Below are 144,179 nucleotides of genomic sequence, written 5' to 3' on the forward strand. Positions count from 1 at the left end.
TAGCTCTGAACTAGTGATCTAGAAATAGGGCTAGAGCCTGAATGCATTGCAGAGTTTCAGGGAAGACTGGGCCAGAGTGAGCCAATTTTAATTTCTCATCAGCGCGTAACTTCAGTGCACTTGCAATAGGAGTGGCCAGAAGCTTTAAATAAATGCTGAAAATTTCCTCGAATGCAAGCAGTACTTTTTAAAAGCAAGGCATCTGAGGTATCAAAAGAGGTCTCTGTGGCAGAGTAATAGCAGTGACGATGAACGTTACAAACGTCATCAATAAATTCAATCAAAACTGTAACAAAGTAAAATAAAATAAAATTTAAAAAATAGTAATAAAATTAACAGTGATTAGTACCGGTAAGACAAAACAGCTGCATCTTACCGGTACTCACCTATGGGGCAGAAATGTGGAGGCTAATAAAGAGGGTTCAGCTTAAGTTTGGGACAAAGCAGCGAGCTATGGAAAGAAAATTGACAGGTGTAACGTTAAGAGATCAGAAGCGGGCGGAGTGGGTGAGAGAACAAACGCGGGTTCATGACATCGTAGTCGAAATCAAGAGGAACAAATGGGCTTGGGCAGGGCGTGTAATGCGAAGGCGAGATAACTGCTGGTCCTTAAGGGTAACGGAGTGGATTCCAAGAGAAGGCACGAGTAGCAGGGGGCGGCGGAAAGTTAGGTTGGCGGATGAGATTAAGAAGTTTGTGGGGATACGATGGCCGCAACTGGCGAAGGACAGGGTTAATTGGAGAGACATGGGAGAGGCCTTTGCCCTGCAGTGGGCGCAGTCAGGCTGATCACGATGATGAACTTTTAAAGAACTTACTCTTTGGCGTGTTGTATTAACAAATTTGCCGTCGGTTAGCATGACATACGTAAGTTGGGCGCTGAATAATAAAGAAAAATGAAAGTCCCCTCTCCAAACCTCAATTTGCACAACGGGCTTCAAAAGTTAGCTTGACAATCTGAGAGAGCATGAACTCGTTTCCAGGACGTATGTAGCTCTTTCTATGTCGAGTCACTGCGCTCGCCGTATTCTTCAGCCACGGCAGACATACAAGATGATAAGCATTCTATGTTTTGAGGTGACTTGAAGAGAAATGCGTTATTAAAAACAGAGTTATTTAAAAAATGCGTAATTGAAGAAAGTGCGTTCTTTAAAAACACAAGCTGAGACACACGCTGCCTTGGTATACACATGGCGACCAGCGGAAACAGAACAGCTGGGTTTGACAGCTCTAGGATTTCACAGGGAACTGAGGCCTAAGTACAAGAAATGAACTGAAGAAGAACGGCAGATTGGGCGAGTTGGTGGTTACTCATAACTTTTCTTAAAAAACAGCGCCACCGGACGCAGGGCTAGGAAAAACAAATATGAGCGCAATGCGTAACTTTTTTCTTTGTCTCATGTCCGGCAGCTTTGTTTTTAAATAATTATGAATCACCCCCAACTCGTGAAATCTGCCGTTCTTAAAGAAATGCGCACTGTTTATTTGCATATTCTGACAAAGTAACGCAAGGAAAGCTCAAAACTTCATACTTTGATTGCACCAGGAGGTCTAGTTAACATAACCTCAGCAGCACGTCTAATCGGCAAAAACTGGTCCTACATAGGGCCCCCACCACGAAGCCATTAATTTCCAATATTGGGCCGGTTACCTGTGCCGCTCGGGTAAGTTTATAATACGGAGGCTTCATTTTTCTTCGGCCCCTCAAGCAACCGCTATGGAGATTTAGGCGTTACTGCAAACGAAACAAAAGCATCTTGTTACTTGTGACATAAACCGATCAAAGCGTTTGCAGCATGTGACGTTTATTTTTCACTTCATTAAGCCGATACTATATGGGCCCCCAATAAATATTTGCTTCAATTGGTTTAGGTAATTTTGTATATATTTGACTTTGAGGGTAGCAGGCGAGTCATAACAACGAATCGTTATTCTCCCTGACTTTCTACTCTTCTCTAGTTTTGATGGACAAGGATTCTTTAATGCATATTTTATTCTACACTTCGCTGACGACATTGCCTTGCTAAGCCACTCAGGACAAGAACTGCAAAGCATGATCAATCAGTTAGACGGGCAGAGCAGAACGGTGGGGCTGAGAATTAACATGCAGAAAACCAAAGTAATGTTCAACAGCCTAGCAAGGGAAGAGCAGTTCGCAATTGGTAGCAAGGTGCTGGAAGTAGTAAGAAAATATGTCTACTTAGGGCAGGTAATTACCGCAGATCCGGATCATGAGAGGGAAATAACTAGAAGAATAAGAATGGGGTGGGGCGCATATGGCAGGTTCTTTCAGATCATGAATGGCAGTTCACCAATACCCCTGAAGAGAAAAGTATACAACAGCTGTATCCTACCGGTACTCACCTATGGGGCAGAAACGTGGAGGCTAACAAAGAGGGTTCAGCTCAAGTTAAGGACAACGCAGCGAGCTATGGAAAGGAAAATGATAGGTGTAACGTTAAGAGATCGGAAGAGGGCGGAGTGGGTGAGGGAAGGAACGCGGGTTAATGACATCCTAGTTGAAGTCAAGAGGAAGAAATGGGCTTGGGCAGGGCATGTAATGCGAAGGCAGGATACCCGCTGGTCCTTAAAGGTAACGGAGTGGATTCCAAGAGAAAGCAAACGTAGCAGGGGGCGGCAGAAAGTTAGGTGCGCGGATGAAATTAAGAAGTTTGCGGGGATACAGTGGCGGCAACTGACAAAGGACAGGGTTAATAGGAGAGACATGGGAGAGGCCTTTGCGCTGCAGTGGGTGTAGTCAGGCTGATGATGATGATGATTATATTCTACACTGGTATTTATTACGTGGCGCGAATGGAACGTGCCTGAGCCGGCTTTTATTTGCCCGAAGTTAAGTCCGATTGTGCGACCCGAGCTTCATTTGCGGGAAGTCAAGTGCACCTGACTATACTCCGTGTCAGAAACTACACCCAAGACCTCCTGACATCGCAGAAACAGTCTTTGTGTCTCGGAATTCGAGAGGTCGAAGATTTATGTTCTTACGGAGAAGACTGGGAACACCCGTATGGAAACTTATTCCTGCTTACAACTACGAATGGAAACTCGAGCCTCTCTTTCATAGTAAGAAGAACGGCCTTGTTTCGCTAAAAGAAGGCTACAAATCATCACGTCAAGAGCGCATTGAGGCTCGCCCTCCCCGGCTTCTGTGCCCATAAAAGAAGCACCTGGTTCGAGTGTGCTTGTTGGACAATCGCGACCATTGGAGCTATGGGGCCAAACGAACGGCAACGAAGAAATAGCGAAGAGATAGAAGTGTTTATCATCGAAGTTCTCAACTTTGTTTTTCTTTCCCCTAGCTTTATCAATATCTTTCCCTTTGCCAATGTCCACAGCCTGTCCGGACATCAACCCTATATGCTTGATCGATGGCATTAGTTGTAAGCAGTATTGTTAGCAAGCGTGCTTTTTCAGTAGTTAAAGCACAGTTGAATCACATCACTTTAAGAGAGTTCCACGATATTAATGTCTTCGAATCTATGTTGACTGTAGGTGAAACATTTGAAATGTCAACCAAACCGAGGATTAAATCCCAGGCTTCTCCTCACAAGATCACAGGAATAAGGAGGAGCTCGGTGATGACGTCACGAAAGGGGGATTTCGAACTTCCGTTGGCTTCGCCCACAACTAGCCGTGTGTCGACGGATGCCGCCACATAAACCGTCGCAGGTGATGCCTTCAATGGCACTGATTTTGTTTTCTTCAAAGAAAGCGTTTCTGAGCTCTACACCTACCGACAATGGAGATGACGTCGTCTTGCGCCCCCACCCTCCAGTGTGCGCTCCGAAAAGCCTGAACGTCACCGCGGTTCTAATAAGCGGTTACGTGAGGATTTCTTATGCTAGCACAAAAATGGCTGGTAGTTTAGCATTGACATTGTGCGAAAGCAGAGTTTTTTGCAAGTCGGCACCACCGCCAAGTACCTGAAAGCGCGATTCAGGTTTCCACTGACCCAGGGAGCCAGTTATACGTGTCTTCAACTTTTTCATCGGCAATTCCAATTTACCCAACGTACACCGGCGGCTTGTGTTCCTGTGTCTCGTTTCTGCAGCAATTTTGTCAACTCGTATTGCTCTAGTGCCGTGTTTCTGCCGCAACGTTGTTCACGCCAACGCATGCCCTTAAAAACGTCTGTAGTTACTTGATCCTTTCCTGCTGATTTTCACTTTTGCATTGCTTGCATGGCTTTCCTTACTTCCTCTTTGGTATGCAGCGTGGTGTCCAATCCAGCTGCACTACAAATTACCTCATTGTCATATTCACAGCGCATATGCACAAACATCTGCTCAGGCAGACTCACACCAGGCATCCGGAAACGCGCTAGTTGGCCTTTTTGAAAAGAATGCGAACGTCCCTTTAGGCGCTGCAATGCAAATGTCGTCCACGCAGTCTGCGCCAGGTTTTTTTTAAATGTAAAATGCGCCCATCGGCTAGAATTCGTCAGCAGCTTGTGATATGCTTCTGCCTCGAATTCTCAGGTTGCGCAATGTTGTTCTTAATTTTGTAGCGAAAGCTACACTAAGATACCTAACTCACACTTCGCGTGACCTTGGTGGAGCTGTGGCTGGTGTTGCTGTGCGCTTATGCCTTGCCATGTGTGGTCCACTCGGTGGACTACCCTTTCTTTCTGACTTACTTATGACCTTGATTCTTGCCGTTTGACACATGACCTTGAGTCTTGCCATTTGACCTTTGCCATTTTACCTTCGCCTTTGGACCTCGACCTTTGACCCACGCCCTTGACCTTCAACATTTGACGTTACATTTGGGGGAGGGGGGTGGAAGAAGTCAAGTACACCTTCGCATGATACCACATGATTGTGGTGTGATGGAGTGTGGGTGTGACGTCAGCATAGAGAGTTGTATATAACCGAGAGCTTCGCGCCGCAGCTTTAGCTACGGTTACCTCGGTTCGGCCAAGTCGAATCGCAGCCCAATTTTTCGCAAGCATTGTAATAGATAGCTAGATGAGAAACGTGACTCTAAGCTAGATTTTGTGCGCACTTCCGGAGGCGGTCGCCAACACAGAGTTCAGATTGGCCAATGTATGATTTATTTTTTATTTATTTAGTCACTTCAGAAAAACAAACCAAGCAGATTACGATGAAAGCGGTAGTGACGCCACCTACGAAACGCTTTTCCTGTTTCTTCATCAGCCCTGGGTTTTGTTTTCGCAAGTGAAGTCCAGTTCTCTTGGGCACCACTTTTAATTCTGAGCTAACTGGTGAATATTGTGACATACGTTTATGAACATTTGATGTGAATAGTCTAATCTTCCATCTAAAGTCTGTTTTGAGCTCGCATCCAGTTGTTGAGACTGTAGTGGAAAGCAATAGGGGCGACAGGCGAAAAACTGCGTTGAAAAATCATCTTCCGTTGAAAAATGCGCTTGTCCTTAATTTTTTTGCAATGGATGCGACAGCACAACCGCCATGCTTCATGGAGGTGAAAAGGCTATCGGCGCATTATGCCGATTCGGTTTACGGTTTATGGTTTATAGAGATTTAACGTCACAAAGCGACTCAGGTTATGAGAGACGCCGTAGTGAAGGGCTCCGGAAATTTCGATAACCTAGGGTTCTTTAATGTGCACTGGTCAGTGCACACTAAAGAACCCCAGGTGGTCGAAATTTCCGGAGCCTTTCACTACGGCGTCCCTCATAGCCTCAGTCGTTTTGGGACGTTAAACTCCCATAAATCATAAACCGATTAATCACTCGTTTGAGGTAGTGGGTAATGTCATGGACGTTAGACACCACTTCTGTCCTAACTCCACCTAAACTGTTCTATCTGCGTTTTTCCTTCATCATCACCATCATTTATTTTTCGTTAAAGACCCCTAAGTGGCGTATTACATGAGAGAGCAAAAAAAAAAATCGAAAGTACAATCTGATCACTTAGCAATAAAATAAGGCAAACATAAATTATGACACAGCCGTCGTGGTGGCTCAGTGGTTATGGTATTCGGCTGCTGACCCGAAAGACGCGGTTTCTATCCCGGCCGCGGCGGTTGAATTTCTTTGGAGGAGAAATTCTAGAGGCCCGTGTACTGTGCGATCTCAGAGCACGTCAAAGAACCCCAGGTGGTCGAAATTTCCGGAGCCCTCCACTACGGCGTCTCTCACAGCCTTAGTCGCTTTGGGACGTTAAACCAACCCAACCATAAATTATGGCAGGTCATAATTCGGGCTGCATTTTTTTGACAGCGGTCGTGAGGGCAGCGCCGAAAACACTCCTTTGAAAAAACTTTCGGAAGCCGAGTTTTCCACAAAACGGTATTAAAAAAATGAACCTTCACATACCCAACAATTATTGAGAAAAGCCTTTTTGAGCGGGGAACTTTTTATGAAGGCAATTGTTTTTTCATATAACGTAAGATTTCACTATAGCAATCACTGCATCAGCAGATCATCCGACGGCAGTCTTTCACTTGTTTCTTAACGTTGTGGTTATCTTCAAAAGCACTCCTCATTGATTTTATATGGTCCATTCGATCAATGAAAGCACTTTAAGTGAAAGACTTTGCTGCATATCAAAACAATGGACAATTACCTTAAATATTTCCATAACAGTGTCTCAAAAAAGTTTCCAATTTTCAAAATTTTTTCCAAGAATGGTGGACATGTCAGCGCCAGCCCACACTGCCGTGGTTTTTGACAATTACAATGCACTCCTTAGCAGCGTGTCACTATTGAAGAACATAGATCTGACAGATACGAGCGATATTAACAGTGCCTATGATATCCCCGATACACTGATGCTTTCAGAGTTAGAGACTAACTTTTAATTTTTGTTTAAGCACATATAGCCATTACTACATACATTCTAGCGCACAACACTGTGGTCCGATCGCGGAATGTATATTCGTACAGTGAGCCTTGATCACGTACTTATCTACAACGCACCTAGAAACTCAACAAAAGAAGTGATGAAATTTTTTGACTTCATAATATATATATATTTTTTTAAATCATCAGAGCAGAATAGAAAGCCCTGTATGTTTTAAACATGGGTTCATTAATTTCATGCCAGAATTGTGGATTCGTGCTGCACTTGATGTTGAATCCAAGCGATATTACATAAATTAGGCACTGTAATACGCAACAACTAAAACAGACAAGTACATCATTTTCTGATACTAACCAGACAAAAGTGTCATCATCATCATCAGCAGCAGCATCCTGACTATTGATGATGATGATGTTGATGACAGTGACACTTTTGCTCAAAAATGTACCTGTTGGCTATTTGCAGGTGCTTGAATCTATCTCTGTTGTGCACCGTATATCTTCAAGGGCTGATCTTAAAAACACAATGCAAACAATCTTTGCTTGAACAACAAAATACCAAGGAAAACCACCGAAGCAGCACAGGTAATTGCGCCAATATTGGAAAAGGCCACCATCTGCTGAAGTGGCCACCATCATGATTCACCGACTTTTCAAGAACACCATCGAGGAAGCCCATTCATCAATGTAATTTTTGTCCATTTTCTTATTAATATATAACATTTTTTTTGCCGTGTTATCCCCACCCCTCATGTAATGTCCCGAAAGGGACCTTTGAGGAATAATAAATAAATAAATAAATAAATAAATAAAAAGGGGAGGCAAAGACCGTTCCCACAAAGGACCAGAATGAAACCATCCATTTCCAATACTGGGCCGATTAACTGCGCTGCCTGGGGCGCTGCCTGGGGCGTAAAGGACGTGGCGTTTGGTTACTGAACCAATAGACTTGGAATCAAGGCCTGGAAGCAGCGGCCGCTTTTAGATGGAGGCAAAATTTAAAAAACACGCTGTGCTATGTGCTGTTAGCGCACATTAAAAACCTCCAAGTGGTTCTTATTCACCCACAGACTTCCAGTACGGCGTACATCATAGCTCATGCTCTAATTTCAATCATCAAATTAGACACATCAATATTATTAGGACTTGATCAATGTGGTTGCCGACAACATTGCACCTCGGATGTTCAAAGAGCTTTTATTTCTAGTTTTAACGTGGTCGGACTAAGATCAAACACACTGCGGATCATACACGGAAAAGGAACAATTTCAGCAGTACAGTGGCGTGTTAACTATTGTGAATGCGCTCATATCTACACCGGCCTTAATTTGTCGTTACGGTGCGCGTGAACAGGTAAGGTTACGCAATACACTACATTCTCGTTTCCACTTATGTATTGGTTCCAAAACGCTGGAGAGGAGGGTCCGAGCTGAACAACTTTCTTCTAGACTCATTCGGTAAGGAAGAGAGAAAGACACAGTAAGAGAGAGAGAGAGAGAGAGAGAGAGAGAGAGAGGGAGTTCGAACAGAGAGGTACGAACAGAGCTATGGTGTTTTCCACCCGACATAATTGTGTGTGTTCGTTTCTTTCTTTTCTTTTACGTAGCATCAGGACGGGGAAATTTACGGTCGTCCCACACAAAACGGGTTGGCCACCATTTAATATATAAGAAAGAAAAAGAAAAGCCTGCTTACATGTTTCCTTCATCAGAAGAAGAAAAAAAATCTAGACGAAGCGGAGAGGGAGAAAGCAAGAAAAAAATTGTTCGAAGAAATGAAAAGGATGCTTGCGAAGAAATGGAAGCACGTCGTGGCAACTTCACTGCCTCTAAAGTTGTCAAAACGGGTATGAAAACAGCAGGAAAGGAAACTAAATGTGCGACACTGTAACAGAATAAAAAAGAGGGGTTGCTTGGAAATTGAAGCACTCGCACCTTCCATTTTTTTTTCTCTTTTTTAAACTCCCTCCTCCCGCCACACTTGTGCTCTAATCGTGTCCGGAAGAAAGGAGCTGTGGTAAGTAGAAACACACAAAGCTCACGAAGGGGAAGGAAAGGCGGAGGAGTTTCCAATTAAAGAAACGAAAACAGCTCCTTAAAGAAAGATATTCTAACTGGCTCCTGTCAAAGGCAGCCCACAAGCGACAGCTAATAACGCGGGCACGTTCTAAATTTCTCTTCACGTCGCACTTGAGCCTCGCTTCACTCTTTTTTATTTCCTCTCCCTCTCCTTCCCTCTCTCTCAGCGTTCCGCGAGGCGCCCCTGGCGACGAAATCGCAAGCAGGCGCGCAGACGCACCTGTACGATTCCGGCATAGGTATAGGCGCCATCGCAGACCGTGGGCGAGGACGCTGCTTCGATACAGCGGCTGCGTTCCTGTTATTGGGCGCCGCTCTTTCTTCTACCTCCTCGATACGTGTCGGGTACGAGCGTCAAAGTCATCTATTGACGGCCCGGGCCAGGTTTGGCGCGGCGCCTTGAATCTCGGCCCGAGCCTCGCCAATGTCGTCGTCTTCTCCAGATGTCTCCTCTTCCCCTCTGTATGAAAGTGTCGTGTCCTTGGTTTATTTTAATTTTTTTCGCATCCCTCTTGAAACCTCTCCTCCTCCCCTTCGACCTCCTCTTCTTCTTCCTGTGAGACGTGTGCGAAGGGATTCGTTTTTAAATCGTTCAATAGCGGTCGAGACCTTAGAAGAAAAAAAGGAACAAAACGGAAATGTATATACATTGCTCGACGGCTAGAGAGGCGAGGCCTGTGAAGGTCCATAAATTTTATTTCGCCTGGATTCTACACCAGCACAAAAGATGGGCGTGAATCGAAGGCGATGGAGATCTTCCGAAGGGCCCTGAGGGAGGTCGGTTCGACGAGCGAGGGTATCGAAAGAGCGACGGTTGTGACGTCAGGGGAATAAAAATTCTGAGGATGGCATCGGGAGCCTACAATCGTAATTAGCGGGCTTATATTCAGTTACTGTGAGCATGCAGTGAACTTTAGCGCCCCCCCCCCCCCCCCCCCCCTCACTGCAGAGCTCCCAGACCGTATCGCCCTGTATGCCTCTTTTACTTTTTGTTTCCGGTCGGCTACCTCTCCCCCTCTATCTCGGCCGCTCCACCTTTTGGCGAGTAAAAAAACAGGAACAGAAATTGCGCCCCGCACTAAATTATTTTACTTCTTGTTGATTGTCTATGCCGAGAGCCCACTTGAAGAGTTTTGAACAGGGCAGACACGGTACGCAACTGCCTGAAAACAGCCAAAAATATGAATGTCAAAAAAGGTTCTCCACGGAAAAGACTCTGACAGGCACTCTTGTGAAAACTCGCTCGGCTCAATGACGACCATTCTTAACGTTATTACAGCCCATCGATGGGTACAAACGGAACTGTCAATCAGCTTCCCCTCCCTTCCCGCGCACTCTTCCTCCTCGCAGCTTCCTTTCAGGCCTGCCTTTTTGCCCACTCTCCACTCGCCCAACGGCCCCGTATGCGGCGAGCCCTTCCGAAGCAGAAGCCCCCTTCCGGAAAGCTTCCACAAGCCTGGGTCGAGTTATGGTCGGACGCTGAAGACAAGGTACCCTCCCCTTCATACCCAGTGCTAACAGCGACATCAAACCCCCTTCAATTCTTCCTTTTACCCTCTCTGGTGTCCGGACGCCCGCAGTTCAGGACTGAGACCGTCAATACTAGCAGGGAACAAAGACTAACGACAGGTCGCCAAGCACAAAGTGGGCAAAATCAGCAAGTCACCGCCAGTCCGGCGGGCCGACGGTGTCGAGCGCAGAATCCAGAAATCATAACCCCTCCTCCTCACCGCAGCGGCGCCCCCGAAGAACAAACGGGAGTGAGTTGGGTCGCTCGCGTCTTGTCTGAACCGGCTCAGTCGACGGGTGTCGAGTGCGCGCGAGGATACCGCCGGACGGATTGGCTGCGGCTGGCTGGCTCGCCTCGCGTGGTCCGTCGGCAGGGGTGCTCGGTGTTTGTTCCTCTCGGCGAGGACTATAAGTGAATCGGGAAGCGCACATCAACGGCACGACGGCGACCACGGGCTAAGAGCCCGTCGCAAGACCAGGATGTTCCGTCGAGTCTCGAAGACGGCACTAGGCCTAACGCTCTTATGGGTGAGTCAACTTGACGTGTCTTGCTCGGAACGCACAAGCGCTGCCGGCTTTTGACCAATCATGACGGAGATAGCATTCGTAGAAGATAAAGCCCTTCATAAAAGCGTAGTTAGTTGTACCTGTCTAGAAGATTTCGCGGATGATGTTGCATGTTGCTCTGGAATCGCGTTCGCTTACACACTAGGCACCATAAGCGGATCTTGACGTCATTGTGACAGCGGAGGAACATTCACATGCAAGCACCAGGGAACCCAGCACAATTCGAGGAAGAAAAGCTTACCGCAGTGGGGCCCCTACACCGTCAGCCTTTTCTGGCACGTGCTATGGCTTCTACTCCTTACTCCTTGTACAACAGCACGCGACCGTCCTTGCCTTTTGCCAGCTCGTCTGCTCTTTCATAACGTCTGTGAGAAGGAGAAGTCGTTTAACGAAGCGACGTGAAAGACCCTGACAGGTTATTGTGTCTGCGGGCGGCCGCACCGTATCGTTACAAGAGCGTGAGACTTCCATATGGAACTACACAGAAACCAGACCCTAGATCGTCTAGGGCTCGGAAGCCGGTTTACGCTCTAATCCCGCTTTCGCTTTGTAAAAATAAACAAAGGCAGAAGAAGATGTGTATGCTTAGCTCTCTCCATCCAGGCGCTACTCGTTCACTCGACGTTCAGTGCTTTCAATGGCCAACCTCTTGAAATAGTTTCCTCCGCGCATTTTGATGCGCAGAAAAGAAAAAGTAAACCCTAAAAGTCGGCTTTCCGATGTGCAGAAAATAAGAAAACAAACCCTAAAAGTCGGCTTTCTGATTGATTTAGAAAGAGCGTGTGGCGTCTCGGAGCGCCGAGCTGTACCGACGATGTCGCTGCGTAAAATGAGTGCAAAAGACTTGGCGCGTTCCTTGACAACGTCTTATACAAAGAAGAAGATAGGCGTTTCAGAATTTCACTTCGTTCCTTGAGTACGCGAGTAAGAAGAGTGGAGCAAACATGGAGGAATTCTTGGGGACTTCAAATAAGCTGTATTGATAAAATAACTTGCCTAGAAGGTAATGTTTCGTTGTTATGATGACGTGGCGTTGCCAGATGTGCTCAGCAACCTACTAAGGAGCAGCCTAAAGTTGATGACGTGTCGGGCCAATGTTGAAAGCTAGCAAGGTTTTCATAGATATCACATCAACTTGTGTGTGCGCAGAATTTAGGTGTTTCCAAAGATTGATTTGAATCTTTGGGAAGTTAATACGACGCTGTGGAAAGCGTTTGCTTGCCAGACTTGCTGTCGTTAGGCTTTCTAGCGCGGCGTGCAAGACGCGATGATAACAAAATGTGCGTTCAGGTTGCTCCTCGCGCAGTAGTTTAACGCCTGACGTCACCACCTACCTTGGCGAATAGGAAATCAGGGCTGAGTATAATGTGCCTGCTAGGTCGTCCCATTAAATATGGCTCCGGTTCTTGACTATAACTAAGAATGGCTTGTTGGCCTGGATACAGAGAATATTTGAAACTTTATTGCCTTAGTTTGTCCACAAATGTATGGCTGAAGAAAAAGGTAGTTTACTGTATGAATGAAGAGCCCTACTGGAAAAGCATACAGTTTCTTGCAGAGTGCTAAACGTGTGCTTTTTGTACTTATACTCTTGTTGAAAAGTAATAAACAGGAACAAAAAAAATTCAGGGGGCACTTTGACTGTCTAAAGTGCGTAGAGGCGAAAGCGTTTTCCGCACCACTTTCAGTGCTTCTGTGGCACTGGTGGCGTCACATGTAATTGAGTACTAATTACTAAGTGATGACAAATCACTAATTAATGGTTAATTACTGATTAATGCCTGAATACTAATTAACTGCTAATTAAGCTTAAGCTTAAGCTTCGCCTTTAGGAGTGGAACGCGACAGCGTGTTGTAGCGCTGCCAGGGAGTCCACGGAACGCCACCACCCGTTCGGCGCGATGCCTTGCCGTTTCAACGCAACGGTTTTTGAGGAAAGGAAATGGCGCAGTAAATCTCTGTCATCTCGGTGGACACCTGAACCGCACCGTAGAGGAACGGAGGAAGTGGGAGTGAAAGAAGAAAGACGAAGATGGCCCGTAATGAAGAAAATGAAAATTGTATTTGAGGAAAGAAAATTACGCAGTAACTGTCTCACATATCTCGGTGGACACCCGTCAAAATTCAGGGGGGGGGGGGGGGGGGGTCCACTTTTTTGACCTAAAGTGTGGTCACTGATGTGTGGTTAAGATGTTAAGCTTCGCCTCTAAGAGTGGAACGCGAGAGCGTCTTGCAACGCTGCCAGGGAGTCCATAGAACGCCATCGCCCATTCGGTTCTACGCCTCGCTCGTCGGTAAATTGGTTTTTGAGGAAAGGAAATATATTTCTCTCTCATATCTCGGTGGACACCTAAACCTCGCCGGAAGGGAAGGGAGGAGGATGGCAGTGAGCGAAGACACCGTATTCACTAGACGTGCCTTTGTTCATTCCAAACCATCGAGCTAGCATGGCGGAGTGGATAGCATGCTCGTCTCGCACTCCGAAGACCAGGGTTCGATTCCCGAGCTCGACCAATTTCTTACTAGGTTTTATTTATTTATATGGCCTGACTAGAGAAGTTAATTAGGCTAATTGGGTAATTAAGCAATTAACTAAGCTCAGTCCCACTTACTGGGAGCATCACTATATGGTCCCTTCAATTGGTTGCATGGTTACTAGCCAAAGTACAATTGGCCCCGTTTGAAATTGGCGCACTGTGACGTCACGACCGTTTCGACCAACTGAAAAGCGTGACATTCTCTGTCGACAACTGCTGCTTACAACGATGAGACATTAAAGGCTTTCGCCTTAAAAGATTGAACAAAAAAACAATAATACTGCAAAAAGAGGGGTGCTAATGGTGCCTATCGCCGTAGAAACGAATCTTTTAAAGACAGAAGCCTAAGCAGATATTGTTATTAAATTATTTCACCAATATTATCATTCTCCCTAAATACAGAAGAGCTCCGCAATTGAGAGTTCATGTAGGTTCTCTAGGACGCAAACATCTCCTGAAAGCTCTCCTCTTTCTTTTTAGTTCTGCAACTCATTACTTCTGTTCGGCGTCATCTACTAAAACAAGAGGCCGTCTTATTACTTATGTCCGTAGTTGTAGCTTCGCTGATACGAAACAAGGGGATTATGGGCTTTATTAAACAATATTGTGTAGTTCTCACGCCGAAATTAGCATAAAAGAAAAATCAGACAAAATGTGCGGCTCTAACCGCACACCGAGCATCTTATCTCTCTCTTGATAGTCTCGGTCCATAGCTCTGGCTCGAGTATTTTTATTTGCGCTTGTTTTTGTCACGTGGACACACATATAAAGCGGCAGATATCTGTGCTGGACTATCATGGGTCATAATAATTAATTTTTAGCTTTAATATTTCTGCTCGAAATTATTCTCTAGATGTTATGCGATCTTCATGACAATCTCTTCAAGCTTTAGTTGCTGTATTCCCGTATTCTTCTTAGCTGCGGCCAGCATGCGGTCAGGGTTTTTGAAAACTGAACCCCGAAGCTAAGGACATTTTTCAGGCCCTAGTTTAACACAACTCGCCAGCCCCAGAAGCTGAACTGAAGTCTTAAACAAAGACCACGTGCTATAGTAACCACGATGAGTTGAGCAGTTTGATTAAAAAAAAAAGTGAACGCTTGAGCTTCTCACCTGTCGCAGAGACTGAATGTGCTCGAGAACACTCCGTGAAAAAAGTCTTAGTGTAATTAGAATGTGCTGTCAAATTCAAGGTTTACTACATTATCGATTTTCTGGATAAATTAGAACCACACAGAAGACGTTTAGCTATGGGCCATTATTATTCAGTAGAAGTTAGTACGTTTTCATTCGGCGGTGTATATTAAAAAAGGACCTTTGGGCTCATAAGCGCACACCGCTTTTAGTCTGACAGAAGTCATAAAGACCTAAAATAAGCCAGGGCGTGAGGTAGCGCACACTTTTGAACTAAACTGCTGTGAATACTTTCACGTGCTTTTTGTTGAACCTGTGTTATCTGTGTTACTGTGTGTTATGGCTACTCTGATGCTAACCTTGAGAACGCGCACGGAGGAGGTCATTGAACTCAACAAAATAAAATGTGCACATTACTGTCTAGTTTCAGTACTACGAACAACGAAAACCAGCGCGCAAGGAAGTAAGAGAAGACACGAAACTCTAACATAAGAAAGGACGAACAAGTATAAGTGCGGCGTATACAATATAAGATCGCAGGACATGAAACATAATGCGTTTTTGCGAGAGAAGTTGAAGTCGCCGCTTGAGTAAACGGGAAAGAAACCCACTACGAGAGGTCGTAAAAGGAGATATTCCCTTCCGTTTCTTTTTTTTTCTCGGGGAAGCAAATATAGAACCTAACGCCGAGAGGCACGGATAAAAGCCAAAAAGAGGATATATTTGTTGGCGGCGAATAACATATTTAAACGTGACTTCTCTCGGCTACGCTCGAAGGCGGATGAAGAAACAGAAGCGAGGTGCCCAGAGACTTTTGACGCGACTCCGAGACCGCGGCGGGGAGACGGTGCGTCTGTAACGGCGAGAGCTGCGAGAGTGAAAGGCCGTGGCTGTTGACTAGAGCGCAATATGGGACAGGTCGCTTGGCGCGACAGTTGGGATCATAAAGCGACGCGACACGTCCTTAAGAACATCTGCGGGTACGATGAGGCTGTAATGGCGGCTCGGGTAGGGACTCGACGCCTGAGCAGCTGCTCAAAAGTGAGCTTTCTTGTAGCAAAAATTTCTCACTGCGAAGAGGTATATGGTTTTATAAACAGACTCTTCATAGCGCAACCGGCAACACGCTGTGCTTGGCGAGCGTTTTGGATTTGTGCCAGTTCTTGTTTGAAGACCAACATGTCCAGCAATTTCGAAGGAAAATTTTGTAAATTGGAAAAATATGAGATACTTTTGCAGAAATATTCAAGGTAATATCCATTCTTCTGACATGTAGCAAAATCTTTCTTCTAAAGTGTTTCAATTGATCGCATCGAACAGCTAACACTTCCACAAATTTCGATGGGGTTGTTTAACGTGCACTGACATCGCACAGGCCCGTGTACTGTGCGATGTCAGTGCACGTTAAAGAACCCCAGGTGGTCGAAATTTCCGGAGCCCTTCACTACGGTGTCTCTCATAGCCCGAGTCGCTTTAGGACGTTAAACCCCATAAAGCAACCAACCAGCAGTAAGCTGCTGGCTTTCATTAGGTTCAGTGGCGCTGACGTTGACACCGATGAGAATCCATTCCGTTCGAGGAAAGGAGAGGCCCATAACTGGCCCCCTGGGTCAGTGGAAACCTCAATTGCGCTTTCAGATACGTGGCGGCGGTGTCCACCTGCAAAAAGCAGTGCTTTCGCACATTATTTCCTGCTTAGCAACGCTAAACCACTAGTAATTTTCACACGACAGCGTATACAGCTTGTTCGGTCTAAAAGCCGTCGGCTTAGTCGGTAGCGCGTGTCGGAAATAATCGGAGGCTGCATTAAAAAAAAAAACTTATCATGGTAAATTGCGGTTATAGTGATTGATGATTGATTAGTGCGCGATAGCTGATGGCGAGTTAATGAAATCAGTGGAACTGATTAATCAAACAAATGAAACAATTCAAATTTAGAAAAAAGGGGGTTCAAAGGTGTCAAAACGCTCACAGTGAGAAGCCAAGGCTTGATGATGCTAATTAAGAAAATTTAGAGTGTATAATTGATCAACTATTTAATTGAAACAATTGAAAAAGAAATGAAAAAGCGTTCAAAGGTATCAAACTGCTCGGAATGGAAAGCCTAACCAACTACGCTATCGCGTCATGCTCATAAGGTGTTGCTTAAGCGTCCTCTCCAGTTTTTATTTCACTTATTAATTTTCAGACGTGTCCATTAGGTATTCACGAAAAAGAAAATTTAAAATAGGGCGTGCATAAAGGGCGAAAATTAAATTTTTAGATGGGAGTGAACCCTTGCCATTACGCTCGGTGCCGAATTTTCCGGCCTCTGTTAAGGCTATACGATGTTAGCCTGTTGATGTATTTTGCTCACGGAATACTAAACGGCATAATGCGGACAAACACCCTGCCATCGCAAGAAAAGCTCTGTTCAAGCACATAAAAGATTCTAAAATTGAGATTCTGTTCATCTTTTAAAATAAGGAACGCTGTCTCGCTCTCCAGCCCCAGGCGTCACCACCTGCGCTTGAAGCTCGATTGGATGCTCCATTCTTAGTGGGTTCTTGCCGTTCTGGCATTGTAGTCAAGGACATACAATGTGGCCGCAGGAGGGCTAAGTATTGTTTAAAATAGGGCTTTTGCCCCGCCGCGGTGGCTCAGTGGTTACGGCGCTCGGCTGCTGACCCGAAAGACGCGGGTTTGACCCCGGCCGCGGCGGCTGAATTTCCATGAAGGCGAAATTCCAGAGGCCCGTGTGCTGTGCGATGCCAGCGCACGTTAAAGAACCCCAAGTGGTCGAAACTTCCGCAGCACTTCACTACGGCGTCCCTCATAGCCTGAGTCGCTTCGGGACTGGGACGTTAAACCCCAATAAACTAAAACCAAAATAGGGGTTTTGAGATACAATGGTGATTCGATCGCGATCACAGCGACAGCTTTGGTGGAAGTCGTTAAAGTTGTGAGATAAGTTAACTACTTTTTTAGCAACTAAAGACTGCTCATTAAACTTTTATTTTAGACGCCTGGAACCTAGGCGGATTTGGAGAATTTTAGCGGGCCTTCAGGGTAACCGACACGAAATATTACATTCGTAAAAATGCAATTGCCGGTGCCCCTGCGAAGCTAGAAATGTCGGCCGTCCAGGTGCAAGGAAAGCCACCGCGGTGATTCAGTGGTTATGGTGCTCGGCTGCTGACCCGAAATATGCGGGTTCGGTCCCGGCCGCGGCAGTCGCATTTAGATGGAGGCGAAATGCTAGAGGCACCATTGTACTGTGCGATGTGAATGCCCGCTAAAGAACCCCAGGGGGTCGAAACTTCCGGAGCCCTTCACCATGGCGTCCCTCATAGCCTGAGTCGTTTGGGACGTTAAACCCCCATAAACCATAAACCAGATGCATGGGAAGAGCGTGTGGCGGCTCCGGACGCGTACGGAGTGATGTTGCTCCTCTATCCCTTTGTCTCTCGCCTGAGTGGTGCGTGCGGCGCGCAGCACAAACTGGCGGGTGAGAAGTACGTGGGGGCGCTCAGTTTGAGGTCGCCGTACGCCTCGCCATCTAATAATTCATACTAGCTGCTCTGATGGCGCACTACTATTCTGTAATGGCAGCAAATCGCTTAACTGGTCAATATAAATGTTAATTGGCAGATTTACGCTAATTAACCTTCTAATCGCCGTATCTCACATGTTTTATGTCGTCCAACAACGATGTCGCTACGATAGTGAAGAAATTATCATGTTATAGCAAAAAAATTGCAGTAGGTTTATCATTGCGAAGCACGAAATATTGTTTGCAAGAAGTTTTTTTCGGGTGGACGGCACCGCCCTGAACCTGAAAGCGCGTGAGGTGTCCATTGATTCAGAAAGCTAGTTATGCGCCTCTGCTGTCCCAACAATCAGTGCCGGTAGCCTATAGCTTCTGTAGCACTTTTCTGCCATAACGTAGCCAACGCAAAAGCAAGCAGCGCATATCTCAATGTAGCTACTGCCACGTAGCTCGAAGCGCGCTTGAGGTATCCACTGACCCAGGGAACTAGTTATGTGCTTTTCCTTTCCTTTCGTGGCTTTTGCGCACAGGCGACGACGCGAAATGCACAGCGCGAAAGTGAGGCAGCTTACCACCAGGCGCGATCGGTTGTAGCGATAACATATTGCTGTATGCAGTGGCCAGTGATGATGGTCTGTTCGCACCGCCGCGGGTTCGCAACCCAGTGGCAGTAATACTTACTTCTACTGATATATGGGAGGCTTCACACAAGCAGCGTTTTTTTTCAGGATTAATAGTGAAATAGTGCTTTCGCACGGAAACCTACTTCTGAAAACTACACAGTCTTCCAGCAGATACCTTGTTTTGTTCAATTGGAAAGCAAATTAGCTTGTTGGTAAATTTTTCCATTATAACAAAAGCAACAGCTTACAAACAACTGTCAACAAAGCCAGAATGACGTTCGAAGTAGACTCTAATGAGGTGCAAGCGCTTCTCTATAGCTATGTTACCTGAACCTTGTCGTTTGAATGCGCCGGTGTTAAGAGGGACTTTCAACTCCTGGATATCCTCGCTGTGTGGCTGGTGTTAGTGTGGAAAGCTATTGCACTCGGACGCTTAATTTATCGCTTGTTTACTCGGAGCTCTAAATGCGATTCGTATAACTGAGGCCTTGAATTTCTTTTTTTTCTATCGAAAGAGCCAGAGTGTCAGGTTTGCGCTTTACTGTAAAAGCTGAAAACAAGCACTGTTTGTACTCAAAGAAATTTTAGGCAACAAGTTCGGTGTAAGTTTCTTGTCCAGTTTCTGAGCGCTTGAAAAGGCCGCATGGGGTTCGGCACATGTCATGGCTCCTGGTGATGCTACGGGACTCTTTAAGCCAGTATAAGTAACACTGCGTCTCTTGGTCTTAATAATGAGAAAGCACTTCTAGGCTATGTCGGCGAGGTCGCGCCACCAAAACGTGTCCGCCAAACGTGTCCGCAGCAGCTGTGACGTTCGCAGAAGAGATAGCACGAACGTATGGTTGTGATTGCTATAGTCGGATACAACTTAAGTCTGCAGTGAAGCTCCGCCCACATTCAGCCTTCGCGCACAGAATTACTCCACGACAAAGAAGTAGTCCGTTGCTTAAGCGCTTCTCGTTACGTAAACAAGAAGCTTAGCACAAGAAAAAAATTATGAACTCTAGAATTTTGATACGCGGATTGTTTGATACAGTCAAACATTAAAAAGCTGATTTTATTTACTGTTGCGATTGGCCAGCGGAGTAATACAGGACGCCGTGGACCGCGGCCCAGTGTTAGCAACTGCTGTTTTTATAAATTGTATCCTACTATAGAGTACGATGTGAGAGTGCTGGACAAAAAAAATTATGTCTATCGGATGATTAGTTAATTAATTAGAGCCAGCAATGTCAAAAAAACGACGAAATAGCGCTGACGTTTATACAGTGAGTGGACGGGAAAACAGCCTTTGACGGCAAAATGGTGGGAAAATAGGCAGAAGAGTTAAAATAAAGTTTGAAATGAAATATATTTAGAGAGTGCTAATTAATCGAACAAAAAGTTTCACCGAAAAAAATTAATAGTTAATTAATTATCAGCGAAAACCATTGTACGGTTGAGTAGGCTTGACGGGGATAAAGTAAAGTGAACCGGAAAGCAATCATGGCGCCAAATTTGAAAAACCAAAATGGTTGATTGAGATAAAAGAAGGTATAATCAGAGCAAATAAATCAATCTATAATTAATCCCTAAGACAATTAGGCTAATTCAGTATTTAAATGGTTAAAAAACAAAAAGAAAACGATAAAAAGAGGCAAAGAGAGGCGGCGAGTGCTGAGGAGGCGTCAATGCTTCCGCATTCTCCCAATGCGGGTCGCCGCAGTGTTTTATAATTTTTCCTGTCCATTCCTTCGGCTTCCACCTGATGCTTCATACAGTGCTTTAAAAGCACACATAGTCTTTGCACACGTTAAGAAACCGTTTAACTGCACATGCATTGCAGTAAAGCACAGCACGTGTGTCTTCCTTCTTTGAAGCTCCAACACCAATTAAGGTTGAGTAAAATATTGTCCTCAATATCTAAATTTAGGAAGAAAGAGGAACTGAGCCTCCGATGGCATGCACGAGACCTCAAAAGGAACGCCAGTTTTGCGCTAGTGGAAGGGTTGTACTTAATATGTAAAATGTGCGGAGAAATGCTCAGAATGTTTAAAGCATAGAAGGCTTAACGACAAAATCATATAAATTAAGGCTCAGTGCCAAATAGAACTTCAGACTACTAAAGTACACTCGTGGGGCCACTCCACAGTCGCTTATTGGAAGACGTCGAGTTGCCTTAAGTGGTGATGGCGTTTCGTATTTTTTATGAGCATGCGTAATATTTCAAATATAGATTGATTGTTTCCCAATGAGTGCGACTATAGAACTACATATGGCTGTCTGCTCGCTTCAAGTGATTTTCTTTCTTTTCTTTTTTCACAGATGTGGCTGCGTTCTTGTGCTGCTTTCTCTCAATAGCGGCTAACTGTAGTGGTATTATTTCGCGATGCAAGAATCCATTTTGCACGCATGTTCCTGCGAAATTGTATATTGGCAATTGTACACCTGCTTTATTTACGGGCAAAACAGTTATAGTGGAAGTGTTCAGAAGTGTTTTCAAGTTCTCAGGCATTTGAATCAAAGCAATAAGCATCCGGAGGGCAAGAAAAAAAAAATCAGTGGTTGGTAACTACATGTGACGCGAGAAAGACCTCGCTTTAGAAAACCTAATAGACGAAACTCGAAAGACATGGCATGCTTGATTACATTCCGAATCTGAAAATGTCATTCAGCATGAAAATAGTATTATTTTCGTAATATACTAGTTGCTAGTTGCGGTATTGTAGGGTTAAACGTATGTTCATAACACGTGCTGGAACATTTTCTAAAAGGCGGGTTATAATGCATACAATAATAGTAAAATATTAACGTGTTGCGCGGACACAAATTTAGTGTTGTGCTTAAATATTTTTCTAGTCGATGAAAAGAACAGCGAGAAATGTTTTCGATATAATACTACGGTGTCCAGGTGCATTTCTTGGTCTTGTTTGGAAGACTGTCGATGGCTTCTTTGATCATAAGGCAGCTTAATAATCTTTGATATGTCAGCTGAAACTTGTAGAAAAAGTCACGAATTTTGTATGCTACTGGAATCGTTCAGACAATCTCACAGCGCTTAGAAAACTGGAGCTGTATTGTTTCAAGCTCCAACGCCAATTTCTTGATTTGATGGTTTCCGTGGAAAGGCTATAAACACAATTACTTGATGTTTATAACATTACGTAATAAACACAATTACGTGATCTTTTGAATAGCTAAAAGTTTAGAGCAAAATATACGAAACAGCTGTGGGAATACATATTTCAAAGTGACACAGCCAAACTTTCATTTTTACCGGAAACCACCCCTGATTCTAATTTGCTAGCGTAATATATTGACACCTAAAGATATTTAGAAAATTTTTCGGACGGCATGTCAAACCAAAATTCAGAATAAGTTCCGTGATTCCGATTTGTTAGTTAGCTTTTTGTTACTTTTACTGTTTGCATGATTGTCTTGCAACGTTGCCTTTCCTTGAAAGGTTCTTTGAGGACAAAACTTGTATTTATTTTTTTCTCAATCGAAACCAAACTGTACGCATATTTTTTTCTTTCCCGCAACAGCATCGGTAGGGTTAGTAGTACGTTGTAAATAAATTACACAACATATATAAAGTAGCTGTTTTTCGTAGAGAAATCAAGCAGGTTACCTCATTAGCGCTATTTGATTCGAGAACAGCTGTTTGACTTGGCGGCCGTAAATTTTGAGCCTGTATCAGCTAAGAAATTGAGATTTCTCTCCGGAAAAGCTGCCTTAGGTAACGGTTTCTACAGCATCAACATCTGTGCCAATCATCAAAAGGCATTGTTCACGAACAGATTGAACGGAATGTAAAGAAAGCAAAAGTGTCTTATGCAGCGTCTCAAAACTGAGACCAAGGACTTGTGCTCGAAACCGGTATCTTGCTGCTCAAAGCACCAGTTGTAGCGTTGTTCGTAGCGCGAAACCGTTATTTTTTATTGCCAGTAACCCAAGATCCTCAATAGTCACACAAAGTTTCTGGCCAATAATGATGGCAAAGGAATCTCAGTTACCTCTAATAACACAATGGGTGAGGAGCTTCAAAATCATCGACTGCCACTCCAACCAATGCACTTCCCCTTAAGACCGTTGCGCTTTAGGTGGTGCTGAGTAGTATTAAGTTTATTTATTTCTAACTGCATACATTAATTTGTGTACTTCCCCTTCCACCCGCAGTATATCAATGGAGCGGGAAAGGTCCCTCCTTTCAACCTCAAACTTTATTTTTGTACTTCCCTCTGCCGTATAATATTATCAACACTGTAGCGTTAAGGCTGCCCTTTGTGCACTAACTCCTGCGCTGCACTAACTCCTTGCACTAACTGCTGTGCACTAACTCCTCGGCGTTGTGACCGAAATCCCCCGAAGAAGCAAACTAGTGGGCATACGATGTCACGTGACCCTGTGGCGTCATCACAACGTGGCCACCGGATTGTGAACAAACTGTCCTCCGGGGCAGGCGACAGTGAAAGTAATGACTGTTAGCGAGATGTAGCCCAGGTGAAGCAATCTGGGCCACACAAGCCCTACCGATGGCAGCACCTGCAATCTGAGGGCCCTCGCTTAACCGCTGCACCTCTGCGCCACGAGCTGTGTGAGGACTCCTAGTGATCTATGAATCTTTAGCCGAGAATGACCAATTTCGCATCAATCGGCGTTAACCCATCGAAGTTATCGCTTCATACCCTCAAGGCGCAACTTAAATGTGCCCTGCAGCATTATTTATTCCTGTCACTCTTTCCCACTGTACCCTTTCTACTCGCCTTTTAACCTGTCTAACCCTCTCTCACTCTGGCCCTCTGAATCTAATGTAAAATATGAAACTACCGTCAGCAGCTCCCGTTGGAGAGAGATCAGTTCTAAACGAGCACTAAACACAACACTGTTGAAAGCTTGTCATTATTATTCACGCAGTCGGTTGCTACAGGAAGCCTCCCATTGACTGGAAAGTTGGGCAGGTAGTTTCAATGAAAAAAATGAGGTGCTAAAGAATCTCCGCCTAATTATAGCCACATGTATCAAACTCGCGTAGCGTTTGAAGTCATGCCACACGTCATTGACTCCCAAATAACGAATGAATAATGAACAATCTTCGCACTAATAATTTTTTTTATTCATCACAGCGTGGCTCCTGAAGAGGCTATTCTGGCGAAACCCATCTAGCACTCTGTCCGTTATTTTTTAGGGTAATCTTTACCGTATTATCCAAACTGGTGCCATTTTCTTAGATTATAAAAAAGCACCTGACGCAATACCTCATGCATGTTTCCCACTAAAGTTACATGAGCTGAATTTTCACCCTCAGGTCCTAAGATGGGTCAAGGAATTTCGAACCGCTCCCAATTTAAATTTCTTAAAAACCACAATTTCACCTTCCTCCATGGAAAATGCGACGTTCTTCAAGGCTCTGCTTTTGGTCAGCTGTTGCTTCTAATCTGCATTAATAATTTAACATGTAAGGTTTGCACGTGTGCCCCTGATTGCATCATCTATCGCAAGCGAGTAACATATCCCACCAACCATCTTTTCAAAATGACCCTAATCACGTACAGAAGTGGCTTGATCAATGGCTCATAGAGCTACATGCTAAAAAAAGCCAAGATGTTTCGTTTCACCGTCACTAACAGCCCCTCGTAAATAACTACGCCATCGTCACATCCGCCAATGAACCGGTAATTTCTTATAATTTTCTTGGCATAACTTTCAGCAGCGATCATTCTTGAAGCACTCATATCACTAACACTCTATCCTCTGCGCACAAATATGTCATATTTCTCACTAGTAACCTAAGACACGCACTCCATTACGTAAAATCACTAGCTTATAAATCGCTAATCCAGTCCAGGCTAGAATATTCCATCTCCAATACGGCACCCACATCGAAAATTCTAACTAAAGCACAGAAACTTGATGTAAAATGAACTCATTCTACCTTTTTAGTGGCAGAGTACGGGATTAAAACTTGAATCTGAACTTTTGAGCCTTAGAATTGTAAGGCACTTCGCTGGCCTTCACCTGTTTCATAAGATATTTCACACTACATTTAATCACCCCCCATACATAACCCCACCGTCACGCATATCCCATCGAACTGTGCATCACTTTCGTATTTTTCGACCACTTAATAGAAGTGTTACGTATGATGGTTCATTTTTCCTCGAACAACTTTCGACCGTAACGGCCTTTCTCATGTCCTTGCTGCCATCAGCTGCCTACCCATGTTTGCGACGACTGTGGCTTTTTATATGCCATATTTGTAATCATCTTCTGCATGCATTCTCACTCGTTACGTAATACCCTGGAGTGAGTGAGTGAAAACTTTATTAGCTCTAGATTCGGATTGTGTTCGGCGGTTTTGAGATGGCTTCGTCCATCTTGCTCAAAGGTCGGTTGCCCTTAGTCCAGGGCTCCGCTGGATGCTGCTGCCAGTTTTGCTCGCCGAATCAGACCTTCTTGGTCTACCCGACGATCGCTGGAGAGCACTCCCTCCCATTGCTCCGCACTCGGGTTTGTTATCACTGGTACCACGCTTATCCTCTGGCATGCCCACGTTATGTGGTACAGCGTGGGGGGTTCTTGGCACCAAGGGCATTTGTCATTGTATTGTGTTGGATATATTTTGTTGAGTACGTGTAGGTTCGGGTAGGAGCCCGTCTGTAGCTGTCTCCACGCGACAGAGTCCTCTCTGCTAAGGGAGTTGTCCGGTGGTGGATACCGCTTTCTGCAGCCCTTGTAATAATTTAGAATCGCCGAATAATCTTGGGGTACAGGTTCGTTCCCCTCGAGGTCGCCTACGTTGGATGCTCGGTAATAAGTGTACCCTCGAGCTATCCTGTCCGCCTCTTGGTTCCCTGTTACTCCCGTATGTCCCGGCGTCCATACTATCGTATGCCTGATTGGTTCTCCGTTTGTTTGTCGTTGTGTTATGTGGCCCCCAGAGCGGAGTATGCGGAGCGCTCTGTGCCCTATTCTGCCGCGTAGGTAGTTGCGGCATGCTGTTTGTGAGTCTGTAAGGATTTTTAGAGACCGTTTAGACCGATAGCCCTCCGCTGCCGCTAGAGCGACGGCCGCTTCCTCAGCCTCGACTATCGTACAGTCTTGTAGTGATGCGCTGGTGATCTCGCGTAGGGTTGAGTCAATCACCGTTGTTACCGCATTGCTGTTGTGCTGCCCCGCTGTTCTGGTGTATGTGGCTGCGTCCACGTATACCGTCGTTTCTTGGGGTGCTAATGTCTTTTGTAGGTATTCAGCCCTTGCCTCTCTGCGTGCTTTGTGTAGGTTGGGATCCATGTTCCGGGGTATTGGCGTTACTTTTAGTGTGTTGCGATATTCGTCCGGAATTGTTTCTGTCCTCTGTATTTCTTGAATTTGATCGGCGCGGCCCAGTTTCTTTAGGAGCTCCCTGCCAGATGGGGTCTGTTGTAGTCTGCGCAGTTGGGAGACTAGTTGTGCCTCTCTCAATTCATCGAAAGTGTTGTGTAGTCCTAGGGCTAGGAGCTTTTCAGTTGAAGTGCTGTGAGGAAGGTGGAGTGCGGTTTTGTAGGCTTTGCGTAGAATCACGTCCGCCTGTTGTACCTCACTCTTGATGGGATTATAGTAGGGGAGGCTGTATGTCACTCGGCTGACTACCAGGCTTCTGACCAACTTAAGTGTGTCCTCCTCTCGCATGCCATGACGTCTGTGTGAGATGCGCGTGATCATGCGGGCCACTTGTAGAGTGGATGCTTTGAGTAGGGCGAGAGTGTGAGTGCAGCGTTGGTTTGACTGTATCCACATCCCCAAGATTCTGATGAGTGTTTTTTCCGGTATCGACTTCCCGTCGAGGTAGACGTTCAACTTTAAGTCGTCGCTAGTGGGGACTGTGCGATTTTGTTTTCCTCTCCAAACTCTTAGGAGCTCTGATTTCTCGGTGGAGCATGCTAGCCCTCTTTCTCTGACGTAGTTCTCTACGCAGGTGGCTGCCTTTTGTAATTTCTCTTCTTTCTCTCCGAGCGAGCCTGTGTTGACCCAGATGGTGATGTCGTCGGCATACATGGCATGGTGTATGCCGTCGATTGCTTTTAACTGTTTTGCCAAGCCAATCATGGCTATGTTGAAGAGCGTAGGGGAGATGACCGATCCTTGAGGTGTTCCTTTATTTGGAGTAAGAAATTTGTCTGATCTGAGCTCCCCCAGGCCAATCGTTGCCGTTCTATTTGAGAGGAAGGCTTTGACGTAGCCGTAGATTCTCCTTCCGCAGTTCAGGTCGTTCATGCCCGTAAGGATAGCCTCGTGACTGACATTGTCAAAAGCCCCCTTGATGTCCAATGCCAGTATTATGTTTTCTCCGCTCTTGGGGACGTTCCCAAGTACTTCTTCTTTGATTTGAAGTAGTACATCTTGGGTCGATAGTTTTGCTCTGAAACCGAACATGCTGTGGGGATACAGTTCGTTGTCCTCCATGTACTGTTGTAATCTCAGCGTCACCACTCGTTCGTACAGTTTTCCTAGGCACGATGTGAGCGAGATCGGTCTGAGGTTCTCAATTTGTAGTTTCTTGCCTGGTTTAGGAATCATGACAACCTCCGCATGTCCGTTAATTCAGCGACTAGCTCATCACTGAGGTTGCGGATGAGTGCGTTATTGATCTTATCTGCACCCGCGGCCGTATTTCTGGTTGTGTTTCGAATCGCTGCGTAGACCTCTTCTCGCGTGATGGGTCTGTCCAAGGTGTCGTTTTCACTTCCTCGATAGCGCTCTGCGTAAGCTGCTGGGTGTGTGTCCCCGAAGCACTTAACGCGTACTTTTTCCAGGAGTGCTGAATCTGGTCCCTTGAACTGGTGGATTAACCGGTAGATGGCTTTGTTGTTTCTGCCTTGGTTTTTGTTGGATCTATGAGAGCCTTGAGTATATGCCACGTCCTCGATGTGCTCAAAGTTCCGGTGAGGGAGTCACTGAATTGTTGCCAGTTTTGCCTTGCCAATTGCGCCGCGTACTCTTCTGCTTTCGCTGTGACTTCTGCGATCTTAAGTTTTAGTTTTCTGTTGTACTTTTGTTTCTTCCACCTCTTGGTGAGCCCGCGTCTAGCTTCCCATAGCTTGAGCAGCCTGGCGTCCACCTCGGGTGTCTGCGTCGTTCGCGCGATTTCTTTAGTGTACTTGCGCTGTTTTTCTTTCAGCATGTTTCCCCACTCTTCTATCGATTGGATCCCTTTCGCGGCGAGATTCCCGTCGCATGCCTCGCGAAAAGCGCTCCAATCCGTAATTTTTGCCGATCCCAGCTGGCGCTTTAGCCTGTCTGAGGTTACTTGTGTTTTAAGTATATAGTGGTCACTGCCCAGATTTTCTAACAGGTTCTCCCACACTGCCTGTTCCGCTCCCCGTATGAATGTGAGGTCGGGGCAGGTGTCGGTACTGACGCTGTTTCCGATTCTGGTTGGAGTGTCTGAGTCTGTGAGGAGGGTGCAGTCAGTGGAAAATGTCTTTGACGTAAGAAAAGGAAACGAATCTAGAAGTGTTGAGGTTTCCTGTTGTGGCTCTTCGCCGTCCATAAACGACCAAAAAGTTTGACGACATCACTGTAGGTACAACAACCATTGAAGGGAAGTCGATGCCCCCCACCCTTGTCTGGGCCGCTGAGAATCTGTAACATGCACCCGAGAAGGTGGTCTGTGTATTCACCTTTTAGAAAACAGTAGTATACATTTTCTTAAAAAAAATTGGAAGGTCCAGCAGGATAAAACCGCAGCCCTTCTTATCCGCGACCGTTATCGTACCGAAGGCTTTGTAACCGACGCTCAGCCTTCTCCCAACGCTTTCAAATAGCATTGGCTAGGCACCGAACGTACGGAGTGCGAGGACACTTTTTATGGCTCAAGAATGCCGTTAGAAGAACCCTTTATACAAGCGTGCACATTTACCTACTTCCGCTAGGATGTCGTCTGCAGACACACACGATTATAAATTTCAGGGGATCAGGAGCTGCTAATATATGCTCAGCACATGAAATATTCCTTGACGCCCCTTGGTACGTAATCAGCACGAAAATTAATTGTTAACCTTGCGCACGTGTACGCTACCCATAAATGAGATACAAGAGTAAAACATGTCTGTACAAGAAATAGAAACACAAAAAAGACAAGTTGTAGTGATTTGAAATGTCTTTTCACAACGCACACCTGAAGTTAATGCTACGTATTTCATCAACAAAGCGAATGCATGCAGATAAAATGAAATTGGCTAGTTGTGACTTATGCTCAATTGGAGTTGCAAATGCATACCTGCGGAGAAAAATAAGCTGATAGTTTAAAAATGGCACTATGAGCGTCGAATGAAAAGCGAACATGAAAATTGAAACCCAATTTGCAAAACTCATGTCCAACATTCTTGCACAAAAATTTTGAATATTGGAAAAGTGTAAGGTGCTGATATGAGGATAGGTTAGGGGCCAAGCACACCTTTGAGCCCAGGCTAGACAAGGCGGAAAAACTTACCGTTTCAAGATCAATAGCAAGGAATGTGGAAGAAAAAGATAGGTCCCGGTGCATTACGGAGTGCGTGGAAGTTCCAGAGCGTAGGAAAGCAAAAGCTGTCCAACGTAGTCCAGTCGACAAAATAGCAAATTGGATGAGTTCAAACGACCTAAGGGTCATTTCGTCTGACAAGGAAGGTGGCTTCACCATCTTTTCTGAACGTCAATTCAATGATAAAGACCTGACAGTGGTTATAAAGAAATTTCAGGTATCCACGTTGAAAGAAACCGCTGTCAAGAAGTAAGTTCTTTCCTTTCTCAGCGAGCTCGGCCTCGAGCGGTTATGTAAGCGGTTTGGCCAGTGCTAGACATTGCATCCGGAAGTATTTTTCACCGCAAAAACCCATAAGGTCGACGGACCGTTCCGGGCGATATAGTATCAGAAAAGGGCAGTTGGCAACACCATGTGTCAAAATATCTGCAGTTGCACCTTTCATCCCTTAGTGCATGCGACCCTCTTAACAGCTGCCAGCTCCGAAGTCCTCATGACCTTCCTAAAGAATTGAACCCTTTAAATTGTTTGGCTGCCTGCTAAAACGTGTGAAAAGGTGCTTAACCGAAGATAATTACGAGCTGGCGTTCGTCACACAATGCGGATTGTCGGTGGAAAGTTTTGAACTTTTACAGTTTTATTTCAGCCCCGCCGTGGTGGCTGAGTGGTTACGGCGTTCGGCTGCTGACCCGGAAGACGCGGGTTCAATCCCGGCCGCGGCGGCTGAATTTCGATGAAGGCGAAATTCTAGAGGCCCGTGTACTGTGCGATGTCAGTGCACGTTAAAGAACCCCAGGTGGTCGAAATTTACGGAGCCCTTCACTGCGGCGTCCCTCATAGCCTCAGTTGCTTAGGGACGTTAAACCCCCATAAACCAAGTTTTATTTCAATTCTACTTTTGTTGGTTGGTAAGGCGCGTTGTTTGCGCAGAAAGCAGGTGTGTGTATCGGCTCCAGCGTCGCCCCTGTGTTGAGTGACATTTTTTTTCTAATGTACGTTGACAAGGATTTGGAAACAAAACTGCATGGTCTACACCTGAAGTCCTTCAGATATGTTGAAGATTATCGGGTTTTTATAGAACGCGGTGAGTTAGCAGATCGCATGGGTGATATCCTGAATGTGTTCAGGGAGTGTGGGTCAGGCTTACAGTTCACTTTCGAGGTTCCAATGGACGAGGAATTGCAGTATCTGGACCTCCGGTTGCGTTTTGAAACCAACCATGTACGCTGGAATTATAACCCGAGGACTACAAAGACCCTTCTCAGTTCTCATTCAGGACACTCAAAATTGGTAAAACAAAACAGCATAGTTAGTTCGCGCCTGCGAAGTGCTTTGACCAAATCATGCCATCATGCCGTCGGAGACAGCTTCCAGTCGCAGTTGTCTAGTGTGATGCATGCGGGATATCGAGACGAAGTAATAACGGGGGCATGCTCCCAGCTACTGCAATTATTAAAGCGCCAGGCCGCTCAGCACGTGCTGGGTGTTCAGCCTGAAAAGAAAAGAGTTGCCGTTTTACCATACGTACACCGCCTCTCACATGGTCTTAGGAATATAGCACGCAGGTATGATGTTGGTGTTTTCTTTTCAGCCCCAATCAAGCTAAAGCAAGTACGCCCAGCTATTCAAAGCAAGAAAGAAAGGCAGGCAATTGCAATGAGTGTGACGTCGCACACAGCGACAAGTTCGTTGCCTGCAGCACAGGTGTGGTGTATAGAATTCCTCTCTCCTGCAGGCCCGTTACATTGGCCAGGCAGTCGCCGCGGTGACTCAGTGGTTATGGTGCTCGGCTGCTGACCCGAAAGACGCGGGTTCGATCCCAGCCGCGGCGGTGGAATTTCTTTGGAGGAGAAATTCTAGAGGCCCGTGTACTGTGCGATGTCAGTGCACGTTAAAGAACCCCTGGTGGTCGAAATTTCCGGAGCCCTCCACTACGGCGTCTCTCCTACCCTGAGTCGCTTTGGGACGTCAAACCCCATAAAACCAAACCAAACCAAACCAAACCAAACCAAACCAAACATTGGCCAGACCGGACGGTGCTTAAATAAGCGCCTACAAAAGCATAGGAACAAGCTAAGAAATCGGTACGCCTTATCATATCTGGTCAAACATTGTCTAGGATGTGAAGAGATGAAAAAGAAAAAGTGCACTGCTTAGTTTCATCGCGCACGAGTGCTGTACCAGCACAATGATCAGACTACACGGGAAGTGGTTGAGGCTTTCCACATTGAAAATGACAAGCGAAATTGCGTCAGAAAATCATGAGTTTCCTTATTGATAAGGGGATGGATTTTCTTCATAACGCTTGACTGTCGTGCGAATTTTCAAAGGTGTTTTTAGTTTTTAGATTTTAGTTTTTTTGTGCGGGTGTTTTGAGAGTGTATCTTTTTGTCTGTTTCCTTCATCTAAGAAAGTTTCAGCAAATAAAGCCTTTAGTTGCGAGTCAGCGCTTGTCCTGTGTCTTTCTTGCTCTGGTTCGTCGTGATATGATATGGTATGATATGGAAATATTGAAGATAACGGTCAATTCTTCCGACATGTGGCAAAGTCTTTCTTTTGTAGTGTTTCCATCGCTGGCATCGAGTAGTCAAGGCTAGCATAGAAAACTAATAGGCAATGCTTTTCACGATAGCATAAACGCTAATGGCAACAAAATGCAAGCCTACTGAAGGAGATCTGCGGATATATTGATTGTTTTAGTGAAATCTTACAGTATGCGAAACTACTGCGTTCATAAACCCTTTTCCGTTCAAAAATGCGTTGGTTCAAAATTGTTGGTATGTAGAAGACATTACACTATAGGGAGGCATATACTAGAGAGGTTGAGACCACTCATTGGAAGTGTTAACAGGCAACGCCTTTATTTCCGCTCCGGCCACTAATTTCTTCCGTTGTCTGTGCTCACGTTTCAATTGTTGTGTTCGAATTTCATGACTGATGAAACCTTATAGTTTCGCATTTCTCGAGCACGCAAGGATCGCTGCAGGCCCTATTGGTCAGATTTATGCAAGTCTTGGACAGTTCGCCTGGACTTCTTCAGGCTGTTCAAATGATCACAATGGTGTCTATCGAACTAATTCTTATAGCTCTACTGCTTAAATATATCTGAAAACATATTTACCCAACCGGTACCTGAAAGTCATGCGCACACTTGTAAGTATATCTCACTGAAACATGTTTCTATCCTCCTTCCTCTTCGTAGGCCGTGCTCTGCCTTCTAGACGGTGCCCAAGCGAGGTCTATACGAAAAGCGCCAGTGCGGACGGGCCGCGGCGGACCAGATGACGGCGATGACGAAGACTATAAAGGACAACACCGTAAGTGAGAAAAGGCATCCTTCATTACAAGACACAAATCTACTTAAGCATTACTCTTGCACCTGAACAATGGAGAACTTCTCTGATGATGCCACCGGTTTGTTCCAGCAATGTACATGTAGTTCTCAGTTTTGTGTCAAGTGCGACAGCGCGTCTTGAATCAAACATTTGAAAAGCATTTGAAAAGCAAGCATATGAAATGGCATTATGAAGGCGAAATAAATTCTAGGCCGTGTCGGTGAGGTCGTGTCACCAAAACGTGTCCGCAGCAGTTGTGACGTTCTCAAAAGAGGTAGCCTCAAACGAGTGGTTGTAATGGAAAGAGGATGGTGTGGGGCTGCTACGCAAAAAAGGTATGTCAGTAGGATGATTGGTTTATTAACTAGAGCCAAAAATGTCAAAAAACGTTGAAATAGTGCGAACGTCGATATTGTTAGTGAACGGGAAAACAGCCGTGGACGGCAAAATACTGGAAAAATAAGCAAAAGAGTGAATATAAAGTGTGAAATGAATTTAAATGTATTTCACGAGTGATAAGTAATGGAACAAAAGTTTCATTGACATAGAATAATTACTTTATCATCAGTAAAATTCACTGCACGCTTGAATAGGCTGGATGGGGATATAGTACGTGAAAGGGAAAGCAACTACGGCGCCATGTTTGAAAAACCAAAATGGTTGAGTGAGATAAAAGAAAATATAATCGGAGTAAATAAATCGGTCTTTAATTGAAGCGTAAGACAATTACGCTAATTCAGTAGTGAAATTAACAAACAAAAAAATGATATAGAGAGGCAAAGAGAGGTGATGAGTGCCGAGGAGGCGTCAATGCTTTTGCATTTTGCCAATGCGCGTCACCGCAGTCACCTCTAATTTTTAAGGTGAAAGCCTTTAATGGCTCATACTGTCGTGACCAAGACGTGTTAGCAAATTTGTCCGCGTTTCAGATTGGTCGAAATGGTCGTGACGTCAATGTGCGAGAATTTTGACGGGTGTCCACCGAAATATGTGAGGCAGTTACTGTGCAATTTCCTTTCCTCAAATACAATTTCCATTTTCTTCATTACGGCCCCTCTTTCTCTTTCTTCTTTCACTGCCACTTCCTCCCTTCCTGTACGGTGCGGTTCAGGTGTACACCGAGATGACAGAGAATTACAGAGCCATTTTCTTCACACCAAAAGCGTTGCGTTCAAAGGGCAAGGCATCGCGCCGACCGGGTGGTGGCGTTCCGTGGACTCCCTGGCAGCGCTACAACACGCTGTCGCGTTCCACTCCTAAAGGCAAAGATTAAGCGTCATTAATTGGCAGTTAATTAATGCACCAATAGAATGTGAAGTGAACAATCGCGTTGCAGAATGCAGTACTCAGGCTTTTGCCTTTCACCACTTTAGCCGCTAAAGTTCCTCGTAAATTTTTTCTTATGAAAGCACATCTCGAAGCCTTGCTCTCCCTCTCCTCAGAACCGCTCTATCCGAGCGATAAAGAGCAAAAATTTGATGGGGCGGGATAAGCAAGCTACTCTCTCTCTCCACCAATTTGCCTTTTGTCCCTCGACGAGATTTCAGGGACATGATGTAATGCATGGCTTGGGAAATCGATTTGAAAGGAATGAGCACCAGTTGACCAAAAACTTCTTTACTACACCTGAAAACGCACCGTACTGGGATCTGGGGTCTGTATGCAGCTAAAGTACTGAAAAAAAAAAGAAAAAATGCAAGAGTATAACACCAGAAAAGTCACTCAGGTGGTTCGACAGCAGCAACATTATTCACATGAAGGCAAACTGCGCAGGACATCGTCCGACAGGAACACAAAAAGCATGAAAGACTGCGCGCAGACAAACTCCACACAGCCGGGACACAAGAAGAGTCATAGCTATGACTCTTGAGTCAGCGCTTGTGTCTGTGTTATTCTTTTCCGTCGTGTCTTAGCGCTATTCAATCGGTTTCCGTCAACATGCACCAACCAGTCGGGCTAAGCCATCTTTCATATAGCCACTAGCACGAAGTGTGACTTTGGCAGTCGGAGCACGACCCTCCTCGCTGCCGCAAGTAATTGCGTGTAGCTGAGGCGAAACATGACGCATTTCCGGTAGCTTTCAGAGCGGTCGCCGGAGCTTGAAGCCACCAGAAAAAATTTGAGTACGAATAGCTTAAAGCTGTTTTATGCATAAAACAGGCAGCACAGAAGTGCTCGTTCAACGCATAGCATTTCATATTGGAATCTCATCGGCGTTTTTGCTAAATCTTAGAGAATTCCTAGGTGCGTCTTCAGTACTTTCAATTCGGTCGCCTGTTTTAATAGGCCTACCTTGCTATAGTGAATGTCGCGTTTCTGTCTACATTTTTTATTTATTCTTTGGGCAGAAGGGTTGAAAATGCCTGCTCCAAATAGGCAGGTGCGATGCTTAAATTCAATTTTCGTGTTATTAATTTTCGCATTATCTCCTTGGCAGCCGTAACATGATGGTCCAATGCGTTTCGTTTACGTTCCGTCTTCTTGTTATCTTTTCAGAAGAAAAGAAACGACCACCTGGCAGCCTACTCTTCCAAACAGAATTTTGGTGCATACCATTCAACTTACGGTGGACGTGCTATACTGGAGTCATTGAGTGCGACTGTGGCGGTACGTACAACCCACATAAGCCGAGGAAGTATCTGCACGAAACTGCACGAATTTTCAGGCTATCAAAACGAGTTGCACTAGCCTAAAGAATTGTAGAGTCTTGGTACGAATGCTTTCACGAAATTGCATGGTATTGCTCCCTAGGACATTGAAAGTTAACCTATGTTGGCGTTCATGACAAGTCTGCAGTCTTGAACAGTGTTTTGAAGCTTTAAAAGGAACAGTGGCTGTTGCGCATATCAAAGCGCATATCAAAGTGCGAAGCCTCACAATTAGATCCTTTTCGCACGCCATTAGTAGTTAGCACTATGGAAAGCAATGTTCAAAACACAATGATTGTTCCTGTGTTTATTTGTGCCAAAGTTTACGGTTGAAAACTGTAATGCACTCTATTACACATACTACATGTTTGGTTAGCATTTTACAAGTGATTATTACTGAAATTTACATACCGGGAGGTAATTAGGTACAGGAAGTTAATGCACATAAGGATTAAGATAAAGATACTTCATGAACTTATACAATGAACTGTGCGCAAACTGTATAATAAGCTACCTGACCGCTCATTTTCTGTTTTCCTTCTTTCCAGGCACGGTAAGTTCTGCCTCCTCTCCCAGCCATTTTTGTTAGTCGGGATAAAGGCACCCAGCGGAATTTTATGGTATTCAATGGCAGGGGCTATAGCAGCGCATAGATTTATCGAACTCTCATTTTCGAGAAAAGCGGGATCCAAGAAGGTGAGAAACTGATTGTCTCAAATAAGCCTTCGCACGCTGTTCTTCCAGAATGTACAGCACCAGTTACGTCGAATGCTGAAATGGTTCTTTATTTCTCCTAAAATAGATAAGCTGACCATTTCATGCGCAAGAGTGAAAATGCGATCTAATTCATTTCGTGAACACTGCTCTCCTGCAAGTTTGAAAGCAAAAAATAGTTGTTTTCTTGCTGTGAATTACTGAAGGCTAAGGCACGTGCTTCCATTCATTCTTCAGTGGTGCGTGGTAGTCGGTTCTTAGAAAAAAAAGTATTGTTACCAGAACGTCGAAAACCTTTGCAAGGTGCTTCTTTTCCTTTTATAGAGAATTGGCGGGTAAGATTTTCTGATTGGCAGCGATTTTTCTCTATCAGGTCATAATCTCCCTAGAGTATCCTATACAGCTGGATGCCCATTTGCAGTCGGGAGCAGTCGGCGTTGCTACATCGTATATCGAAAGCAAGCTAAGAAAATCTGCTCCCTAATTGTTTTTTCGTGTATAATTAAATTAGTGAGCAGTTGCGATATTACAGGAGGAAATTAAAACAGTCTTATACAGCTTATTGCTCTAAACGCCCAAACTAAAAATCAGAAAGCATCTTTTCATCATTGTCAAAACCAAGACCTTCTTCTGAACCACATTTGTGCGAAAAACTTGGCTTCTAGGCCGTTTAAACTGTAGGACATATATTGGTTGCATCTTGCTTTCTTAACAATATCCACCGTACGGCATCCCATGGGTGGCTGCTACCTGTTTAATAAAAGAACTCGTTACCCCGAAGAAGATCCTATGCGACTTCATCTTACCTAAACAATGTTCATGTGCTCTCTATAACTCTAAGCACTGAATAAAGCCCGCAATAAGTAGTCTAGTATGCGTAACTTAAACTTATACCACAATGTTACGAGCACAGCCACTTGAAACAGCCAATTTTAGTCATGTCAGATGTAAGCAGTACGGCTTATATTCAAGTTCAGTTGTTCATCATCATCAGCCTGACTATGCCCACTGCTTTTCCAATCAAACCTGTACTTTGGCAGCTGTGGCTACCGTATCCACGCAAACTTCTTGATCTCACCCGCCCACCTAACTTTCTGCCACAAACCGCTACGCTTGCCTTCTCAGTTGTTAATCAGTTGTTAATGGTGACTGAAATCTGACCTTCTTAATTGTTTTAGGCTTCCTGTTCACGAGGACCTTCTCTGTACACGGGATCGGTGGACTGTATCCAAGGGCAAAATATTGATACTCTCAACATTTTTTTTCCGCCGCTCAAATTGGGAAGCGAAATATATAAAGATGGGATTTGCATTCGCTGCTTTCTAAATTTACCTAAAAGCTGGAACGAAGAAACTTTGTGCGCCGCTGAGACTAACTATTGCCACTATCAAAGCTCTAAAAAGTGAATAAATGGAGGTTTCTTTGGAAGGTAGTTATCTGCCATAGAATGCGAGAGAAGAAAACACTGCAGTGCGTTCTAGTCCTCGAAGTAGTTAAGGCTTATATACAGTTTAAAGGATCACGTTCCACGTAACCTTCCTTTCTTTTTCACAGCCGGGACCTTCACCACCTAGCCCGATCACACCAGTGAGTACAATGCATTGACATGCAATTCTGTTCTTAAATTTTCACCCGTTCATGACACTGTTTTCGATTTCAATAATGTGAATATTGTTTAGAATGTGTGACTAATGCGTCAAGTTTAATAATTTTTGGATCTCGTTTCCTTAGTAAGAGTAAAGGTGATGACAGGAAGATCAAGGGAAAAAAGCGTTGAGCTATGGGGCTCACCATCATTCGTGCCCAAAGAGCACATCGCTAAAATTATGAATGAATTGCTTTAAATCTAGCTTGGATATGTCACAGAATCGTAGTAATTTAATGACAGTGTTTGTGAGGACCAAGCACGTAGCTAATATCTGGCATAAACAAAAGAGTGCAGACGCAAATACTCCGCATCAACGTTGAATCCCTTTGGAGAGCTGTAGGAGATGTCAAAAAATAAAAAAAATGGTTTGTAGCCACATATAAAACCAAAATTCTTGATGACAGTTGGCAGATGACAACGTAGAACCTTGCACAAGGTAGTCTGAAATGATGGAAAGGTGACCAGAAACTAACAGTAGTATCGTGCAGCTATTATAAGACGAACCAGGAGAGAGCTAAACATCAGCACGCGAATGCAGACAATCAGGCTTCAAGCACCAAGATTCGCCTGATATGAACGAAGGGGATGGCCTATGTTGCACATTGTTGCACCATTTTTACGATTTCTTTGAACGCTTCCTACTGTATAATTTTTTTTCTTAAAGTGTTCATGCTTAGCTTTGCGAAGGTTATCACGTCAGGTTTATTACTCTGCAAATGGGATGTAGGTGGCACTAGTGTAGCCATGCTTTTCTTGTTGTTGTTGATTCATGTTCTTCTGACTGGACGGAGCCACCGGCAGGTGGCTCCGTACAGTCTTTGCTCTGGAATCTCATGTCACCGTCAAACGACTGCACACTTTCAGGCTGCATCTAGCTACCCCCAAAAACATCGGTAGAAAGAGTTTAAAAAGCCTTAAATGAATCCTTTTTCAAGTGATACAGGAAATGCGATGTTGTCTCACACTACTACAAAATATCAGTGCTGTATTGTTTATGTGCTGACCCTTTTCTTACTTATGGGCACATGTACTTTCTGCTTTGGCACATTTATCAAGTTTTTCCTTACAAATGAAAGACTCAGCAAGTGCATACCTGTTCACACAGTACACCAGATCTACAAAGAGGAGCGAGAGACCACCAAAAATGACACGACCGGTAAGGTTCCGGCAGTTACTGCGTCGCCAAACGCACGAGCACACGTATTATCAACACGCAGTCTAATTCATTGTGTCAAACACGATGGAATTATGCCAGGCTAACTTAAAAGCCTTGAGAAAGCTTCAAGGTTCTGTTAACTCGCTATACGCCCGCATTCCATGCAGCTGTCACCGTCTGAAATAAGTAATATGATTTACTTTGTACTCAATTTGTGCCAATCGTTGTCGATAAAGTATGCCTCATGATTCGGCATGCTGCTGAAAGTAGCATGCATGGCGGCTCCCATTCATTCCCGATATCAGTGTAGCACACTGTATCATTTTGCTTACTTCCGTACAGTTGTCAAATCTAAGGTGCGACCAGATCTATTTTGCAGGAGTAGTAATTCATGTCACAACCGAAAAAAAGACAAAAAATATTGACGTTTCGGATCAACAAGGCTACAGCACGGAAGCCGGTACGGTTAACATTTTTCCACCCCAGCGTTGGAAAGGCGCTACTGTTTTACGTTGCCGGGACGGATGTGTTCAATGCGCTCTGCTCCCCCCTCCCCCCCCCCCCCCCCCCCGCCCACCCCGCTCCTCTAGTGAGCAATTGAAACTGGGTGCGAATAAAGTGTCCACTTGTAACGTGGTTTTTTTAGCCACTGGATAGACGGGAAAGATGCCCTTAGTATTCGGAATGCACAGGGCTGTAATTTCCATTCCACTGATAGTCCACAAATTTTACTTGGGTTCGCAATCACCTGTACTCAGTTCTGTGCGCTCAGCGGGCTTTCGTGTTTCTTCTACCTGACCTCGTTCGTTGCGCTGCGTTAATCTGTTTTGTAGAAAGTATGAGCCAACTAGCCCACACCAGAATCCTCTTAGAACGGGCTTCCCTAGACTGGCAAAATTCCATCGTCAACTCTAGCATGAAAACAACTGTTCACAACCACTTCCACCTTAATTCCACACAGTGCTCCACTCGAATTTGTCGGCTCAAATCACAGCGCGATCACTTGGAAACGCAAATCGTCGAAATGGTGAGCCAATGTTTCGTAGGGTGGTGTGCGTTCAGAGAAGTACCGCTTCACACCGGGCCGACGCTGGAGGCCGGATCGAACCAAGGCAGCGCCGAGCGAGTGTGAGGCTTGGAGATTGGAGTTTTATTAAGGCGGAAGCCTTTAATACCTCATCGTTGTAAGCAGGAGTTGTCGACAGAAATGTCACGCATTTCAACTGGTCGGAACGGTCGTGACGTCACAGTGCGCGAATTTCAAACGGGGCCAAATGTACTTTGGCTACTAACCACGCAACCAATTAAAGGGACCGTATAGTGATGCTCGAAGTAAGTGGGACTGAGTTTAGTTAATTGCTTACTTAACCAAGTAGCCTAATTAACCTTTATAGTCACACCAGATAAATAAATAAAACCGAGAAGGAAACTGGCCGAGCTCGGGAATCGAACCCCGGTCATATTGTTGTGTTACTGAAGCGCAGATACTTATAAATAGCTATTGCTAGCAAACTGAATACTCAGGCTCTGTGGTAAGGCGTTTCGGTTTGAGACACCGTAGACAAAACACAATTTTGAGGCGAAAAATATTTTTCCTTTACAGGCAACCTGACTAAAACAGTATTGTACAATTGATCGGACATTAAACTGTTTACAACTATTATAATCTCATACAAAGATAAAATTCTTAACTTGTGGGAAACGCCAGGGCTAATTTTCGAACCTGCATGATCTCTTATCGAAGAAGGACACGAAATTTCACGGCTGTAGCTGTTCAAACTAGTTCTCAATGTTTAGTTTCAGAAAGGCTGCATACCGAAGCTGAATTTTTGTTGGAATACTTTTAGTCAAGAAGGAAGCAGATTTTTACAACCTAAAGTTGTATAATAGACGGAATAAATCTAATGTTTCTTACCGCACATGCTGTTACATTCAAAATGACTTCTCTGGATGACATGATAACGACTAAGACAGAATGCACACACATGAAATCTGTCCGCTTTTCGAGGCACTGGTTTACCTAAACGGAAGGTGCTTTGTAGCTTACTTTTCAATTATGATCCGTTAGATTTTCAGCTAGATTAGAATATTACAAAAAAACAATCCCTTTCAGCCTTCAATACAAATTATGTGCTTCGCTCATCTCAAAATTGCTTGCTATTTGGGAAATTAACGAGTGTTGAACAAATCACAAATCAACCACCCACCTCTCGAAATGTTGGTTCAACGTGTCGGCGGCTTTGCCTTGGTTCAATCTGAATTTCCGCGTCTTCCGCTTCGCACGACACGTCCACATATATCCCGAAACCTTCACAGCCACACCCCCTTCCCAACCACAGAGAGCATCATGCATGACTGGCAACCACTGTACACGATGCACAATATAACGCACTTATCAAGCCATATAGCCCTCTGGCATACACGACAGCCGCGCATTTATATATCTAGCATTGCTACCAAAGTGTTATTACATTACATAGTTTGCTGGCAGTGCTTGCGTGGGTTAATCAGCCTTGCGCGGTTATCCAGTTAACAATAATAATCGAATTGTTAGCGCCCTTAAAAGTGTTCGCTTTAGTTTTGTAACATAGTGCATACCGGTACAAACCGCTTAAAACGAGAGACACACTGAATCTGGGCTCAAAACCGGATATATTGTTATGCCGGAGGTTTTAGGTGTATAACTGAGAGGGGATTCAAAGCGCGTATGTGCTTTACCCTCCACACAGAAAGTCAGGAAACATGCAAGAAAGAAACTTCGCTTCGAAGAAGTACTTGGGTATGAGTTAAAGAAAAAACGTGTTAGTGCCGTATATCTCCCTAGAAGACGTCGGTGGCATGCAACCCAAAAGAATATGTATGGGCGAGGTCGCGTTTGCTTTGTGAACGCGTAAATCAACAGGACGGCTTTACCAGCGAGTGCGAAACACTAGTGCGCCGAAAGGAAGCAGGAACCAAAGGGACGCGCTCATGGGAGGCTAAAAAATTGCTTTGCATGAATTCCGCGATCGCTGTATTCTTGTTGATGCTTCAGGTGGTACCTTCCTGGTATCCTATATGAAGCTTTACGGCATATAGCGCCCGCTGTGGGTCACCATTCTTACTGCAATTAAATACTCCCCCAAAAAGCCGTGCTGCACAGGACATAGTTTATATACGAAACATAGCCATGATAAAAATCACTTTCTACTTTCGACTAAATTTTCACTATACTTTTCGCGGCTTTTGTGCTCAATAAAAAACAGGATTTTTCGCTCACTGCACATTTCATGGGTGTATGTGCTACGCTAAGCAAAACAGCACTTCACTGTTGCCACACTTCAAAGAACTGTCACCTTGCTTGTTGTTGCTCACGCACCCAACACCATGACCACTTTCAACTCGTTATTTTTGCATGAAGGACATTTGCACCTGCCCAAACCTCACTACCACACTCAAAGACTGTTATGATATACTACCGCAGAGATAGTATACGGCGGTGATTTCTCTGTACATGGGACATGCATGGATGTTTCACTCGATGCTCAACAGTTTCAAACAGGAGAAAGAACAATTCTTGCTCAGAACTATGCCGTGAACGCTCTTGATCTACAGGAACTCTCAGTCAAACCGTTACCAACATTAGCATTCACCTCTCACCAAACAGAGATGTCTCGTCAAAGAGGGACATCAAAAAGTAACAAAACCTAAAAGATGGATTCATAGAGCTTCGCCCGTAGGCCCGGATCGGGATGAATGGCATCTTTGCCGTGTTTTGGCTACCTAATTTGTTTACTTGCCAGTGAAAAAAAATAACTGAAAAAGGTTTTTAATCCGTTTTTTTAGATTATCCCTTTTGTTTCTTGATCAGACAGTCTGGTCTAGGCAGCCAATGTTTTTTTCAACAAACAGTATCAAGCAGACTACCAAGTTTGTTGTGTATTTGTATTGTGTATTGCACGGTCAACTATGTACCGGCAAAAGACTATTTCAAATTATAATGACGAAACAACAACTTTCTATTCGAACCATGAAGATTTAGAATAGCTTGCTTCAAAAGGACCTCGGGAGAGGTACTTTACATCGGAATAATTAATGAAGGCACACTTGCAAACCTATAGTTTGCCTTGATAACTATACAGCGTGGCATATTTAGGCAGACAGTAATCTGCAAACCTCATCGTTTCTTTTCAAAGCCAGAATTTTAGTTTTGCACTTCTGATGTACTCCAATGTGGACTGAGAAAAATCATTCAGCTTGTCTCTTCAGCCGGCGAACAGATTTATGTTCAGGCGTTTGTCGGATTACTCTGAATATTGTTCTCATTTCTGAATATTCCAGGGACCAACGAAGAGGCCGAGTGAGAAAACAGAAACGCCGGCGGTAAGTGGGCACGTCATTGGTAATCATCAACCGGACAGGGTTTTCTTTCAGCTACACTCATAGCAAGCGGAGTATAAGCTCTACAACGTACGGAAGCTGATTTTGGCGCACATTGTCTGCGAGAGAACAGGCAGGGGTCTTCTGTTTGTTTTACATCATCTCCGGAAGTTTTGCTTTTCCTCTTTTCTTCTGAGCGTAAGAGTCCGTTTACTCTGCAACCTTAAGATATGAAAAATTTTCTGCGGCTTAGCTCAGATATGCCTAGATATACAAGCGAAAGCTTTATTATGCCGTGATGCTTCATTAAATGCTGTTTGCATGGCTGGCAATGTCAGCCGGGTGGTCAGACTCGGCCCGCCGCCTGCCAGAAGACGTCGGCTCCGACCGCCTCTCTTCGTCCATAGCGAGAAACTGTCAGAGGCGCACGCGAGAGTGGCGCCTTTGCCTTTCAAGAGAACGGCGGCATGTAGCTAGTCACGTGACCACAGCTGGTAAGACGTCGGTCGGCGCAGCGGCGGCGGCGGGCGCGCGGCTGCAGCTGCGCGAACCATGTGGTTAGTCACATGAGAGACACACCCCCCACCGCTCCTCCTCTTCAAGGTCAAATGGGACCTCCCAGTGACCTTGGCTCCTGCTAGGCCAGTAGAGCTTTCGCTTTAATAAGTTTGTGCGCTAGAGAACAGCTTACTCTCGTTCTCCTCGGTTCTTTTATGCGAAGCATATTACTCGCACAACCGAGCTCTTCCTTGCTGCGCCGCGCACGGCCGCGTAGCTACCATTTGACCTTCATCGGCGCACCACGCGATATGACGTCACAAGAGCTGTGAAAGCTGGGGCCTCGTGCGCTCGCTTGCGGACGCGCAGCCTCCGCCGGCGGCCTAACTCCCGCTCCTACCGCTAGGAGATACTGACGTCACGCAAAAGGCGCCGCACTCGTTGAGTCAGTTGAGCAGCGAGATGTCGGCCAGGGAGAGGGCGGCTCGCCAGACCGCAAAACTATGCTTCGCATCCTAGGCTTAACCTTAAGCTAAGCCATGCCATTTTTTAGAGTGACTTTGGCGTGAAAGCTTCGGAAAGAAATCTTAACACTTTTTTACGGTTTAAATACGTAACCATGGTGACTGTTTTATAAGAGGCTTGCACGAAGTGGACATATGTGAATTGAACTGCAGACTAGACATGCAAGCTTTCATTTCGGAAGATTCTCAAAGCGTTGAATTCTCCTTGAAACAACGAGGAGTACCAGTGGGGGTAATGAGCCGTCGTGCACATTGGGGCAGCAAAGCAACGAACGATTTGTTGAGTGCTTCCCGCCATGCACTCTTAATGATCATGGTCTTCTGGTTTCTGAAAGCGTGGGTACTAAACATGATAATTTCGGAAAGAAAAGCATCAGCTAGCCGACGCTCGTGCATTCGTGGCGTACTAGTCGCCTTGTACATTGTCCGATGCGTTATTTTCGTGAAGCCTTCAAGGAGTTAATACACTTTCAACTGCCATCTTCGTGGCCGTTTCCTCGAAGGGCACGCACAAAGCTTTCCTCTAAAGCGTACGCACAAAAATATGTGTTAGGGGCTGTGTGCTTATCATCGTCATCTGCAGCAATCTTTATCGGCTAATCAAATGAAGCTACCCAGAAAATGGCTTTTGTAATAAAACCAAAAGCCCTGCAGAGGGTTGCGGCACGCACAACCGCTGGGAAGCCATCGCGAGAGCTTCTTCGTAAAAGCATCGGTGAAGCGTCGTTACAAAGGCGGCTCTCATGCGAGTTTATTCGTGCTTGGGGTACCAGCGCGTGGTATGTTTCTTTCCTTTCTGCGACTGTTTGCTCTAGTTGTCTGGATACCGGTTGGGTCCACATGTTATCGCTCACGGCGATATCAGTGCAGTCACTGATGTTTTGCTTGCTGTTGGTGCGAAAATGCCACCTCGCCTGTCGGCACGGAACCATTGTATATCGGCGCAAAGCTTTTCTCTCCAAGTCTAAGTTTTATGCCGTTCAATACTTTCTAGTAGGCAGGCTAGCAAAAAGCACTTTTTTATGGGGATTTATATTCGCTGTAAGTACTACAGAATTACTTTTGCATATTGTAGTAACACCTGGCCGGAAAGTACTGACTTCGATTGTTTCGATTGTTCGTGAAGTTTTTTCAACACATTTCAACCCCACAGCCGGCATCACTTCTTACTACTGATACTAATTAAATAATTTTACGTGTACAAATGCTATCAACGAATGAAATTCAAGAATATCGAAGCCAGTTTTTTAAAACCGATATTATGGCTCCTTTAGTGCGTTTAAAATGGAAACGGAACAGCCGTAAAAGTGTTTTCACTAGAGTACTTTTTGTCGGAATGCCGTCAGCAGAAATAAAATTTAACAACATAATGGCCCGCCGATCATTTGTTTCTGTCTCGACTCACCAAGCAGCTCACAAAAAAAAATTGTAGAGTGCACTTTCCCTATCTTTAGCTATGTGATGTTCATCTCATTTATGATAATCAAGCACCAATCTCTCAATAGAAGATGTGGTAGTGTACTATAGTGCTGTCTGGAATAACAGCAAGGAACCCCGAATATTTAAAGAACAGTGTCCCCAATTGTGTCTCTTGGTTAGGGTCTCCAGAGCCACAGAGTGTTTTCAGCACTGTAGCTTACTCAAGAAATGTGCGAAGTATGTTAAGATTGCCCGAAAGCATAGTTCAGTAATTGATCCGAGACTTATCAATCAGCATTTGCATCTACACTACCCTCGAGAAGCAGGCCAGAGATATGAAAACAGCAAAACGCTGAGGCAGCGTATTAGTATCAAGCGTTAGCAATATGGAACGGATATTTCTACGTTAGCCATCTTCACTATATCGTGAACAATCTTTTCGTTATATCTGGATATCTAGTTTTCTGATGCCAACGTATTTAGCGCAAGACGCCAAATCGTTTGACACCACTTCGAATGTCCTACGTCAATTAGTTTGGCCGCAATGGGCGTTTGAAGTTTCAAGTAGTCACGGTTTAGGAAACCAAAGGGCGTCGGTGCGAATTCCTATGATAAGGTACGCTTTGGCTGGACTAGTAATATTATGGTCCTTAACGCGTTAAATCGTTTCATACCACTCCGAACATTCTGCGCCAATTAGGTGGTCCACAGTCTGTGTACCAATGGCACCACTCACTGGTCCCACGTGAATGACCTTGTGTTTCATACTAACGCGACCTTGAGTAAAGCGAGTATTGAAGCTAACGCTCAAAACCTTTGTGCGGCTCTTACATCCTTCGAAGCTAGCTTTCTCTGTTCCTCGATGCCTGTCCGGCAAGCCCCGGGAGAGGTCCATGTAGACTGGCGGATGCTTTGCATGTGTTTTTTTATATTGCGCACCATTGCGACATACGTTTGCGAAACTTTTACACGCGTCTTACATATGTGGTGAGAATGGGTGGCGTGCTTGGATTTTATGGTAATGAAAAAAATACAGCTGGCCGTGCTAGAATTACACATTTATGCTCCTAATCACAAATGTTACACGAAATTGCTGCTTTCAGTGAACACATGTGCAGTCGAATAAAAAAAAGCATCTATCCTAGCTCTACAGCACACATTTCAAATGGCACTCTTAAATATCAGAAAGATTAGTGCAGCTGCCTACTGGAACAACAGAACAGCAAGCTCTCTCTCATTGCTGTTTCAGTACGGTTTCTATTCTTTCAAAGACCTTTTTTTGAACATTGCAGTTCGTTAATCTCCCTTATTCAAGCAACACTGCTCGCAAGACAACATACAGCAATTGCAGAAAGTTACTCAGTTACTAAAAGTACAAAATGCGTTCCCATTTCTTGTTCTGAAAGTGCTATTTTCATCTTTGCCGAATGCTGTAGGGGCATCAGACATCGAGCACGAGGCCTACGGTGAGCTTCTCCAACACATATCACACTACATTTACTGTACATACATACAGCACTTTTACATTTCAAAGTCACCTCATTGAAGAACACTGCTAATTGAAACAATGACGGGAACTGTACGATTCCTGCTTTTTGTAGCAACTTCATTTCGCAACCCCTGTGAAACGATAATACGCCCTCAGGTTTTCGAAGCTGAGTGAAAATTTTTTAACCGGCCAGGTTCAAGGCTGCTAGCCACCTGCGGGCCATAATTGTCTTTTTTTCATCCATAAACTATGCTTGGAGTAACCTGAAGTACTATGCAGCCACTCTAATCTATTCGTACCTATATCAACAGCGCGAGTGGGTTAGCAGCTGCGACAGAAAAATATAGCCATTTAATTTTCATTTAACACAAGTTGGTGTAAAGTGTGTTTTTTTCTCAACCGATGGAAGGCATGGACTAATAATATTGAAAATAGCTTCGTGACAAAAAGCCCTCGTTGCACTAAGCAGCTTTCTTTCACAGCATTAACCAGCTATGGTTAATGCTGTGAAAGTTACCAATAAAGTTACGCATTTTCTGAAGAGAACAATTGTATGCAAAAGGAAATTTAAACTGCTTTATCATTGGTGCTTATTATCTCAGCTCTGTTGAAAATTATATCTACCCATAAGTGATACTCATTCCTTAGTTTCCTCTAGGTATCAAGTCCGAAAAGTTAACTTACTAGCAGTTGTTGCTTGGACTAGTGGAGTGACGGGCACAAGATGTCTTGATTGTGGAAAACAACAAATAATCTCAAGTTCGGGATTCGGTTGAGAAGTTTGCAAACAGATGTGGTGCCGAAATCCTCGCTGGGCTAGTGAAACTAAAAAATCAGATAAAAAAGTTCTCAGTGCAGTAGTCTTTCCCCTGTCATGTAGGCGAAGGAAGACAGCACGTATCGCGACACTCGGGAATGTAATTCTGATTTCCAGAAAAAAGCTGTCGACCTCAAAACAGAATCATAAGCGTGTTAATGATGGCGACGACGTTATTCTATCTGTAGACGGACGCTTAAGGTTATTTCGTCTTAAAATCTGAGAAAATTCGCGATACCCTTAAAGAAAGTGCCGAATTTGGTACGCCTGATTACGTTCAAAAACCTAACTGAGGGAAGTTAGAGTTCACTGCGATGCTCGTTCTGTAGCAGTGCGTTAGTCAGGAAATCTAAAATCTACTTATCATGTAACTCGCCAATTTCTGCGATGCTCGCACACATTTCTCATTTTTATGACCGTAAATTAATGGCATTCTATGCGGTTTCAAATGAAAACATAGCGTGAGTATTAATTGAGGAAGAAGCACTGGATTGTGTCAAGTTAACTAGTCAAGTTACGATTGGTTGATTGGATAGGCCGAAATATTTCAGTCTATCCTAACACTGAATTCAATATTATTAACTTTCATTATATGCTTTCCTACTAGTAGTAATTGATTAGTATTGAGTAATTATATGTAAAAACTAATTACTTTGTTATTACGCACTTTACCATCTTTTTTTCACAAGCTTTCTACCGTGAAGCTATATTAGACTATTAGCTTTTTGTTGAAAATTAGCGAGCAGCTGAATTGGGAGCGATTGGCTGTGAGGATGCCAGTACCATGTGCAGTCTTCAGTAGAGCGAAAAAAAAGCCACATTTTTTTTGTTTAAACGTTTAGACAGACCAACCCGAACCATCAAAGAAGCCTGAAGCACCGGTAAGCCACAACATGTACACTATGAACGAACATTTTCATATTTTCTGCTGCAGCTCTCACTAATCAAATCTTCAGGCATTGAAACATACACTGAAAATTTGCTAGGAACACAAGCTAAGAAAAAAACACGAAAAAAGATATACGGAACAAGGAAAATCTACGAGCTATATTGAGTTTCATTTCGAGAAATGTTTCTTTCCGGGCGTACCTTTTTCAAACATCACACATTTTATTCTTCTTTCTTGCAACGTTATGGCAATAAAGCCGTAATTTCAGTCACATATGAAGTCTACAAAGCTTAAAACACAGTCTGCAATAGAAATGACAAGCACATCTCCTGCAGATTGCTTGCTGCAATTATTCCCGACAGGTATGACAGGTAGGCAGGTATGACACCACGAGGTTACATAAGAGCAATTGAAGCAAACATAGGCTGCTGCCCAGATCAGGCAAATTCAAAAATGGATCGAAATCGGTATTCGACAATCTATTGCTATCGAATTCTGCTCTTAAGGCAACGCAAAGGTCACCATAGATTTTTCCGTGTACTTCCCCGAGACGGCACAGTAGAGGTGAGAGTGGAAAGTATCTCCTCGCTGCTGTCTTCAGCAGGCCGTAGCCCCTGTCTTCTTCCTTTGCTACGTCTGCAAACGTTCTTCCTAACTGCACGTTGTGCATCTCACCGCAATGGTGAGCCACCTATTGGAAGTTAAGGTAATAATATCTCGGAGTAGCATTATTCGATGCATGTTTGAAAAAAAAAAACAACGCGAAAAAAGAACTGGACGTAAGAAAGATAACATGGACATGCGCTGTCTCACAACTGAACTTATTGATAGGAAGTGTACAAACTGAATAGCAAAGAACACATGAAATAAAACGCACGAAAAAGAGAAACACGACTGAAAAAGCAATTCAGAGAAATGGCTTGCGCACTTCGTTCTTCTATCGGACTGATTTTTGTCCAAACATGCATACTCTCCAACTAGCCCAGTTGAGCAGCGCGTGACTAACGAACATTGCACAAGTTAGTTTTATGTCGTGTCCATCTCCTGATGCATGAGAACAAGAACGTCTAATATCTCCCCCTGGAATTTCGGAACGCGGAGGGCGACTTTACCAGCATCTTCCGAGCTTTACGAGCTTCTTCCTGGAAGCTTCAAAAATCAATGAGCTTTGATACTGCATGTGTAGATGTACACATATACCAAGGTACACAACTAGCTACCCGTTTTGCCCATTTTAGGTGACGCCAACACAGAACCGGGGTGAAAATGAAGCTCCGGTAAGAAAAAGCGATTACACACCTTCAAACGCATATACTTTGTGGTACCCATGAAAAGCTCGTGACTGACGGCCATGCCATTCGTTATTTTTATTTGGAAACCGTGTCATGATGTCTTCTGTTAAAATAACGTATAATATCGCCTGGTAATACCCCGAAAAGGCAAGGTGGGTGAGATCAGGTTACGACCATCACTCAACCAGCCAACCTTATGAAGAGGTTCGCTTTTATGGAAAATGTTATTGCCACGTGCATCACCTGAAGCGAATCTTCGTATGAGCACCGTTATGCCACATAGTTCCATGCTCTTCCTGGAAGCTTTAATCATCACTCAGCTTTGATAATGCATGTGTAGATGTACACATGTAACAAGATCCACAACTACTTACACTTCTTGCCCACTCTTGGCGAAACCAACAAAGAACCCGGGTTCAAATGAAGCTCCAATAAGGAAAAGCGATTACACACATTTCAGCACATATTCTTAGAGGTACCCATGCTCAGCAGATGACTACCGGTCATGCCATTCGTTATTTCGATCTGGAAACCATGTCCTGATGTCTGAGGTGAAATAGCGCCTAACATCACCAGTTAATATTCCGGAAAGGCAGCGTGGGTGATTCAGGTTACTACCATCACTCAACGAGCCGACCTTCTGAAGAGGTTCGCTTTTATGAAACATGTTACTGCCACGTGCACACGTGCAACGAACCTTCGATTCAACACCGTTGAACAACACAGTTCCGGGCTTTTCCTAGAAGCTTTCAAAATCCCTGAGCATAGCATGGTACTGCATTTGTGATGTACAGATGTACCAAGACACAAAAATACTTACACTTTTTGCCCAATTCAGGTGTCACCAACACAAAACCCAGGTGCAAATGAAGCTCCGGTAAGCACAAGCGATTACACACCTTTATACGCATATGCTTTTTGGTACCCATGAACTGCTCATGACTAAAGGCTATATCTTTCATTATTTTCATTTGGAAACGGTGTAATGATGTATGAGTTAAAATGACGTAAAATAACGCCCGCTAATATTACGGAAAGGCAATGTGGGTGAATGCAAATTGCCAACTTCCATCAACCAGCCGACCTCATGAAGAGGTTCGGTTTGTGGAAATGTTATTGCCACGTGAACCACATGCAGCGAACCTTCGCATGAACACCCTTATGCCGCATAGCTTCATGCTCTTTCGGGAAGCTTTAAACTTCACTGAGCCTTGATACTCTGTCTGTAGATGTAGACATGTTGCAATATACAGAACTAGCTACACTTTTTGCCAAATGTAGGTGACACCAACACAGAACCAAGATGAAAATGAAGCTCCGGTAAGCACAAGCGATTACACACCTTCATAGCATACGCTTTGTGGTACCCATGAAGAGCTCATGACTACCGGCCATGCCAATCATTATTTTTATTTTTCAACCGTGTCATGATGTATTCTGCTAAAATAACGAATAATATTGCCCGGTAATATTTCAGAACTGCAAGGTGGATGAAATCGGGTTACGACCATCACCCAACCAGTCGACCTTCTGAAGAGGTTCGCTTTTATGGAACGTGTTATTGCCATGGTCACATGTACTTGCGCTTTTGAAATGACACATGTACGACACAAACACTGGTGTGTGATTGTGTCGTCCCTGTGTAGTCCCAAGTCAATTTAAAACAGCAATTATGTGTGACCATGTGAGCTACCAGCCAGCCCAGTTTGAAACCTTAATGTAATTGCCACGCGCAACCCGTGCAGCGAACTTTCGTATAAACACCCTTGACCCTTATGGTGCCTTGCTCTTCGTGGAAGCTTTAAACATCACTGAGCTTTGATACTGCATGTTTAGATATAGACATATCGCAAGATACACAACTATCTACACATCTTGCCCACTATAGGCGAAACCAACAGAGAACCCGGGTTCAAATGAAGCTCCGGTAAGCACAAGAGATTACACACCTTCTTCATACGCATATGCTTTGGGGTACTCATCAACTGCTCATGAGTACCGGGTATATCTTTCATTATTTTTTTGGAAACCGTGTCATGATGCCTCAGTCAAAATGACGTAAAACATCGCCCGCTAGCCTTCTGCAAATGCAAGATGGGTGAAATTGTCTTACGACTATCACTCAACCAGCCGACTTTCTCGAGAGGTCTCCTTTTGTGGAACATGTTATTGCCACGTTCACGACGTGCAACGAATATTCATAAAAACACCCTTACTCCGCATAGTTCCATGCTCTTCCTGGAATATTTAAACATCACTGAGCATTGACACTACATGTGTATATATATGTACACATGCAGCAAGATACACAACTAGGTACACTTGTAGCCCACCCTAGGCGAAACCAACAGAGAACCAGGGTTCAAATGAAGCTCCGGTAAGCACAAGCTTTTGCACACTTTTGAACACATACCATTTTTCGGCACACATGAACAGCACAAGCCTACCAGACATGCCATTCGGTATTTTTATATGGAAACCGTGTCATTATATGTTCTCTTAAAATAACGTATATCTCCCGGTAATATTACGGAAAGGCAAGGTGGGTGAAATCCGGTTACCACCATCACTCAACCAGCCGACCTTCTGAAGAGGTTCGCTTTTATGGAAAATGTTATTGCCACGTGCACCGCGTGCAGCGAATCTCCGTATGAACAGCGTTACACTATACACTTTACAAATCTTCTCCACCTTGGGGGATTCCCCTAAAAATATTTGGTTACACTATATAGTTGCATGATCTTCCTAGAAGATTTAAACGTCACTGAGCTTTGCTACTCCTTCTTTAGATGCACACATGTAATAAAATACACAACTAGCTACACTTTTTGCCCAATCCAGGTGTCCCCAACACAGAACCCAGGGGCAAATGAAGCTCCGGTAAGCAAAAGTGATCACACATCTTTGTACATATATGTTTTGTGATAAACATGATGAGCGCATGACCACCGTTCATGCCAATTGTTATTTTTATCTGGAGACCATGTGCTGATGTTTGAAATCTAACGTACGACGAAAACTCGTCTGGTCGGGAAGAAGATTCATGAAGTCAATAGAAGGAACGCCGACCAAAAGGTTTTTGTTTTATATGAAGACGAAGACGTTTCGGCTTCCATACGGAAGCCTTGATCACTGTTTGAGTTAATGTAACGCCTAATATCCCCCCCCCCCCTAATATACCGGAAAGCCAAGGCTGGGAGAATTCAGATTGCCGACATCACTCAACCAGCCAGCCACGAGAAGAACTTCGCTTTGGTGGAGCATGTTATTGCCACGTGCACTATATGCAGCGAACCTTCGTATGAACACCCTTATGCCACATAGTTCTATGCTCTTCCTGGAAGCTTTAGACATCCCTGAGCTTTGATATTGCAGCTGTAGATGGACATATATAGCAAGGTACCCAACTAGCTACACTTTTTGCCCATTCTAGGTGACACCAACACAGAACTCAGGTGAAAATGAAGCTCCGGTAAGCAAAAGCGATTACACACCTTCAAACGCATATACTTTGTGGTACCCGTGAACAGCGCACGGCTACCAGGTATATATTTCATTATTTTTGTTTAGAAACTAGGCGATGATGTCTTAGTTAAAATGACGTCAAATATCGCGCGCAAATACTCCGGAAATTCAAGGTAAATGAACTCAGGTTACGACCATCACTCAACCTGCCGACCTCCTGGAGAGGTTCGCTTTTATGGAAAATTTTATTGCTATGTGCACCGCGTGCAGCGGATCTTCGTATGAACATTGTTAAACTACATAGTTCTATACTATTCCTAGAAGCTTTAAACATCACTGACCTTTGATACTGCATGTGTTGATGTAGACATGTAGCAAGAAACACAACTAGCTACACTTTCTGCCCATTCTAGGCGAAACCAACAGAGAACCCGGGTTCAAATGAAGCTCCGGTAAGCACAAGCGATTACACACGTTTGAACACATCTGATTTGTGGCACACATGAACAGCACATGCCTGCCAGACGTGCCAATCGTTATTTTTATTTGGAAACTGTGTCATTATGTCTTCTCTTAAAATAACGTATAATATCGCCCGGTAATATGCCGGAAAGGCAAGGTGGGTGAAATCCGGTTACCACCATCACTCAACCAGCCGACCTTCTGAAAAGGTTCGCTTTTGTGGAAAATATTCTTGCACCGCCGCCGCGGTGGCTCAGTGGTTATGGTGCTCAGCTGCTGACTCGACAGACGCGGGTTCGATCCCGGCCGCGGCGGTTGAATTTCTTTGGAGGAGAAATTCTAGAGGCTTGTGTACTGTGCGATGTCAGTGCACGTTAAAGAACCCCAGGTGGTCGAAATTACCGGAACCCTCCACTACGGCGTCTCTCATAGCCTTAGTCGCTTTGGGACGTTAAACCCCATAAACCAACGAAACCAAATATTCTTGCCATGTGCACCGCGTGTAGCGAATATTCGTATGAATACCGTTACACTACATAGTTCCATGCTCTTCCTAGACGCTTTAAACATCACTGAGCTTTGTCACTGCATCTTTAGATGCACACATGTACCAAAATACACAACTAGCTACACTTTTTGCCCAATTTAGGTGTCACCAACACAGAACCCAGGTGCAAATGAAGCTCCGGTAAGCAAAAGCGATTACACATCTTTGTACACTTATCCTTTGTGGTAAACATGATCAGCGCATGACTACCAGTCCTGCCATTTGTTATTTTGATCTGGAAACCATGTGCTGATGTTTGAGTTAAAATAACGCCTATTGCACGAAGCCAAAGCTGGATGAATTCAAATTACCACCATCACTCAACCAGCCAACCTTCTGAAGAGGTTTGCTTTTGTGGAACATGTTACTGCCACGTGCACCGCGTGCAGCGAATATTCGTATCAACACCATTACACTGCACAGTTCCATGCTATTCCTGGAAGCTTTGAATATCACTGAACTTTGACACTGCATGTGTAGATGTCGACATGTAGCAAGGTACACAACTAGCTACACTTTTTGCCCACTCTAGGCGAAACCAACAGAGAACTCGGGTGAGAATGAAGCGCCGGTAAGCAAATCGATTACACACTTTCATACGCATGTGCTTTGTTGTTCACATGAACAGGACATGATTACCGGGTATCTTTCATTATTCTTATTTGAAAACTGTCATGATGTCTCAGTTAAAACAACATATAATATCTCCCGCTAATATTCTAGAGAGGCGAAGTGGGTGATTTCAGGTTACGGCCATCACTCAGCAAGGTTAGCCGACCTTCTGAAGGCATTGGCTGTTATGGTTGATGTTATTACCACGTGCAACTGCACCACATGCATCTCACCTTGGTGTCGACACGTTGAGAAGTCATAGTTCCATGCTCTTCCTGCACGCTTTAGGCCTAAATATCGCTGAACGTTATATTGCATCTGTACATATACGCATGAAGAGAGATACACAAGTAGGTACATTTTTTGCCATACTAATTGAATTGAACCGAAAGCCCAGGTGCAAATGAAGCGCCGGTAAGCGAGAGTGACTGCACTCTTTTATACACACATGCTTTGCGGTAAACATGAACAGCGCGTGACTGCTCGACATATTCGTTATTTTTTTTCGAAGCCATGCCCTCATGTCTGAGTTAAGGCAACCTGTAATGTCTGCTAAGAATATTCTGGAATGCAGAGGTAGGAGAGTTCAGATTATGAACATCACACAGCCATGTTGGTCGACCGCTTAAACAGGTCCGATTTTCTCGGAGATGTTATGTTTATGATCACCATGTGGAGCGAATCTTGTTACGAACTTCCTTATGCTTCATAGTTCCACACTACCACTGGCCGCTTTAAACATCGCTGAGGTGTGTTACTGCATCTATGGATGTACACATGTATCAAAGTACACAACTACCTACACTTTTTACCCAATTTAGGTGTCCCCAACACAGAATCCCAGTGCAAATGAAGCTCCGGTAAGCAGAAGCGATTACACATCTTTATACGAATATGCTTTGTGGTACCCATGAACTGCTCATGACTACCGGGTATATATTTATTTTTATGTGGAAACCGTGTCATGATGTCTAAGTTAAAATGAATTAAAATATCGCCCCCTAATTTTCCGGAAAGGCATGGTGGGTGAAAGTAGCTTACGACCGCCACTCAACCAGCCGACTTTCTGAAGGAGTTCGCATTTATGTAAAATGTTATTGCCACGTGCACCACCCGAAGCGAATCTTCGTATGAGCACCGTTGTGCCACATAGTTCCACGCTCTTCCTGGAAGCTTTAAACATCAATGAATTTTGATACTGCATCCGTAGATATACACATGAGGCAAGGTACACAACTAGTAGAGTTTTTACGATTTCGTGGCGAAACAATGTGGGAACTCAGTTGCCAATGTATCTCCGGTAAGCAATAGCGATAAAGAAACTATTATATGCACCTAATTAATGATACACCATCAATACAATGCCAACGCACATAATAAAATTACGCATTTGTTCTATTCAGAAGTCATGCGGTCATATGTAACCGAAAATAACATCCAGCATCTCCTAATAATATTCCGGAACAGTAAGGACATTGAATAGGTTGGGGCAACCGAAAAGGAAATAAAAATAATAGGCCCCTGCCTGCACCGTTTACACACAACAGGCTTAACCCAATTGAAAAATAAAAGACAGTCATTTAGCTTTTAACCAACCCACTACTTGATGGTGGCAATTCAAAAGAAGTTCCTTTTTACTCAAGATGTGATATCAACGCCCGCCACGTGAAGAGTACGATGTTTTTCGGTACTTTCATGCCACGCCGCTTCATGATACTCCAGACAGCTTGAACCTTACTGAATTTTAACACTGCAGCTGTTTACGCATGTTTGAGAAACATACGCAATTTCTGGGCCATTTTATAGGTTGTAGGCAAGTCCCTCTCAGATATCACGTGTAAATCAGTCTGGTAACGAAAAGTGATTACAACCTTTTGTGCGCACATTGTTTGTGGTACAGCACAAGCGAGGCGTAGCGAACACAAATATCAGATATTATTTCAACATCGAAATGATGTCATATCTAAGAGTTAAAGGAACTCGTGTGAATATTAGATTGCTAAGCACAGATAAATCAGTTTTAAACGAACACTCTAGCAATTGGTAGAAAGCACCGTGTTAAAAACATAGAGGTGGTTTGCTTTTATTGAGGATACTATATCCACGCGCACAAGATGCAGCGCACATTGGTTTCACCACCATGTTATGTCGCAGATTCATGTTAAAACAGTTTACTCCACTGGCTGCACCTTTTTATACGTTCTAGGAGAGGCCAACTGAAAACCCAGGTGTAAGTGAAGCACCGGTAAGCAAGCGCGATTACTTACTTTTATGTGCACATGCAACATGTTAAAAAGTACAAAACACGTGAATAATGAACATATCACAATATTTTGATTTCTAAAATGTGTTTACGTCTTAGAGTAAAATAACGACTTTATCTCGAGTGACTATTCAGTAATAAGATGCAGGCTCAATCCTGTTCGTGACAAACACTCAAACCGGTTACAACCGGTGACAAACTCAATCGTGGACCAGGAGAGGTTTGATGCTCTTTCTACGTGAGCACGTAACGTATATATTAGTTTTTTTTTTCACATCTATGCCTCGCACACCCATGCTACCCCCGTCGGCTCGAAACCTGGCTAATCATTAGAAGTGTAGCCATTGAAATACACTTGAACACCGCACGGAACATTCTGTATATTCTTAAATATTCCAATCGAGGCGAAGAGAGAGCCCCAAGTGTTTCTACTTGAAGCAACAAATGGAAGATCAGCTTTCTAAACGCTTTTATGCATTTTGAAAGCATTAGAAGAAAGCATTATAAATGCGTATCCTGCAGTAAGAAGGAGAGTTTTCGTTGGCGCCGTGGAGGCTCAGTAGTTACGGTGTGCGGCTGCTGACCCAAAAGATGCGGGTTCGACCCCTGTAGCGGTGGGTGCATTTCGATGGCGGGGAAACGCTACTGGTCCACGTGCTGTGCCGACCCGTTCATTCCGGCGTCCCTGGTAGCGGAAGTAAACTAATTAACTGGTTGGCAGAAACGAGAAAGAGATTCCGATTTAGAAAGTAATTTGCACTTCCTCCGATCACAGCGTACATTATTAGCCAGAGCACCATACTTCGAGTTCCATCCTCCTACCTCGCTGCTTCAAACCTCACATAACTTTAGTGATTCAGTGTAGATGATTACATGAAGCAACATAAGTGGCTGCAGTTTAATGCTGAACCTGAAAATGTACATTTTAAGTAACAAACAAAACTTGAGATTCCGTTTTGTACGTTCTAGGCGAAATCACGTGAGAGGCCAGGTGTAAATGAAGCTCCGTAAGTCAAGAATGATTGCAAACTTTTATGGCCACATGCTTTCTGGTGCAACAGGAGCAACGAAAGACTAATTTACAGGTCACACATTATTTTATTTCAAATCGTGAGGTGATGTCCAGGTGATGAAAGAGCATTTTTCATTCCCCTAAATTTTGAAATACCAAGGAGATTAAATAAGGTTGAGGCCAACACTAAACCGGTTAATCGAAGCGAAAAAGAGGTTCGCATTTATTGAAGATGTTATTTGAACGTGCCCCACGAGCCGTGTATATTGGTCTGAGGACCATTCTTCGTAGCTCCATGCTACTCCTGTCCACTTTAAAACTCGATAAATTCAAGTGCAGTGGGTGTACATGCCCACATGAATCAGCACACCATACAAGTGCACCATAAATAATAATACACCATAAATACACCATAAATGTATAACAAATAACTTTTCGCAATCTTTTTGTCGTGAACAACAATCGTTAAGGCATGAACACTAAGTTCAATTTACAAGCAAAGCTAAATGGGACAGCTGAAACACAAAAAGGAGGCGTTTTTGGTGATGTTCTTTTCATCTGTACCCCATTCCATGCTTTTAATACCTTTGTGTTTCGAAGTTACTCGCTACTCTTGACCGCTTGAAAGCTCACTATCCATTGAAAGGAATCTACAGCAACACTTCAAAACATACACAGGTGTGTTGATATTTTTACACATTCTAGGCGGGACCATCAGAGAACCCGATCGCAAGTGAAGCTCCGGTAAGAAAGAGTGATTACACATTATTATGCTACATGCTTTGCGGGACGACCCTGAAGACATGTGAATAATGAATACACTACACAAAATTTATTTTTAAACTATGTGCTAGTTTCTAAGAATTAAAACAAGCATCTGTTATCTCCCCTAACAATTCTAAATAGGAAAGAAGTATATTAAGCTTACGACCTACACTCAACCGAATTGTCGAAACCAAAAAGAGATTTTGCTGTTAGTAACGATGTCGTGTGTACGCGCACCGCGCGCGGGTTATGTTGGTTTGAGGACTGTATCTCACAGTTACATGCCACCTCTTAAAAACACTCTCAACTTTAATACTCTGGCTGTAGGTATGAAACAAAACACATAACTGGTCAATACCGTTTATACCCTCTAGGCGAAACCAACAGAGAATCCTGGCGTAAATGAAGCCCCGGTAAGCAAGAGCGATTGCACACCACTATGCTCACATGAGAAAGTTCAAGTGTAGCAGGAACAGCAGATGGGTAATGCTCATATCACTCATGATTTTACTTATAAATGAGTGGTCCTGTCGAAGATTTAAAAGAGGATCTATTAACTCACTAAATGTTGTACAACTGAAAAGAGAGAATGAAGTTTACTACTAAAACTGCCCTAGATACTGAAAAACCAAAACAGGTTGGCTTCAAAACTTTATACTCCACAGCAACCGCAAATGGCCAAGAGTGTCAAAATTGATATTTTCAGACAGTTACTGGTCATAGGAAGAGCCATGCAAAAACTTGGCACGTTCCGTTGGAATTTTTATCGAGCCACAACACCTGCAGCCAGGACTGTGGGGTAGAAATGCGAAGAAAGTTTATAAAGCATGAAAGTTCTAGAAGTGCTTGATTTTATCTGCGTCCACGCACAAATACACAGAACACTTCTTAAGAAATAACTTTTTGAAAAAGAGCCAACAGAACCCAGTGCCAAATTTTTGTGCTTCTTTTTGAGGCCGACATTACCTCCGCATCGTGCTGACTGTCTCTAGAGCCTTTGCTCTTTTATACGTTATCCTCTGCAGCAGCGTGTAGCCGTCGTTGCAATCCGAGCCATTCAAGTTTTCATCCTGTCTTCCACGTACTTACGAAAATGGTTGCGTGGATCTTCTTGTCCGTGAGGCGCTGTTAACATATCAAGAAAACATTTTTTGCTTTCAGTACTGATACCAAGGTCGCATCTGGACAACGTCTATGATGGTTCATTTCTTACACATAAACTAGGTTCCTCAATTGTTCTGACTTAAGCGCGACAGGAAATCGAACTTTTTCATGCCATTCTTTGGAAGGTTGGGCGTCATCATCCTGTGTGCGACAAACATGTATGTGAGCCGAAAGAGCTGAAATGCTTGACCAGGAACAATCGTAAAAACTTCAAAGATCATAAGTATATTTGCTAAACTTCAGCAAAACGGCTCTCAGCGTTCTCAACAGTGCATTGCGTAATTTGGGGTGAGCAATTCAGAAAAACAACCTAGTTACCGTCTTGGCGGCCTGCCCGTGAAGTCCATTATCTGACGCTCAAAATGTTCTTTTGCGGTGCCCGTTGCGCCATCTATTGACTGCGAGTACAAGCGCCAACTGCCAAATGTTTGGCACCAAGGAGCATAGGGCTCCTTGAGCATATTTTCTGTTTGAAAAAAATTAGGTTTGTGGCACATGGGATGGAAAGGCTTCACTAAAGTTATTTTCAAGGGTGAGCCCCCTTCATTAGTTGGACGACTACACTTCGAGGTTTCATGCTACTCGTGGTAGCTCGAAACCTCGCTGTACTTAAACACTGGGCTGTGGATGTTCACTTCAAACAATATGTTGCGGAATAAAAAAATAATTTCAATTTCAATTTTAATAAGTTCCGGCGAAAGCAACGGATAACCGAGGCGCAAAGGAAGCCCCAGTAAAAAATACCAATTACAAATGTTTTGTACATTGTTGCTTCTGGTACTTCAGGAACAAATGTATAACGTGCATGTCACTCCTGCGTCTCATTCGAAACAGTGTTGTCATGTCTTAAGAGTTAGAATGGCATCTATGCTCAGCAAATAATTTGACACCACAACGAGAACGATTTAAGTTTAAGACCAACGCTCAACAAGCAGGCCCAAACCCAGAGTACGTCCGCTTTTAGTAAAGATGTTATATACACAGGCGCAGCCCGCCACCTGCATTGAATTGAGTATCATACTTCACTGTTTTTTGCTACTTCTGCGGCCTAAAAATGGCCTGCAGTTTTATACTGCGGCTGTAGATGTGCGTCTAGCACAATGAACAGCGCAAAAGGACAAGGACGCAGGAAGAAACATGCACCAAGCACTTGTGTATCTATTTCTTTCCGTGTCCTAGTCCTTTTGAGCTTTTCTGTATGCGAAAACTTCACCATCTCACCCTCTTTACTGTTCCGCTGTAGACTTGAACACGTGATACAGCACACGCAACTGCCTACACCTTTTTGTGCGTTTTAGGCGAAATCAACAGCGAACACGGGTGCAAATGAACGCCCGGTGCGCAAGACCGATCACACCATTTATCGCCACATGCTTTAGGGTGACATGTCACATGTCACGCTGTTCTCATGTCACTACTCTTTAAGAAGAGGTGTACATGTGTAGTTCACACACATTAATGGCTACGAGTTTTTAAACATTTCAGGCGAAATCAACTGAGAACCCAGGTGCAAATGAAACGCCGGTAAGCAAGACTAACTATACCTTATTATCCGTACACAATTTGTTGTAACGTATCCAATGATCGATTAAGCAAGCTCTTGGGCGAGGTAGTGCCGATCTTCCATAGTTACAGTGCGAGGACAAGAGGGGACGACAGAACACAGCAGTGTGTTCTGTCGTCCTCTCTTGTCTTGTTTTCGCGCTGTAACTATAGAATATCACGTTATTTTAAGTCCAAACCCAGTTCGGATATCTTAGTTCAAAGAACATACAACATCTGCTGTCATTTTTTCGGGGAAGCAGGCGGAATTCAGTTTGCGACTATCTCTCAACCGGTCGCCAGACGACGTAAAGACGCTCGCTTCTATTGATGACGCTCGACCCAAGTGCACCACATGGAATGGACATTGATTTAGCCACATTAAACACTTCAAAGTTCTAGGCTGCATTTGACCGCTTGAAACCTTATTGCTCGTTAAAGCTGCAGCAGTAGATGTGCACTTGAAACAACACTCAAAGCTGGCTCCAAGTTTCTAAAATTTTTAGGCGGAATCCACTCAGAACCCCCGGTGCAAATGAAGCGCCGGTAAGCAAAACTTATTATACTTTATTATCTCCCCACAGCTTAAGGTGACATTTCACATGTTATTTTGAATCAAAACCTACTTTTAATGCCCACAGTTAGAAGAACGCATAATACCTACTGTCAATTTTTCAGACAGGAAGTAAGGTGAATTCCGTTGGCCACTATAACTCAACCAGTTGGCTGAAGACGTAAAGACGCTCACTTTATTGTGCATGTTCTTCCAAAGTCCACACCGCACAACGGACATTCATAGGAGCGCACTAAACACCTGAAAGCTCTAGGCTAGAATTGGCAGCTTGAAACCTCACTGGTCTTTAACACTGCAGCAATATATGTACATATACTTGAAACAACACACACAACTGGCTACAACTTTTTACATGTTTTAGGAGAAATCAACTGAGAACCCAGGGGCAAATGAAGCACCGGTAAGCAAAACAAATTATACTTCATTATCCGCACGCAATTCGTGGTAACGTATCACACGCGAATTTAATGTCTTAAGTTTTTTCTCATGTCTGAGTTGAAAGAAGATTTATTATGATCTGGCAGTACTTCTTATGGGAAGCAGAGATTTCAGCTTATGACCATCACTTCCCCGGTTGACTGACCAAGTAAAGACAGTCGCTTTTATTGAAATTGTTATTTCCGAGTAGACCACGTCAAGCCGGCAATGGTTTGAGCACCATTACACGTGATAGTTTCTTGCAACATTTAGCCGCATTAAACCTCCCTGCTCCTTAAAAGTACAGGAGTAGATCTGCACGTGAAACAATACACTGAACTTGTTACAACTATTATTACGTTTTAGGCGAAATAAACTGAGGACCGAGGTGCAAATGAGGCCCCCGCAAACACATTATTATCCGCATATGTTTTGTGCTAACCTTTCTAATGTAATTTTCCTGTGAAATCCTTCATATCATGTCTCAGTTGAAAAAAATGTATCTCTACTTTTAATACTATTGGATATGAAGTTGTGTAATTTCAGTTTATGACCATCACTCAACCAGTGGGCTGACGATGTAAAGACGCTCACTTTAGTAGATATTGTTATTTCCGAGTCCACCACGCAGGTCAGTCATTCGTTACGCTTAGACGTCAGACTTCCGGGCTACATCTGGCCGCTTCAGACCTCACCGCAGTTTAGTACTGCAACAGTAGATGTACAGTCAGGCCGGAATGAAACGCGAACACGCATATGTCATACATTTCTGCCTTGCAGCGAGATATTCCTTTACAACCTATTTTCGATTATGCATTTCAGTAGGCCCTTTACCCAGTCACATGAATCAGCCTAGTTGTACACTTCAGCTGAAAGTGGGCAGGTAAAATATTTTGTTTTCTTGACATGCTCTGTTCGCGTTTCATTCCGGCCTGACTGTACACTTGAAATAACATACACAACTGCGAACGGTAAGCACCAGCGATCACACACCATTATCCGCGCGTAATCTGGGGTAACACATTTCATTCAGTTTTAATACATAATTCTTGTTCACATGCCCAATGCGAACAAACTTTTTAAAGGATCTTTTAATGCTTAGCATGGGAAGTAGCGTGCTTTCAGTTTGTGCCCATCACTCAGCCTTTTGGTTGACAACTCAAGGATGCCCCATTTTATTGAACATGTTATTTCTAAGTCGACCACTAGCGGGGGACATTGATTTCAGCACACTGACACTTGACAGTATCAGGCTACACCTGGTCGCTTCAGACCCTACCGCACTTTAGTAGCGCCACTGCAGATGTGCACTTGAAAGAGCATGCACAACTGGCTACACCTTTTCGTATATTATAGGCGAGACCAACCGAGCATCCAGGAGCAAATGAAGCCCCGGGAAGCACTAGAGATAAAACCCTATTATCCGCGCGTAATCTGGGGTAATCACATCAAAATTAGTCCTAATATCGAATTCTTGCTCACATGTTGGAGTGGAACAAACATTTAAAAGAACCTGTTAATATTTAGGGTGGGAAGTAGGGTGATTTCAGTTTACGACCATCACTCAACCCTTTCGTTGACGACTTACAGACGCCAGATTTTAATGAAGATATTATTTCCAAGCCGACCACGCGCGGGGGACACTCATTTGAGCACGCTTACATTTCAGTGTTCCAGGATACATCTGGTCACTTCTGACATCGCCGTACTTTAGTACTGCCACTGTAGATATACTCTTGAAATAACATACACAACTGGCGAGAGATTTCCGTATCTTTTAGGCGAGACCAACTGAGAACCCAGCTCCGAATGAAGCACCAGCGATCACACACCATTATTTCCGCGAAATCTGGGGTAACACATCACACATACATGATCTTTTAATATTAGGGTGGAAGGTAGGGGAACATCAGTTTGCACCCATCGCTCAGCCTTTTGGTTGACAGCTTAAGGAGGCCCCTTTTTAATGAAGATTTCCAAGTTGACCACGTGGCCGGGGCATAGATTTGAGCATGCTTACACTTCAGAGACCCAGGCTACATCTGGTTGCTTCAGACCGTACCGCACTTTGGTAGTGCAAATGCAGATGTGCACTTAAAATAACATACACAACTGGCTTCAACTTTTCATATCTTTCAGGCGAAACCAACTGAGAACCCAGGTACAAATGAAGCCCCGGTAAGCATAAGCGATCACAAACTATTCTCCGCACGCAATATGCGGCAACACATGACACATATATTAATACAGAATTCTTTTCCACTTGAAGGAGTCGAAAAAAAATTCGCTGTGGCTTAGCTTGGTTAAGCCCGGTAATTGCGAAAGCAATATCCGTACCTACGCCATGGTACAGCTGGTGGTGGTGCTTGTGGTTAGACTTGTGGTGATGCATCGGTTATATAATCCAATCCCATGCAATCCAATCTATTCCAATTCAATCCACTGCAATCCACTCCACTCTAATGTAATGTAATCGAATGTAATCTAATATAATGTAATCTAATCTAATCTAATCTAACGTAACCCATTCTAATGTAATCCAATCCAATACAATACAATTCAATCCCCTCCAATCCAATTCACTCCTATCCAATCCAATGCAATTCAATGTAATCTAATGTAATCTAATCCAATCCAATCCAGTCCAGTCCTATCCAGTCCAGTCCAATCCAATCTAATGTAATCCAATCTAATCCAATCTAATGCAATCAAGGTGAAATGAAGGTCAATGGTGGTCACCGCCGCAGCACGATGGTGATCACCGGCCGCGGCACGGCAACGCCGTGAAAGTGCAAATAGTATTGCTTTCGCAATAAAAAACTTTTAAAGTGATCTCTTAATATTCCGGATAGGAAGTTGGATGATTACAATCACAATCATCACTCAGCCCTTTGGTTCAGAACTTAGATGCACCATTTTGATGGAGCTTCTATTTTCAAGTGGACCACTTAGTGGGGGACATTGATTTGAGCGCGCTTACACTTCAGAGTTCCAGGCTACATCTTGTCACATCACACCTCAGCGCACTTTAGTACTGCAACTGCAGATGCGCACATGAAATAACATGCACAACTGGCTGGACTTTTCGGTATGTTTTAGGCGAGACCAAGTGAGAATCCAGCTGCAAATGAAGCCCCGGTAAGCACTGGAGATCACACGTTATTATCCGCGCGTAATCTGGGGTAACACACGCGTGCATTTAATATCGAATTCTTGTTTACATGTCGAAGTCCAACAAACTTTTAATGGGATCTTTTAATGTTTAGCATGACAAGTACGGTGATTTCAGTTTCTGTCCATCACTTAGCCCTTCCGTTGACAAGTTGAGGACGCCCCATTTTAACGAACATGTTATTTCGAAGTTGACCACGTCCGGAGGACATTAATTTGAGCACGCTTACACTTAAGAGTTACAGGCTGCATCTGTTCACTTAAAACCTCACCGCAATTTAGTACTGCAACTGGAAATGTGCGCCTTAAATAACATACACACCGGTCTACACCTTATCGTATGTTTTAGGCGAGACCAACTGAGAACCCAGCCGCAAGTGAAGCCCCGGTAAGCCCTACCGAACACACACAATTATCCAATCTTAATCTGGGGTAACACACCTGATTGAGTCATAATATCAAAGTCGTGTTCATATCTCGAGACGAAAAAGTTTTTAAAATGATATGACAATATTTAGGATGGGTAGTAGGGTGATCTCAGTTTACGACCATTACTCAACTCTTTCGTGGACGACTTAAAGCGGTCATATTTCAATGAAGATTTTAGTTCTAAGTGAACCATTTGCGGGGGACATTAAATCCAGCACGCTTACGCTTAAGAGTTCCAGGCTGCATCTGGTCACTTCAGTTCTCACCGCAATTTAGTACTGCAAGTGGAAATGTGCACTTCAAATCAAATACACAAATGGTTACACCTTATTTTATGTTTTAGGCGAGACCAACCGAGAATCCAGGAGTAAATGAAGCCCCGGTAAGCACCGGCGAACACACACTATTATCCAAGCGTAATCTTGGGTAACACATCCTACTGAGTCTTAATATCAGTCTTGTTCTTACCTCGGAGTCGAAATTTTTTTTTAAATGATCTGTTGATATTTAGGATGGGTAGTAGGGTGATTTCAGTTCACGACCATTAGTACTGCGACTGTGGATGATCACCTGAAATAACATACACAACTGGCTACCCCTTTAAATATGTTGTAGGCGAAACCTACTGAGAACCCAGGTGAAAATTAAGCCCCGGTAAGCATAAGCGATCACACACGTAATCCGCGGCAACACATGACACTTATTTTTAATAAGTGTCATGGGCAGGGCACGGCACTTGGCTGGCAAGCAACATGTCTAAGCATCCGCTACTGCTTTTGCAGATTTTGCCGTGGATTTTTACTGCTACCACAACCAGCAACGGTCAACGACTGGCCTTCTTCCGAGGGCCTCGTGACAATGACACCGTGGAATGCCTGATCTTCGATTACCGTACGTCATCTGTGACGTCATCACTCGACGCTGTACATAAGGAGCATCGCAGCGACCACTGCTTCAGAGGGCACGGCACTTGGCTGGCAAGCAACATGTCTAAGCATCCGCTACTGCTTTTGCAGATTTTGCCGTGGATTTTTACTGCTACCACAACCAGCAACGGTCAACGACTGGCCTTCTTCCGAGGGCCTCGTGACAATGACACCGTGGAATGCCTGATCTTCGATTACCGTACGTCATCTGTGACGTCATCACTCGACGCTGTACATAAGGAGCATCGCAGCGACCACTGCTTCAGAGGGCACGGCACTTGGCTGGCAAGCAACATGTCTAAGCATCCGCTACTGCTTTTGCAGGCAAGTGTTCCGAGCAATACCATTGCTTATTGTAGTGACAACCGCTTCTTGATAGTCGTGCCGTGCCCCCGCAAGTGTTGTGAAATTTTGTGCGATTGCTGGTCGGTGCTCTTATTGCTTTTGTCGGGTGACGTTGAACAGAACCCCGGGCCAAAAGTGAATGAGAAGTTGGAAGAAATTCTTGAGAACCAAGCTGCGTTCGCGCGTAAGATGGATGACATCAAAGGTGAAATTGTTGCAGTGAGCGCAAAAACCGACAACTTGCAGGGCCTTCTTGATGCATTTGATGCGATGAATAACACGATTTGTAAGCTAGAAGAAGTAGTCCAACAGCAGGCTGCAAAGCTTATCGATTATGAGAACCGAAGCCGACGTAACAATTTACTAGTATTTGGCGTCACTGAAACTGAAACAGACACTGAAACGGAAACAGAATCAAAACTGAAGGAACTTGTTGTGGAAAATATATTTCAGAAAACTATGGGCGTGCAGGTTGACACAGTGGAGCGAATTCATCGCCTTGGTAAAGCCCAACCAGAGAAATGTAGACCAGTTATTCTTAAATTTTACGATTCCAGAGAAAAGGAGAGTCTGCTGAAAAAAGGCACAAAGCTGAAGGGAACTTCTTGGCGTATTAGCCCTGACTATGCCAAAGAAACTGTAGAAGTGCGCCGAAAACTATGGGACAGTGCGGCTGCAGACAGGGCTAAGAAGGCTAAGGTCTTTCTTGTTCATGATAAACTTCGCGTAAACAATGAAACCTATATCTGGGATCACAGCCGAAACGAACGATGTCTGCTGTCTACAGGCCGCGGAGATAAGGCTGGTAATTCCAGACAGCACCAGTCAGATGAACCAGGCAGCCCAGCTCACCTTGATACCTCAATCAAGAGTGCAGCGTCGGACACATCGCAGATATAGCTACGCCTTTTAAGTCTCAACGCGCGAAGCATTGTAAATAAGACTACAGAATTAGAATACTTGCTCCTTTCACAAAGTCCGCATGTTGTAATAATAACAGAAACCTGGTTGAATAACAATATATCTGCTGACTGCATTGTTCCTCCGGACTATATAATGTTTAGGAAAGACAGGGACACACGTGGCGGGGGCGTTTGTATCATCGTAAAAAACTCTTTATCTGCAGTAATAATGGAATGCAATGTTGCTGAAACAGTTTGGTGCAAGATAAAGTTTTATAACGTTACTTACATTATCGGAGCTGTGTACCGCGCACCCTCTGCTTCACCTGAGTTCCTAGATGAACTAGACACTTTTTTATGTGCGAATGTCAAAACGAACACGAGACTAATAATGACCGGCGATTTTAACCTACCACAAATTAATTGGCAACGGCTATGTTCTGTTGGTCCTGATTCGTGTAACGGAGAGAAACTATTAGAAATTTTGTTCGCGTATAACCTAAAACAAATTGTGCAAGAAGATACAAGAATAACGCCAAATTCGCGGTCATTATTGGACTTGGTGTTCCTGTCAAATAACATAAAAGAACACACTGTTAACGTTGAAGATGGTGTCTCTGACCACAAGATGATTGTTGTTGCCATACCACTTGCATCCCGTGAGTGCTCAAGGCCTTATATCCCTGTGCGCGTTAAAGATTATGGGCGAGCAGACGACACCTCCATTCTTGACTACTTGGAATCTGCCTTTGATGATTTTGAAACTGTCTATGATTCCATAACGGTAGAAGAGTTGTGGCAGCAATTTAAGAAAATTATACAACACTGCGTTGACAGATATATTCCAACTCGTGTTAAAAAGACGAAGCACCGAAGCCCCTGGATCACCAGGGACATAATTCATATGAAACGTAAAATAAAAAGACTACGTAAAAAGAAAAATAAACGTATCCCAATTTTGCGACTTCGTGCTGAGCTGAAGCAAGCGCTGAAAGAAGCTAAAAAAAGTTCTTCGATGAAACGCTGCGCCGCTTCCTCAAAACGTCGCCGCAAAAGTTCTGGCGATACTTTAGTGATAGGAAGGAGAGAATACAGGAGATGAAGGACGAAAATAAGGTACTGATAAAGAAGGAGCATATAGTAGATTACTTTAATCACTTTTTCCAGTCGGTTTTCACTGCAACCCAAGATGACATAGACCTTAGTGCAGAACACCTGTTGCCTAGCCAAATGAATGACGTCATAATTACGCAGGAGGGTGTATTTCAGCAGCTCCTCAATTTGGATGCTAAGAAGGCCAATGGACCAGACAACATACCAACACAGTTTCTCCGAAGATATGCCGAGTGGGCGTCGAGATGCCTTATACTTATTTTTCAAAAATCTTTGCACACCCATTGTGTACCACAAGATTGACGCAATGCACTAGTAATTCCGGTGTTTAAAGGGGGAAACCGAGAACTTGTAAATAACTACCGCCCAATATCTCTTACATCGATTTCTTGTAAACTTATGGAACATATTATAGCGAAGCACATCTTTCATCACCTAGAAACAAGCGGTTTACTTTACCCTCACCAACACGGATTCAGAGCAGGCCTTTCCACCACTACACAACTTGTAGAGACAATTCATGATTTTGCAATGACGATTGATGGGAAGCAGCAGATTGACGTAATCGCTGTAGACTTTGCCAAAGCTTTTGACAAAGTGCCGCACAATAAATTAGTTTTTAAACTGGAAAGAGCTGGAATTAATTTGAATATTGTGAAATGAATTAAAGCTTATTTAACAAATCGTAACCAAGTGGTCAAAGTGGATGGTCATGTGTCCAGCCCACTAGCAGTGCTTTCAGGAGTTCCGCAGGGTTCTGTTCTGGGACCATTGTTATTTTTAGTCTATATTAATGATATCTCTGCTGTTCTGGAACCAAATGTACGACTAAAGCTATTCGCAGATGACTGTTTAATTTATTGTACAGTTAGAAACAAGGACGACCAGCTTAGAATTAACAACTCTTTACAGGCTTTAAGCGAATGGTGCAAAAAATGGAACATGGAAATAAATTATTCGAAATCAACATACACGCACATTACAACGAAGAAGTCTGTTCTTTTGTTCCCATATGTCATTGGTGACAAATGTTTGGTAAATGTAACTCAGTTTAAGTACCTAGGAATGACAATAACACAAAACTTAAATTGGGGCACACATATAGAAGAGGTTTGTTCTAAAGCATACCAGAAGTTATATTTTCTGAGAAAAAAATTGGAGCATGCTACACGGGATGTAAGACTAATTGCATATAAAGCTTTTGTGAGGCCAGTCCTTGAGTATGCGTCAGTAGTATGGAGTCCTAAACAGAATTATTTAAAAAAACAATTAGAAAGAGTTCAGAGGTACGCAGTACGCTTTATTTGCTGCCGATATCGAAGGACAGACTCAGTTGCGGATATGCTCTCTTCCTGTAACCTGGATTTATTAGAAACACGACGACAAAAAAATCGGCTGAAGTTATTGTTTCAGATGCTCCAAGGACAGATAAATATTCAGAAGGAAACATACATACAAGCACCAGACAAACGCAGTTCTAGAACAAATCATGGTCGGATAATTCAGCCTTACAACGCCCGTAGTGAAACTTTCAAACATTCCTTCTTCCCTCATGCAGTTGAAATGTGGAATGATTTGCCAATGAGTGTTGTGGAACAGAGTGATGTGCATGCATTCGAACGACCTCTGGATAACCACCTGCTTGAAAGTGCCATTTGATGCTTGACTGAATGATGTACCGTGTCATGCTGATGTATTCAATGCTTGTGAATAGTGCTGTTTTTCTGTGAAATTTTTATACCCTCTCTGTAAGGACCCTCACACGAGGGTTGACAGTATTGTTAAATAAATAAATAAATAAATAAATATATAATGCTTTTGCACTTGTGGAAGTTGGGCAAACTTTTTAAAAGTTCTGCTAATATTTCAGTCGGGTAGTTGGATGATTTACGTTTATGACCACCACTCAGCTTTTTGGTTGAGAACTTTGACGCCCTATTTTAAAGGAGGTTCTATTTCCAGGTCGGCCACTAGTGGAGCACATTGATTCGAGCGCGATTACACTTCAGAGTTCCAGCTACATCTTGTCACTTCAGACCTCACTGCACTTTAGAACTGACACTATAGATGTGCACATGAAATAACATACACAACTGGCTGGATTTTTCCGTATGTTTTAGGTGAGACCAAGTGAGAATCCAGCTGCAAATGAAGCCCCGGTAAACACTAGAGATCACACGCTATTATCCGCGCATAATCTGGGGTAACACACACGCATACTTTTAATATCGAATTCTTGTTTACATGTCGGAGTCCAACAAGCTTTTAAGGGTCTTTTAATGTTTAGCATCACATGTAGGGTGATTTCAGTTTCTGTCCATCACTCAGCCGTTTCGTTGACAACTTAAGGACGCCCCATTTTAGTGAACATCTTATTTCCAAGTAGACCAAGTTGCATCTGGTCACTTAAAACCTCACTGCAATTTAGTACTGCAACTGGAAATGCGCAGATCAAATCACATATACAATTGGCTACACCTTATTGTATGTTTTAGGCGAGACCAACTGAAAGCCCAGGAGAAAATGAAGCCCCGGTAAGCACCAGCGATCGCACACTATTATCCCCGCGTAATCTGGGATAATATTTCACACTCCGTCTTAATATCGAATTCTTGTTCATGTATCGGAGTCGAACAAACTTTTGAAGTGATCTTTTAATATTTAGGATCCGAGGTAGCATGATTTCGGTGTATGACAATTACTCAGCCCATTGGTTGTTGAATTAAAGACGCCCCATTTTAATGAAAATTGTATTTCAAGTGAATCACGAGCGTTGAACATTGATTTGACCACGCTTACACTTAAGAGTTACACGCTATATCAGGTCACTTCAGACGTCACCGAACTATAGTACTGAAACTCTGGATAAGCACCTGAAATAACATACAAAACTGGCTACCCCTTTTAATATGTTTTAGGCGAAACCAACTGAAAACCCAGGTTCGAATGGAGCCCCGGTAAGCATAAGCGATCACACAAGTAATCCGTGGCAACACATGACACTTATTTTTAATATAGAATTCTTTTGCACTTGTAGGAGTCGAACAAACTTTTAAAGTGATCTGTTAATATTTCGGATGGGAAGTTAGATGATTACATTTACGATCATCACTCAGCCCTTTGGTTGAGAACTTAGGTGCCCCACTTTGATGGAGCTTCTCTTTTCAAGTGGACCACTAGCGGGGGACATTGATTTGAGCGCGTACACTTCAGAGTTTCAGGCTACATCTCGCCACTTCAGACCTCACCACACTTTAGTACTGAAACTGCAGATGAGCACTTGAAAAAACATGCACAACAAGCTGGACTTTTCGGAATGTTTTAGGCGAGACCAAGTGAGAATCCAGGTGCAAAGGAAGCCCCGGTAAGCACTACAGATCACACACTATTATCCGCGCGTAATCTGGGGTAACACATGCATACTTTTAAAATTGAATTCTTGTTTACATGTCGGAGTCGAACAAGCTTTTAAAGGGAACTTTTAATGTTTAGCATGACAAGTAGGGTGATTTCAGTTTCTGTCCATCACTCAGCCTTTTGGTTGACAACTTGAGGACGCCCCATTTTAATGAACAGGTTATTTCGAAGTTGACCAAGTTGCATCTGGTCACTTAAAACCTCACCGATATTTATTACTGCAACTGGAAATGTGCACATCAAATAACATACACACTGGTCTACACCTTATCGTATGTTTTAGGCGAGACCAACTGAGAACCCAGCTGCAAGTGAAGCCCCGGTAAGCACCAGCTTTCACACACGATTCTCCAAGCGTAATCTGGGGTAACACATCACACTGAGTCTTAATGTCAAAGCTTTGTTCATATCTCAGAGTGGAAAAATTTTTTAAAATGATCTGTTAATGTTTAGGATGGCTGGTAGGGTGATTTCAATTTACGACCATTACTCAGCCCTTTCGTGGACGACTTAAAGAGGTTATATTTCAATGAAGATTTTAGTTCTAAGTGAACCATTTGTGGAGGACATTCACTTGAGCACGCTTACACTTCAGAGTTCCAGGATATATCTGGTCACTTCAGACCTCACAGCAATTTAGTACTGCAACTGGAAATGTGCACTTGAAATCACATACACAATTGGCTACACCTTATCGTATGTTTTAGGCGAGCCCAAGTGAGAACTCAGGAGCAAATGAAGCCCCGGTAAGCACCAGTGATCACACACTATCATATGCGCGTAATCTCGTGTAACACATCACATACCGTCTTAATATCGAATTCTCGTTCATATATCGCAGTCAAACTTTTGAAATCATCTTTAGGGATTTAGGATGAGAAATAGGCTAATTTAAGATTACGACCAGCACTCAACCCTTTGGTTGATGACTTAAAGAGGCCACATTTTAATAAAGATTGTATTTCCAAGTGGATCACGAGCGTTGAACATTGATTTCAGCACTGTTACATTTAAGAGTTCCACACTCTCTCCGGTCACTTGAGACATCACCGAACTTTAGTACTGCAACTTTGGATGAGCACCTGAAATAACATACACAACTGGCTACCCCTTTTAATATGTTTTAGGTGAAACCAACTGAAAACCCAGGTGGAAATGAAGCCCCGGTAAGCATGAGCGATCACACAAGTAATCCGCGGCAACACATGACACTTATTTTTAATATACAATTCTTTTGCACATGTAGGAGTTGAACAAAAATTTAAAGTGATCTGTTAATATTTCGGATCAGAAGTTGGATAATTACATTTACGATCATCACTCAGCCCTTTGGTTCGGAACTTAGATGCACCATTTTGATGGAGCTTCTATATTCAAGTGGACCACTTAGCGGGGCACATTGATTTTAGCGCGCTTACTCTTCAGAATTCCAGGCTACATCTTGTCCCTTCAGACCTCACCGCACTTTAGTACTGCAACTGTAGATGTGCACATGAAATAACATGCACAACTGGCGGGACTTTTCGGTATGTTTTAGGCGAAACCAAGTGAGAATCCAGCTGCAAATGAAGCCCCGGTAAGCACTACAGATCACACACTATTATCCGCGCGTAATCTGGGGTAAGACGCGCATACTTTTAATATCAAATTCTTGTTTACATGTCGGAGTCCAACAAACTTTTAAAGGGATCTTTTAATGTTTAGCATGACAAGTAGGGTGATTTCAGTTTCTGTCCATCACTTAGCCCTTCCGTTGACAACTTGAGGACGCCCCATTTTAATGAACATGTTATTTCGAAAGTTGACCACGTGCGGAGGACATTAATTCGAGCACGCTTAAACTTAAGAGTTACAGACTGCATCAGTTCACTTAGAACCTCACCGCAATTTAGTACTGCAACTTGAAATGTGCGCATTAAATAACATACACACCGGTCTACACCTTATCGTATGTTTTAGGCGAGACCAACTGAGAACCCAGCCGCAAGTGAAGCCCCGGTAAGCCCTAGCGAACACACACAATTATCCAATCTTAATCTGGGGTAACACATCAGATTGAGTCTTAATATCAAAGTCTTGTACATATATGGGAGTCGAAAATTTTTTAGAAATGATCTGTTAATGTTTAGGATTGGTAGTAGGGTGATTTCAGTTTACGCCCATTACTCAACCCTTTCGTGGGCGGCTTAAAGAGGCCATATTTCAATGAAGAATTTAGTTCTAAGTGAACCGTTGTCGGGGGACATTCGTTTGAGCACGCTTACACTTAGGAGTTCCAGGCTTCATCTGGTGACTTAAAACCTGAGCGAAATTTAGTACTCCAACTGGAAATGTGCACATCAAATAAACACACTGGTCTACACCATATCGTATGTTTTAGGCGAGACCAACTGAGAACCCAGCTGCAAGTGAAGCCCCGGTAAGCACCAGCAATCAAACACTATTATTGAAGCGTAATCTTTGGTAACACACCACACTGAGCCTTAATATCAGTCTTTTACATATATGGCAGTAAAAAGTTTTTAAAATGATCTGTTTATATTTAGGATTGGTACTGGGTGATTTCAGTTTATGACTATTACTCAACCCTTTCGTGGCCGACTTAAAGAGGCCATCAGGGTCTGTTCTGAAAGTAGTAGGACTGTTTTTTTTATAAATGTTATTCATGATAATAGTACAAACGATTAGAATTTTTCAAAGTAGCACCGTTCCGCACCTACACGGTGCTGCCAATGAGTTTTCCAGTTTTCGGACGCCTCCAGGAACGCCTGGACCGGAATGCTGTTTAGCTCCCTCGTCACGGCCTGTTGAACCGCCTCTACCGATCCGTGATGCTTTCCTTGAGCGTCGACTTTATTGGCGGGAATAGAAAAAAGTCTGGCGGGGTCAAGTCGGGGCTCTAGGGGGGGGCGAGGCAGCGTTGCCACCTTGTGCTAGGCAAGATACTCCATTACGAGGAACCCTGTGTGGCTCGGCGCGTTGTCTTGGTACAGCCGCCATTTGTTGGCGATGGCTGGGCGGACACGAACAATGCGTTTCCGCAGTCTTCTGTGGACTTCCACGTAAAGAACTGCATTAACTGTTTGTCCGGGTGGTACGAACTCGTTTTGGGTGACTCCATGTCGATCAAAAAAAGCAAATGAGCATGGACTTTTCCTTGGATTTGCTCTTTCGCGCTTTCTTGGGGCGTGGGGTAGAAGGGGTGGGCCATTCGGAGCTCTGCCGCTTGGTCTCCGTGTCGTATTCAAACACCCACGTCTTGTCACAGGTCACTACGTTATCGAAAAAATCGGGGTCCTCATTCACCTGATGAAGAAGATCCTGGCAGATCGCTTTCCGGCTGGCCTTTTGCTCCTCTGACAACACTCGCGGCACCAACTTCAAGCACACTTTCCTCATGGCTAAGTTTTCTGTCACGATCTCAAAAACTTGGGTTTGAGGAATGCCAAAGTCATCAGCAATCATTCTGATACTCATCCTGCGATCACTGTTAAGTAAAGTTTTCATCACGACACATTTTCGTTCGTCTTGCTGGTATATGAGCGTCCGGAGCGGACGTCGTCCTCTCCTCTTTCCGTACCTTCTCGGAACAGCTTGTGCCACTCAAAAACACCTGACCTACCCATGGCAGCATAACAGTAGGCCTCCTTAATCATGTCGTGAGTCTCTTTGCCCGTTTTACCAAGCTTTACACAAAATTTGATCGCGTATCGCTGATCCAGTAAACACTCCATGATTCTGTGTGACGAGGCGTTTCGACAGGGGTCCACAGTACAAGCGACCTGCTCTCTAAAACGGCCGAGAGCAGACTGCCGATTTTCCCCAGCGTTCCCTATATCCCCCTTCACCGATAATGCGCGCGCAAACAACCTTTTGTCCACCCGTTCGCCCAGGAAAAAAATCAGTCCTACTACTTTCAGAACAGACCCTGTATTTCAATGAAGAATTTAGTTCTAAATGAACCGTTGTCGGGGGACATTCGTTTGAGCACGGTTACACTTAGGAGTTCCAGGCTGCATGTGGTCACTTGAGACCTCACCGCAATTCAGTACTGCAAATGGAAATGTTCATTTCAAATAACGTACTGACTGGACTACACCTTATTGTATGTTTTAGGCGAGACCAACCGAGAACCCAGGTGGAAATGAAGCCCCGGTAAGCGCCAGATAACACACTATTATATGCGCGTAATCAAGGGTAACATATCACACTCCGTCTTAATATGGAATTCTTGTTCATATATAGAACTCGAACAAACTTTTGAAGTTATCTGTTAATATTTCGAATGGGAAGTAGGGCGATTTCAGTTTACGACTATCACTCAACCCTTTGGTTGATGACTTAAAGAGGCCACATTTTAATGAAGATAGTACTTCCAAGTAGATCACGAGCGTTGAACATTGATTTGAGCACGCTTACACTTAAGAGTTCCACGCTATATCTGATCACTTCAGACGTCACCGAACTTTAGTACTGCAACTTTGGGTGAGGACCTGAAATAACATACACAACTGGCTACTCCTTTTAATATGTATTATGCGCAGCCGACTGAAAACCCAGGTACATATGAAGACCCGGTAAGCACAAGCGATCACACAAGCAATCGGCGCCAACACATGACACTTATTTTTAATACGGAATTCTTTTCCACTTGTAGGAGTTGAACAAACTTTTAAAGTGATCTGTTAATATTTCGCATGGGAAGTTGGATGATTACATTTTCGATCATCACTCAGCCCTTTGTTTGAGAACTTAGGCGCCGCATTTTGATGCAGATTCTATTTTCAAGTGGCAACTAGCGTGGACATTAATCTGAGCACGCACAATTCAGAATTCCAGGCTACATCCTGTCACTTCATCTTCACCACACTTTAGTACTGAAACTGTAGATGAGCACTTGAAGAAACATGCACAACAAGCTGGAATTTTCGGTACGTTTTAGGCGAGACCAAGCGAGAATCCAGCTGCAAATGAAGCCGCGGTAAGCACTACAGATCAAACACTATTATGCGCGCGTAATCAGGGGTAACACATCACACACACTTTTAATGTCGAATTCTTGTTCACGTGCAGGAGTCCAACAAATTTTCAAAGGGATCTTTTAATGCTTATGATGGGAAGTAGGGCGATTTCAGATTGCGCCCATCAATCAGCCGTTTCGTTGACAACTTAAGGACGCCCTGTTTTAATTAACATGCTATTTTAAAGTCGACCAATTGCGAGGGACATTCATTTAAGCATGCTTACATTTAAGAGTTCTAGGCTACATCTCCTCACTTCAGACCTTGCGGCACATTAGTACTGCAACTGGAAATGTGTACTTCAAATAACATGCACAATTGGTTACACCTTATCGTATATTTTGGGCGAGACCAAGTGACAACAAAGAAGCAAATGAAGCAGCGGTAAGCACCAGCGATCACACACTATTTTCAGCGCGTAGTCTGGGATAACAAATCAGACTTAGTCTTAATATCGAATTCTTGTCTACATAACGAAGTCGAAGAAACTTTTAGAATGACCTTTTAATATTTAGGATGGGAAGTAGGGTGATTTCAGTTTACGACCATCACTCAGCCCTTTGGTTGAAGACTTAAAGGTGCCACATTTTAATGAAGATTGTATTTCCAACTCGACCACGTGCGGGTGACATCGATTTGAGCACGCTTACACTTCAGAGTTCATAGCTACTTATGGTCACTTCAGACCTCACTTCACTTTTGTACTGCCATTGCATATATGCACCTGAAATAACATACACTACTGGCTACACCTTCTCATATGTTTTAGGCGAAACCAACTGAGAATCCAGGTACAAATGAAGCCCCGGTAAGCAATTGCGATGCCACACTATTATCGGCGCGTAATCTGCGGCAACACATGACACTTATTTTTAATATAGAATCCTTTTGCACTTGTAGGAGTCGAAAAAACTTTTTAAATAATTTGTTAATATTTAGGATGGGAAGTTGGATGATTTACGTTTACGACCATCACTCAACCTTTTCGTTGAGAACTTACACGCGCTATTTTGATGCAGGTTGTTTGCCAGTATACCGCTAGCGGGGAACATTGATTTGAACGCGCTTACACTTCTGAGTTCCAGGCTATATCTTGTCACTTAAGACCTCACTGCACTTTAGTACTGCAACTGTAGGTGAGCACTTCAAATAGCAAACACAACTGTCTACAGCTTTTGATATGTTTTATTCGAAACCAAATGAGAACCCAGGTGCAAATGAAGCCCCGGTAAGCAATTGCGATGACACACTATTATCAGCGTGTAATTTGGGATAACATATCACACTTAGTCAGTATCGAATTCTTGTTCACATATCGGAGTGGAACGAACATTTAAAATGATCTGTAAATATTTTATGGTGGCGAGTAGGGTGATTTCATTTTTCGACCATCTCACAAACGTTTTGTTGATGATTTAAAGAGGCCACATTATTATTGACGATTGTATTTCCAAGTGGATCTCATGCGGGGAACATTGATTTCAGCACGCTCACACTTCAGTGTTCCAGGCTACATCTGGTCGCTTGCAACACCACTGCTTTTTAACACTGCGGCTGTAGATGTTCACTTGAAGTAGAACACACAACTGGCTACATATTTTGATATGTTTCAGGCGATACCAGCTGACAACCCAGGTGCAAATGACGCCCAGGTTACAAAGGCACATCAATCACTGTTATTCGCGCTTATTCGATGGTTACACATCACGCCCAGTTTTAATGTTATATTCATGTTCACAAGTGTGAGTTGAGCAAACCGTTATTATCAGCTGTTAATATTCCGAATGGGAAGTGGGGTGATTTCAGCTTACGACCATTACTCAAACCTTTCGTGGACGATTTAAGAGGCCAGATTTTAATGAAGATTTTAGTTCTAAGTGAACCACCTGCGTGGGACATTCATTTCTGCACGCTTACAATAAAGAGTTCCAGATTACACTTTGTCACTTCAGACCTCACCGCACATTAGTACTGCAACTGTAGATGAGCGCTTCAAATAGCAAACACAGCTTTCTACAACTTTCCATATGTTTTAGGCGAGACCAACTAAGAACCCAGGTGCAAATGAAGCCCCGGTAAGCAATTTTCATCTCACACTCTTCTCCGCGCGCTATCTGGGATAACATATCACACTTAGTCTTAATATCAAATTCTTGTTCACATATCAGAGTCCAACAAACTTTTAAAATGATCTCTAAATATTTAGTTTGGGAATTAGGGTGATTTCAGTTTACGACCATCACTCATCATTTTCGCTGACGACTTAGAGACGCCACATTTTAATGAAGATGTTAATTAAAACTTGACCACGTGCGGGGACACCGATTTGAGCACCCTTACAATTCATAGTTTCGAACTACTTCTGGTCACTTCAGACCCTCCAGCACTTTAGTACAGCAACTGTAGATGTGCACATGAAATAACATATACAACTGGCTACAGCTTGGCGAATTTTTTATGCGAAACCAAGTGAGAACCCAGCTGCAAATGAAGCCCCGGTAAGCATACGCGATCACACACTATTCTCTGCACGTAAACTGTGGCAACACATGGCACTTCTTTATATCTACAGAATTATTTTCCACTTGGAGGAGTCGAAGAAACTTTTAAAGTGATCTGTTAGTATTTCGGATGGGAATTTGGATGATTTACATTTGCGATCATCACTCAGCCCTTTGGTTGAGAACTTATACGCCCCATTTTGATGGAGCTTCCGTTTTCAAGTGGACCACTAGCGGGGGACATCGATTTTAGTGCGCTTACAATTCCGAGTTCCAGGCTACATCTAGTCACTTCAGACCTCACCACACTTTAGTACTGAAACTGTAGATGTGCACTTGAAATAACATGCACAACTGGTTGGACTTTTCGGTATGTTTTAGGCGAAACCAAGCGAGAATCCAGCAGCAAATGAAGCCCCGGTAAGCACTAGAGATCACACACTATTATCCGCGTGTAATCTGGGGTAACACATCACACATACTTTTAAAGTCGAATTCTAGTTCACATGTCTTAGTCGGAGAAAATTTTAAAGGGATCTTTTAACGTTTAGGATGGGAAGTAGGGTGATTTCATTTTCTCCCCATCAATCAGCCGTTTGGTTGACAACTTATGGACGCCCTATTTTAATCAACATGTTATTTCCAAGTCGACCACTTGCGGGGGACATTCATTTATGCACACTTACAGTTAAGAGTTCTAGGCTACATCTACTCACTTCAGACTTCACCGCACATCAGTACTGCAACTGGAAATGTGCACTTCAGATAACATGCACAGTTGGCTACACCTTATCATATGTTTTGGGCGAGACCAACTGAGAACCCAGGAGCAAATGAAGTTGCGGTACCCACCAGCGATCACACACTATTTTCCGCGCGTAGTCGGGGGTAACACATCAGACTTAGTCTTTATATCGAACTCTTGTTCACAAAGCGAAGTCGAACAAACTTTTAAAATGATCTTTTGATATTTAGGATGGGAAGTAGGGTGATTTCAGTTTGCGACCATCACTCAACCCTTTGGTTGAAGACTTAAAGAGGCCACATTTTAATGAAGAATCTATTTCCAAGTCGACCACGCGCGGGGGACGTCGATTTGATCACGCTTACAGTTCAGAGTTCCAGGATATATCTTGTCACTTCAGACCTCACCGCACGTTAGTACTGCCACTGTAGATGAGCGCTTGAAATAACATATACAACTGGCTACAACTTTCATATGTTTTAGGCAAAACCAACAGAGAACCCAGGTGCAAATGAAGCCCCGGTAAGCAATTGAGATCACACACTATTATCCGCGCGTAATCTGGGATGACATATCACACCACTTAGTCAATATCGAATTCTTGTTCACATATCTGAGTCGAACAAACTTTCAAAATGATCTGTAAATATGTTATTACGGCATGTAGGGTGATTTCTGTGTACGACCATCACACACCGTTTGGCTGATGACTTAAAGATGCCATATTTTAATGACGATTGTATTTCCAAGTAGATCACGTGCGGGGAACATTGATTTGAGCACGCTTACACTTCAGAGTTCCAGGCTGCATCTGGTCGCTTGAAACACCACTGATTTTTACACTGGAGCTGTAGATGTTCACTTGAAGCAGAACACACAACTGGCTACATATTTTGATATGTTTCAGCCGAAAACAACAGAGAACCCAGGTGCAAGTGAAGCCCCGGTAAGCAAGGCCGATCACACACTATCATGCGCACGTAATCTGCGGTTCGCTTTTACACGTTCGCTTTTATTGGGATTGTTATTTCTGAGAGTTCCACGTGAAGCGGGCATTGGTTTTGTCACCTTTAAACTTTAGAGTTCTATGGTACACATGGCTGCTTGAAACCTCACTACTCTTTAACACGGCAGCTACAGATACACAACTCGCAACACCTATTTATATGTTTTAGGCGAAGCCCACTGAGAACCCAGGTGCAAATGAAACCCCGGTAAGCACCACCGATCACACACTATTATCCGCAAGTAGTCTATGCCAACATAACACACTTAGTTTTTATATCTAATTCTTGTTCACATGGCTGTGTCCAGCAAACTTTTAACATCATTTGTTAATATTTCGGATGGGAAGTACACGGATTTCAGTTCACGGCCATCACTCACCTCTTTGGTTGAAGACTTAATATGCCCCATTTTAATGAAGATATTTTTCCAAGTCCATCATGTGCAGCGTACATTGATTTCAGCATCTTTACGGATCAGAGTTCCAGGCTACGTTTGGCCGCTTGAAACCTCAGTGCTCTTTAACATGGCAGCAATAGATGTGCACTAGCAATAACATACACAAATGGCTACACCGTTTGATTCGTTAGACGAAAGCTTCTCCGGGGCCCAGGCTTAAAAGAAAAAGCGTTAAGCATTATCTATTATCGTTAAGCACACTATTATCTGCACGTATTCTACGGTAACATACCACACATATTTTTTATGTTGCAGCCTGTTAAAGGATAGGGCTCAGAATCTTGTTGCCGTACGAAATTCCCAGCAATAGACGCATTTTAAGAGTGAGACAGGTACATGCTGTTTTTTTTTGAGGGCTTATATACAACGGTTGGAGAAGTTTAGGACTATATTTTATGGAGCTGCTAGAAATCAAACACTCAAGGATCTTTATCTGGAGGGAGGTCGTTAGCAGTAGGACTAGGTGTATCACGCTATCTCTGGAAGCCAGCCTGAACGCATTATTTAAGACGGCCAAAGGGGGCGTACAAAAGAGAGAACGATGCATTGGCTTGTTGCGCATGTCATATGCGCTTTACGTTTAGCATTGAGATCAATAATTATACACGTTTTTAGAGCATGCGAAAGTATTCTCACTTCTTGAGTTGTTTTCGAGAAGTACAACTGCTACAAAAAAGTGTGAGCGGTAATACGGTAACACTTGTCTCGTTCACTATTATGATAAAAGCATTCTTAAGGATCAGTAAGCAGTTGTTGTCGAGGAAAATCTACACAGCTGGGAGATCATATCAAATCAAATGCAGTTTATTTTCCGTCAGAAAGAAATCAACGGAGGAGGCTCGAGCAAAAAGTGAAACATGTTCACTTGATTGCGCTCAAGCCCCCTTTTACATGGCATATCGTTTCCTTCATGCATTTTACTGTCAACTTTTCTAACAGGTGAAAGAACAAATATATGATGGGCCCGTAGCCTATCGCGTGGGGAAATGTAGCCATGCATTTGCAGACTAAACCATAACAGCATGAAGATCATGAAAATGGTTCTTAAATGATGTCCTGTAGGCATCTGGACTTTCAGACAGAATGAACACCCTACCGTGCATTCGTCACCCCTTTTTTCAGTGTTCGAACGTTATTAGATTGCTTCAAATAGCCGGCTGCGCACTTACATGAGTTTCGGCCAATTCATAACCGCACACTTTTTAACGTGGGATAATTGACACGCAATACACCTTCGCAACTTCAAGGGGACTGCAACACACAGCGTGGATTCCGGACCGGCAATAACGATAGCACCGGTAAGCTGTATAATTTTCAAACAGTTTTACATCTTGCTTTCTACCACATAGAACTAATTGTCTTGTCAAAGTGCACGGACTTGAAGAATCGGCAGCTGCGTTCTTAACAAACGAGAAACAAATAGCAAGGACAGTGCCCCCAACCATCTCTGCTGAAAGTTTCTGTATGACCAGATCCATAATTTTGCGCGCTTCCATAAGAAATTTTATGGAGTCAGTATGTGGCATATTTTGTCGGTATGGACTATAGCAAGCGCGTATAGAAACCTACGGATTCCATACGCCGTCATGCATATTGTCTGGAAATTGCATAGAAATGACGCGGAATGGTTATGGACTTCATAGAGACAAGATATGAAAACCTATATATATTTCCATATCTTATGGACTACATATGCCATAATTCTATACTGGCGGCTCATATAGAACGTTTCAGTAAGGACTACTAATTTCTAAACATAAAATGTTATATCTTTGAAATGGTACACTTATTGGACGTTCAAAAGATATGCGACGGCCGGTGATTAATTCATTTCAGTTTTGCTCGACGTTTATTAGGAGGAAATTTGAGTTCCCCTTTTGGAAGCATTGAGGCTTCGGCGTACCCGCTATGTGTCCACAAGAGCTGTTGCTATAAGTATAAAATGCCCTAAGGTTCCCAAAAAAGTTCAAAGCAGCTTCTACCCAAGGAAAGCAGCTGAACTTGAATCACGATGCAGTTACTTCACTTTCAGCTTCTATTCATAATAATAATAATAAATCACTTTATTCATCTGAAATCGATACACCGCCTTTACAATGTGGCTCAGAATAGGTCTTGAAATGCAGTGGTGATGGCTAAGGTGTTTCATTATCGTAGCTCATGCTAGAAGAGTTTCTACTCGCCCAAAATTCAAAAAAAGAAAGGTTGTTTTCTTAACACGTTTTTTGATCAAAAACCTCTTTTGAACAGAATTTTCTTTCATCAGCCACCGAGTGGCATGAGTTATACGAATATGAGTATATTAATCTCAACATATCGCAACAAATTACTCAAATCAACAACTTGAAAAGCCATCGGTCCTCTGAACATCATTGCCAATCCGCATTTTTTCCTGCAGTAGCCATAGCACTGAAGGGCCCGCTTAAGACCGAACAAAAAAGAAAGCACCTTCTAATTGTAAAACGCAGGGAAAATTGCCGACTTGATGAAATGTCTTCACGACCCCTGCTTGAAGCAAACTTTTTCATGACTTTCATTAGGGCTATGCCTAAACCTCATATCTGACAAAGTACGAAGGAGTCTAGTAGTAATCTTGAAAGCGGATGAATCGGCCCTGCGTTATTTTTGTTTGTAAACAAATGACAAAGCAAATTAGTTGCGTCATTCCACAGAGTATAGTTTGAATTTCAGTGCTTTCTGTAAATAAAAACGTAAGAGTTTTCAATTTCACAACAATCTGGAAAGAATTTAACATGACACCTAAATTCGAACTTATTGTACTGGAGGAATGCGAACAGTTACAAGGTTTATGAAAGTGCCAATGAGTACATTGTCAATATTAGAGAGTTTTAGTATTGCGGGCTTTGCGTAATTGCGTGAATAGCAGCATAGCGGGACCAGAGTGCGCATGCACAGAACGCTAACGGAGAAATAGCGTTAGCGTAGGAACGCAATTTTCAGAAGTTAGCGTCACGGCAGTAGCGGCTTTTGCGCCCTTAACGTCAAAACATGGCGGCGGCCTTCCAAGCGAGAGCCGCCCGCTTCAGCTGATTCAGCAGTCCTTGCGATTCCGGTCGGCATGTTTACCGGCAACTACTGGTGTTGTTGCTTTTCGCTATGACTTACCTTGCTTTGACGATAAAGTTTAAGCTGCAATTCAGCCCAGTTTTTGAGATACGCTATCGGTTCTGGAGCGCGCAAGCCTAATGGAACCTCCAGCTACACTGCTACTGTCTGCAACTGCCCGAAACGCAGCCGAAACCTAGCACAAACGTCCGGAACGAGACAAAAATATATTTGGAGCTTTTTCGCGGTGTTTTATAGATTTAAATCATGTAAAGTGAGTTGATATTAAATTCACAAAAGTTTTTGAACTTTAGACGTCATGTGATGGCAAATATTCTTGCTCGAAAGGATTGTAGTTAACATTGTCTTTACTAGATGGCGCCCCTGTTTTACTTTTTTATTTTCTTTTATTTTAATTTCGGGGTCATTTTGCAGACGAAAATAAACGCTGCAGTAATAATTCGTTTAAAAAACCAGGAAATATAATACTTTGGCAAATGAGCGGGAGTATCGACCATTTAGAAAGACCGTTCGCAACCACGTCAAGCAAATGGCGTTTAACGTTTTCAAAACGCTATACTAAAACTGTCTTTGGGGATAAATTGCTTGCGGCACGCTGACGTAATTTCCCTTAGGTCCGCTATCACGCTAACGCTATACTAAAACTCTCTAATGTCTGAGCCCAGTTTTTCTAAGTAAGGCCTAAGAAGATGCGTGAAATGTATTACAGGTGCCGAATTATGCAGAGCCGCCCCCAAGCTAAACAATACTCGTAATAATTTTTATATACGTGGATCATTTTACTTTATTGCCCACGAATGCGCCAAAGCATGAAATGACATCATCTTCAGTGCACACTTGGCGGCAGGGCCAGGGTGTCGATCCAAAAAAAAAACACCTGCCGTGTCAAATGCTCACAGGCAAAATCGCAAGCTTTTGTAGATGCAAGTGGAGAGCTTCAGAAAATTTTGTGTCCTGTTTTCTTGACCACACATCACGCTGGCAATTTTATCAGCATTCCAGGCATCATATGCTCTAATTCGTAGATATTGCAGGTACTCATTAGCGGCGTCTAGTCGTGACACTTCAGATGAAATGTCTTCAATAAACCTTTCTGTACACTAATTGCACAAAATTCCTCCATATTTCTACTAGAACAATAGATATCAGGTGATTAGTAAAAATTGAAAGCTTCATTTTATTTGCAGACTATCGCTCGGTCACACTTACTCGCCGTTATTAGGTAGATTTCCGCAACACATAGGGCTCTACTGGGCGCTGTGAATTCAGAAGACTTCTTCTCACAGGAGTACGTGATATCAGAGGGAACAGAATTCCTATTGCCGTGGCTCACTCTTGTAATGAAAAAAGCTCACAACTACCTCTGGGCAGCATTAAACTCATACGACGATGGCGCCTAGCGTCCCTTCGAACTGGGATTCGACTTTCGTAACGAATTCTTTTCGAGACTCTTCAAGACAATAGCGTGTTAAATAGCTACAATCGCTCCTCTTACGTTGAGAGCTATGGATTGTAAAGAGAAGCGAGGAAGAAAGCGTTAACACATCAAATTAATATTTTGCATGTTTGAATAACTAACAAAAGAAAACTGTTTTGTTTGTTTTCATGACAGAGCCCTTTCTCAGCGGTTTGTTATGCACAGGGGTTTGAATGCGCACTTCGTAAAATACTTGTTCTTTTTTGGTTCCAAAGTTGATGCAGTTCATGCCATTCCACTTAACATGCGTTTTCCTACAAATTTTAGATTGGAAAAGCGGACAATACTGAACCACCAGAAGCGGTAAGATTGCAAAATAGGTTTTCCGGTTTGAGCCATTAGAGTGCAACGCACGCCACAGTGCTGCGTGGTAACGTTTCGTTAAATCTGGGCACCTGAGCGTTAAAACACTCTAGAACACTGCACCCTCGGCATCAATTTTTTTTGCGTGACTATCAAGCTTGCAACTTGAACATTTTGGCATAAATCTGCCGTGTTGAGAGGTGAATTACAGAAAAAATTCTGACACTCCAATCAAATTCCTTTATGAGAACAGCGTTTTGGTGACAACCCGGCACATTCATCAAGGTTGACCGGATGATTCCAGCCAGTAAACCATGAAGAAGCTGCCGAGTTGGCACCGAAAGGTCGGTTATCCAATGAGAATTTTTTTGCAGTATCACAGTTTTCTCTCTGACTGTCAAGTTCCACGGCAAGAAGCTTGATGCATTTGCCCCCCTTTCCGAGCCAAGCGTTGGCTTCTAGAAATATAGCAAACATATAAATCAACACAGCTGCATCGCACTGTGCGTGTAGTGGAGTAACGAAGTATTAACACCAACATTAGTGGCATTGCTGGTTGAATAGCTTTTTCTGTTTCTGGCAGATGTGACTAGAAAGCATTGTACGGCCTGAGACCGCGTAAGGAGAAACGCCTCCAGATCGTCGTCGATTCTGGTAGCCTGCTACGGATCTGAGTCGCATCCGCACTTGTGCTCATTGGAGAGACGAGATTGAGTCATCGTCTCATTGAAGTTTTACCTGACAGCAAAAGCTCTTTGTAGTCGATACAACCCTGTAAACGTCCACAAACGATGTTGACCAGGCTTTCACGTCCGTAGCAGATACCTAAGACACTTCACAGATTCACAGATTAGGATGTTAAAATTTCTGTACAAAATATTACACACATGCGCTCTTCTAAAGAAAAGCAAAAATCTGCACGGCAGCTCGCCTTGACATTTTTTGCAGACCCAACACGTCCTCTTTTTTTGAACCAGAAGAGAATGTGCGCCGCATCGCTACAAACACCAAGAAAAATTTGTTTGATCATCCTGACGCATGGCGACATGTTTTGCTTGTGTATACTCGCCTGCTTTCATTGCCAACGTTCACTATATGCTGCGTTTGTTTTAAGACCAAAAGAAACAAACGCTTTGTTTTCGCTTGGCAGGGCTGTGGCGCCTGCCTGCAGTCATTATGCTTTGTGCAATTCTCAGTTCGTTTTCTCACTTTTTTAATGTGTGTATGCGCTGTGTGTGAGTGCACCACAGTTCAAGGGACATTTTCTGGCGCGCTGCCGCGGCAATTGTTGCAACTGCAGTCGTAACACAGGTACCATCATTTGCGGTGCAGTGTTCTGCAGCGCTGGGGTAGTCACCAGACGTCGGCACAGCGTGATGCGTTCACGGTTACCGAGCCAAGAGATGTAGAAATTGAAGCTGGGAGGATTACCACTTTGTCCTAAGCACAGCTCCCTTCCTACTGTCTGTATATTTGCGCTTCTTAGGGAACTGGAAAGGCTGGAGGTGGTGTTACAGAATGGGGGGAAGCGAGATGTAGACGAGTGCTTTAATCAACCTCTCAGAAAATGCCTGAGTAGCATTTACGCCTTTTAAGATTGGCATGCCCAGTGAAGGCCCAACGATTTGTTTCCTGCTATTTTACAACTTCTTTAGTCGCAATAAACAATATGAGTGAAAATCTACGTGAACAAACTCCACAGCATTCAGCTCCGACCGTGGTCGATAATTCGCAAGAAACCATCTTTTGTCCATAAGAAATAAAAAAACTGCCGATCAAGAAACGGCTTTTTTCCCGTGCAAGCAATGTTTACAAAAACAATCTGCTTTTCACTACAGAAGACGTGTACCAATGTGATGACCAACTCACTTTTAGGCGAAAAGCAGTGTATGTTCTCGAAGCTTAATATGCGTCGGAAATAAAGTCTGAAACAGAAGAACCAGTCAAAGAAATGCGTTATTGGCGAGGAAGCGAGTATTTCAATTTTATATTCCCCAGAGTGTTATGCAAGAGAAGATACTGTTGAAAAGCACTTAAGTGTTCTTGACCCCCATATTAGTCAAAAATGTAAATCAATGTCGATGCCCATATATTTACTCCAAAACTCGAGCGAATCTTAAATAGAAGTACGGCTAGTCTCCACAACACACACGTTACTGAAGACCATATATATTTTCGCTACTTGGTCACAGCAGTCATTGCAAAGAACTATCATGCACGCTGTGGTTTTGCTTGCGATTTAAGCACAGGATATAAAAGTTTCGGGCATGTCCTGAGAGTAATAACTGAGCATTAAATTTTGGCGCTGTGGCATTTCTAGTCGTGGTAGTCTGATCTTTTTTAATGCTTTCAATGCGCTAGACAGCTTGTCTTGTGTAGGGATGCTTTTCTCTTGGCCAGCTATTTACGTGCTGCACAAGAACTCTGCGCAGACCATGTCTGCTGGAAACGGTTACGCTACAGGTCATTTTATCTCGCAAATAGATCAGGCAGCTACACATTTTGCCCTCGTAGGCTAGGCAAGATTTCAGCTGCTCAGATCTGGCGTTGCTTCCGCGAAGGTTGCCACTAAGCTCAAATACACATTCATGAGAAAGCCATCGGAGAATAATAGTTGGAATGTTTTCATGCCGCCGTTATCAAACCCGTCTCGGGCACTAACCAATAGTGCTTTGCATAAACTGCTTAAGCTGCGCAGCTTCACACGTGGAACATAGCGCGATGTTTCTATAGCAATGCTTTCACTAGACACTTGAATATTCTAACAGAAAAACGAGCAAAAGCTTGAAACCGGCGCGGTTGTCTACAAGCTAATGTTTCGTGACGCTTGTATACGTTACGTTATTAACGTCTCTGAAATATGGGTCGACATAATTTCCACCCACTTCAACTATCGTTTATGAGAGCGTTTTTGGCTGAACAGCGTACGTACTCTGAAAGAAACATGTTACATATATTCTCCTGTCATGTATACACCGACGTTTCTAGTATACTCGGTTGGACGCCGCTCAGTAGCGGTGGGTCTTTAAACCCCCCTCCCCCCCCCCCCCCCCAAAAAAAAAAAAAAAACTTTCTTCATACGTTCATATGTATGTTCACGAAATCCTATAGGTGTGTTAAACTCACAACTCGGAAATGGACCGATAGTGTGCAACAATCCACTGTTATGCACTTGGACATCAGTCTGGGCACAAGCAGCAAATTGCTTTTGCTGCTTTTTATTCAAACCTTTATATGAACAATATACATAAGAGAAGTAATAAAACGGATGTCAAAATGGGCGATCGCTGAGACCCAACTTCAAGAAGAAAGTGTTCTTCGTTTTGCGTTCGTACAGTGATGCGTTTTGCGTTCGTACAATGATACCTAACTGGTCATTCAATAGCTGTGCTCTCATCCCTCGGAAAACCACAGAAATGCATTCCACGAGCCCTACTCGCCTTAAACCGCACACAAAATAACAGGTAAAACACGACGAGCTTGACTCGTCAACAGACAAATGACAGTCGGCGTGTAACGTGCATGTCTCGTCCCAGTCCGAAAAATTCGCCAGCGTCGACTGTGCAATACCGACAAAAGAGCCGGTGCAGTTTTCAGAAATGCAAGCACAGACTTTTTCCAGCCGTTATAGAAGTTTGTGCAACGTTCCAGCTTTTTTAGCGGCTAAAATGCGTTTTCTAAAAAGTATTCATGCACAAAACAATTTTACTGTTTCAATGTTACTCTACCCAGAAACAAGCACCAACGCAAAGGAAGAGACCAGCACACACAACCACATCGGTAAGCACAACACACACAACGAAGACTTCCACTGTGCACACAAACAAGTGAATAATGACTTCGCCCAAAACTTCCAGGAATCGGCACCCAAAAGATATAAAGGCCACAGGGTAAGCATTTCATGGCACAGTTTTTTTTTGTACTACCTACTGACAAGAGAGGTCAAACGTAATTATCAGCTAAAGAAAGCCATCATTTGCTGTTTTTTGCCTTCTTTTTCACATTGAACGTTGTTAGAGCTTTGGTTTTCGCCTGTAGGCCTCCATTCTACCATTGAATACGGAGCGTCAGCTGTAACACTCTGACTGCTTAGAGAATTATTTTAGTCTAACCTAATTATTGTAACTTAATTTAATTATATTCACTTGCCACGCGTTAACTGTGGCACGCGGCCACGATGACCAGGTTACAAAACATGCAGAAAACACACAGTCACCAAAACCAAGGACCATGGCAGATATCTTTTTGTAATTTCTTGTTTTTCATCAATGGGAGGCTAATAAAGAAGAAGAACAAAAGAATCACTTGCCGCCGGTGTGGGTTCCGAACCCACAGCCTCCGCATTTCGTGTTCGGTAGTCTACCAAATGAACTACGACGACGGCTGTTCTATGTTCTGCTTTCGGGGCTTTATATATGTATAGTGTAAAACAAGACGCGGTAATACAGGACGTACTATGTCCGCCGCCGCTATGGATGAGGGTGGCGCTGGTGAACACTCTGAAGGTTCGGTTACACTACACAAATATACCCACGAAAGCAGGAGAATGCACAGCCTACGTCGTAGCTGAGTTGGTAGAGCACCAAACGCGAAACTCGGAGGGTGTTGGCTCGGGCCCCACCGGCGGCATGTGGTTCTTTTTCGTTCCGCTTTTATTAATATCGCATTCGTAAAAACCACAAAATGGAAAAAAAATACATCCCCTATGCTTCTTGGTTTCGGTGACCGTTGGCTTCCGTCATGCATGCCATAACGAACACCTCTTTCCATTTCCCTGTCTGCTAAATAGGTGACAAAGCAGAGAAATAAAAATCCTCTTGTCCACATTTAGGAGAGAGCAAGAAGAGGAAAAGTGCGTGAGGCTGGGAAGCAACGGCTGGCATAGTGGCTTGGCCAACGCTATAACAGCTTTCAGTGATTCTTGTGTTAGCTCTAGAAATTTTTGGAGCAGTGGAAACCTTTACTTAAGTTGGTGCAACACTCATCAACAGTAAAACGTGTACTCAGAACTACTGCAATATTTCATGCGCGCCCTCACTAGAACACAACACCGCACTTGATGTTTGCTTCACAAAAAAAATCTTTAAAATTTTTCTTAGACACGACCGGCCACCAAGACGGGAGTACGTCCAACCTTGGCGGTAAGACGTAGCACATACATTGTGGTTTTGTATACTCATTCCAAACTTAGCGAGACATTTCTCACATCTCGTTGCGGGGTTGCCTCCCACAAGGATTGCAACTTACAGGAGTTTTACCGAGAGAGTTCTGCATTCATTAACTAGCATATAAAGGTTTTCTTTTAATACCTCTACCAACCAGGAATCAAACATGCGGCTCTCCAAAGTTATGAAAATTTTTTAATGTGATCAAGTTTTTTTAAAACGTTAAAGTTCACACAGGTCATTAACGACTGACAGACCGATAACACTCACAATCGAAACCATGCCTATCGAGTGCATACATTGTCAGATTAAATAAAATTCTGACGTACAACTTTAATAACAGTCGTAGAACGCTTTTGTTGCCAGAGCCAAATGAACTTTTCATTTAAGACGCTTATGTTCTCGCATGTTTTTCCCTTGTAAAAGTTTATTACTAAGGTAGAAGTAAGCCAAACTTAAAAACTCAAACTCAATTAAGCATACGGCCTGAGAACAAAAAACACTTGAAATACAGTACACTGTTATAAAATAAATGCACCAAAAGGAGGTCCCACCTATCCACGCGCTTTATTGTCCAAATACTGCTCTTTTCACAACATGAGAAGCAGGGCGCTTCGGTGAGCGATTTTAAATTGGTGCTGTGCTCGTCAACATTTTATATCTCCCATTTTGTGAAGTTCGAGGTAGATATAGTTCTGTTCATTTGTTACATTTTTCAATTTTTGCGACCTCGCACATATTCCTGGCGTAGCTCTCTGTCAAACTAAACACCTGCGTTGATCAGGTTAAAGTACTTTTACCCTTTAGCGTCAAGAGTCCCATTCAGTTTAAAACTCAGCGTCGTTGTCGGCGGCGTGAGCAAAACTTCTGAAGTGAAGGTGGCCCACCGAGGTGGCAGGTAGGCCACCTAGATCACATGACCATGTGATGTCATCAGAGCCTTCCCACTCGATTGGGAGCGAACTGCTCACCGTGGAAGATGGAAATTAAATTAAGGGCTGGTCGCGAGATTTTGCAAAGGAACAGCGAGCTGGGTCTCAACCCTTACAAAAATTTTTTACACAGTCTATAGACTGCCCATAGACTTCTGTCCATAAAGTCTATAGACTCTGTATTTGCAAATCCTAGAGAATAGTTCATAGGCAATACAAATGCTATAGACAGTCATACACTTCTGCACATACACATGGCCATACACATACACATGGCCATACACTTCTAGTAGACTTTCGCTATAGACAGTCTATAGGCTGCGAGCAGACAAAAAGAAATATCTACAGGGAGGCAATAATGTCTATAAGAAGTCTATAGACTCTCTATAGACCATATTGCTACGGGTCGACTCAGAGAAGATGAGGCCGACGAAGTGAGAGGGCGCTTGGCGCGTGCTCGGGCTCCGAATCCTGGACGGTGGCCTGTGTTTTGGCATCCGGTGCGCCCTGTGCTTGTGTTCTGTTCAGCGTGAGTGCACCAGTGTTCTTCGTGGCGTGAACGCCTCCTGCCACGTAACATCTTGGTGGAGGTGAGGACTTTCCCCTTCCTCTCGTTCTGGACTATCCCAACACGGAGCTTCGCAGCGGTCGCTACACCGGGACCGCTACAATGACGAAGCCCGGCGACTCGCCAAGTGCCACTGCCACTACATTCATGGTCATGGCTCATCCCCGTGACCCCGACATCTTTTCCGGTGCCTCAACTGAAAACGTCGAGAGATGGATCTCCATGTACGAACGTGTCAGCACCCATAACAGGTGGGACCCCATCGTCATGCTGGCAAACGTAATTTTCTATTTATCTGGCACAGCAAGGCAATGGTACGACACCAACGAGGACGAACTAACGAGTTGGGACATCTTCAAGGAAAAGCTTCGCGCTCTGTTCGGACCTCCGGATGCTTCGAAGCTCGCAACCCAAAAACACCTTGAGTCGCGTGCTCAGTCCTCCAGTGAAGGTTACGTCACGTACATACAAGACGTCCTTGCCTTATGCCACCAGGTTGACACCTCCATGTCGGAAAACAAAAAGGTGGGACACATCCTGAAGGGGATCGCGGACGACGCTTTCCATTTGCTTCTGTGCAAAGGATGTGATACCGTGGATGCCGTTATTAAGGAGTGCCGTCTCTTCGAGCAAGTCAAGAGCCGGCGCATATTTCCACAGTTTGAACGACTTCCCCATACGGCCGCCACATCTACGTGTGTTTTGCAGCAGTCACCACCTAGCCCACCTCCCACTTCGCCTCTCAATATCACCGACACAGCCACCCGGATCGTTCGCCGCGAAATGGAGGCCTGTGCACCTGCGGCCCCTCAACCTACCACCCCCAGTCACCCCTTGCCCGATGTCTCCCTCATTCAAGCCGTCGTGCGAGAGGAACTCGCAAATTTGGACCTCTCACATGCTATCTGTTCCATCGGGAACTCTAGCGTCCGACCACCAACCAGGAATGTTTTCCGTCCAAGGGCTCCGTACTTTCGTCGCTACCGTAATCCAGCAGAGTGGCGGACGCCTGATGATCGCCCAATATGTTTCAATTGTTCCTGTGTCGGCCACATTTCCCGGCACTGCCGCAATAGATGGTTTCCGACTCCTCGCACCGAGCTTTCCTATGCCAACCGTTCAGATATGCCCCCCCCGTTTTCCGCCCCGACCACCTCATGACCAATCAGATTCGGCCAATGATCTCGCCAGCTCCCGACCACGTCGTTCTTCCCGCTCTCCATCTCCCCGAGGCCGGCGTTTCCGATCCCCGCAGCACCTTCGATCCTCGGCAGCCTCATACGACCGCTCTGACTTGGAAAACTAGCTGATGCAGCTCCCGGAGGTGACGCTGCATCCACGACCAGGCCCACAAATCCTCTACAGACCTCCCACTTGAACCAACTAGACGTTTGTGTTGATGGTGTCCCCGTGCGTGCGCTTATCGACACTGGTGCGCATATCTCTGTCATGAGTGCACAACTTCGTCGTCGTTTACGTAAAGTTCTCACGCCGGCTCGGTCTCGAGTGCGTGTCGCGGACGGTGGAACAGTTAGTGTTGACGGACTCTGCACTGCACGCGTTAGTGTTGCTGGCCATGACCTTCCGGTGCAGTTCACTGTTTTGAACCCTTGTGCTCATGACCTCATCCTCGGCCTCGATTTCCTGTCAGAACACTCCGCCCTGATCGACTGCTCGCAAGGCGTCCTACACCTCGATCTCCCAACCATCGATCCTGAACCCTTGCATTCTCCCCGACTGTATTCGCCCGACCAAGTTTCTCTGCCCTCACTAGCCGCCTTATTCGTTACCCTACGTCCTACCTCATCAGTGGCCGATGGTGACTACTTAGTCGCCCCTATTTCAGATGTCTTGCTGCACCGCAACGTTGCACTGCCCCATACTGTCGCTACAATCAGGGGAAACAGCGTGTCACTACCGTTAATTAATTTCAGCTATTCAGCCCAAGTCCTTCCACCTGGCATATGCGTGGCAACGTTCTCCCCTATTGGCTCCTGCCCAGTTGCCCCATTGGACCCTGCCCATGCACCAGCTCCTGCAGATCCTGTTTACGCTCCTACTTCGACTGACGCGATCACGGCAATGATGCCCTCCGATTTGCTCCCTGCTCAATCTTGTCAGTTGCGTGCGCTTATCGAGTCCTATTCCGACATCTTCGACCTCCATAACAGTGCCCTTGGCCAAGCTCTTACCGTTACGCACCGCATCGACACCGGCGACGCTCCTCCGATCCGCCGCCGACCATACCGGGTCTCCCATGCAGAACGACAGGTAATCCAGGCGGAAGTGGCAAAAATGCTGGAGAAGAACATCATTGAGCCCTCTCACAGTCCTTGGGCTTCGCCCGTCGTCTTGGTCAAGAAGAAAGATGGCTCGTGGCGCTTCTGTGTGGATTACCGTCACCTGAATAAGATCACTAAAAAAGATGTCTATCCGCTTCCTCGAATCGACGATGCCTTAGACTGCCTCTACGGAGCCAAATTCTTCTCCTCCATAGACCTACGCTCTGGCTATTAGCAAATTGCTGTGGATGACCAGGATCGGGAGAAGACTGCTTTTGTTACTCCTGATGGATTATATCAGTTTAAGGTTATGCCTTTCGGCTTATGTAACGCCCCAGCCACTTTCGAGCGTATGATGGACTCCTTGCTGCAAGGATTTAAGTGGTCCACTTGCCTCTGCTATTTAGACGATGTAATTGTGTTTTCTCTCTCGTTTTCGTCCCACATGGACCACCTCTCACAAGTTCTTTCCCTCTTCCGTCATGCCGGGCTGCAGCTCAACTCTTCAAAATGCCGTTTCGCGCGTCGTCAGCTCACTATACTAGGCCATGTCGTCGATGCTACAGGGGTTCGTCCCGATCCAGACAAGATCCGAGCAGTAAAGGACTTCCCAGTACCCCGTACGAGCAACGACGTTCGAGGTTTTTTGGGTCTTTGTTCTTACTTTCGTAGATTTATTCAAGATTTTGCCGACATTGCTCAGCCGCTCACCGATCTTCTTAAAAAGGATGTCAATTTTTCCTGGGGGTCCTCTCAAGACCACGCCTTTGCCCACCTTATAAGGAAGCTTACCACTGCACCGGTCTTGGCACACTTTGATGTGTCAGCTCCTACGGAAGTCCGTACTGATGCTAGTGGCCATGGAATCGGGGCAATCCTTTCCCAGCGTCAATCCGGCACACATCGCGTAATTGCCTATGCTAGCCGCCTCCTATCCCCTTCCGAGAAGAACTACTCCATTACCGAAAGAGAGTGCTTGGCCCTCGTCTGGGCTGTTGGCAAATTTCGACCCTACCTATATGGCAGGCCATTCACAGTTGTTACAGATCATCACGCACTGTGCTGGCTCTCTTCTCTGAAGGATCCTATCGGTCGCCTCGGTCGTTGGGCGCTACGACTCCAAGAATATGACTACGTTGTGATCTACAAGTCCGGACGGTTGCACAAAGATGCCGACTGCCTCTCTCGTTACCCTGTTGCCCACACTAATACTGTGACGAGCGCAAGCGCTATTGACCTGTTCTCTCTATCGCCGTTTACAACTATCGGCGAAGAACAGCGTCGGGATGCGGAGATTCTCTCCATCATCGATCGCCTAACGTCCGCCCACACCGACCCTTCACTGAACCGCTTTGCTCTCGTTGATGGTATTTTATACCGCCGGAATCTTCAACCAACTGGTCCTGACCTTCTCCTCGTCGTCCCGAAGCACTTACGAACAGTCGTTCTCCACGAACTCCATGACCTCCCGACTGCTGGCCATCTAGGCGTTACTCGCACGTACGACCGCATCCGCCGTCGGTTCTTCTGGCCTGGCCTCTACCGCTCAGTGCGCCGTTACGTTGGTTCTTGCGATGAGTGTCAGCGTCGCAAGCGCCCTGCATCTGCTCCCGCTGGCTATCTTCAGCCCATTGACATCCCTCCAAAGCCGTTCTACCGTGTCGGCTTGGATCTTCTCGGCCCCTTTCCTGAGTCCACTTCTGGGAACAGATGGGTTGCAGTAGCCACAGACTATGCCACCCGGTACGCGATAACACGTGCGCTCCCCACGAGTACTGCCGCTGATGTCGCCGACTTTCTTCTTCAGGATGTCATTCTTCATCATGGAGCACCCCACCAACTGCTCACCGACCGAGGCCGCACCTTCCTTTCAGCAGTGGTAAACGACATTCTTCGCGCGTGCTCAACTAAGCACAAGTTGACGACCGCTTACCACCCCCAAACTAATGGCCTCACTGAGCGACTCAATCGCACGCTTACCGACATGCTCGCCATGTACGTCTCCTCTGATCACCGAGACTGGGACGTCGCACTCCCATACGTTACATTTGCATATAATTCATCCCGCCACGACACTGCCGGCTACTCTCCGTTTTACCTCCTGTACGGCCGCGAGCCTCAACTGCCGCTTGACACATTGTATCGAACATCTCGTCCCCCACATTCTCAGTACGCCCGTGAAGCCATTGCCCATGCCGACCATGCTCGCCAAGTCGCCCGTTCCCGCTTGCAAGCCTCCCAAGCTTCTCAGCAACAGCACTATAACCGCCGCCACCTGGACAGTGCCTTCTTGCCTGGGTCCCTTGTATTGCTCTGGGTGCCTTCTCGCCGTGTAGGGCTCTCGGAAAAGCTTCTTTCTCGATATGTGGGCCCGTATCGTGTGCTGCGCCAAGTCACAGCCGTCCCATACGAGATTGAGCCTGCCTTCCCCGAGTGCACTTCCCGTACTCCACCCTCCGATATTGTGCACGTGTCGCGCCTGAAGCCCTACCACCTACCTTCTTCTGACACTTGCTAAGCAGCACCGCGACGGTGCTTTTGCGCCCGGGGATCATGCTACGGGTCGACTCAGAGACGATGAGGCCGACGAAGTGAGAGGGCGCTTGGCGCGTGCTCGGGCTCCGAATCCTGGACGGTGGCCTGTGTTTTGGCATCCGGTGCGCCCTGTGCTTGTGTTCTGTTCAGCGTGAGTGCACCAGTGTTCTTCGTGGCGTGAACGCCTCCTGCCACGTAACAATATTTATAAGGAATAAGCTCCGCCGGTGGCTCGGTTTTAAACCGCCACATGCCGGGACATTGTCGCATCACTAAACAGCTGCTCTAGTGCGCCAAGAGTAGCTTGGGCACTCCCAGGGATGTACTGATGCAAAGAAAATGCCCCCTTCCGCATATATGGGCATTAACCCATTAATGCTGTCAAGTTACGAGCTTAATGTATCTCTGAGGATTTTTGAACATTTTGAGTTGATCCTCGTGTCACATTCCTTAGAGTCGCCGCCCCGGTGCTTCCGCTTTTCAAACTATCAAGTAGAAGTATTTGAAAAAAGCAAAAACCATGAAACGGAACCGAATCTGGGTTTGGGCCAAAGGATGACGTCACGACAGACCGTCCTACGAAATTACAGGTATTGTTACAAAACCTGTCTTACGCTCGTTGATTGGCCAAACTCCAAAGCGGGAAATCGAGCACGGGACCACTGACCTTTAGCATATTCATTACATTCACTTAGTAGTCCATACTTCAGCCACCATTTTGTCATAGCTGCTGGGTTCACACCACTGAGTCCGAGAGCCGTCGGACGCACCATCTGTTAGCGACCAGAGATAATTTAAGCTGTCCGCACAGACCACTGCCTGCCGTGAGCGATCAGTCTCAGTGGCGGTGCACGCTTTAAATCCACAGTGTTAAGATTCCAGTCCAGCGAAAAACCCGCCGTTGTCATTTTGTGAAGAAACCCAGTCGGCGTCTACTCGACGGCGGTGTTTTGTAGATAAACCCACACCATGCGTGATGTCGTGCGTGTATGACTGGAATGTGAATTCATATTGTGAGTTGTAATCCAAAATATATGTCGGCGCATATTTCAAACGATAGAACAAGGTAAAGTAATTCATTGTAGGTGAGAAACTACATATATTTTCGTCTGGAGTCCAACCGACCACCGTTAGACCGTCTGCCAGGCACGCTAACTACTTGACCATGCTGTCACGTTGGCTTCGTTAAGGTGCAAAAGAGGGGGGGGGGGGGGGGGGTGACGTTAGCGGTGTTGGCTTAATTTGAAGTTTAGTAATGTTATAATAATTAGGGGAGTGATCTATGGATGTGTTAATTATTCAGATACTCATTAGTGCTTAAACTGCAGTGTGGAAAAGTTCACTGACAAGTATATAAAAACTATGTTGCGATATACGTGCCAATGTGACCTAAGAACAGTGACAATGCGTGAAGAGAAACCGCGGAAGGGAGCCATTACCGCTGTCGCATCATGGCCTGAAAGCCGGAGCTTGGTGGTCCTCTATTTTTTTTTTTTTTTTGCAGCGTAGCAGCCCTGTCCTTGACAGCATGCAGCGATATTTATTTCCCCAATATAAGAGAAAACAATATGAATGCAGATATTTATTACATTCTGTACTGCCAAAGGCAAATTTCCAATTTATTGCGGCCTGTCTTCACACGTACGTACAGAAACAAGGCCAAGCTTATGAGAAGGCCTTGACGGTAGGGTGCGTTTGTCCTGAGCACAAAACCGCACGTATAACGCATCAAACTAACCAAACTGCGAATAATTGTCTACAAAGTACCGCTTTCGCTTTCTACAATACGCAGTTAAGGTAAACGCAGTCTGTTTTGCACCGATATACTACTGTGCTGTGCTTTTAAGTACACAACCGAAAATGGTTGCGGCCACCACTAAGGAAGGATAACAACGTGTCTTATTTCTACGGCGTTTCACAAGGTTGCGTAGCTGAGATTCGCGGCCTAATGTCCTAATGTCAAAATTGGTTCACCAGCAAACTTTAATTGGTCTATATTTGTTATGACCTATTGAAAACAGCGTTTGCGAGACAATTTTACTCTTGCGACGTCATTCTACCCAGACACCAGTAAATCCGTCTATAGCCGACGCTCTCTCATCAAGCAAGTCGGTAACGATAGCACGAAAAAAACAGCAATAACTTAGGCAAACTATGCCGAACAATCAGTTGGTTGAAAACTTTTAGACGTGGTCACCTGAAGAAGCTTACGGCCATCTAGTAAGGAATTCACTCGCGCACAATTTTGTTGTATCTGCCGATTACATAGTGGCAATATCGCATAACTCCTATGTGATCTGCGTTTCTAGTGGCGACTGTTTTTATAGCAATAATAAAATGTGCACGCTTCCTGAAGACAGTAATGAGCACGAGCTTTGTAAAAGAGATGGTTTAAACTGTGGAAATATCGCATATGCATCATTACTACAATTTGAAACAGAGAGAGCATACTGCCAAATTCATTACACATTCCCAGGAATTTTCTTCACAGCCAACGGCCCCTAGCTCAGGCTTCAACCACTAGGATAACTCGCCGCAGAGATTTTGCTTACTCATGTGCATCGCTTATTCAGCGGAGCTCTTTCAGCAAAACAAAGCTAGGTAGCCCTGAGGGTGACTAGAAGTCATAACTAATTTTTCCAACGTTCTTATAGCCAGCTTCCTCTTTCGCTAGAACATTACCTCCTGCGATGCGATGACCTTTCGTAATCCGCTTAAATTAGCCGTGCCGCGCACCGACTGTCGCTGCGAAATCAGCGCAGGTTTGTTTCTCTCCTTTTATAACGAAATGTACTTCATCTTTTCTATATTGTACTTTTTCCAGCGGGAAATGGATTCCCATAAAAAGCAATCAATTATCTATTTGCTGCTTTTTGTGTCCTTTCTACGTCCGCTTTGCCACTTTTAATACTTTCGACGCCCACTGCACGATGTTCCCATTTTCCCAACTTTTGTTGTGACGAAAAGGAAAGTGATTAGATGCTGTACGATTAGAAAAAGCCAATACGGATGCGGTTTACGTAGCCTCTTTCAGCACCTGAGGGCATATGAACTGTCCCACCCCGACGGTAATTGCCATCATTTCAGCACTAACTGCCTCTCGTCGTCACAACACGAAACGTAACCGCCCTGCACACAGCAGGCACAGGAAACATCCGGACTGCGCTTGCTTTTGCGGACTTCATATATATTTGGCAGAGCAGCACAGTGGGTCTAAAAATTAATGTACAGAAAAACAAAGCAATGTTCAACAGTGTCTGACGAGAACAGCAGTTTACAGTGGGTAGAGATGTGCTGTAAGTGGTAAGGGAACACGTTTACTTCGGGCAGGTAGCCATTGCAGATCCAGATCACGACAGTAAAATACATAGAACAATTAGAACAGGGTCGAGCGCATTTGGCACGTTCTCCCAGGTCATGAATAGTAGTTTCCCTATATCCCTCAAGAGAAAAGTAAACAGCAGCTGTATTTTACGGGTACTCACCTACAAGGCAGAAACGGGGAGGCTAACGAAATGGTTCAGCTTAAGTTTGAACAGCGCAGCGACCTATGACATCCTAGTCGAAACCAAGAAATGGGCTTGGGCATGATATGTAATGCGAAGGCAAGATAACCGCTGGTCCTTAAGGGTAATAGAGTGGATTCCAACAGGAGGCAAGAGTAGCAGGGGGCGGCAGTAAGTTAAGCGTGTAGATAAGACTAATAAGTTTGCGGAGATAGGGGCCGCGACTGGCACAAGACAGAGACAATTGGAGAGATATAGGAGATAACTTTGGCCTGCAGTGGGCTAGTCAATCTGATGACCGTAGGTTTGGCTGTCATGATCGCCCTTAGTATGAAGTCTAGATTGCCGCCGAGAAAATAATATAAACACCACTGCTTAGTTAGGGTGCTTCGAACGACAATGATGCCGCCTGCATGTGCAGTCCACTTCGCCCATTGTAACTCCGCTATGGAGTTACCGGTCAGCGTGTGCCATGGCCAAGCTTCTTGATGTTTCGCCGCCCTTAGTTTACTAAGCTGGTTTCTTTCGGCATTGCACATATGATAAAATCGGTCTCGTGTAAGGAAGAGAGTACGAGGATCCGTTTTTGTATCACTGATGGTATCTTAGTCAATGTGTAGAGATGTGTCAACGCCACAATTAGCACATTCTTCGAACAAAGAGCAGCGTTTATGCATTTCGCTTGTTGAAACAACTATTCTTTGTCTTGTCTTTCGAAGCCATGACAATTAAGCTTCGCTATCTAAGCTGTGTGACCAGGTTTGTAACGAAAGTAGCAACACTAAAAAGAGAGCTGCAAAGGGCACTAGTCAAGGCAACATTTATTCATCGAGAAAGCTGGAAACAAATACTTTAGCAGGCCGTCCATTAATCTTAGCAGCGCCGAGACGTCTTTTATAGAAGGTTTTTTTGTAGATCGCAGATTTCTCTTGGTTATGTGCTCTTATTTCGTGCTTTCTTTCGGTGTTTTACCATTTTTAGATTCTTAGACGCTAAGACGACTGTTCTTCAGGAATGATCTTCAGTTTTTATTAATTGACGCTAGGCGCTGTATCTTCAGACTTCATCCCTCCTTATTGTTATTGTTGGTCATGTTTTTTCCGGGTTATTGTTGGTCATCTTTTTTTTTCACCAGGTTTTATCTCATAATCGTTCGATTCTTACTCTTTTTCGCCTTCATCATGCGTTTCATAATTTGTTAGTGTTTACTTGTCATGCCCCAGTGCCTTCTTTCTTTTTTCTTTTTGCCTTGGTTGATGTTGTTATTGTTTCTCCTGGCCAGAAAAGAAGTTGGCTTCCCAAGCTCTGTTTAGATTAGATTCTGTAGTGATCAGCTTTACTTTGTTGCCAGTGTTAGCATGAATTGCCGTTTGATATCTACAATGTTTACCCATTTGTTGATATGGCTTGGTTGTGGTACAAAAGGCAGGCTTGGTGCAATAAACCCCAGTTGCAAGTTAGCGTCAGTCCTGTCTTTCGTGTGCCTTCTGTGTCCCCGTTTCTTGCAACATTACCAGTTTTTCTTTCATTTATTGTACAGGAGGAAGCCAACTTGCTTCAGGAAACATAACTGGATTAATATCAATTGTTGATATCAATTTCCGCTGAGCTCGGGCCTATGCCCGCAAACGTGATATAGGTGTCTTGTTTTCGATTAAAGTTATTTATCGTAGTCACCACTCCCGCTTTTTAATCATCACCATTATCAGCCTAACTGCGTCCACTGCAGGACAAAGGTGTCTGCCATACCGGTTGAATTCCTGTCTTGTGCCAGCTGTGACCATCTTATCTACAAAAAATTCTTTATCTCATCCACCCATCTTACTTTCCGCTGCCCCCTGCTGGGCTTCTTTTCTCTTGTTATCCAGTCCGTTACCCTTAAGGACCAGCGGTTATCTTGCCTTCTAATTACAAGCCCTGCCCAAGGCCATTTCTCCGTCTTAATTTCGATTAGGACATCATTAACTCTCATTTGTTCCCTGACCCACTCAGCCCTCTTCCTGTCCCTTAACGCTACACCTATCATTTTCCATTCCGTAGTTCACTCCATCGGCATTTTAATTTGAATCTTTTTCGTTAGTTTCCATGTTTCTGGCCTATAGGTGAGTTCTGTAAGACACAGGTGTTATATCATTTTCTCATGAGGGACATTGGTATCTTAGTATTGATGATCGGACAGAGCCGTCTAAATGTCCTCCACCTCATTCTTACTCTTACAGTTATTTCCCTGCCGTGATTTGGATCTGTGGTTACTACCTGCCCTTAGTAGGCGTATTACGTTTCGGGCTTCACTGCCTCGTTATCAGTTGTAAACTGCTATGCCCTTGCGAGACTGCTGAGCATTACAATGGTTTTCTGCATATTCATTTTTAGACCCACCGTTTTGCTTTCGCTAATCGCAACAGTGTTCTATGTCCATAGGGCGTTACCATCTCGTCCTCGTGAATATGAGCCAGGAATATTGCTTGTCATTTTAAAGCATAAAGAGGAGGCATAACTTCCAGCTGAAAGCATGTTAAATCTAGTTCGCTACCGCTTGAACGCGGTTATCACTTTAAAATGAAATAATTTCCTATATCCGAAGACCACTTTTTAGCTGCCATATATATACCACATACGTTTTTGAGGGAGCCCAAAGCGTCACACGAGAACGCTTGCCATGAGCTTCTGATAACTCTCGACACTATTCAGCTTGAAATGCGTCGCTGAGTTTGTTACGCACAAATGTAATCACTTGAACTGTAGGGTGCACGATCTCAGGACGCCCAGTAGTCTGTAATCAGATGCATAATTATAATTATAAGCTATAACGATGCTGTTCTTGTTCTCTGAATCTTGAACTGGTGAGATGTAATAGTTTCATTTAGACTAGTTGAAATGAGAGCGGGTACGAACTTGGTTGAGTTACTGTTCTTATGTTTTCGTACTCCGCTACTTTTCCTCATCAGAAAACGTTTGTATATTCTATAGACACGTATCCTCCTTGTACGGCATTTCTCTTGGCGTAGCTTAGTGTGTTAAAGTGGTAGAGAGCTATTTTATTGAATGACCATTAATGTATAGATCGAAAAGCTTTGAAGGCTAAAGCGGTAATCTAGTCCAGTGGTTGTATGTGACAGTGCCTGTCACGAAATGGGCTGAGTTGAGCTCTACAAAAGTTTTGTTAGAAAAATCTCGGCTATTAAATTCTCTTTGTCTCATTTTGTCTTTTGCAATAGCTACCTTTTATTTCACGTGAACAAAAAGGGGCGCACTGTATTGCATAAGATTAACAGCTCAGTTTACTGCTTGTACAATAATTTTTTTCTTGTGTAACATGAAAAAATACTCTAGACTACAAGGAGGACCTATCCTGCGCCCACGGAAGGCACGATAACGGCTTTTGCAATATTGAAGCGCTAACACACAAGTGATTATGGCTAATACGCTAATTGAAACAAGAGGCTGTGTGCGCAAAGGAAAAATATTTTTTTCTCGTATGGCTTGCTGCTGAATAGAGACGATACGAACGATGTGCTTGTCAATACAGTGATTTTATTGTTAGTAATGTACTTGGTGCACTAAAACATTGTAATCAGGACCCTTACCTTGAACGTCGTGTAATGGAATTCTCTTGGGGAAAAGAACCCTTCGTGTCAACTGCTTGCTAAAACAATGGGCACACAGGATTTTTGGTCATACAATAAGTACTCATTAGGAGGCGGGTGCGCGAAGTGCCTACAAATACTACATTCTTGGGCCGACACAATTTTCATAAACGCTGTTTTGTCCCGCAGCCTACCACAAAATCACCTCACGGATCAAGCACTCAAACGGTAAGTTGAGTGTTCAGCCCTTTTTACTGGATCTGTGACTTTAATAGAATCCAAAAAATTCAGCGATTAATGACGTCACGAAGCGAAAGATTACATATGCTCTCGAAAACGTGTTACCAAATTACGGATCAGGCCATAACCAGAATTTGCAAGCCTGTACAGGTGTTTTGGAAAAATATAAAATCTGGGATATCTTCAAAATACAGGCGTCTTAAGGGGTGTCTTGACTCTTTAGAATGTTTATGAAATCTCTTAAATCATCGTTCTCTTTTCTATCTTTGGGCGCCGAGACACCGACGACACGCGAAGTTTGTAAGCAGACGCGTCATACACGCTACATCATCGCCGGGTCTTTACAACTGACGTAAGGGGAGTGCATAGTGCTCTCGTTAACAACCTTATTTGGGTTGTTCCTTGCGTTTACATGCGTAAACACTGTATAGCCCGCATGTATTCCTTCGAAAGGGGAACTTAGGCATAAGACTGATTATAGCGCAAAGTTTTTTCGGTGACGTTAATTTTAAATCAACGACATTTTGTCCACATGAACTGTCGCGCTGGAATACGACCTCGTAACACTTGTGGCGATAAAAAGGCACGCACCTTACATACGTCAGGCCATAATAATTCTGGTATGTTTGTTTTTAGTCTTGAGTCCGAGTAAGTTTCTCAATCTTCAAATTTGGCTTCGATTCTAAAGAAATAAACTAATCGACGTGGCCAGTGTTTGAGTTTCCTTAAAATTTCCAACACTCAGAACGAAACAGTTCAAGGGGCGGCTACCGGGAACCGTCTGAATAGCACCCCTGTTTGAGTGCAAAGCATAACATGGTGTCTTTATTTCCGCGTCTAGGCGTGCTTAGGTCGTAGCATCTATATAGCCGGACTGCATACCGAGCTACTTGGCTGCTGCGACCTTCATACGCCTCGACAGGCAATTGGCCGCCCTTGAAGCTACTGTTACTGCGAGCGAAGATCATTTCTAACGAAAAAAAATCTACGCGTATTTATACTAATATACTATTATGCAGCTGCAATACGTGCCGCTCGCCCTTGAGAATAGGCTGCAAATATTTGTGCTAATGTAATTGGAAAAGCATGAAGGAGCTAAACACCGCAGTGGACACGGGACAGAGAAAGAAGACGACACAGGGCGGTGTTTCTCTGTCTTTCTTTGTCCCTTGCCCGCTGCGGTGTTTAGCTCCTTCATGTCTCACCAACTGGCCTACACTTCTACCCTCCTAAGTTATGGAAAAGCGTATGTTCGGGATTTTTCTCTTGTACAGTTTTGCAGCACTTTAAGATTAGTGCCATTAGAAAAATAGGCCTCAATACTTTATCCAAGCAATATTTTGGCATATATTTTGAAGGCTACGCAGCGACAAAGTAGGCCAAGCCTGGTAGGTTATGTTGCAGAGAGTAAATTTTACAGAAGTCTACATGTTATGTTGCAGAAGGTGCCGAAATTCTAGAAACAAGAGGCCTAATACGGATTCGCAAATCAGTTCCTCAGAGAATGGAAAAAAAAACATTTCAGACAACAATTCAGCAAGCTTCCGAAATTAAGTGAGTGATGAATCAAGAGAAGCATGATGTCTGATAGGGAAACGTGAACATTACTTGTAGTTCCTTTTGATTGATAGAAACTAAATAATGCACACCTTGGAGCACTGCGAGACTAGAGGCAATTTGAAAAGTTGCACTATGAATGCTGAAAAATAAATTCGTTCTTTATGTACTTTCATGCAGCGCTGGATATGTGCACGCAAAGTTGTTTTTAGGGCTCGACACCAACAATGCCTAGCTGTAAAAGCCAAGTTATAATCTTTTATCTTTGCAGCCAGGAACAGAAACCCCAAGGACTCCAGGATCTGAAACGGTAAGTACTGTACTACTGCCTTGTCTTCTGGATTCAGATCCTGTGTAAAACGTACCGTATCGTGTTTGGGTCTTCGCCTGACTCTGGCGGCCAACATATATTTACGCATTAACAATATGGTAAACGCTGTGATGCTTGTGGATTTTTCTTCACTGTAGAATGCTGCTCGCACTACCACCGCGGGTTATTGCTTCCAACTGCTAACACAAATTTACAACACAAAGCAATTAATGCATGGCAAGTTTCTCGCCAAAAGAGCACTAATTCGAAATAATGCTCTTTTTGTTCCTTCTTTCGTATTCAAATTGAACTTAAGGACTGCCGAAAGACGGAAGTAATGCAAGCTGAGCAAGGTACAGTCTTTGTCAAAATTATACAGCCCGAGGTGCTTCTGAGCCTTGCAGCACGGCTCGTCTTGCATACTCAGCAACCCTAATCTCACGAAGGCGGGAAGAACATAGGTCCTCAATCTTCCCGTGCTTGAAACTGTAAAATGTGATAAAGAGCTCTGCTACATGGCTTGGCAGCAAACCTCTTGGGCTACATATATTTGACACCGACTGTACGTAGTGCGTTTAATATAAAGTTTAATAGTGCGGACAAGTATTGGGCGTGATATCTTTCGCTAGACCGAATATTTAAAACCAACATGGCGCCTCTCCTGTCTTTTTCTTGCGGGCTTGATGCTAGGTGTTTTCAATTTTGAGATTTTTCAATTAAATAGCTGCGAGTTTTTTCGTAACCTGATTGCGCATGCTTTATAAACACTATATATTCCTTATATTATATTTTCATTCGGCAGATGTTTTAGAAAACTATATAATACGTGATATCTTCGAAATACAGGCGCCTTCAATGGTGTCGTTTACTCTGTAAAATGTCTATGAAATCTCTTAAGTCAGCGTTGTCACTTCTACCTTGGTGCGCCGAGACGTCGATAGAGGCGATGATTGTAAGCAGTCATGTCATACACACTACGTCATTGCCGGGCCCTTACAGCTGACGTAAGAAAAGTGCATAATGTTGTCGTTAATGACAGCTTTCTTTGGGTTGTTCCTTGCGTATACATGAGTAAACACTGAATAGCCCACATGCATTTCTGCCGCAGGGCAACCTACTCGTAACACGGATTAGAGCGCAATTTTTTTAGGCGACGTTAATTTTAAATCATCGACAAGGGGAAGCTTTGGGCCAGTTGGTCTGACATGTTGGAGAGGAGGAATAACCGCGAACTTGACAGGACTGAAGAACGAGTTAAACCTGTGACGGGCATTTCATTGCTTTTTGTTCGTTTTTTGTTCCTTTCGATGTATTTCATTAACTATCTCGTGTGTTCCACGTGTCACTATCTCCGTTCTCGTACGCTTTGCGCAGATGCAACCTTTGCTGCTACATGTCTTTTTTCAATTAAAAATAATACCGCTCGTCCTGTCCTCTTCTCGTTCTTCAGTCCTGTCAAGTTCACGGTTATTCCTTCTCTCCAAAATAAATCATCGACATTTTACCCCCATGAACTGTCTCGCTGGAATAAGACCTCATAACACATGCGGCAATAATAGGACACGCGGCTTACATACAGCGGGCCATAATAATTCTTCTATGTTTTTTTTCTATTCCTGTGTCCCAGAAAGTTTCCCAGTCTTGAACTTTGGTTTCTACCCTAAACAAATAAACTGTATGACGTGGCTAGTGTTTGAGTTGCCTGAAAGTTTTGAAGGCTTAGAACGAAGCAGTTCAAGGGGCGGCTACCGGGAACTGTCTCATTAGTACCCCTGTTTGAGTGCACGGCATATCATGGTGTCCTTGCACGCCTCAAGACTCAAGAAGCGACTGGCTGCTTTTGTAGGTACTTTTACTGAGGGCAAAGGTCATTTCTAACCAAAAAAAAATCTGCGTACTTTCATACAAATATATCATGCAACTGCAAGACATGCCACTCGCCCTTCAGTATAGGCTGCAAATCTTTGCGCTCATGTAATTAGAAATGGATATGTTTACACTTTTTTTCTTTTTTGCAGAACTTTAAAAATAGTTTCACTAGGAAAAATAGGCTTCAATACCTTATCCAAACACAATTTTTGCATATATTTTGAAGGCTACACAAAGACAGTGTAAGCCAAGCGTGGTAGGTTATGTTGCAGAGAGCCTAAATTTCGCGGGAGGAGGAGAAGGAAGAGGAGGAGAGGAGAGGCAGGGAGGTTAATCTGAAGAATTAGTTTTTAGGCTTGTAAATATAAAGACTAAATATAACATTCAGGTTTCTGTAAATTTTGTAGAAGTCTAAGTGTTAAAATGCAGAAGAAGTTTCCCAAATTCTAGAAACAAGTGGCCTAAATACGGATTACTAAATCAGTTCCTCAGAAAATGGAAAAAACTTCATTCCAGACTAGCATTCTGCAGTTTCCTAAGTTAAAGGTGCAGTGAAGAGGAATCTGAATTCGTCTTTTCGCCGCGGGAACTCAATCTACACGTTCCGAGCATTCTTAGAAACTTCGATTTATGGCCTTCTGTGGCCGATTTCCCTAATTAAATGGAATTAACCTCCGGCTACCGCCTTTTTCTTTTTTTAATTCTCCCCGTATGGTGGGCGCAGTCGACCAACGCGTGGAGTGCCTTTCAGCCAGCTCCGTGGCGGCTTGACGCCCTTCCATCGGCGGAGTAATACGTAGTAATCCGTAGAAACAAATAGACCGCGCGGATTGTTATTTCTGCAGGCTTATTTTGCGGCTATATTATCTACGAATGAAACTATGTATTCACGGAAACCTAAAAAACAAAATAAAGTGAGAGCAAAGCCCACACGGAGCTGATTGAAAGGCACCCACGCGTTGGTCGACTCCGCCCACCGTATAGGAAGAATTCAAAAAATAAAGGCGGAGCCGGGCATTAATTCGATTTAATTAGGAAAATCGGCCACACAGGACAATTATTCGAAGTGTCTAAGAATGCTCGGGACGTGTAGATCGATTCCCGCGGCAAAAAGAGGAGTTCAGAATCCTCTTCAGTGCACCTTTAAGTGACTTATGAATCATGAGAAGCATGTTGTCTAAGAGGTGAATGTAAATATTATATATAGTTGATTTTGATCGACAGATACTAAACAATGGACACCTTGGGGCAATGCGAGGCTGGAGATGCCTTGAAAAGTTGCACTATGAAGTCTGAATAATGATTTCGTTCTTTATCTACTTTCATGCAGCGCTTGAGATGCACACGCAACTTTGCTTTCCTATGTCGACACCTGCAATACCTAGCGGCAAAAGCCAGAGAGTGCAATCTTGATGGGGTTGTTCTTATAATCTTTTATCTGTGTAGCCAGGACCACAAACCCCTAGGTCTCCAGGAACTGAAACGGTAAGTCCTTATCTTCTTGATTCAGATCCTGTATGAAACGTACTCTAACAGGTCTGGCTGTCCGCCTGACTCTGGCGGCTAACGCATATTAGGGCGTTAACAATTTGGTAAATGCTCTAATGTTTGTGGCTTTTCTTCTTCACTGTAGAATGCTGCTCGCACTACAACCGCGGGGGATTGCTTCCAACTGCTTACACAAATTTACAACACAAAGGCGACGGCAGCAATTCCTGCTTGGCAAGGTTATTGCCAAAACAGCAGTAATTCAAAATAGTGCACTTTTTTGGTCGTTTTTGCGTATTCAAATTTAACATTTGTACTGCAGAAAGCTGGAAGTAATGCAAACTGAACACGGTACAGTCTTTGTCAAAAGTATACAGCCAAAGGTGCGTTTGAGCCCTGCAACGCGGCTCCTGTTGGATACTCAGGGGTCCTAATCTCCCGAATGTGGGAGGAACTTAAGTCCTTAACCCTCCCATGCTTAAAACTGTGAATAGTGCTTAAGAGCCCGGCTACATGGCTTGGGAGCAAAACTCTTGGCCTATATATTTTAAGGCGGAAGCCTTTAATGTTTCATCGTTGTAAGCAGGAGTTGTCGACAGAAATGTCACGCTTTTAAATTGGTCCAAATCGTCGTGACGTCACAGTGGGCGAATTTCAAACGGCGCCAATTGTACTTTGCCTAGTATGCAACCAATTAAAGGGATGGTATGCTGATGCTACAAGTATGTTTGACTGAATTATAGTTAATTAGTTAATTAACCAACAACCAATTAACCTTTCTAGTAAGACGAGATAAATAAATAAAACCGAGTAAGAAATTGGTCGAGTTGGGGAATTGAACCAGGGTCTCCGGAGTGCGAGACGAGCACGCTACCACTCCGCCGTGCCAACTCGATGGTTTGGGATGAACAAAGGCGCGTTCTACTGAATACGGTGTATTCGTTCACTTCCATCTTTCTCTCTTCCCTTAAGGTGAGGTTCAGGTGTCCATCAAGACATGCGAGACAGATACATTCCCTTTCCTCAAAAACCAATTTACCGACGAGCAAGATGCACAGCCGAACAGGCGATGGCGTTCTCTCGACTCTCTGGCAGCGTTGCACGACGCTGTCGGGTTCCACTATTAGAGGCGAAGCTTAACACCTTAACCACACATCGGTGACACAAGCAGCAACACCGCGCTTAAGGCTTCCGCCTCACCGCACTTTGGGTCAACAAAGTGCCCCCTCAATTTTTTGACAAAGACTGTAAACAGTGCATTTCGCGGGTAGGCCGAATTGAGGACAACTATTCAAGACAAATAATATGCTGTTTTAAGGCAGGCATAGCTTCCTAACTAGGACGCAATATACTTCCATGGTTAGAAATTCCTGCTTGCATTTTCTCTGTCTATTTTTTGCAAATTGTGCGAAATATCTTGCTTGTTTGGAGGACTCGTGGATGATTGTAGCTTACAACAGGAATACTTCCCACAGTAACAACAATGTTTTACACTGCAGACTAGCACCAAACGTGCATTTCTGAGTGAATTAGTGAATTTATTTCTCCAGCAGCGCTAATTGTCTTCAGTTTTAGACGAATTCATTCATCCTCATTTAACCATGGACGTGAAAGCCATGCTCTTTTAGTTCCTGCAAACTGTTTTTTAGCCTATAAAAAAATTAAATGCCCGTTTCAGTCAGCTGCGCAGAAATTGTCTATAGCAGCAGCATAGCCACCGCAGCCTTCCATAAAGAAAGTATAAAATACTAGTGAAGAATGGCTCCAGGCAGATAGACGCAATCTCTCCAGTTCTATTCAGTGTGTGTTTACGTGAGGCATTCACAGATCTGCATTGCGAAGGGTTGGGGATAAGCTTAAATGGAGAATATCTTAGTATTCTGATATTTGTTGATGGCGTTGTATTGACAACATTGGAGACGAACTACAAAGAGCGATCAATAACCAACACCGGCAGACCAGAAAGCTGGACCAGAAAGACCAGAAAAACTGATGTAATTCGAAAGTCTCACAAATTTACGATAGGTAGAGAAGCATTGCAAGTTGTCAGGGAATGCATCTATTTTGGACAGATGGTGGCCGCATATCCTGACCACGAGAGAGAAATAACCAGGATAACCATTGGCTAGAAGATCCGGAACACGAGAGTGAATTAACCAGAAGAATAAGAATGGGGCAATGTGCACTCGGCGGCTACTGTCAGATCATTCATGTCAGTTGACCAGTATCACTGAATGCAAAAGCATGCAGGAGCTGTATTTTACCAGTACTCACTTATGGGACACAAACATGGAGCCAAACGAAAAGCGTTGAACTTACACTGAGGACAATGCAGTGAGCAATTCAAATGAATGTGATAGGTGCAACGTTTAGTGCTGTGTCTGAGTAAGTTTCCTAATATTCAGCTTTGGTTTTGAACCTAAAGAAATAAACTGAATGACGTGGACAGTGTTAGAGTTGCCTGCAAATTTCGAAGAAAGAACGAAACAGGTTAAGGGTACCGTGAACCGTCTCCATAGCACTCCTCTTTCAGTGCAAGACATGACACAGTGTCCTTGATTTCCTCGTCTAGGTGTGTTTCAGTAGTAGCATCTATATAGCAGGACTGCATACCCAGATACTAAGCTACTGCGACCTTTATACGCCTCGATAGTAGGGGTGTGCGAATATCAAATTCTTCGAATACGAATCGAATACGAATACTTGGCTCCGAATATTGAATCGAATATCGAATAGTCAAGGACAGACGCATTTAACCACTACAAAACATTTATTTGAGCACCGAAGAACATCACAGTTCAACTATCGATGATTAAATGAACACAAAAGGTGTGAGTGGCTGCACAAAAAGTATCAGTCTCGAACATTATTCTTAGAAGAGTGGAAATATCAGAGAAGATGGCTGGTACACAGCATTGATTAAGGCTAGCTTGCCATCAGCACGAACGCGCGTTGCTGGGATGAACATGAAAGGTTGTCGTGAAGGAAAACCCGCTGCTCCACATGGTCAGGCAGAAGTAGTTCCCTTCTGGCTGAAACGACTCCTCCAGCCACAGAAAATGCCCTCTCACTTGGCACTGAACTGGCACGTATTGCGAGGTACTTCGTGCACAGCTCTGACTGTACCAGCTTCGCAGGTATAGCCACAAAGAAGCTCACCAGCGCAGTCAGCTACGGCATGGCCCTTGTATTATGCCGCCTTGTTGTTATGTCTATGTCAATAGGGCTTACGGACCGAAATGAACGCCGGTGTTCACATTGAATACTCGGCTAGATACGAATATTCGCATCGGGTCGAATATTCGACACAACACGAATACTTGGATTTCGAATCGAATTCGAATACTAAAAATATAATATTCGAATTATATTCGAAAATTTCGAATATTCGCACACCCCTACTCGAAAGATGATTGGCTGCTTTTGAAGCTACTGTTACTGCGGACGAAGCTCACTTTTAACCAAAGAAGATATTGCGTTTTTATATAAATATATCATGAAACTGCAAGACGTGGCGCTTGCCCTCGAGAATAGGCTGCAAATCTTTGTGCTAATGTGATTGGAAAAGCATATGTTCGGGCTTTCTTTTCTGCTTAAGTTTTGCAGCACTTTAAGCATAGTGCCACTAAGAAAAATAGGCCTGAATACCTTATCCAAACAGTATTTTCGCATACAGTCTGAAGGCTACACAGAGACAATGTAGGCTAAGCCTGATAGGTTAAGTTGCAGGATCGAAATTTTGCAGAAGTCTAAATGAAATGTTGCAGAAGAAGTCGCAAAAAGTCTTTAAACAAGTGGCCTAAATGCGGATTCCCAACCGCTTTATGGAAATATAGGTAAGCAGAGACAATTAAGTAATTGGTACCTCAGAGAAGGTGAGCAATTTAATTTTCGCCTAGAATTCTGAAAATTCAGAACTTAAGACAGGGATGAATCATGCCAGGCATGGTGGGATATAGGAAAATGTGAACACTACAATCTAATACTTTGAAGATGCATATATTATAAAAATTTTTGACATCTATAGTTTTCAATTTTTTTTTTCGAGGCATAACAAGGAGCTACATCGTCATATTGATTACTTAGGGACACTGGCCTGTCTAACGCCGAGCGAAAAGCTGTATAACACTAGACAACACTCGCCGTAGCAGTCTAAAACTCCAAGAACAAACTACGGGATACAAATGATTGCCTCCCAGCTACCAAAACACCTAAACACATTACGTCATAAAAATATTGATGTAATTAGTACGCCCATTTGTGATCTTTCTAAGCATTTCTTGCGCTTCAAAAATTAGTCTGGGTTTTTTAATCTTTTCATTTTTCCTTTTGATTCAATGTGTGCATCTTAAGTTTTTGGTGCACTTTTGTTATTGTAATATTGTTTCGTAATATGTATTCTTTGCTCCCCTGACACCTTTGTATATGCAGAGGCCGAAGGCTGCTCAAGCCTTGCTGGCTTTTCCGTCGACCCTTTTCATCAATGTGATGAATAAATCTGTATTACTAATATTATTATTATTATTATCTACAGCTTATTTTCATTTACAGAAACTATGCAATGGACCCTGAAGCACTGCGGGGCTGGAGATGCTTTGAAATGTTACACTATAAAGTCTGAATAATGACTTCGTTATTTACGTACTTTCATGCAGAGCTTGAGATGCACACGCAACTTTGTTTTCATATCTCGACACCCATAATACCTAGCGGTAAAAGCCTGAGGGTGCAATCTTGATGATGGGGTTGTTCTTGTAATCTTTTATCTGTGTAGCCAGGACCACAAACCCCTAGGACTCCAGGAACTGAAACGGTAAGTCCTTTACTACTGCCTTGTCTTCCTGATTCAGATCCTGTATGAAACGTACTACATCAGTGTTGGGTCTCTTCCCGACTCTGGTGGCCAACGCATATTAAAGAATTAACCACCGGTGAACGCTCTGATCCCTGTGGCTTTTTTCTTCACTGCAGAATGCTGCTCGCACTACAACCGCGGGAAAACTATAAAGTGAGAACAATCCTGTAGACTGCAGACTACCATCAAAACACTGCTTCTCAGCAAATTAGAACAAAGAAATTTGTGTAGTAGTGCCTATTGGGGCCAGTTTTAGACGAATTCGATCATCCTCATTTAACCGTGGATGTTAAACGTATGATCATTTAGTTGATTCCACACTGCATTTAATGTATAGGAACAATAAGTGCCCGTACCAGTCATCTGAGCAGAAATTGTCTATAGCAGCAAGATAGCCACTGCAGTCTTCCGAAAGGAAAGTATAAATTACTAATTTGACAATGGCGTTAGGCAGAGAGATGCATTCTCTCCACGTCTATTCAGTGCGTGTTCACGTGAGGCATTCACAGATCTGCATTAGGAAGGGTAGAAGATAAGCTCAAAAGTAGATAATATCTTAGTATTCTGCAATTTTTTAGTGACATTCCCTTGCTAACTAATACTGCGGTACCGGGTATAAAGAGTGATCAATGACCAATATAGGCAGAACAGAGAGATTGCTCTAATCATCAATTCAGAAAAACTGTCGTAATTGGGAAAAGTCACACAAGGGAGAATAAGTTTACGATAGGTAGCGAATCATTGCAAGTTGTCACATAATACATCTATTTAGGGCAGGTGGTTGCCGCAGATCCGGAACACGAGAGGGAATTAACCAGAAGAATAACATTTGGGTAATGTGCACTCAGCAGCTACCCTCAGATCTTGAATGTCAGGTGACAGGTACCGCTGAATAGGAAAATATGCAGCAGCTGTATTTCACTTCTTACTCACTAATGTGACAGAAACACGGAGCCAAGCGAAAAAAGTTCTACTTCAATTGGGTGACAATGCACTGAGCAGAGGAAAGCAATATGGTAGGTCTAACGTTTAAAAACGTTTAAAGTGGAGTGGGTTACAGAACAAACGCGAGTTAAAGAAATCCTAGTTCAAACGAAAAAAATTAGCAGGAGCAGCGCATGTAATGAGAATGCGTACTCTGAACGGGGCCGCCGATAGATGCGGTGATAAATTATGTGCGTGCGTTGATAAAATTAGGATAAAATCAGGAAATTAATAAAGGTGCGTGGATAAAATTGCGAAGTTTGCGGGAATTAGATGACTGCAGGTGACACAAGACTAGGTTATTTGGAGAGATAACGATGAGGCCTTTATCGGGTAGTGGGGTACTCAGGCATATGATGACGATGCGAAAAAATAAGGTTTCGCCATTTTTTTTTCAAAAAAGGCTATTGGTAGCCCAAAGCACAGTAATGGAGTTGTGACATGATACCATGCTAAGTGACATGGGCTTGAACTGCTAGTAGACGCCGTTCAGAATAACCCAGTAAGCCGGAAAAGCAAGAAGCATTCCTTATCTTTACTGGATACGTACAATTCTTGATGTCTTACTGCGGAGCAGAGATCTCACCTGAAGAGTGGAAAAGTTTAATAGTGTGGACAAGTATTTGGCGCTCTACTTTTAGCTGCAGCTAATATTGAGAACCAACATGCCACCTCTCCTATCTTTTTTTTGCCACTTTTTGCAGGCTTGATGCTAGGTGCTTTAAATCTCAGATTTTCCGATGAAAGTGCTGCAAGTTTTTTCTTACCTGATTGCGCATGCTTTTTATTTCTGAATTTGTTTTCGTTTCACTTAAGAGTAAGGAAGCCATCGTTCCTAATCAAACTAAGCAATCTTCGCTATTACCTGAACAGCTAGGGTTTCACTATCCTTCTCCCCAGCGAAGAACGCAATGTTTACTGTTAGTCCCAAAGGCATTCCGTTTTAAAATAGCTATTGCTACTTGTTCATTATGCAAGTATATTGTTATACTCGACGCCTTCACATTTGTATTCTATGATTGTTCTGCTCATTTACGTTGAATATTTGTTGGTGCACAGAACTTTTCTCTCTTTATAACTAACCACTATTTGAGCTGCCTTTAACCGGGGAATGTATCAGTTGGAACGAACTACACATAATAATGTTTTATCTTGATAGCCAGAAACAAGAAGTACTGAGCATCCAACGCCTGGAACGGTGAGCTCCTGTTTGCATCTTTATATGAAACTGAGTAACAATGGGTATAGTCCAAGCATTGCGGGGAGGTTGGCATCTTCATTATTAAAGCTATGAAAGCATAATATAGTGCCATGACATCCGCTTAGAAGAGAATCAGTCGCAGTGCTATAGATTAATTCAACCAAATGAAAACCGATATTTTTTTCAAAATCTTGTAACATTGATATTTGTCTTGTCCACCATATCTATCATTGCTCCATCTAAGCTTACATCCCCTTGTTTATATTAATAGTCTCATAAGTTCAATTAGGGTAAAAATTTTGTTGATGACGGTGACCACTTATTTTCGTTTATTGTCATTGGTATTTCTGTTCAGCTATCCTGCCGTTTTCGTTGTCGAAACTATGAAGGAACAAACCTAAATGACCGGATGTTTGTGCATTCTCTCGTGAATGTAAGAAGCAGAAATTAGATAAACTATTCAGCCTGCAGCTCCTCTCTTTGAATCGATAAGTAACACGAGGTTTTGTTTTTGTTTTCACGTAGACATGATAATCATAAAGTTATGCACACATCTCAGAGCTTAAAGTACGCTTTGAGGGGGACCTTCAATCTGATCTGAAAATGAAGTTTTTCACTAGTGTTAGCTATGTTATGACCTAATGAAGACATACTTTATTAGCAACAAAGCTTATCAGTGAACGATCAGAAATGGTCCTTCAATCCTCTTCTGGCGTCCAAAGGAATCTTTAAAATTGTACGGTTCGAATCCATAGAAACAAGGTCGTTATCGAGTTGAAACCACTAAATTGAAACCTAAGAAACACTGGTCATGATGTTGATGAAAAATATTTAAACATTAGCGCTGAAGTACTCATATAAGCCCTCGTATAAAATAAAATCAATTGCTAACTTCCTACTGATCTTATTCATTATCGCCGATGCTGCCGCATGTTGCTATCCAAGGCATTGCGGAGATGTACCGAGGCCTCGAAGTAGAAAAAATCTAAATAGCAGCTTTTAAAACTGGGTAGATAACTCTTACAAGAGTTAAGGTGATAAAGAAGTAAACTAAAGATTCAGGAGGGCACCTTGTCGACCTAAAGTGCGGTGAGGCGAAAGCCTTTAGCGCGTTGTAGCTGCTTGTGTCACTGATATGTGGTTAAGATGTTAATTAAGTACACAGCTGTTTGTGAATCTTAAATGCTGGAGACACTGGAGGGCTTATGGGAGGCATCCGACTGATTCGACGCCTTTCTGCAAACACTCTCCACCGTCCTAGACAGGGAGAACTACACATGCGATGGCAGGAAGTAGAGTAGCCATCAGCACGCTCGGCTGCGGAACGAAAGGATGGTGGTTAGAATCCCATCGTACACAAAGGTCTTTTTTTCTGGTCTGTCTAGAAAAAGCGTGACACCTCTGCTGACAACCTACTGTCGACAACGATGAGGATTTAAAGGCTTCCGCCTTAAAATATATGCGCGAACAGTCTGCAAGGCAGTACGTTTCCTGCTCAGGTTTCTGTTACGGCCTTTACCGCGTGCTTTTTTAAACATCGGGGCGCATTATCAACCGCTTTGAACGATCTGCCATTAGCCGTGTTCACCGCAGGAGTTTCGACAAGGGCAATTGCTGCGTGTTCGAACGCATAACACTGAATTTTGAAAAGGCGGGATGCCCCTGCAAGTGATAAATTTAAACTTCGTGAAAGGTTAAAAGCTGCAAAAGGTAGCTTTTTTCAGTGCTGTGAATAATTGCCTTCGAAAGTGTCATTATTCCTGCATGTCGAAACATTATAAAAGCAAAAATATTTTGCGCGGATAATAGTGTAGGACAGAAAATGAGGTTGTTTTTAAGAAACTGACTTAAGATTGAGTATATTCCCAGCTTCCGCAATTAAAAAAAAATCATGCAACCAGCAAGCCATGTTTGCTGTCGTTTATCTAGCCTTCTTTTTTCATAGTAGCAACACATGGTCGGTAATCACAGGTTCGCAATATTTCCTACATGTGCCATCTTAACCAAGTTACAGTAACAGTTTTTGTAGCACTCAATTACCGATTTTTTTTTGTATAGGAGACAACTTCCGAAGGCCCCGTAACAGGAACGGTAAGGGATGCACTACAGTTTTACAAAATTCGCAAAATATCTCCATAAACTTATCAACACGCAATGACACTGCTGCGATAGGATGTGTTTGATTCATTTTGTAGGCTAAATTAGAAGCCTGCAGTAAAGATGCGAAATCATCGGGAAAGTGGCTACTGTTTGCAATGCGAGCACACTACGGACCGCTAAGCAACCTAAAATTTCTATCCAGATGCTCATAATCACGTTTTGAAGTAGCCAGATGTTTCAGCTAAGTCCGAGTCGCATTGTTCTAAGGAATTTAGATTGATGCTACGTTCATAACAAGCACCAAACCCGTATATGCCAATCTGAAACAGTGAGCGGATCTTAGAAACCTGTGACCTGTTACTGAAAAAGATAACTTATTTTCACAGAAGGAAAAATCTTTGGCGCAGCAAATTATCTTCGAACATCATTTTTCTATTGAGGCATAAATTGCTATCAACACAACCGAAATTGTCCTGGCGTGCTTAAGAAAAGTTTGTTCTGGCCACATCCAACACTAATATACGCCCTCTACACCGTTTTTGTGTCTTGTTAGGGACGCCAGTAGACCAATATTCTGTTTTTATTTAGCGGAGGCTTGTCGGTAAGACTGGCAAGAATTTTATTTTTCCTTCTATTCATGGAGACTACCTTATCCCTCAAGCATATTTATAAAAAAAACGGGTACTGGATATCACGCGTAGTGACGTCTTCAAATAACAACTATACGGCCCCTTTTCTTTACTAGCTAACATTCTACGCGGTTGGTTCCAACTGGAAGACTGAAGCTCTTCGCACCAGGGGTGCTCCGTCAGAGACGGTCTTGTGTTCAGTTGAGACGCAGGGGTAAGGCGAACACTTCAAATTTTATGTACAGTATTTACAATAGATACAAGTTAAGGCACTAGAGACAAATTAAAACAGCAAAGGACAAACAACAAAAAGGCGGAACTGGCTAATACTAGGGGAGGCCCCTACTCGGCGTGGCCGAAGATGCGTAGCATCTCACCTTAGCGCAGAACCCCGCTTCCGGCTCCGGGGTCCGGTTTTAAAGACCTAAAGGCCCGGCCCACATTTCGTAGCAACCAATCATGGTACACTGCTCACATGATTGGTTTACCGAGAGCATGGCCAGCCCTCCAGCTTCCGTAGGGCGAAACGCCCTTTCCATTGCACAATAAAAGTGAAAAACAAAGACAAATACACTTTCACGCCAGCACGTGCGCGAAACGGTACCGCGGGGCGGGGGACACCCGTAGTTCCCGGCGCGTTCGCGAGCGGCCGCGTTCCAAGAAAGGAGACGCTCCGCTCTGAGTGCCCCCAGCCGCGTTCCAATGACCCCCGCGAACGCTACCGATCCCTTACACTTTACTAGCCAATGTTTGGGTTAATCCGGTGTAATAAAGCGCTCACTAACACAAATAAATCATACACATTTACATTATATGTCTCATACAGTTAGCAGTTGTGTGGCCTCACAGTAAGTACGCACGCTGGTATCGAGATATTTTTCCGGAAAAGTGTAAATATGAACGATCCGAACGAAAACACGTTTCCGGCATTCGAGGTGACTGCTCCCGACGACTAGTGATGTTTCAAAGAAGTATGAACTGATTGATGTCTTCACACTTATTCCAGCAAATAAGCTCTTTGCAGCGTCTATTTTGTCATGCGAGAGCAAGCAACACAAAGAGCTACAAGCTTTCTACTGGCGCTCTCCTTTAACTGCACTCCTGTTATTTTTGATTAAGTTGGCGGACACGCTGTAGCAATGCCGTTTATATCTTAGATAGAAACGAGAAATCAAATACTTGACTAGCTTCAAGGCAGCCCCTTAGCTCGTAATACATAAGTGGCTCCGCTAATTCTAGAGATGAAAGCAAGTTTTTGTCGGTATAAGCTTTCAATTCGCGTTAAACGGCGTTTCTATAATGATGCAGCGGATTAATGAAACCGCAAAATGTGAAACGCCAGTACTGGAGTAAAGCTTTATATGTCCTCCGCACGCAGATCTGAAGGAATATGCGTATATTCCGAACAAGAAGCATGGGTGCAAATTACTCGTGATGGCTTTTTTCTTCACAGACAGGAACAAGAAGCACTGAAACTGAATCGGTAAGCACATTTCTCATTCTGAGTTGATTTTGCGATTGGAACCGCTGATGATTGGCGACACCTGACAATACATATTACCGCGTTTACATCTGATGTTCCAGTAGCGTGGGCGGGAAGATATAGAGAAGTAGTGAAATATGGACATTTTCAAATTAAACACCCCCACCTTTCCATAACATTTCTGGTGACTTGCTAGGTTATAAAACTAGGGTAAGAAACCATGACTTCCTGATTGCCTTTTCAAATATGACAGTTAAAGGTTTCTTTCTGGCTAGAAAATTATAGGTTGCCCTCAATGCATCCTATTTGAAATATACTGTAGCAAAATCGTGGTCTGAGCTAGTTGGTACATCTTCACAACTTCACCAGCTTCGACGAGGAAAAAAGAGAGAAGGAAGGAGCTTAAGCGCTTGTCCTTGTCCTTCCTTCTCTGTCTTTGTTCCTCGTCGCAGCGCTGGTGAAGTAGTGAATATGAAATATAGATGTAGAAAAACGCAAAAGCTGGCACGCTGCCCTAATATAATGTGCGTCTCTCCGAACGCGCAAAACAGGCGCTCAGCAGCTCAATTTGTGAGGTGCAAACAAACGCGTAATTGCAAAACTGAAGCTGAGCTACTAAAATCATATCTTACACCTTTTATACACATTTTTTTTTCGAGCGTTTACGCGTACTTCTTTTCGTGATAAGCGTGATTTTTTTTTACCACTTCAGCAACACTCTTACGGTTCCTGGATCACGAAGAAAACTATTTCGTACAGGCTCCAGCTCTTGTCTTTTACTGGCTTGCGAAGAGTAGTGAGAAACAAAATTGCAAGGCTACATTTAAGTGCGTCCTTACTGCTGATCGGCAATATGCAGTGACGTTTATGCATGTCAAACCACCCCGCGCACACGAAAAAAAAAACGATCCCAAATCTGATTCCTCTTTCTTCTTGGCTTTGGCCGAAAAAAACTAAAAGAAAATACAAAAGTTGTTGGAATATGTACAATAAATAATATAACTAGTTGATTTGTTTGTGGTATCAGCAAGCTCATTCCTGATGTAATTATACACTTGCGATAGATAAATTACTTCGGCGAAAACAAGCGGCACTCGGAAATATTACCGTAGTCCATTCCATGATTGTTATTTTTACCCACCTCAGTCTGCGGTAGCATACTATCCTCACCGGAGCCAAAAGCTGAGAATGGCCATCCGGCCTCGTCCAAGAAAATCCAGATTGGCTGCCGGGCAATGTCGCAAACAGTGGCGTCATCAGAGTGGAGAAATCCCATTGGCTGAAGGGACGTGATGTTACCAGATTCTATAATGCCCATTGGCTGTAGTGAAGTGACGTCACAATATCAGGTTTCTTCCACACGCCAGCCGTAGCAGATCACAAGTGGTGTAGGGGAAGAGCTCGGGAATGGTAACCTTGGTCTGACAACCCTTGCAAAAAAAAAGTTTTAGACAGTCTATAGAGAGTCTATAGACTTTTCTATAAAGTCTATAGACTGTCTATAGACAAATCCTACAGAACAGTCTATAGGCAATACAAATGCCATAGACAGTCTATAGACAATCTACAAATTTATGGCCATACACTTTTAGCAGACTTTTCTCTATAGACAGTCTGTAGACTATGAATAGACAAAAAACAATATCTATAGGAAGTCAATAGAGTCAATAAGAAGTCTATAGACCATTTTTATAAGGGAAGCTCCACAGTCACTAGGCATCAACTGCTTTGAATGCCATGTCTTTGCAAGCACATAATCCAATTAGGAAACCCAGTGTCTATTTTCCCGCCAGTACGCATTAAATAGCCCGAAGGCAAGCACCGATCCGTTATTGTCGTAATAAACTAAATGGTACTAAGCTTGTTAGCACTCTGCTGCATACCTGTTCTAGCCTATTGGGCATGCATGATATGGGGTTTGATTTCAATAGCACTGCCTATATTCTCTGCACTCAATTTAAGGTTTTAAGTCTGACCGACGAAAACAACGTCGCTGGTCATCCTTTGCTTATTGTGCACTTCACTGTGATTTCTTTCACCCCCGTAGCCAGCGACAAGGAGCACCAGCACCCCAGGCTCTGAAACGGTAATTGCAATTATTAAATGGCGTGGTCTGTCGGCTTGCGCCGGATAAAATATGGATTTGGTTTTTCGTAATTCTTTAACGTTTCTGCTTCCAGCCAGGCACTGCAACAAGCTCGGAGAGACCCACCCCGCCGGTAAGTGCTCTGCACAGTTCTAGGCAGATAATGGCTTCCACTCCTTCACGCTGCTTGAGGAACACGCACTCTGCTAAAACGTGGGACAAAGGTTACAGAGTTACTGTAAAGTTTTAGAGCTGGACATACTAATGTGAATCAATGTAGAAGAACTTCTTGCTGTGCGATCACAAAATGAACAAGGGAGGGGAAAACCTCAGGTTGCTTGAGCCAACGTTTCGACAAGGGGACTTGTCTTCGTCTGGGCAAAGCGTTGGGATGGCGTTGCACACACGAACAAACATACACAGGAAGGAGCAGAAGACAGAGAGAGCGCAAACTACCAACTGAATTTATTGCTTTCGCAACATAATATATATGCAACATTCACACGTGCAATACAGAATAGGGAGAGGGAAAAAAGGGAGGAAAAGGAGTGGGGGGAAGTTGATAGTTGGAAATCTAGTTGATAGTTTGCGCTCTTTCTGTCTTCTTCTCCTTCCTGTGTATGTTTGTTCGTGTGCGCAACGCCATCCCAAGAAAGCTAATGTGAATACGGGTTGTCGCTATGCAAAGAGATCAGAATAACTAAAGGGATAAGGTAACACAGGCCACCGGCGAACCGCCGTCTTACCCGAGAGAGCACTGAATACACTTTAAATAAGGGCCCTAGGGTTGATGGGGAGCCTAATAATATGGTAGGTATATCACGAGCATACAACTCAGAGGTAATATTAGCGATTCAACGCTACATTTGATTCTAAGCGCTGGCCAAGCACCTTGTCTTTATTGTACGCTGGAAAGCTGCGTAGATCGTAATACCCCTTAAATCACAAAAATTATTTTATGCACACCTTGAGTAGTCGGCATTTCTGTCGCTCATAGCACTTCTAGCTTTGATGCGTACAAGCTTCCGAATAGCTAAAAACAGACAAAGATTTAAGTTCCCTCTGAAAATAAAATTTGAAAAATATCTCTCCCAATATAAATTTTGGGGTGGTTTATAACACTGCGTGATGATGTAATGCTAAGACGAATGCCTGGTTTCCAGCCAACATTAGGTGAGTGGAAGACGCAAAACCCGGTTTTCCTGCAAGCAAGAGCCGAATTAGACAACCAGAGCGAATTAGACAATACACATAACATACGTTCGCATTTAGAACAGGTGGGCATTTACAACAGCTCATGATATAAATTATGAGAAAACTTACCCCAGCGGTGGCATACTGGTTAGAGCCTCCGCCACACATGCAGGAGGCACAGTCTTTGTCAAAAGTAACCAGGCTGCATGGTTTGCTTCTAGCTTGTACAGTTGAGCCCTTACAGTTTCCCTGAAGCTGAAATGGTCGTTAAAAGAAAGGACGGGGGGTCTTCTTACCTCCGAACACCTTGTGATCTTTAGGAAAGCCAGAAGGGCTCCACTGTACAGGCTAGAAGCAAATCATGCAGCCTGGTTACTTTTGACAAAGACTGTACGGGGTTAGATCCCAAGTACTACCGAGTACCCGCCGGTGCTGCAATAGGTGCAAGCTATCTCCTGTCCTCGTGCTCGGCTAAGATGTGGTTCAATGCTCGTTAAACAGATGTTTCAGCCCACCTTTAGTACACGAAAATTATATTATGTCATGCTGCTCATTGTCCAAAGCTGCCCTTGCGTCATACAGAAAGAATCGTCATTACTATCAGAGCAAAACTTGCTTCATGTGCAAAATATGTGAATATAGAGGACATGATGCTTCGGGCGAACATCAGTCTTGTTTTAGTTTTCAAGCTATCGGGTGTAAAAGTTTTTTGTTTAGCCACTCTTCAAAGAGCTAACATAAGGGGATCAGGGGATTTAAGAGGTACTTCATATAACCCTGCCTACATTGATCCGCAAAACACTACAATTGCACATATCCGTTTACACAGTACTACCTATATCCTCACAGGATGTTAGTTTTCTGCACTAATGCAGAACAGCATAGTTTCAAACCCTTCACGAAAGAAAACACATTTTAATTTATGCAATGCACTTTCTTTAGAATAAAAGGCAGCTACGGGCCCCGAAACGTCGTGTCCTTTTTTGAAAGATTTTGGGGAGTGTATGTTTGTTATTTACGCTATGTTCGCTCCCCGCCAGACGGTATACCCTCAAACTCTGGAATATAAAAGGCAGCTACTTGGATGAAGGCGTTAGGTGGTGACCAATATTGGAAACCTGAAAAATCTGGAAACATTGATTATATATGCCTGCTTTCTTCACACAAGGCAATCTGACGGAACAAAAATGGCGGCTATAAACTGCAGCTCCAACTTCAAAATTTCTGTCTCGCATCAAGCGAGTCAAATATGGCAGAGAACTAACTCATATGACTGTTGCTAATTTTTTCAGTCGAGTGAAACTCCAGGAGGCTCAACAGTAAGCTTTTTCTTGATTTTCTATTCAACGTACAGTACTGTAGTAATCAATATCTGCATAAAAGATGCGAAGTGATTGTTCATCAACTATCTAGTGAGCATGGGCCTTCATGCGTAGTGTAAAATAACTTGCTTTCTAAAAGGGGACAATTTATCACGCCTTATTGCTCTACACTTGAGCGCAAATCTTCCTTACTGATAATCAAAAGAGAATCATTTATATACATTTGAGTAGACTGATATATATACCAGTAGTACGGCTTTACAATATGTGCGTACAGCAAAGGCTTATGGACTTTAATATACTTATATAACTTCTATACTTTGATGTGAACGATTTATTAATTTATTTTTCCTGCTTGCGGTATAGCATTCGCTCCCACAGAAAATAGCGCCTTCGCAAGCGCTGAAACGCCCAACTCATTTCTGATAATGAATGCTGAGGTGTGTGTGGCCAACAAGATATCTCTAATGGATCATTCAGTATATCACACAAATTAACTTATATTTCGGATTATGGGCAAACCTGGAGAGCCCTAGCTCTTTGTGTGAAAATGCGACCCAAGAATATTGGAAAGAGTTAAAGGATGGGTGATATCTGACGTCGTCTACTTTGTCGCAAACTTTGTGTTGCTCATAGTCACCACTGACCATGTCCCCTTGGGGAAGGATGACTGCTTGTACAACTTTGCGTTAACATACGGTGGCGTCTATACGTCTCGTCCGGGTGTAAATTCTACTAACAGGGCAGCAGAACGGTGATGCAGGGATTCCGTTCCGGAACCCTGTATTACCAAATCGTTTCATGGTGACGTTTAGATAGAGCCGTGCAGTTCATAGGTTGTAAGGAGTTGAAGCAAGTTGAGGAAAGAATCTCATGGAGTAAAACTGTCGTTTTTGAACGCACTCTCATATTTTTTTGTTTCTCCCCTGTCACCTCTTATAATCCTCAATGGAATAAAAGCGTTCTCTCTCAGAGATGTTAATGGCATCGGTGATGCAATTCATGATAAAGCAAAAGCTCATCTCGAGAGTCCGGTTAAAGGAAGTGTGGCCGAGCTATTTGCTAGAGCGTTTTGCGGGAGCTCCGCGTCTAAATAAGCACTCAGACCATTTTTGTATGCTTAAAATAGACGCATGGTGTAGCTCTTCGCCTGAAAATAACGTTCACTGCAACAGGACTACCATCAGTAAATTCAACTTTTGATTCACTCGCGTAGCTTTTAGCTCGAGCAGAAAGCATTTTCAAGCTGTGAATTAGAATGTCTGGAGTAATGAACACTGGAATATCGGTGCCTGAGCTGCCTATAAATTGTCTTATCCTTCCTACTGCGGAAAGTAATCTTCTATAAACTTGTCTTGAAGATTTCGATGTCTTGTGGTTACCCAAAGTTTTGACTGCCCCAAACGAGGACGTATTTCGCTTTTTGTTGCGATGCGGTGCTGGCAAGCATCAGCGCATCAAGTAAGTTATAGGCTCATATTTCAAATTCTTTCGAGTAACACGGTTTGTTTATTTCTTGCTCTGCGCATCAGGAGACACCATAGATGGAAAAAGATATATTTTTCATTCTCAGCTGGCGCCTCGGACCAGATAAATTCAATTATTTCTACTGCTGACGTTTTCGGCTACTTCTCTTAAGCAATAGAAAGATAACGAATCGGTTTGTGGAACGATTACAATCAGAGTCGGGCGCGGTTTACTTATAGCATTAGTTTGAACGGATGTAAACATCGGATAGCAGTAAGTATATCTTGTGCCATTCTATTTCCTCAGACTGCAGAAACGCCGGGCACAGCAACGGTAAGCCATAATAGTTTACAGACTTTCTACGTCACTTTATGCCAAAGTCGACATCTTGCTTAGTGTCGTAGATCAACAGCGTGCTCATGATTTCATAAAAATGTATGGAATGCAATGTTAACGAATGCCCGGTTTGTGCCGTGTTCGTTTCCACAGTCGTCGTCTATAGCGAGTTCAATAACGGTGAGTCTGTACCTTCGGGTTCTCGTGAAGCAAAGTCTCTATCCGCTTCCCGGACAGTAACCTCCTTTCCCACCACGATTTCGTCGACTTATGTGGTCTAGTGCATGTGTCTTTCCTTCTACGAAAGAAAAAATATTACCGAAACTGTATTTTTATTCTCTGCATTTCAGAAAAAAGTACGTTCCCAGTACGCAAAGGAGTAGTGAAACCCTCGGCGTAAACATAGACTTATAGATTGAGGCATTCATTATATGGCATCCATTTTATGTGCCCGTCACAAGTCGGTAGATTCGCAATGCGATAGCTTACAACTAATCATCATAACCTCAAAGGCCTGCCAAAAACGGCAGCCTCAAAAGATGGCGTTTACATTCATTACGTTTTTAGCATGAGCGTTTTGTTACACAGACTCTAGTAAAACATAATTAAGCCGTTATAGAAGCGAAATTGTCGATTAAACGAAGAAATGGGCTTTGCTGAATCTTGCTCTACTGATTATATTATAGCCTCTCCCTGCAAGATTTTATAATATAGCTCCTACTTTTCTTTTATTGGTTTCAACTCTTTTTAGATTACTCTTGTGTTAGGAGTATGAACGGAATATAAAAAAATGTGCCCACTTCTAGCACCTAATATAAGGGGCTTAAATACTCTGTAGAGAAGCGGGAACAAAAGTTTTCGAAAATATTATTGCGCAGTTCTAACTTGTATAGCTGCTAAAATTTCTCGTGCCTATATTCACCTCACTCACTGATATCTCCTTCCCTGGTTGATTTCAAGTAGTTTCGGAATAATTCAGGGTCTAAAATTGCATGGCGAACCTGAAAAAAGACTGTTACAGTTTGTTTTTAATGCGACAGTCTTTGTGGTAGCCGCACAGCTGTTATAATTATTGATGTGAATTCTATACTATGCAAACAGCCGTGCCAAAGGGCTAGGGCACAGTTCTCATTTGGTGCCGCAGCATGCTCTTGCTTTATTTGTTTTCAGTGACTGACATTCACTCCTTCGCAATTTTTACCTTATCTTCTTCTCAAAGGTTTCTAAGAAAGGTTTATTCATTACTTACATATATTTTATTTGGGCCCTTGCATTCTAGTCGCCAGAGATTCCCAGCTCACGCACAGTAAGTCGGGAACCTGTAACAAGGTCCATTTTGCGGGGCTGCACCACAGGCCTCCTTTAGAAAGCTACTTTGTACTGTCTGCGAGTCAGCGCTGTGTTGTGTCTCTGCTTGTGTCCTTCTTGTCCCGTTCGTTGCGCTGTAGTCGTGGAATATCGGAGCCAACTCGCCCAGCAACTTATCTTGTGAAATTTCGTTTATACACCGGCCGATTTGGCCGATGTATTGCTTTCCACATGGAAACTGCAAAGAGTAGATGACTTAGGGCTAACTAACACACAGCGCTGTGTTGTGTCCCTGCCTGTGTCCTTCTTCTTGTCCCGTTCTTTGCGCTGTAGTTATGGAATACTTTGTACTTGTTTTGACCTTTGTTCTTTAGAAAGCCCCACCATCTCTGTAATTTTGTATTTTGTGCTTAGAAAGTATAATTTATGGTAATCATCCCGACGGGCATCGAGTGTGCTTGAGCACCGCGGTGCTCAATACTTCTGTCTTAAAGTTTACAGAACTATTGTTTCAAAAAGGTACGTGTTATTTTAAAGATCTGAGCCCTCCGCAATCAAATAATGTCGTTCACGTCCACTTTTTTTATGCCCGATTAGGTTGATTCAGCCAATCTTAGTCATCGCATCCGCTGTCTTCCTCCCACCGTTAACCACATCAACGTAGCGGGGAGATTCAGTACAGCGCTCTGATTTGAGGTCAATGCTATGTTGTGGTAATCGTCTAAAGTTTTAAACTGTCAAAGAGCGCTCCAGTTGGGGAAACAGTCGTGTTGTACCATTTATAGCTCGCGCCTACGCAGTGCTAATTATCATCGCCAAATGTGTATCTGGCATCGCTCTTCAAAACTTTACTTTGTCGTTACTTATAGGCAAGTGAGACGACTCCCACAGCCACGGTAAGCGCTCAATGCCAGTTGAGGCCGTTGTTTTTGTTAAGTTTTCTAATCTATGAGTATTTCCGCAGTTTTCATAAGCAGTATTATTGCTCTTAATATCTTCCTTTCGAGTACTGATACATAATTTATAGCCTTGTTTTCGCAGTAACCGGTGACTGACATTTCCGGCATTGCAACCTGCTTTCAGTATTTTCACTTACAGAATCACTTAATTGCACAGTGCGAATACATTTCAGGTTTCATCACTCTCAATCAATAAGGCTCCTTTTCTGTTTAATGCATAATTTAATGTATAGTGTATATAATTTATAATGTATATTTTAATGTATAGCCTTTGGTATGGGATTTCTACTTGCCTTTGCGCAGCCAAAAAAAGCAAACTAAGGCGAGCCGTTCCAAAAGGCTGCAAACTGTGTTTTCTTTTGAATTTATTGTGCATAACTATTGTGCCTATAATAGTTGTTTTTATTGCATGGAACTGTGGTAAATGGAATCGCGTGCTGCGTCCTACTGATTGTGCGATAGAAATATTGTATCGAATCTTTGCAGCATTTGTTTGTTGTGTTTATTTGTTCATGCTTCAAGGCTGCCGCCACGCCGCTTTATCGCTTCTGTTGTGACGCAAAACGCGCCTAGATTTATCCCGACTGATCGCATCCGGGCGGAGCCGATTCTACTTTGTGCCACAATGTTCTAGTAACTTTCCAAGCTTTATCTTCGAATGTTCGCTATCAGTTTTAAATAGAGCACGGCCGACAGCGGCGGGCATTCTGTTCGACGACCACCGAGCACGCTAGTTGCTACGCCGCCGCCGAGTGATTCAGTTCTTTGCGGGCGCAAGTCAGCCCAAATAAAGAGTTTCGTTTCGAAGACATTCTCGCTGTTTTTCTGTTCGTCGGACTGTAGTCACCACTACGTGATAATGTGATTGAAAAATTAACAACACTTGTCGTACGTTGCGCATTGCGCTATTCCTAGGGATACCTGCGCTTAATAGGAGACGTGTATAGCCATCTTAGCTAGAGTCAGCGCTACACAGCATCCTCTTCCCTTCATGTTTTCATCCGGCTTCACCTCATCCACCCCCTGCTAGTATACCTGAGGGCCCTGAGGCTGTAGCACCCTTCCCCATCTACACCTTACTTTCCCGTATACTGTCCCTCCTATGATACCGGAGCGCACTAACGATGCGAAATTTTCCACCCAGTTCCGCTTTATCTCGCGATTTACTTTTACTTTCGCGATTTATTATTCGAAACGCATTGCAACATTCTCCGTGGATTCTTTTCGATGGCGTTTTTTCTCCCAAACGTAAGTTTTTGCTTCCAAACATAAACAGCCAGTTCATTTAGGGAGTTGAGGAAGGATAGGTAGGTTTGTACTGTGAGGCCCTTATTCCGGTTCTTGTGGCAAATCAGTTTCTACAAAATTTCGCCCTGCTGAACTAGAACTTCCACAGCAGTTTTTCATTAGGGCGACATCTTGTAACCGCGGCATAGAACTTGTACTTTATTTCCTGAATTTGTTCTTCTATGTGCGTTTCTTTATAGGCATCAGAGACAACAAGTTCGAGCATCGTAAGTTATAACTATAGCAATCGTATTTTCTTTCTCCTGATCTGTCTATAGCGCTGGAAAACTCTGCCTTGACTTCATCTGGCTGTTCATATGCGAAAACATAATCATTATCTTAACCAGCCTCTATATGCGAATGTCTGTGAGAATCAGCTGAGACCTTGAAGTCATAACTAGCACGGATACAGAAAGGGACAATCTCTCAGTTCATTTTCGGCATAAGATTGGCTTTCTGCCACAAGAAGTATAATCTGATGACTCTATCTAGCGCAACACAAACAACATGGTGACGCATGTCTTGTGCTCATAGCAGAGATTACCCTTTTAGTTATTTTTCGCACGTCATTTCTACGCATTACAGTGGAACGTTCTCGAAACATTCAATACGTTGCACTTAATTCAATATACCTGCCACCTTGCAACCAGCTGCGCAATAAAAATTACTCAAGAAAAATTGAAGACTGATATACTCTGTATTCTTCTAGCTGTCCTGAATTACTGTTCTTTAAAATCACCAGGTGGCAGCTACGATCATTTCTTACCCTCGAAAAATCTCGTTCATTGCATATATCTAGCGAAGAAACCTTAGCACCGCAATGTCACTATATTTTTGTCGTCTTCATACGGATCAAGAACAGCAAGCTCAGGCACAATAAGTAGCCTGCAATTATTGATGCCAACCTTGCATCAGTTTTCCAGACAGCCGAAGAATCGCGTCAAAAATTTCCTTTTAGGGTGCAATTGCTGCAAAATATGTGTCGTCTACAAACTGCTCTACCTCCCAGGTTTTCTGTACCAATCGGAGACGGTCATCATGTCAGTTATCCTTTAGAGACCCGTCATTTATTTTGCTAATCAAAATTTTTTGTGCTTGCTTCATTGTTTCCTTACCTTATGAATGATTGCGCCTCTTTACATTATGACACAGAAAATTGTGGTATAACGGTACGGAACTTATCTCAGGTGGTTTTATAAGTGGAGAAAATTCGAGCAACTCTGACATGGTAAAAACAAATGAACGATTCGTACGTTCTTACATTCATTCTTTAATTTAGGTCATTTGTAGACATTCTGTTGATTTGTTTGCTATTGTGTGATATTAGAAATATTTGTTATTTTTTAACTGCTGTGGCCATTTCATCAAGTGGGGCAGACTTTGAGCTGAGGCATGGTGAATAGTTGGCCACAGCGCTGTTTCAATAACTGCTGATTCTGACTCGTTCTATTGCCTAGATTACGGGCTTTAGCATGCAATATGTGTCCCTTTTGGCTGCCTTCTTGTAGCAATCAAAAACAGGGCCTTGCATACTTTATGCCCAGTAATGGTCAATGTCATTCCACATTCGTCAGTAACATACCCATCATTTAAAGGTTCTTCGCTGTAATATGAAGCGGTGGAATTCTTGAATGACACGTGTCATGTTAACTGATCATCTCATTGAATAATGTTCCCATCACGAGCCCCCCCCCCCCCCCCGGCGGAAAGCGGAGCCTTGCGCGTGAACGTCAGCGCGCGCCCAACTTCCCGAGCCGAACAGGGCCGCCCCCCCCCCCCCCCCCCCCCCACCCGCGCGTGTTTAGCTCAAGTAACTAACACGGCTAAAGAAGGTGCGCTGCGGGGAAGCGAACCACACGGGACGAGTAAAGCGTGTCCCCACACGCTACGCACTCATTAAACCTATATGTTTTAAAACCTCTCATCAACGCCGAGTGCAATTTTTTTCAAAAACTCCAAATAGATGCCCATATTCTTTGTAAAGAGAGCACGACATTGTACAGTCGTGCGCAAAAGTGGAGAGACCTCGAGAATGGCGGTGATTGCGATTTCTCTGTGTACAAAGGCGTGCTTGGCAGAAGTGTGCGGGCAGACAGGCTAGCATATTTGGTCAGGCACCTTATGCATATCTTGGAAACAGGCAGTGGACCGGGAGAAAGCGCTGGCACGCAGTTCTTTCAGTTCGCGTGGTCTCTGAACTTTTGCGCAGGGGTGTACCTCATTGTTCATGATGTGTATTAGAAAATTTAATCGCTTCGCTGCGTGCATTTTATTCAAGGGATTAAAAAAGAAGGCGATGTATGGCTAATACCTACCAGTTGTCGCCATTAAGAGCCAATCATTCTCTTTTTTGCATTCTAAAATTGCTCACTGTTTTTATTAAACGTCGTCGTTAAAAACTTTTATTTGGTGTACCTTTCACTAGCCAGCACACGCTAGTTGCTGTTGTCACGTTATTATGGAGGTGTCATTCGGAGCAGGTAATTAGAATTTTTTTAAACCTGCTGCCTGAAATTTTTAATGATGCAATGTCTACATATTCCTAAAAATTACTCATGTTGTATGCTGCAAAGCTGGCCTCTTTCAAACATCTATTTATAGGGATCACAAAATACAGCTCAATTACGCCTAATATTGGCTTATCTATTTATTGATGCTGTCTACATCGCATGCTGAGGACAACATCATTGTTCAAAGTTTCGAAATCCTACGAGCGTGGTGGAGAATATCTGCAGTTCTGTGAATCCTCTTATTCCATCGGTAGACTGAGAACATATACATTGTAACGGTCTTCGTTTACTGAGCTGCATTCATTTCACTCCTAATTACACTCCATAGAAAGCACCTTCATAGCTTTGATTTCTTCTCTTATATTACCAGCCTTTATTATCTCAGTAGAGAGCGAATACTTTATGGTGCAAATATGACCTCTCCTGGGCATTCCTCTGTAGGTATCAGAAACTACAGCCTCGGGCACGGTAAGAGTTTATAAATCATGTGGTTTTTCTTGCGTCCCTGAGCATGCCACTCGAGAATGCTGTGCTGGTCAGAGACGATGCATTTATCCTGTCAATATAAAATGGGGTTCGTGCGATGCTCATTTCCTCTTTGACTGCTCATGGAGATCTGTTTAAATATCCCACTACCTTGCCATAATCTGTGCCCTGATGCCTCCGGCAGGTAGCCTGATCTTATCAACACTTCGTGAATTTCAATGCATTCAGAAGTTCTTTTATCATAAATTACCGATGAGATAATTGCACGAATAGGACTGCATGTTCCGACCAGTCGTCGAAGATATTTCTATAAGCCCATTTGGGAAACTGACGTCTTCAAAACACATTGTCAAAATCAGTGGGATTTTTCTTGATTCTTTGGACACTACTCTTTAGGGATCTGAAAGTACAAGCTCAGGAACGGTAAGCATTAAGCTGAAGGGGTAATCAACTGCTCTTATCGAACCGTTTCAGCGGGGATGTCTTCAGCAGTGCTTTAGACTAACGCAAAACGTACTCTTTTAGATATAACGCAGAACTAAATGAATTAGCGTAATAAATATTTTTGGGTTGCCAGTGTTGAAACAGCGCAAGACAGGGAAGACTCCAGCTTACGTCTGCTCGTCGTATGTGTAACGAAGATCCATGCCAAAGATTGTCCAGAATAAGATCATGTTTCAAGCTATATTAAGCGTCCGTCTTTGTAGTCAAGCAGGAGTTGCTATTTCTTGTTTTGATTATTTCTGCTTTCTCTGCAGGGTTCTGAAACAACAAGCTCGGGCACGGTAAGCGTTGTGCAGGACTGAATTTCATTCTCTTTCAGCTAATACTCTCGAAATAATTTAATCCATCTTATACATACGTACTGGAAGTTTCCATTAGTCGAGTTCCATAATTCCGTACATTTGTATATAAATTTTACATAGTCAGTATGGGGTGTATAGAGTCGGTAAGGACATTATGTAAAGCCCGTATGGACACTTATGTACTCCACTTGACGTCACGCACACTTTATGGAAGCTTTATAGAAATTTTATGGAAAACTTGAGGATTTCATACAAAGCCGCATGGATGGAAACAAAACCGTATGGAAACCGTATATTAACATAATTCCATACCAGCGTCTCATATAAAGCGTTTCAGGAAGGATGTACATCAAAGCAACGGCCGAATTGCGTTACATTGCCTCCTACGCGGGAAGTGCAGTTTCCGCTAAAGTATTGCAGTGGGGCCTCTGTTTCTCAAGTAGTAAGGACATCCACTGCCAAGGGGCATGGTTTTCACCAGAACGGAACGTTTAAAACGGGCTTCGGTTCATCTCCGACAAAAGAAACCAATGGTCTAAGAGAAATATATCTGTGATATATAAAAACTAGTGAGCGCGCATGGCGGGACTGGTCTTCGAAATATGCGTAATCTGTCTTATGTACAGCTCATTTATTTGAAGCCAATATCTTCGAAACGACATAACTATGCTGTTGAAAAATTTATTCGTATTCCTCTAGAAAAGCTTATATCGATGTACTACTATTTTTTTCCATAGTGAACAAGCGATGTATAGTCCCCAAAGCGCAATTCTATTTGAAATAAAACATTAGCTGACTGCCGGCACGTGCTATATACATCGCAGATGCCGTACTCACAGTGTCCTCAGAAAATATGCGCAACCAGTAATTAAGTAAAACCAGTTGATGGGCTAGTTTGTGCACAGTGAATAAAGGAAGAGTTTCTGAGCGCTAAAAAAAAGACGAGCACACAGAAGACAAGGACAGGACGGGTGCTCTTTTTTAACCAGTAATTTGTTGAGATTCTCTGTCAAAAAACATTCCTGCATCATCGTTACCAGAAACATTCCCTGATCTCGAATAGAGTAGTCGAACTTGATGTGGTTAATTGTTCGAACCAAACATGATAAATGAAATTCAGACATTAATAATAATAATAATACTTTATTTCCACCAAATCAAATACAATTTGATGGAGGAGGGGACAAAAAAAGCGGCTATCCGCTTGACTGAGTTCTCCTCTCCTGTTCAGACGGAAGTGACAAAAAACGAGGAACTAAATTGAACATCAAGTCATCAAGTCATTAAGAACATAAAACGAAGAACTAAATTGAACATCAACTCATAGATGAAAAAAAAACATCAATATAAGTAATGTCTGTAACCAAACAGAATACGCAGAAATCAAAAAGGCGTATCAGCAACGAAAAAGGGGTATCAGCACAGTAGACGACCAGTCATCAAATAACAAAAAGGGTGGAGAGCAATTCATAAAACAGGAGTTGATGTATTAGCACTTAACTAAATGAACAATCATACTACGCAGAGAGTAGATGGTGATTTCACGGAGGTTTACGCCTGCTTTTATATGGCTAAAAATGTTTTAAGTTTTTGAAATGAATAAGCCCCATTAGTACTTTTGTCATCTTCGTTGCGAATTTAGTCCGCGAGAGATGGTCACTGTAACCGAGCTACAGCGAAATAATAGACAATAAGGCGAAGCCGTAGCAATGTATGGCCGGCTTGATGACACAAATCTGCAGGTAGGCTGTGTGCGATGATTATAACGGCTGCGAAATAATTTCAGCCACCTTGAGTTACGAACATGCTCCAGGGATGATCAGTGACCAGGCAGTTTTGCGTTTTGCCTATATCAAAATGCGGCCGCCGCTTTCGGCATTCGACCACGCGAAATTGAGTTCATCTGTTGAATACAGAATCACTAACCCATGGAAGCAAGTGCGGTGTAGTGGAAAAAGAATGATCTCAAAGATTCCACTGCCCACTTCCATACTTCTGAGCTTGAGCTGGTCACCAGCCAATTCGCGTAGTTGTTCCGAAAGAGAATTTCGGCATACAACTAAGCATCGCAGGATTTTCAAACCAGACACTTCAATGTTTTTACTTAGTGCTTGACAGTTCTTTGTCTTGCCAGAGAGGATAACAGTGAAGCTTTGCAGAAGTACTCACTCCTAGCTTTTTTTTACAAAACATACGGTTGCTCACCTGCTAACCACTACTAATGCACTACTAATACGCCACCTGAAACCTTTACTGCTCATGGTATGAAGGAATGATAGAAAAACTTATTAGGCCCCGGTTATTTTAGCCAATGTGCCCACATTCAAGATCCATTTTAAAATATTTTTAGCCCGTTAAATTTTAGACATTCGTATATTGTTGGTTAGCAGATGTTAGCACTTGTTCTTTTGAGCAGCTAGATCAAAGTTTTGCGAAAGGCCACTTCGAATCCAACAAATCAATTTCAGTCCTCAAAGAGAATACCTACCTTTTTTTTTTAAAAAAATAAATGTTATTTCTGCCAAATTAGTTTCCACAAAATCACAGACTCGCAATTCTCGGACGGTGGTTTGATGCGCTACAGTCACGCCTAATTCTTATCAGACGGATATCTCGCGGTGATGCAAAACATATCCAAAAGAAAACAATGGCTACATTAAAGTTTCTGTACAAGCTTCACGTAGTAATGAGTACGCAGCGCTGAGATGGCATGCTTTGAATTCACGACTGGGCGGTGAATGCTTAATTGCAGAAGAAAATTTGTCTACATACCATCATTGATTTACTTGGAAACTCAGGGAAAAGTTTCAGAGATAATCCAAGATTTTGCCATGGTAAATACCTGCTTTGTAGGAGTCTTCGCAAAGTATGTTTACGATTATGTTGTTGTTGCAGAACCGTATGTCCTTACCATGCATCTTGAAGACATTTTAAAGATTTTTCGTGACTGCGCAAAAGGCCTAAATTACACCTTCGAAACCCCGCCAGATAACATGCAGCAGCACTTGGATTTATGGTTGCCCTTGAAGCAAGGCCGTATTTGCGGGGCGCTTTTGCCGAGGTCAACCAATCTATTGTCCAATTTTCACTATGAGCACACAGCTGGTGAAGTGTGGAATATCCGTTTCACCTCTCGGTTCGACGATGTTTAAATACTGCGAACACGCCATAAATCATGGTTTCCATGAGCAGGTTAAAATACTAAAGTCACCAGAGTTTAATGATGATGTCATCCTGCACGCATGTAATAGCGTGCAGACGTACCGTTGTCGCGTATTGGGGTTCCCCGACAGCTGAACGGGAACGCTTTCGCGTGCAGGTTCGAAGAAAAAACGAAAGAATCAAACAAAACAAAACGAAGCCGTGTTTAAGGAAAGGAGCCAATAAAGAAAACGAAAACACCATGAAAAACACACACTAGACATGCGTAAAACACTTTAGATAAAAAAGACAGAGTTCACCGGATACAAAGCGTCCCAGGTGCAGCCGGAATGCCTTGCAGGTAGAAAGGACGTGGGCTGCCGACTTGCGATGCGTCGCTGGCGTTGCGTCCAGGGAGGCGGTGGTAGAGAGCCAGGAGGTGAGGAACGAAGATGGACACGGGAGACGCTGATGAATTCCTTTCAGCCGCCCCCAAGAACTGGGCAGCTGCAGCAGGAAAACCGTAGCCAGGTCCTGTCGACGGCGTTCCCAAACACCGTAGGCTTATGCAGCCTATCCAAGAAAGCCGTGGCAACACGGACCCACAATCCGTAGGCTGCCACTTCCAAGCTTGAAATAGACGCCGTAGGCGCGCGTTGTTCATTCAAGGGAAGTCCACGGCAGCACAGACGCGAAGTCTGACGGTTACCACCTCCACGCTTGAATGGGGCTCAATGGTCTTGCGTCCATGATTCAAGGGAAGTCACCGGCAGCACGGACCCAACGTCCGACAGCTATCACTTCCACGCTTTAGTGACCACACTTGCGCTGCGGTGTCTTCCTGTACACCTCGGTTTGCTGACACGTCAGCTCTCCGCTCCTCATGCCTGATTCACGCACATCTTTCGCATGCGCACGCTCCGCTGTCCGACGCATCACTGCCGACACGCCGTGTTCCAAAAATCCCTCGATGGTTTGATTTGCACATCACAACTCTACACCCAAATTTTGAGGCAGCAAAGGGTACTTCCTCGCGCAAAGTGTTAATATAACACTTAGGCCGATGCCGACTGTAACGCGTATTTCAGTGCCAGCTCTGGTTGCGCGAAATGCTGAATGCTCATGACTACGGGATTATGGCGCCCATTATGTCATGCATAATTAGGCACATCTCCTTTAGCACTTTCTGCTGATAATGACATAGATCGTGTCTCCCCGTCCACGTTATGCTACTTCCCCAGTTGATCACAGTCCGACGTTGGAGCGACCTAAGTGCCTCCAATGGACATAGGTATTTTACACGGTTTTCCTATTTCTCTACAGGGAACTGAAACATCCAGCTTAGGCACGGTCAGCATTGTTCAGTGATTGTCACAAGTGGTTCTCACCCAACCGCAATCTCTTATTTTAGCGTCGACGGTATCGAATACTGATGTAGAACTAGAGATTCTCCAATGCACTCGTGCAATACTTCCTGATTCGAATATTTCTTCATAGGGAACAGGGACTACGAGTTCAGGCCCGGTAAGCAGCTTCTGGATACAATGACATAGATGTATTCTCTTCGTCCATGATATGCTACATGACTTGTTGATCACATTTTCACTTTGGAGCAAACTATTGTGAATGCAATGAACATAGGTATCTCCCGTAGTTTTGCTCTTTCTACATAGGGAACTCAAAGAACAAGCTTATTCACAGAAAGCATTCTTTCATGATCGTCAAACACGTGGTTCTCAGCCATCTGCAGTGGCTTATTTTATGGTCGATGATATCAAATTTTCATATAGAACTGAGGATGCTCCAATGCAGTCGGGTAATATTTCCTGCATATATTTCCTCATAGGGAACAGGGACAACGAGCTCAGGCCCGGTAAGCACTTTCTCGTGATAATGACGTAGATATTTTCTCCTGGTCTACGATATGGTTCTTGTCTTCTTGGTCACAATTCCAACTGGAGTAAACTTTGTTCCGCCAGTGCACATAGGTATTTTACGTGGTTTTCATATTTCTCCACAGGGAACTGAAACTTCAAGCTCAGGCACGGTAAGCATTGTTCGGTGATCGTTAAGCATCTAGTTCTCACCCATCTTCAATGTCTCATTTTAGCGTCGATGATATTGAGTATTTATAAGGAACTAAGGATTCCCCAGCGCAGTCAGATAATATTTCGTGCTTTGGATATTTCTCCATAGGGAACAGGAACAACGAGCTCAGGCCCGGTAAGCCCTTTTTGGTGATGATGACGTACATGGTTTCTCCTCGTCCACGATATGCTACTTGCCTTCTTGGTCACATTTCCATTTAGGAGGAACCTATTGTGCCTCCAAAGCACATCGATATTTTGCGTGGTTTTCTTATTTCTCCATAGGGAACTGAGACATCAAGCTCAGGCACGGTAAGCATTGTTCTGTAAACGTTACCCATGTGGCTTTCCCACATCCGCAGCGTCTTATTTTAGCGTCGACGATATTGAGTATTTATATGGAACTAAGGATTCTCCAGCGCAGTCAGGTAATATTTCGTGCTTTGGACATTTCTTCACAGGGAACAGGAACAACGAGCTCAGGCCCGGTAAGCCCTCTCTGGTAATAATGGCGTACATGTTTCTCCTCGTGCACGATATGCTGCTTGTCTTCGTCGCATTTCCATTTTGGACGAACGTATTGTGCCTCAAAGCACATAGATATTTTGCGTGGTTTCATTATTTCTCCATAGGGAACTGAAACATCAAGCTCAGGCACAGTAAGCATTGTTCTGTAAACATTATAGGTCAGCGTACCGCCCGCAAAGTTTGCACCTGCCCGTGAAAGTCGGGTCCACGTGTTTTAGTACGGCGGGATATAAGAAACACCCGGTTTGGAGCCGTCTGAGGTGGCACTCCTCGGTTCTGTCGAGACCCTTGGCGGGTCCCGGGAGTATGTGGGGCTGCCCGTTAAATACAAATATATCAGTTATAAATCAGCCAACTAGGGAGCACTGGGAGGCGGCCGTGTCCAGCTCGGACCTGGAGGGCCAGCGGGCCCTGGTCCAGAGAGTACGGGCACCGGCGGCAGCCAATGGTGTCCCGGAATAAGGACGCCACCCATGTGGATGACCATCCACAGCTTCCCTTCCCAATTCAATACAGTGCTACAATAAATGTTTTCTCCTCCTCCTCTGTAAACGTTACCGAGATGGTTCTCACACAACCGCAGTGTTTTATTTTAGCATCGAAGATATTGAGTATTTATAGGGAACTAAGGATTCTCCAGCACAGACAGGTGATATTTTGTGCTTTGGATATTTCTTCACAGGGAACAGGAACAACGAGCTCAGGCCCAGTAAGCACTCTCTGGTGATAATTACGTACATGGTTTCTCCTCGTCCACGATATGCTGCTGGTCTTTTTGGTCACATTTCCATTTTCGAAAAACCTATTGTGCCTCCAAAGCACATAGATATTTTGCGTGGTCTTCTTATTTCTCCATAGGGAACTGAGACATCAAGCTCAGGCACGGTAAGCATTGCTCTGTAAACGTTACCCATGTGGCTCTCCCACATCCGACTGTCTATTTAGCGTCCACGATATTGAGTATTTATATGGAACTAAGGATTCTCCAGTGCAGTCAGGTAATATTTCGTGCTTTGGATATTTCTTCACAGGGAACAGGAACAACGAGCTCAGGCCCGGTAAGCACACTCTGGTGAAAATGACGTACATGGTTCCCCCTAATCCACGACATGCTACCTCTCTTCTTACTTTCATGGACACGTGTCCACTTTGGAATAAACTATTGTGCCCACAATGAAAGATATTTTACGTGGTTTTCCTATTTCTCCATAGGCAACTGAAACATCGAGCTCAGGCACGGTAAGCATTTTTTGGTAAACGTTACCCTTCTGGTTCTCACATATTCCGTAGTTTCTTATTTTAGCGTCGACGATATTCAGTATTTATATGGAGCTAAGGATTCACCAGCGCAGATGGGTAATTTTTCCTGCTTACGATATTTCTTCATAGGGCACAGGGACAACGAGCTCAGGCCCGGTAAGGACTTTCTGGTGATAACGACGCATATGGATTGTCCTCGTCCACGATATGCTGTTTGTGTTCTTAGAGATATTTTCATTTCGAGTGAATTATATTGCCTGCAAAGCACATAGGTACTTTACATGGTTTCCCATTTCTCCATAGGGAACTGAAACATCAAGCTCAGGCACAGTAAGC

General features: G+C 43.7%; 2 long non-coding RNA genes across 2 annotated transcripts; both read left to right on the forward strand.

The window, feature by feature from the left end:
* Positions 1 to 10,649: 10,649 nt before the first annotated feature.
* On the forward strand, positions 10,650 to 32,580 carry LOC149366459 (uncharacterized). The gene is made up of 2 exons (XR_016285436.1): positions 10,650 to 10,920; positions 32,466 to 32,580. It is a non-coding gene; the product is annotated as an uncharacterized LOC149366459 (long non-coding RNA).
* A 4,933-nt stretch (positions 32,581 to 37,513) lies between these two features.
* Positions 37,514 to 108,457, forward strand: LOC149366460 (uncharacterized). The gene is made up of 4 exons (XR_016285441.1): positions 37,514 to 37,547; positions 43,085 to 43,126; positions 106,540 to 106,578; positions 108,419 to 108,457. It is a non-coding gene; the product is annotated as an uncharacterized LOC149366460 (long non-coding RNA).
* Positions 108,458 to 144,179: the final 35,722 nt, after the last annotated feature.

The sequence above is a fragment of the Amblyomma mixtum genome, chromosome 1 (assembly GCF_055824585.1).
Source record: "Amblyomma mixtum isolate Tamu chromosome 1, ASM5582458v1, whole genome shotgun sequence".
NCBI lineage: Eukaryota > Metazoa > Arthropoda > Arachnida > Ixodida > Ixodidae > Amblyomma > Amblyomma mixtum.